The 144,179-nt window shown below is 46.7% G+C and overlaps 3 protein-coding genes across 4 annotated transcripts; 1 reads left to right on the forward strand and 2 right to left on the reverse strand.

Annotated features, from left to right (window-relative positions):
* Nucleotides 1–11,860: 11,860 nt before the first annotated feature.
* On the reverse strand, nt 11,861–102,404 carry LOC137322684 (solute carrier organic anion transporter family member 2B1-like). Of its 2 annotated transcripts, XM_067985621.1 has the most exons (16): nt 102,340–102,390; nt 83,809–83,870; nt 65,411–65,524; nt 63,623–63,760; nt 54,380–54,542; nt 52,809–53,039; nt 51,634–51,732; nt 45,761–45,891; nt 43,059–43,170; nt 38,125–38,289; nt 37,006–37,210; nt 35,134–35,290; nt 22,336–22,496; nt 21,349–21,413; nt 20,055–20,175; nt 11,861–18,190 (listed from the first exon to the last, which is right to left on the reverse strand). In XM_067985621.1, the coding sequence occupies exons 3-16, from the start codon at nt 65,504–65,506 to the stop codon at nt 17,992–17,994; spliced, it is 2,043 nt and encodes a 680-aa protein (XP_067841722.1). In that variant the 5' UTR covers nt 65,507–65,524; nt 83,809–83,870; nt 102,340–102,390; the 3' UTR covers nt 11,861–17,991. The 2 variants fall into 2 exon arrangements, with proteins under 2 accessions (XP_067841722.1, XP_067841721.1); XM_067985620.1 differs by lacking the exon at nt 83,809–83,870 and having other exon boundaries at nt 102,340–102,404.
* Nucleotides 102,405–113,488: 11,084 nt separating this feature from the next.
* Nucleotides 113,489–114,491, reverse strand: LOC137322434 (olfactory receptor 52D1-like). Its single transcript, XM_067985356.1, has one exon. It carries the CDS (start codon nt 114,477–114,479, stop codon nt 113,502–113,504), a length of 978 nt encoding a protein of 325 aa, XP_067841457.1. The 5' UTR covers nt 114,480–114,491; the 3' UTR covers nt 113,489–113,501.
* Nucleotides 114,492–139,455: 24,964 nt separating this feature from the next.
* LOC137322435 (olfactory receptor 52B4-like) lies at nt 139,456–140,537 on the forward strand. The gene has a single exon (XM_067985358.1). It carries the CDS (start codon nt 139,456–139,458, stop codon nt 140,407–140,409), a length of 954 nt encoding a protein of 317 aa, XP_067841459.1. The 3' UTR covers nt 140,410–140,537.
* The last annotated feature ends 3,642 nt before the right edge of the window (nt 140,538–144,179 follow it).

A 144,179-nucleotide genomic window follows, 5' to 3' on the forward strand; every position in this document is an offset into this window, starting at 1 on the left:
GCTTTGAGTGGCGTCCCCACTTCCATGTCCCCTTTCACCATCATCCCTCTCCTGGGCCAGGGCCACATCCCCTCCGACCACTCTGCTGGACATCAGCTTGGGGGACGTCCGTGACGCGTTCTAAGGCCACGGCTAAAGTATCTCGAGCACCTCGAGGATCAGCACCTCATCTTTCATTTTGGCACTTTACAACCTTCTGGACTCAACAATGATTTCAATAACTTCAGATCAGAACCACTGCTCCCATTTTTCTCGGTCAGCCAGTGCTGGTAATGGTTCTGCTGCTGCCATTTACAGCTACTCCTGACCAATCTTTTGTTTCTTAACCTGTCCCATTACCGCCCTCCTTGCCTCGCACCATCATCCCTTCTGTCATTTAATCACTCGTGCCCTCCACCCTATCACAGACCTTCCCTTTTTGTTCTTTCCTCCACTCCCTCCCTACCCACCCCTTTCCCAGCCTCTGTACTTGCTCAAAAACTTTAACTCTTTTAACATCTTCCCGTTCTGACGAAAGGTCATCGACCTGAAACGTTAACTCTTTTTCTTTCTCCGCAGATGCTGCCTGACTTGCTGAGTATTTCCAGCATTTTCTGTTTTTATATATAAAAAAATATGTTAAACATCTCTGCCATTTCTTTATTCTGCATTATAATTTCTCCTGTCTCGGCCTCTAAGGGACAGATGTTTACTGTCGCTGCTCTCTTCCATCTTAAATACTTGTAGGAGAACTTGCAATCAAATGATGTTCTGTGTGGAGGATTTTTACCGATGTGGACATTGGGTGAGGACATAATCAGGCTGAACTGCCTCCAACAGTCAAATAGCCGGGTAATATTCACTGTCCCGGCTCAAACTAGTTGAGTTCAGGAGGGAAACACTGTGGGACTGTACCCCAGCATGAGTCTGTTCCTTCAGGACAGGTGAGGAGAATACCTGGAAAATAAGGTTAACAGTTCACCTCAATTAATGAACCAAAGAATGAATCATTTGAAATACGTGTTGTGAAATGTTACAAGTGAATCTTTGGGACCAAATCCAGATTCTCTGGAACAAGAACACATCTAGGATGTTGCAATCAACCCAACTGTTATGAGATTTACCAATGAAATGAAGATGATGTGGGCAGGGTACAAGTTAATATACTTGAATATGAGTCATAACGTCAAAGGAAAGTTGGCACTAGTCAAGCACTCAATCAACAACTAACGATCTCGACCTGGTTCCGAAGAATTAGTGACGCCAATGTAGGCTGAGGTCCATTTCCAGAGTTTGTGGTGTGAGAAAGGTTTGGTTCGAGGTTGGTTTGAAAGACACACAGACCTGGAATATCCAGTTAGTCCCAGGCCTCCGGCATTGGAATGACAGCAGAGGGATCCCAGAATTCCTGTGTGATGTCAAGGCTCGTGCAAGGCACTGTTAAAAAAAATATTATTGATAAAAAAAAATAAAACTTGCATTTATAGAGTGCCGTTCGCTAGCCTCTGGACATCCCAAAGAGCTTTACAGCCATTAAAGTACTTTTGAAGTGTACTTCACTGTTGTAATGTATGAAATGCAGCAGCCAATTTGAGCACAGCAAGATCCCACAAACAACAACGTGACAATGACCAGATAATCTGTTAGAGTGATGTTGGTTGAGGGATAAATCCTTATCTCGGACAGCAGGGAGAACTCTCCTGCTCTTCTTTGAAATAGTGGGATCTTTTACATCCACCTGAAAGAGTGGACGGGGCCTCGGTTTAACGTCTCATCTGAAAGACGGCATCTCCGACTGTAATGTTTCTCACTCCTTACCTCTCTTTCTTCCCTTCCTCCTACAACCTAAAGGTTTGGAGAACCCAACCTTGGATGCCATCTTCTCGAAGCTCAGTTTATTTCTCTTCTGCTCTTGTGAACCTCGCTGGAGGTCCTTCACTGTGGATCTTCAGCCTTCAGCTTGGTTTCTCTGAGCATATCGTCCGTTCCTTCATCGTCGTTGGGTCAAAATCCTGGAACTTCCGATCTAACAGCACTGTAGGAGAACCTTCACCACACGGACTGCAGCGGTTCAAGAAGGCGGCTCACCACCACCTTCTCAAGGGCAACCAGAGGATGGGTAATAAATTCTGGCCTTGCCAGTGATGCCCACATCCCAAGAATGAATGAAGAGAATGAAAAGTACAGGTCTCACTGCACAATGAAGCACATCAGACCCATCCAGACGCGATTGAGGTGAAATCCATGGGCATTACCTAATCGGCCAGCCATTTTACACCCGCCCGATATTTTTACTGTCGCTTTGTGTAAAGTGGGCTGACGATTTGCTATTTGCCTGTTTTTGCTCAACTGCCCACGGCCAACTTCACCCCTTATCTCTAATCTGGATCCCAGGGTTGCACTCCCCAATGGACGTGATTGGATTTGGAGCTTCACTGTCGTCATTCCGTGGATTTACGCTGGTTGGGTCAGCCTGGGATACAGTCCAGTCCTTAATCATCTAAGAACAATCCTTAATGTAGAATTAAAACACGCATGTATCCATGGAATTTTGCATCATGTGTCTGTGAATGCTTTGTACGAATATTCATCCGAAAATTTGAAAAGAACCAGCAGAAAACACTTGCTGGTCCATCAAAGCTGCCCCAGTCAGGACACAACTGAACATAATGATTCCCAGTGTTCCCTCCTACCAACGTTCCTGTGTTGGCTGTGCTTCAGCGGGTTATATGCTTCTATCTGACTCTTTTTTTTCTCCGAATCAGAAGATCGTGTGTTCGAGCCCCACTCCAGAGACCTGAGCACACAATGCAGGCCGACACTCCCAGTGCCAGTACTGAGGGAGCGCTGCACTGTCAGAGGTGCCGTCTTTCAGATGAGACGTTAAACCGAGGCCCCATCTGCCCTCTCAGGTGGGTGTAAAAGATTCCATGGCCGCTATTTTTGAAGAAAAGCAGGGGAGTTCTCCCCAGTGACCTGGTCAATATTTATCCCTCAACCAACATCACTGAAACACATTATCACATTGCTGTTTGTGGGATCTTGCTGTGTGCAAATTGGCTGCCGCGTTTCCTACATTAAAACAGTGACTACACTTCAAAAAGTATTTCAATGGCTGTAAAGCGCTTCGGGACGTCCTGAGGTCATGAAAGGCGCTATACAAATGGGAGTTCGTTCTTTCTTGATGTCATCTGGCTTTACATTAAGCCTAAGAAGTTTTTACAATTGCAAAGGAGCTAAAGGGCAGCCATCAGCGTGAGCAGACCGAGTTCTTACAGGAACTCCCAGCAGCTGGAAGGAAATCTGACTCCTATCTCGACCCGCTCGATGTTACAACTTCCTTCCTGGCAAGCCTTCTGACACCGTTAACAAGTGACCATGAGTTCAAGACAGTAAAACAGAAAGTGTTTACTCACTCCTTAAGGATGTTTTTTCTGACCCGTGTTGAGTAGTTTGTACTAAAAATTGGATTAAGGTCAGGCCATTGTGGGATCTGTCTCTGCAAGTCATGGCACTTTATTTTCTCTCTTCCTCTGTTGCGTAAATACGTTAATAACTGAGTCGTATCAGTGAGTTTACATCAAGGAAATGCTGGACCAACTATTACCTGGAATATACACAGGGACTGCTATTCCCTCTGATATACACAGGATGTGGAGATGGACTGGGGTTGACAAATGTAAGGAATCTTACAACACCAGGTTATAGTCCAACTGTTTTATTTGAAAATCACAAGCTTTCGGAGGCTTTCTCCTTCATCAGGTGAGGAGTGTCCTGAAGAAGGAGAAAGCCTCCGAAAGCTTGTGATTTTCAAATAAAACAGTTGGACTATAACCTGGTGTTGTAATATACACAGGGGCTGCTATTCTTTATAATATACACAGGGATGGCTATTCATAAAGCAATATCGGGCAGGGAAGATCCCATGCTCCTAAGGGAGCCCATTTGATTATGAATCCAATTTAATTTAATTGGGCTTGTAATCCCCCTCTCCCAATTTTCCTCTTTATTTTTCATCATTGGAAAATTATTTAAAGTCAAGGTGCAAAAAGAGGAAATTCTGCTCCCTTATTTCTTGACCCCATGGTCACCATCTGCTTCAATATCTCTCCACGATTACAAAATCCACAACTGTTGCAAGCTTACTGGAAATATTTTATCGAACTTCCCTTCACAAACTTCCTAAATTTTAACTTACGTTTCCTGGAAACATTAAGCGCAGTAACCCGATTTCTCTGCACCCCGTCTATGACAATTTCCTCCCCATAATGTCGGAAAATTGCATTAGGTGGCCTTTTACTGAGAAATCAAACTGAACTCACGTAACTGTTCCTCGTAGCTCAAAACCAGGAAACTTGCTTTGTTTCCCCTCACACTCTACAAAGGGCTCAAAACTTCTTTGGCATATTTTCAGTTTACACAATCTGAGTGTAATTCTAGTGCTTTTCATCATTTGTTAATAACATTCTTTGCTGGTTATTGATTCCAAGTGTTTTCTCAATTAGGTTGCACAATAACCCCCGCACTACACGGAATAGTTTGGAATTGTCCAGAGGGACTTTAGCAACCAGAATTCTGAAGAAATTACTGAAACAGCGAATGAGGTTAAATATGAGCCAAACAGAGCTTGGATCACAGTGAATTCTCTCCTGCTAGAATACGAATTATTCACACAGACAAAAAATTGAGTTTGTATCATAAGTGCAGCCAACATTAATAAGACAGGTTGTAAAAATACCAGGCATTTTGAGTAAGTTAAATGGGGTTTATCTCTTTTAGGAACATAGGAACAGGAGTAGGCCATTCAGCCCGTCGAGCCTGTTCCGCCATTCAATTAGATCATGGCTGATCTGTATCTCACCTCCAACTACCCGCCTTGGTTCCGTAACCCTTAATACCCTTACCCCACAAAAATCGATCAATCTCAGTTTTGAAATTTTTCAATTGACCCCCAGCCTCAACTGCTTTTTTGGGGGGGAGAGTTCCAGATTTCCACTCCCCTTTGTGTGACAAAGTGCTTCCTGACGTCACCCCTGAACGGCCTGGCTCTAATTTTAAGGTTATGACCTCTTGTTCTGGATTCCCCCCACCAGAGGAAATAGTTTCTCTCTCTCTACCCTATCAAATCCCAATTAGATCACCCCTTAATCTTCTTGAACCACTGGTAATGGTTTTGATTCAACTGAGTGTCTTACTAGGTCACTTCAGAGCCAATTACGTTGGGTTTGGGACTGGAGTCACATATAGGCCCAGACCGGGTATGGACGGCAGGTTTCCTTCCCTAAAGGAACCAGTTGGGTTTTTACGATAATCCGACAGCTTCACGGTCACTTTTACTGAGACCAGCTTTTCATTTCCAGATTTTTAAAACTCAATTCAAATTCTCAAACTGCGCTGGTGGAATTTAAACTCACGTTCTCTGGATTATTAGTCTAGTAACATAACCACTACACTGCCGTAACCTCCTACAATGCCCCTACATCACCCTAAGTGGTGATTGTCAGTCGGTAGAAAACTTGAAAGAAAGCAAAAGAAAGACTTGCATTTATATAGCACCTTTCACCACCTCAGGATGTCCCAAAGCGCTTTACAGCCAATGGAATACTTTTGAAGTGTAGTCACTGTTGTAATGTATGAAACGCGGCAGCCAATGTGCGCATAGCAAGATCCCACAAACCGCAATGAAATAAGAAGGCCCACCACCAAGTTCTCATGGGCAATGAATACCGGCCATGCCAGTGTTGCCCATGTCCTGAGAATGAATATTAAAAAAAATTAGGAGTGTCCTAAGTTTGATCTCCAGTCTGCGTCAGTTGTGAGGCTACTATTAACCTGCTGATCTAGGGAAGCAACAAAATAGGTGGAGTTCTCACTCCAGATCACCATCCAATGAGTCCTGTTAGAAGATACGTATATGTGGACATTGGGTAAGGACATAATCAGGCTGAGCTCCCTCCAACAGTCAAACAGCCTGGTGATATTCACTGTCCCGGCTCAAACGAGTTGAGTTCAGGAGGGAAACTGTACCCCAGCATGAGTCTGTTCCTTCAGGAAAAGAGAGGAGAATACCTGGAAAATAAGGTTAACAGTTCACCTCAATTAATGAACCAAAGAATGAATCATTTGAAATACGTGTTGTGAAATGTTACAAGTGAATCTTTTGGACCAAATCCAGATTCTCTGAAACAAGAACACATCTAGGATGTTGCAATCAACCCAACTGTTATGAGATTTACCAATGAAATGAAGATGACGTGGGCAGGGTACAAGTTAATATACTTGAATATGAGTCATAACGTCAAAGGAAAGTTGGCACTAGTCAAGCACTCAATCAACAACTAACGATCTCGACCTGGTTCCGAAGAATTAGTGACGCCAATGTAGGCTGAGGTCCATTTCCAGAGTTTGTGGTGTGAGAAAGGTTTGGTTCGAGGTTGGTTTAAAAGACACACAGACCTGGAATATCCAGTTAGTCCCAGGCGTCCGGCATTGGAATGACAGCAGAGGAATCCCAGAATTCCTGTGTGATGTCAAGTCTCATGCAAGGCACTGTTAAAAAAAAAATTATTGATAAAAAAAATAAAACTTGCCGTAGAGTGCCATTCGCTAGCCTCTGGACATCCCAAAGAGCTTTACAGCCATTAAAGTACTTTTGAAGTGTACTTCACTGTTGTAATGTAGGAAATGCAGCAGCCAATTTGTTCACAGCAAGATCCCACAAACAGCAATGTGATAATGACCAGATAATCTGTTTTAGTGATGTTGGTTGAGGGATAAATCATTGGCCAGGACACCAGGGAGAACTCCCCTGCTCTTCTTCGAAATAGTGGGATCTTTTACGTCCACCTGAGAGGGCGGACGGGACCTCGGTTTAACGCCTCATCTGAAAGACGGCATCTCCGACAGGGATGTCTCTCACTCCTTGTGTTCCTTGTCTGCTCCTCTGTTTTCCCTTCCTCCTACAACCTAAAGGTTTGGAGAACCCAAGCTTGGATGCCATCTCACTTGAAGCTCAGTTTATTTCTATTTCTCTTCTGCTCTTGTGAACCTCGCTGGAGGTCCTTCACCATGGACCTTCAACCTTCAGCTTCGTTTCTCTGAACATATCGTCCGTTCCTTCATCGTCGCTGGGTCAAAATCCTGGAACTCCCTCCCTAACAGCACTGTGGGAGAACCTTCACCACACGGACTGCAGTGGTTCAAGAAGAAGGCCCACCACCACCTTCTCAAGGGGCAACAAGGGATGGGCAATAAATGCCGGCCTTGCCAGCAATGCTCACATCCCAAGAATGTATAAAATAAGGCAGCTGAGTGAATCTTTGCAGCTGCTTTCCAGCCTCTTTGGACCCTATTCGAGATATCAAGCAACCACGATGTAGTAAGCCTCTAAGATATGTCGTATCTTATGTCTGAAAGCACTTTCTGTGTCAACCTTTACCGTTATAAATTCCTACATCCACACTTATCATGGAAGTGCCTAGTTAGAGAAGTTATGTTAAACTTGTGTAGAACCTTGGTTAGATCACACTTGGAGTACTGTGAACAATTCTGGTCTCCATATTACAAAAAGGATATAGAGGCATTGGAGAAGGTGCAAAAAAGATTTACCAGGATGATACCAGAACTGAGAGGATATAACTATCAAGAAAGACTGAACAGGCCGGGGCTCTTTTCTCCACAAAAGAGAAGGCTGAGGGGTGACCTGATAGAGGTCTTTAAAATTATGAAAGGGTTCGACAGGGTAGACGTAGAGAAGATGTTTCAACTTGTGGCCAAAACTAGGGGCCATAAATATAAGATAGTCGCTAATAAATCAAATAGGGAATTCAGGAGAAGTTTCTTTACCCGGAGAGTGGTGAGAATGAGGAACTCGCTCCCACAAGGAGTAGTTGAGGTGAATAACATAGATGCATTTAAGGGGAAGCAGGCTAGGTACATGAGGGAGAAAGGAATAGAAGGATATGTTGATAGGGTGAGATGAAAAGGGAGGTGGCTCGTGTGGAGCATAAACCCCAGCATGGGCCAGTTGGGCCGAATGGCCTGTTGCTGTACTGTAAACTTCTATGCAATTCTATGTAACAGGGCGGTTCAGTCTACGGGCCCTAATTGGAGAGCATTAGCATCTCATTAATGACTATTTGGCAAAGTTATAATTTGCCAAGAGTGTTACAGCGCAGAAATAAGCCATTTGGACCATTAAGTCTTTGCCAATGTCTTTTCTGCCAATGAGCCACCCTGTCTAATCCCACTTTCACAATCGCTCCCCATGCCCTTTAATATTCCTCTTGCCCAGGCAAAGAATTCACGGACTCCCAAACAGCAATTTGCGGCAGAGAATTCTGCCCTTGAAGTGCCTCCTACCTAATGACAGAGTCTCCAACTTGCTTAATGCTGGGATGTATTGTTGTAAACAATTTTACAACACCAAGTTATAGTTCTATTACACTACCGCACCCCACTGGATGTGTTGTAGTAGAGTCCCTTGGGGAGATAGGTCATAGGACCAAGCTCTGCCTTTTCACTCTAAAGTTACCCATTTGGAAATGTTCCTCTTTCCTCGGCTGAGGGATATAGCGGAATTCATTTGTGTGTGGTTTGAAATTTCCCAGTAACTAATTAGTTTGGACTGACGCAGTGAATGATACATTACTAACAGTCACAGGAGCAAAGGAATGAGTACAGAACAGAAGAACATTGTGGTCTCTTGCTTTTATTTCAGGATGTGGGAGCCACTGACAAGGCTGGCATTTATTGCCCATCCCTAGTTTAATACAACTGAGTGGCTTTCTAGATCATATCACAGAACATATTGGCCCAGATCAGGTAAGGAGTGCAGGTTTCCTTCCCTGAAGGGAATTAGTGAACCAGTTGGGTTCGTTATAACACTTTTACTGAATTCAAATCCTCAGTCTGCCATTGAACTACTTGGATTATGTCCAGGCCTCTTGCGTTCTAGTCCAGGAACATAACTATTACACTACCGCACCCCACTGGCTGCATCCAGATGACGTTCGTTAATCCCCTATTTTAACAACAGTCATTAATCTGTTTATTTTAATTAGGAACATAGGAGAGTAGGCCATTCAGCCCCTCCAAGACTGAAAGCTGCCCCCCAAGTGTGGGCAGAACTGCCTCTTTAAAGATTTCACCGAAGTTTCCGGCCAGTCCAGCTGCTCACACCCAATTGACACCAGCGAGAAGACCCAGGAAACCAGTGTGACCCTCCCTCTACAGGCCACCTGTGGGCACCACACCTTGTCTCCCTGGTCGCTGCTTACATCAGTCAGCTGATCTCCCCCGATAATGCCAAAAAAAAAGAGATTGTTTCCAGTGATGCACGGAGTGCTGGGGCAGGGGAGTGGTGGGAGAGGGGGGGGGGGAAGGGGACGAGGGGGGCGGGGGTTGGGCGGGGTGGGAATGAGAGCCGGAGCTTTGAGCAGCGGCAACCAGTGACAGGCCACTGGCTTCCGAAAGACCACCCGCGGGGCTTTCCTAGGCTTTTCCACCCTCCGTAAACTTGAGCTCATCCAAAACTCTGCTGCCCCGTATCGTAACTCGCGCCAAGCCCCGTTCGCCCGTCTCCCCCCCCGTGCTCGCTGGACCTGCATTGGCTCCCGGTCCGGCAATGCCTCCATTTTAAAATTCTCAGTCCTTGTTTTCAAATCCCCCCCAGGGCCACGTCCCCCTCCCTGTCTCTGTAACCTCCTCCAGCCCCTGCAACCCTCCGAGATCTCTGCGCTCCTCCGATTCTGGCCTCTTGCGCACCCCCGACTTTAATCGCTCCACCATTGGCGGCCGTGCACCCTAAACTCTAGAATTCCCTCCCTAAACCTCTCCGCCTCTCTCTCTCTCCACCTTTAAGACGCTCCTTAAAACCTACCTCTTTGACCAAGCTTTTGGTCACCTGTCCTAATATCTCCTTACGTGGCTCGGTGTCAAATTTTGTTTGAAAATTGCTCGTGTGACGCACCTCGGGAAGTTTTACAACGTTAAAGGTGCTATATAAATGCAAGCTTTTGTTGTTGCTGAGGGAGAGGGATGGAGAAGTAAAAGAGAAAAGGGGAGGAAGAGGGAACTTTTCATTTTTTTCCAAAAGTGTCTCCCCTTCGGTACTAGTTACAAAGGGACGAGTGTAACTGGAGTGTGCTGCTCACATTACGGGAAGGCCCTCTAATTTAAAAGGACTTGCATTTCTGCAGCGCCTTTCATGACCTCAGGACGTCCCAAAGCACTTTACAGCCAATGAAGTACTTTCATGACGTGCAGTCACTGTTGTAATGTACGAAACGCGGCAGCCAATTTACGCACAGCAAGATCCCACAAACAGCAACGTGATAATAAGAACATGAGAAATAGGAGCAGGAGTAGGCCATCCGGATGATCTGTTTTTTTAGTGATGGTGGTTGAGGGACAAATATTGGCCCAGGACATCGGAGAGAACTCCCCCTGCTCTTACACAATCATAGAAAGGCGGAAGGAGGCCATTCGGTCCATCAAGTCCGTGCCGGACTTCTTTGAAATAATGGCCGTGGGATTTTTTACATCCAGCAAAAGGGCAGACGGGACCTCAGTTTAACGCCTCATCCGAAAAACGTCACCTCTGCAGCGACTTCAATCGGGTGCAAACAGGGCTGCTGACTTGCTAGAGCCAGTTTCGCGATTCCGCCCAGGACCAATCTCGACCCCCCCCCCAGCTCTCTGTCCGTCACTTCTCTGTGACGGTCACTGATGAGGCGAAATGTTGAGGGATTTTTTTTTAAAAAACGATCGTCTCTGTCTGTTGCTGTCTGGCTGGGGAACATTTAACAGATCGTGCAGCTGATAAACGTACAGGGGCGGGGACGGACGGGGTGGGGAGACGGACCATGACAGGGAGCAGACCTGTGTGGGCTTGTGGCAAAATTCAGGTTTGCTGAGTAAAACGAGTCCAGGTTCACTGACGTTTGCAGAAACCAATCCTCAGCTAAATCTTTTTCTCAACTTCGGCGGGGGTGGGGGGAGGAAGGAGGAGAATATTAGTCAGCTGATAGAATTGCTGGATCAGATTGCACTGTTAGTAGATGTGGGAAGAAATGTCACAACAGACCCACGAGCAGAAGCTCCCTTTCTGCAGCGCACGATAAGGACAGCGATATCTTCGACTCGACAGGTAGAAACGGTTTCCACTGGCAAGGGATTTACCAGAATGGATGAGGGGACTTCAGTTATGTGGAGAGACTGGAGAAGCTGGGATTGTTCTCCTTAGAACAGAGAAGGTTAAAGGGGAGATTTAATAGAGGTGTTCAAAATCATGAGGGTGTTTTGATAGAGTAAATAAGGAGAAACTGTTTCCAGTGACGGGAGGGTCGGTAACCAGAGGACACAGATTTAAGATAATTTACAAAAGAACCAGAGGGGAGATGAGGAGAATTTATTTTTATGGCAGCGAGTTGTTCTGATCTGGAATGCGCTGCCTGGGAGGGCGGTGGAAGCAGATTCAATAATAACTTTCAAACAGGAATTGAATACTTAAAAAGGAAAAATTTGCAGGGCTATTGGGGAAAGAGCAGGGGGGAGTGGGACTAATTGGATAGCTCTTTCAAAGAGCCGACATAGTCACGATGGGCCGAATGGCCTCTTTCGGTGCTGCATGATCCTATGAAGTCAAAACCATCAAAATTGTGTTGTTGCATTTTATTTTTCAGCTCCCTCTTCGATTTTCTCCCCTTGTCTCTTTCCGGCATTAATCATTCACGAATGGGCTGGTTCAATTAATCCCACTCCCCCCGCTCTCTCCCCATAACCCGACAAAGTGTTCCTTTTCGAGTGAACTTGTATGACGTACTGCACCCTCACATTGATAGTAACGTGTTAGAAATAAAAAACACACACAAACAGCACATTGTTCAAACAAAAACGTAATTATTTAATTGGCATATAAATGTTAATGTATACAAGTAGTTAATCATATTCTTTATGCTACAGACAGATACAATTGGAGTTAAATCATATAATTTCCCATTCACATTTTATAAGACTTCACTGTAGTGATTTTTTTTTTTATTGTGCTTTTATCTTGTTTGCATTTAGGTTTGTAGGTTCACATCTGCTTGTCTATCACTGCAGGTACTCACGAAGCGGCCATGGATATCATCAGTGAAAGTCAGAACTCCCCTCCCTGCTCACTCCCTCAGGCTCTCTCTCAACTCCAGTGCCCCCAAATCAGGACTGCAGGCAGTAAATCTCTCGCCTCCGAGAGGGAAGGTCGTGGGTTCGAGCCCCGCTCCAGTGACTTGAGCCCATAATCCAGGCTGACACTTCCCAGTGCAGCGCTGAGGGAGTGCTGCACTGTCGGAGGTGCCGTCTTTCGGATGAGGCGTTAAACCAAGGCCCCGTCTGCCCTCTCAGGTAGATGCAAAAGGTCTCACGGCCATTATTTTGAAGAGTTCTCCTGAGGCCAATATTTATCCCTCAACCAACATCACTAAAACAGATTATCTGATCATTGTCACAGTGCTGTTGTGGGATCGTGCTGTGCGCAAATTGGCTGCCATGTTTCCCTACATTACAACAGTGACTACGCTTCAAAAAGCACTCCATTGGCTGTCAAGTGCTTTGGGATGTCCTGAGATTGTGAAAGGCGCTATAGAAATGCAAGTCTTTCTTTTCTTCTTTCCAAAGGCTCGTAAAACCCAAACTTGGCGTCAACTGCTCCTACTACTTGACGTAGTCCACTTCCCCTTCTCTGATTGGCATTATTAGTGACCTATATAGGGGCCTTAGCACTCAACCCTATAAAAAAGGCCCTTCAGCTGCTTTCAGCGAGTGTTGCTTCCTAGAGAAAAAAAATCTTTTACAGTTTTAAGTACTTTTTGTGACTGACACCAGCATCACCCAATAACAGGGCTGGTACAGCAGGATGAAAGCTCCCTCTCACTCTCTAAGGTATTTACTTTAACCCAACAGTACCAACCATCCCCTCTCTCCTCCTTTAAGACCCTCCTTAAAACCTACTTTTGACCAACCTGTCCGAATATCTCCCTTATGTGGCCCGGCGTCAAATTTTAACAAATTTGGGACATTTCGCTACGTTAAAGGCACTATAGAAATCCAAGTTGTTGTTGTAGAATGCTGATTTAATCCCAACTAGAGTCAGACTAGCACTGCGGAGCGTGAGGATGAGTCGGAGGGTGTGTCTGCCTCCAATCTTAGCGTCACCGTGAAGTGGTCTTTCCAATACAGTTGGGGGGTAAATCCAAGTAATCTAGCGATAGATCAGATTTGGGCATTGAAAGAAAGACTTGCATTTATATAGCGCCTTTTACAATCTCAGGACGTTTCAAAGTGCTTTACATCCAACAAAGTGCTTTTTCCAGTGCAGTCACTGTTGTAATGTAGGAAATGCAGCAGCCAATTTGCGCACAGCAAGATCCCACAAACATCAACGAGATAATGACCAGGTAATCTGTTTCAGAGATGTTGGTTGAGGGGTAAATATTGTCCAGGACACCAGGGAGAACTACCCTGCTCTTCTTCGAAATAGTGGCCATGGGGATCTTTTATGTCCACCTGAGAAGGCAGACAGACCTCGGTTTAACGTCTCAGCTTAAAGGCGGCACCTCCGACAGTGCAGCACTCCCTCAGTACTGCGCTGCGTGTGTCAGTCTAGATTATGTGTTCAAGTCTCTGGAGTGGAGGCTTGAACCCAGGACCTCCTGTCTCGGAGGCGAGGGTGCTGTCTCGCACTATGTAAATTTAAAGCCTTTTTCTTGAAATGAGTTGAAATTGAGCCATGTGATCTATACCAATGACAAATGCGTCAACGTGTTTGTGTGAACTTCTTCCACTTGTTCTTTTAATGAGGACGCGGACACATTGATATCAATGACTTAACAAAGGTGTTACTAGTGCGTTAATGCGTTACTAAGTGTCAGTTTGGCTCAGTTGGTAGCATTCTCAACTCTCAGCTGGAAGGATGTGGATTCAAGTCTAATTTCATAGCCAGGCTGACACTACTTTACAGCACTGAGGGAGTGCAGTCTTGTCAAAGGTGATCCCTTTTAGATGGATGAAGTTATGCTCCAATTATAGAGCCTTAGTCAGACCCCATCTGGAGCATTGCATCTGGGTTTGGGCAGTGCACTACAGGAAGGATATAATGGCCTTGTAGGCGATTCACCAAAATGACACCAGGGCTTAGAGGGTTAAATTACAAGGACAGGTTGTATTGACTTGGCTTGTATTCCCTTGAGTATAAAAAATTGGAGGTTGATCAAATGAAGGTGCTTAAATGATTACAGGATTCATTAGGATAGATACAGAGAAATTATTTTCTCTGGTGGGGGTATCAAGAAGAAGGGGGCCTCATCTTAAAATTAAAGCTAGGCCGTCCAGGAGCGATATCAGGAAGCATTTTCTCCCCACACAAAGGGTAGTAGAAATCTGGAACTCTCTCCGCCAAGAGGCTGTGAATGCTGGGGGTCAATCGGGTGAGGGTACCGAGGGATATGGAGCAAAGGCGGGTAAATGGAGTTAAGGTGCAGATCAGCCATGATCTAGTTGAATGGTGGAACAGGCTCGAGGGGCTGAATGGCCTCCTCCTGTTCCTAATGCCCCCACGTTCCTAGATGCGAGACATAGGCCTCATCAGCCTGTACGGATGGAGGCATCTCAATTGCTGTTTGTGGGACCTTGCTGTGCCCAAATTGGAACGTTGCATTCGCCTGCCAAACAACTTCAAATGGGGTAACTGATTGACGGTGAAGTGCCTGAAGATGTGAAAGGCAAATGTGGAAATACAAATTCATTCTACTATCTCGAAACTGATTTCAACTCATAAAAGACAAAATTCAAAATGGGTAAATGTTTCAAACTTCACAGTTGAGGGATAAATGTGCAAAAATATATCTGTAAGTAAAAGTTCATGTGAAACAAATTGCTGTAAAATATGAATTAATATTTTGTTAAAATCTACACACCGTAATGTTTCATTCACTGAGCTCCATCAGTGAGATGGATTCACTGGCCGGGCTCAGTATTTACAAAGCAGTTCTCGATAATTCTACCAAATCACAGTGTTAAACACTACTAAGTCACGTAGAAACATTCTAGGCAGTAAGAGCTCGCCAGGACTGTATATCAATTGAACTCGCGCCAAGTCCCGTTCGCCCTGTGCACGCTGACCTACGTTGGCTCCCGGTCGGGGAACGCCTCGAATTTAAAATCCTCACCCTTGCGCCTCCAGGAGAGCACGGAAACGGGAGAGAACTTCGAAAAGGCGAAAGCGCGAATCACGCTGCAGTGAATAAAGAGGTAGAAGAAACAAAAGGGCAGCAGCAAATCAGCGAGCCCGGTTTGTGCTCCGCCTGGCTTTCATTTACGTCGGCTTTGATGGAAAGCAAAATCAGACAGCCTGTAAAACAGGCTAACAACTCACTAGCGCCTGTTTTTGCGCTGCGGTCCGAGACAGGTTTTATACCCCGAGGGGTCCCATATTATCCGCGGTGCTACAACGAGGATAAGAAGGATAAGTGCTTCTTCACACTTTGCCTCCTCAGCTGATGATTAAATCCTATCCGGGGTGATGTGCATTGCCAACCAGCTCCTGCTCTTCTCCCCCATTTCGGGTATACTTCTACACACAATAATTACAGGTCGACATGCAGAAATAAAACCATGAATGACGGCGATTAATCAAAAGAAAAACAGGCAATGCCGGAATTTGCAGGTCACTCAGCGTCTGAAAGGAACATCAGGAGGCCATTCAGCCCCTCGGGGCCTGTTCCGCCATTCAATTAAATCATGGCCGATCTGTACCTCATTTACCCACCTGAGCTCCACGTTCCTTGATATCCTTACCCAATGAGAGAGGAGTGACGGGCCAAACAAAAGCACTATATCTGAAGCATCAGCCCATCGTATGGATGCTCACCAAGCCGGCCATGTATTCCCAGCATTTCCTGTAGTGTTTTTTTTTAATTTAATCAATGTGCTCTGGGGTAGAAATTACAACCCAGGCCGCTTCTGATAAATTGATTAACTAGTTCCGATGCCGTGGGAGGGGAGGGTCGATTTTCCTTCTCCGAGTCGCTCCTTAGAGTTTGATGGGGCTCAAGCCCTCATCCCGATTTCCCACCCAGTAATCGCGAGCAACCTTACGTCCAATTTTGCGCGAAGGGTTTTGGCCTTGCGCCCGAAACCAAAAATCAAATTCTCCCGTCCTCTGGTGGCTATTTTAACAGAGCTTTTAATCACGTTTATTTTAAAATGGCTTCCGACTTCCTTGCAGCGCAGGAGGCCATTCGGCCCATCGTGCCTGAGCCGGCTCTTTGAAAGAGCTGTCCAATTAGTCTCACTCCCCCTGCTCTTTCCCCATAGCCCTGCAAACTTTTCCTTTTCAAGTATTTATCCAATTCACTTTTTGAAAGTTATTATTGAATCTGCTTCCACCGCCCTTTCAGGCAGCGCATTCCAGATCGTAACAGCTCGCTTCGTAAAAAAAATGTTTCCTCATCTTGCCTCTGGTTCTTTTGCCAATTATTCTAAATCTGTGTCCTCTGGTTACCAACCCTTCTGCCACTGAAAACAATTTCTCCCTATGAAAACCCTTCATGATTTTGAACACCTCTATCAAATCTCCCCTTAACCTTCTCTGCTCTAAGGAGAACAACCCCAGCTTCTCCAGTCTCTCCACATAACTGAAGTCCCACATCCCTGGTACCATTCTAGTAAATCTCCTCTGCACCCTCTCTAAGGCCTTGAGGGGAAGCTAGATTAGTACACGAGGGAGAAAGGAATAGAAGGTTATGCTGATAGGGTGAGATGAAGTAGGGAGGGAGGAGGCTCGTGTGGAGCATAAACACCGGCATAGACCTGTTGGGCCGAATGGCCTGAATGTGCTATAAATTCGCTTATATATGTAATATCCTTCTTAAAAAGTGTGGTAATGTAACCAAACATAGGCGTTTCGTTCAAACAGGTTAACCAATTAATTAATAATAGCACAAGCAGTAAGCTCTATCTTTTAGTAACTTGCATGAAAGCACAGATACGTAACACTGGATATATACACAGAGAGGTAGATTATTAGCAGATAGATATTTATACGTATGACTATTTAGGGTGGAGGGCTGCATACAATGCTCTAGGTTTCTGTCTTATTCCTGTCGTTAGTGCTTTGCTGATTTTTTTTCCGTTTAACATAAGGCTGTATCTATCGGCAACCTCGTGTGTACAGGTGACAGGTAAGTGGGAAGTGTAATTTGACACGAATCATCCAGCATTCTTGTGTTAGGGACAGGTCATCGCAAAGATGCCAGGGAGCCTTGACAACACACAAGGCCCTTAGCTCCTGCAAGTCTTAACTTTGCGTGACAAAGTGACATCGTTTAAGGGGCTGACCTGGAAGTGACATCAGGCCCTACCCTGACCCAGATGTGACATGGGAAGTGGCTGCATGGTGTCACTAATCAATCCCTTAAATGACAGAGAAATGTCACGGGAGCGCGATGTGTTAATGGATGAAAACTGATGCCAACAGTCGTTTCTGGGCTTTTGACTCGCGGCCCGGAAGCCTTTTGGTTTGACCCGAGTCCTATCGAGCCTGTCCTGTCACATCTAAATCTGCTCGGAGATCGAGGGAGGCGCGCGACAAGGGCAGAGACGCAGCAAGAGGGGAGAACTTCCACGCAGGGGCTGACCTGGAAGTGACATCAGGCCCTACCCTGACCCCCGCCCCCACCCCCTCTCCCCCCTCCCCCCTCACAATCGAATCACGTGGGATTCCAAGAGCACCAAGGAAATCTCTCACAGCCTGTAGAGTTAAAGCGATCGACCGTTTCCCAGACTTTTACCCCTCTTCACAAGGAGACTGAAAGAAAGCGTCCAAGACGATCCAAGGAATGAAAACTAACAGGAAAGGAGGAGCTTTCTGAAAACGGCAATCATTCGCATCATCCCACGTGTCCTGTGTTAAATGCTGTTGTCAGGGTTTATGTTCACTGTATATAGATTTTTATCCCCCCAGAATACCCCTCAGACTTTCGATTCAGGCGGGGCTTTGGTCCCATTCCATCGCTCCATCAGTTTCGCTCCCTGCTCCCCCTCCCCAGGGTCCTTGGCTCCAACTTTGCTTTGCCGTTCCCTCCTCAGTAGGTCTTTCACTACGAAGTAATAAGCCATCAGGAACAGTAGGAGAGACCCACACTGAAACAGCATCTGTAGCCCGATGTACCTGGGTATTGATAAAAGACACAAGGCAGAATCAGATCATTAATGCTTTTATAAAGCACCAACCGATTATCCCATGATGTTGCTCACAGATAAAAATAACATTTGTCTCTCGCTCTTTGTCAGTCTGACAGTCTTCCACTCCCTCTTATCTTTGTTTATCTTCCATTCTCTCTTTCCGACTGAGACACTAAGCTAGATATTCCGCTAAAGACAGATCTTGGATTTATATAGAACCTTTCAGTGTCCCAAAGTCTTTAAATAGCCATTGGATTTCTTTTCTCAGATGTAGTCACTGTAACACAGGAAGATCCCACAAACAGCAATGAAATAAATGACCAGATAATCTGTTTATTAGTGATGTTGGCCAAGGGACAAATATTAGGCAAGACACCAGGGAAAACTCCCCTGCTCTTCTTTATATGGTGGCCATGGGATCTTTTACATCTCAGAGGGCAGACAGGGCCTCAGTTTAACGTCGCATGTGAAAGACGGCACCTCCGACAGTGCAGCACTCCCTCAGTACTGGCACTGGGAGTGTCGGCCTAGATTTTGGGTTCAAGTCTCTGGAGTGGAGCTCGAACTTCTGTTCCTCAGGGCAGTGTCCTAGGCCCAACTCTCTTCAGCTGCTTCATCAATGACCTTCCCTCCATCATAAGGTCAGAAGTGGGACTGTTCGCTGATGATTGCACAGTGTTCAGTTCCATTCGCCATTTCTCAGATAATGAAGCAGTCCGTGCCCACATGCAGCAAGACCTGGACAACACCCAGGCTTGGGCTCATAAGTGGTAAGTAACATTTGCGCCACTCAACAACCATCTCTAACAAGAGAGAGTCTAACCACGTCCCCTTGACATTCAATGACATTACCATCACCGAATCCCCCACCATCAACATCCTGGGGGTCATCATTGACCAGAAACTCAACTGGACCAGCCACATAAATACTGTGGCTACAAGAGCAGGTCAGAGACTGGGTATTCTGTGATAAGTAGCTCATTTCCTGACTCCCCAAAGCCTTTCTACCATCTGCAAGGCACAAGTCAGGAGTGTGATGGAATACTCTCCATTTGCCTGTATGAGTGCAGCTCCAACAACACTCAAGAGGCTCGACACCATCCAGGACAAAGCAGCCCGCTTGAACAGCACTGCACCCCCTAGCCTAAACACTCACTCCCTCTACCACCAGCGCACCGTGACGGCAGTGTGTTCTATCCATAAGATGCGCTGCAGCAACTCGCCAAGGCTTCTTCGACGGCACCTCCAAATCCGCGACCTCCACCACCTAGATGGACAAGGGCAGCAGGTACAGGGGGACACCGTCACCTCCAAGTTCCCCTCCAAGTTACACATCATCCCGACTTGGACATCTATCACCGTTCCTTCATCGTCGCTGGGTCAAAATCCTGGAACTCCCTCACTAACAGCACTGTGGGAGAACCTTCACCGCATGGACTGCAGCGGTTCAAGAAGGCGGCTCACCACCACCTTCTCAAGGGGCAACTAGGGATGGGCAATAAGTGCCGGCCTTTCCAGCGACGCCCACATCCCGAGAATGGATTTTAAAAACACTCTCTGCATGTCACAGTAACACTGAACACCAAGGATGACACTTGCACACTGGAATCCAGTGTTGCTAATGGTGCAAGTAATGAAAAATAAGTCAGACCTCACATTTCCATATCATTACCATACCCTTGCCCATATATGGGTAGAAGTAATGCCAGTCACCTGTGCCTTCGATGGGGAAATGGGAGGAGTGATTGACGGGAACCCACGTTTGAAATACATTCCCCCCCCAATCAGCCACTGAGGTTCCCCAACCTGTATCTTTTCAATGAAAGGTTAATAAACAGAAGCAAATGTACCTGATCCGGAAGAGTTTGAGATTATAGTATCTGCACGCTGCTTTTTTATTGCACCTCTTTTCCCATTGGATACACGTGCTGTCGATTGTGCCTCCGTAAATGATCGGTCCAGGCAACCAGGCTAGGAAAGAACGTCAGAACATAAGGGTGACTTGGGGCACTCTGCAAAAGGTCGAGACAACAAAAACAAACATTGAAGAAGAAAAGGCAGTTTGGTCCCAACACACACATTCCTCCCACAGCCCATGTACACTCTACCCTGTCACGGCCTCTACCCACCCATTTAATCTCCTTCCACAGCCCATGTATGTTTCATCCTATCACGGCCTCTACTCCACCCATTTAATCTCCTCCCACAGCCCATGTACACTCTCCCCTATCACGGCCTCTACTCCACCCATTTAATCCCCTCCCACAGCCCATGTACACTCTCCCCTATCACGGCCTCTACTCCACCCATTTAATCCCCTCCCACAGCCCATGTACACTCTCCCCTATCACGGACTCTACCCACCCATTTAATCTCCTTCCATAGACTGTATGTAAATTGAGTTTGTTGGACCAAATGGCCCTTTTTACCAGGTCATGAGCTCCACCCGACTCGTTTGATGCCAAGGAAAAATTCCGAACAAATTGCGTTGATCCCCAAAAATAAAGATGCAAAAACTATTGAGCCTCAGCCGCAATAAATAAGAATTGGAAATGATGATGTCACATTGGCTGCAATTTTCGTCTTCTGTATACATTGGTTGGGCAGTGGGCGGAGAGATTGATTTTGATGGTTAGGCCATCTACATCCTTTCGGGGAAACGAGTTCCAGATTTTTACTGCCCTTTGTGTGAATAAACACTTCCTGATCCCACTGCCAAATGGCCTGACTGTTGATCAGTCAGCTGCTGCACTATTGTCGGATCAGGCGACTACTAGGATGGTAGGTGGACCTTGCTCTTTTTATCATCTAGCAATTCCTATGTTCTCATAGAATGATACAGCACAGAAAGAGGCCATTCAGCCCATCATGCCTGTGCTGGCTCTTTGAAAGAGCTACCCAATTAGTCTCCCTGCTCTTTGCTCTTTCCCTGTAGCCCGGCAATTATCTCCCCCCAGCCCCAACTTCAAGTATATACCTAATTCCCTTTTGAAAGTTATTATTGAATCTGCGTCCTCTGGTTACTGATGCTTCTGCCACTGGAAAGGTTCTGACCTGTCACGGGTTCAGCTGTGCACGTTGATCAAAACTGGTCCGTGAGTTAATGAGAGAGCTTTACACAGACTACGTCGACCTCGTACTTACCTAGAACTCGGAATAGCATGAACTGAATTCCTATCGCCAAGGATTTATCTTCCGGCTTCACTGACCTACAGATCAACAAATAAGAAGCAGATACAACGGAAATGTTACTTATTTGCCATTTAAAAAAAAGTTAAGTTTAAAGGGGAAATTGAAGGTTGGGAGTTTGCCTCTGTGAATTGCTATTTCATTCATACCAGGAAGATCCCCTGGTTCGATCCCCTGACTTCGCTGATGGTGTCTACACTTGGCCTCAGTGCCCCAGCTTAGTGTGGGCGAGAGTTTCTGCTCCTGAACTAGTTTCCAGCTAGGCCTGCTGGGCACTGTGTTTGGGCGGGTTCCGAGTCAGGGCAGGATTAGACTTGGTGTCCCACCAAAAAAAGGAAGAACTTGCATTTATATAGCGCCTTTCACAACGTCATGACGTCCAAAAGCGCTTTACAGCCAATGAAGTACTTTTGAAGTGTAGTCACTGTTGTAATGTAGGAACTACATCAGCCAATTTGTGCACAGCAAGATCCCACAAACAGCAATGTGATAAATGACCAGGTCATCTCGTTTTTTTTAGTGCTTTTGATTGGGGGATAAATATTGGCCCAGGACACCGGGGAGAATTCCTTCTTCAAAATAGTGGCCATGGGATCTTTTAAGTCCACCTGAGAGGGCAGACAAGGCCTCGGTTTAACGTCCTATACGAAAGACGGCACCTCCGGCAGTGCAGCACTCCCTCAGTGTTGCACTGGGAGTGTCAGCCTGGATTTTGTGCTCAAACCTCTGGAGTGGGACTTCGAACCCACGACCTTCTGACCCAGAGGCGAGAGTGATACCCACTGGGCTGACACTTCCAGGAGTGGAGGAGGGGCGCCTGGGAAAGAAAAATCCAATGTCAAGACAGTATCAAACGTGAATGTGCCTCAAAAGGGGCCATCGATTCAGAGCTGTCCTTGTATCTTTAACACCAGAGCACTCAAATAAATGAAATAATCTTACCTCAGTACCAACATGAAGGAAGGTGTTTGACAAAGAGTGGCTACAAAGCCAGTCAAGGTTAGGAAGAACATAAATGGCAACAGGAGCTGGTAGCATCCACTGCCACAGGTGCCAGGAGTCACCGAGTTTTGAGGAAGAACACAAGCGCAGTTGGTGTAATTCTTTGGAGGGAAAAAGACAAAACAGCCAGGTTAAATTCTCAATGGATTTTTTTTTTAAATCATTCTCGGGATGTGGGCGTCGCTCATCCCTAATTGCCCTCGAGAAGGTGGTGGTGAGCCGCCTTCTTGAACCGCTGCAGTCCGTGTGGTGACGGTTCTCCCACAGTGCTGTTAGGGAGGGAGTTCCAGGATTGTGACCCAGTGACGATGATAGACCGGCCGTTATATGTCCAAGTCAGGATGGTGTGTGACTTCATAGAACGATTCAGCACAGGAGGAGGCCATTTGGCCCATCGTGCCTGTGCCGCTCCTTTGAAAGAGCTATCCAATTAGTCCCACTCCCCCACTCTTTCCCCATAGCCATGCAAATTTTTCCCCTTCAAGTATTTATCCAATTCCCTTTTGAAAGTTACTACTGAATCTGCTTCCACCGCCCTTTCAGGCAGCCAGATCATAAAAACCCGCTGCGTAAAAAAAATTCTCCTCCTCTCCCCTGTGGTTCTTTTGCCAAATACCTTAAATTTGGCCAATTACTTGGAGGTGATGGTCTTCCCATGCACCTGCTGCCCTTGCTCTTCGAAGCGGTGGGGGTCGCGGGTTTGAAATGGAGAACACGATCAAAATACATCACTTTGGCTGCATTCGACGGGTTGCGTCTGCATACCGTTAGTGTCGCAGTAAAGAGGTTCGCACGTCACTGCGCTGCTAAAGTTGGTTTGTAAACATGGAGTCAGCTCCCCATTGCAGTGGGAACTGAAATCCCACGGAGTTTCAGACCTGAAGTACAGATTCCCGACCACAGTCTCCATACTTGCAGTGAACGGGCGGGTGTTTGGGGGTAAATGATCATCAGGCGGTTTCTGTAATGGGCGAGTTGAAAATCTACCCCTTTGTCCCTCTCAGGCTGCTGGGTGCATTTATAGCCAATGAGTGTCACAACACGTGAGCTGCACAATGGGTATCGTTCCAAATATTTACTCTTCCCCCTCACCTAAATTGGGTTTTTTATTTTAAATATCTGCCCCTTGAACCCTTCAACCTCCTGAACAATTTGCCTCAATCAATTCCCGTAATAACTTTTACAAAAAGTTAAGTATTGACACCACTGTATCAGCCAATGAGTTAGAGGATGGGCGGGACTTACAGCAAGAGTCTCTACAAACTACAGCAAACAGAACTCGTGACCAAAACTCCAGCAAAGTCTCCCGATAAAAGCAGGATTATTTCTCCAACAAAATGCAGTGAGTGGAGGATAGTTACATAATACAAACTATGTGCATAAAATCAATCCCGGTCATTTAAAGCAGTGCGGTCTCCAGGCGTGATTGACGGGGGAATTACCCGATCATTTCCACTCTGGCCAAGTATATATGCTGCCTAATTTTTAATACTTCAATTAAATTACCTCAAAGCCTTTTCTCTTCCAAAGAAAACAAGCCCAACTTCCTAAACTTTTCCTCATATCATGATCTAACTGTGAAGACCACGAGCGGATTGATCAAGTTAAATCAAGCATATTATTCACTACCCCAATCAGTTATGTTAATGGACTGGTAATTCTGAAGCCTAGATTGATTATCCAGAGAACACAAGTTCAAATCCCACCACAGCAGTTTGAGAATTTGAATTTAGCTTCTAAAAAAAAATCTGGAAATAAAAATCTGGTCTCAGTAAAAGTGACCGTGAAGCTGTCGGATTGTCATAAAAACCCAACTGGTTCATTAATGTCCTTTAGGGAAGGAAACCTGTCGTCCTTACCCGGTCTGGGCCTATATGTGACTCCAGTCCCACACCAACGTGGTTCACTCTTAATTGTCCTCTGAAGTGGCCTAGCGAGACACTCAGTTGTATCAGTGCAGCTTGGGATGGGCTTTAAATGCCAGCAATGCCCACAGCCCAAGAATGAATAATACATTTTTTTTTTTAAATACCAGAAGACACAAATTAAAAATTAAGGGTGTGAAATGAAGTCAGGTGGAGATTTAAAGGGCATTAAGAGATATGGAATAAGGTGCTGGGGAAGACAATTGAAGAGGACAGATTAAATCGGTCCAAGAAAAAATTAGATAATGGGAGAGAGGGAGGATGGTGAGAAGGTTGGGGTCAGGGCTTGGTCTATCGAAAGGGTTTTGGGTCTCTTTTCAATTTTCAAAATTGTGTACGTTCTTTCTTAAACCGATCGATTTATCGCGTCAATTTTCTGTGTCCACGCCCTGAAGGCGCTCACTTCTGGTTGGATCCGGTTCTATGGATGTCGATTGACTTCTAGTACGTCATCCAAGTGGCCATTCTTTGGAAGGTGCAACCAACCCAGGGCCCCGGAGCCAATTAGACGCACAGACTATGGCCTCCAAACCAGTATGGTTTATTCACCTTCAATGGGTCTTCACTTACAGCATCGAACCGGATAGTCACAGGTATTATCGTAAGGTCCTTCTGCTTCACACTTCTTCCTGTGGATTAGTCACCAACATTCCGTCCGACCAGGGCACCACACTTTTTTTCTTTCTTCCAACCTCTTCCAGAGACCCTTCCTCTCCGAGTTCCTCTCCCTCCCCCCCCCCCCCCCCCATCCCCTCACCCACCACCAACTGGATAATTTCCCAGCCTTTTATACTCACAGGCGCGGCCTGATTAAAGGCGATTAAGGCTGGGAGTCGCTAATCAAAGGTTAACGGCCTCTTTCAGTGGTACCCCTATCTCAGATATCACTCTCTCACTCTGTTGCATAGCCCGCTCGCCAGCAAAGAGCCAGGGATTCGAGTGACTTCTACCGTAAGGCACAACCCTCGAGATAGGGCACTCGTCTACCCGTGTGTGGTGCCCTCTGCCGTCATCACCGGGGGGGGGTTCAATCAACTGCGAGACTGCGGAAAACGTTTCAGCCGACCCTTCGGTGAAAGGCTCCTCCACTGGGCGCTCTGGTGTTTTTAACCACCTCAGACAATCCTCTGTGCTCCCTCATCGCGCTCACTGTGGCCGACTTTCTTCTTTGTCTTCTTTCCACTGCTTAACAACCTCCCTTGCTGTTATACCTTTGGACTTTTCCCTCCTTGAATTCTTCCCCTCGGGTACTCTCTCTGACCCAGATGTCTGCCGATGTGGGACTTCCCACCGTCCGCACCAGCGCTCAGTCCGAGAACATCGCAAACAGATTCAGGTGGAGCCCATTCCTTGGGTTTTTCCAGAGATTGGAACTGGTGTCTCGGGGGTTTCTCCTGAACCGCTCCAGCACCAGCCGCTGCTCCTCGGCCACACTTCGCGAGATGACGAGCGAGCGTTTGGCTTGGTCCTTCACGTCGAAACAACCGTCCCCTCACTCCACTTGATTCCTGTGGGTTTGCACAGGCGTAGCCCATATGGTGGAAAGAGAGACACACTACACACTACATACCAATTGCCATTTGTTGGATCTTGCTGTGCGCAAATTGGCCGCCACCTTTCCTGCATTACAACAGTGACTACTCTTCAAAAATACTTCATCGGCCGTGAAGCACTTTGGGACGTCCTGATGTCGCGGAAGGAGCTGCAGAAATACAACTGTGTACAGTTCTGGTCACCCTATTATAGAAAGGATATTATTAAACTAGAAAGAGTGCAGAAAAGATTTACTAGGATGCTACCGGGACTTGATGGTTTGACTTATAGGGAGAGGTTGGATAGACTGAGACTTTTTTCCCTGGAGAGTAGGAGGTTTAGGGGTGATCTTATAGAAGTCTATAAAATAATGAGGGGCATAGATAAGGTAGATAGTCAAAATCTTTTCCCAAAGGTAGGGGAGTCTATAACGAGGGGGCATAGATTTAAGGTGAGAGGGGAGAGATACAAAAGGGTCCAGAGGGGCAATTTTTTCACTCAAAGGGTGGTGAGTGTCTGGAACGAGCTGCCAGAGGCAGTAGTAGAGGCGGGTACAATTTAAAAAGCATTTGGACAGTTACATGGGTAAGATGGGTATAGAGGGATATGGGCCAAGTGCAGGCAATTGGGACTAGCTTAGTGGTATAAACTGGGCGACATGGACATGTTGGGCCGAAGGGCCTGTTTCCATGTTGTAAACTTCTATGATTCTATATTCTAAGTTCTTTCCTCCTTTCTAACCATGGTGCTCAGGCCAATTTTACTGCTTCTCTTAGTTAAGATTAGTTAACTCAGCACAGACCAGGAATCTTCTGGTATAAAAGGGCTGAATTAAATGCAATATTATATTTTTCAACTGCTTTTACTGGACCTCACAGAGTTGACAAACTAATCAAGTCGAGCAAGTTCCAACAGGTTTTTAAAAAATGGGTGAGGAAATTAAATGGGGCACAGCAAATCAGTCCTCCTTCACAGTGTCACAACACAGAAGGCATCTAGTTAAGTTAACCCATTATCCTGATTTTTTTAAAGGTTATTATTTAAAGAGATGGTTGCGGAAAGGTAAACTCTGGTCTGTAATGAGTTATAAGGACTGCAATCAGGAGCCACACTATCCAAAGTATAGTCACTGCCTCTTGCCAAGTCGGAGACAAGATGCGGGGGGTTGGGAATGGGGTGGGACAGGGAGGAGGTTCCAGGCCAGGGTACTGAGGTTGGCCTCACTGATCACGCAGTAATTCAAACCCAATCTCCACGGAGCTCAGATCCTTGTCCATAGGGCTCACACTGATTTACTGGGATTAGAGGGACAACAACAACCTGCATTTATATAGCACCTTTAACGTAGTAAAACATCCCAAGGTGCTTCACAGAAGCGATTATCGAACAAAATTTGACACCGAGCCACATAAGAAGAGATATTAGGACAGGTGACCAAAAGCTTGGTCAAAGAGGTAGGTTTTAAGGAGCATCTTAAAGGAGGAGAGAGAGAGGCGGAGAGGTTTAGGGAGAAATTCCAGAGCTTAGGGCCCAGGCAGCTGAAGGCATGGCCGCCAATGGTGGAGAGATGAAAATCGGAGATGCGCAAGAGGCCAGAACTGGAGGAGCGCAGAGATCTCGGAGGGTTGTAGGGCTGGAGGAGGCTACAGAGAAAGAGAGGGGCGAGGCCATGGAGGGATTTGAAAATGAGGATGAGAATTTTAAAATCAATCCGGGAGCCAATGTAGGTCAGCAAGCACAGGGGTGATGGGTGAACGGGATTTGGTGCAAGTTAGGATACGGGCAGCAGAGTTTTGGATGAGTTCAAGTTTACAGAGGGTTACAAAGTGGGAGACCGGCCAGGAGAGTATTGGAATAGTCGGGTCTAGAGGTAACAAAGGCATGGTTGAGGGTTTCAGCGGCAGATGAGCTGAGGCAGGGGCGGAGATGGACGATGTTACGGAGGTTGAAGTAGGCAGCCTTGGTGATGGAGCAAATATGGAGTCGGAAGCTCAGCTCAGGATCTCCAAGGTTGCAAACAGTCTTCTTCTGCCTCAGACAGTGGCCAGGAAGGGGGAGGTGGAGTCGGTGGCTCGGGAACGGAGTTTGTGGCTGGGACTAAAGACAACGGCTTTGGTCTTCCCAATATTTAATTGGAGGAAATTTCTGCTCATCCAGTACTGGATGTCAGACAAGCAGTGTGACAAATCAGAGACAGTGGGGGGGGTCGAGGGAGGTGGTGGTGAGGTAGAGCTGGGTGTCGTCAGCGTACACGTGGAACCTGACCTTGTGTTTTCAGATGATGCCACCAAGGGGCAGCATGTAGATGAGAAATAGGAGGGGGCCAAGGATAGATCCTTGGGGGACTCCAGAGGTGACAGTGCGGGAGTGGGAAGAGAAGCCATTGCAGGTGGTACGGAAATGTTGATTTAAAACAAAATGTACATTTTGCTTCATGATTTAACAAGGTCAATAGAAGTTTTAGAAGCAGCAAAAAGACTCAACAAGCCAAGCTGAAAGCTCAACTCCAAGGTCACATTTTGGGACTTCTTACCATTTTGCCACAGGATTTTGATATGATTTACCTTAAAATGTTACGTTTAAGTTAAATGTAGCTCACAGGGGATCAAAGTCCCCACACCAGTCAAAGGGAGAGATGGTACGTATCTGAGCCAGATTTATGGGACATTGTTTCTTGCTTGAGACAATGGAGCTCGTTTAGACTGTCCAGCTAATGAAAGGATACAGAAGAGAGCAACCAGCATGACTGACGGGGTGGAGGGATTGGATTATGAGGAGCAATTTATGTAAATTGAGCATGTTTTCACCCGCAAAGACAAAGTTGAGAAGTGAGGGGTTTTGATAGAGAAGATAAGGGGAAGCTGTTTCCACTGGTGGGAGGGTCGGTAACCAGAGGACACAGATTTAAGATAATTGGCAAAAAAAGCCAGGGGGGAGATGAGGCGAAATGTTTTCACGCAGCGAGTTGTTATGATCTGGAATGCACGGCCTGAAAAGGGCGGTGGAAGCAGATTCAATAGTAACTTTCAAAAGGGAATTGGATAAATATTTGAAGGGGTAAAATTACAGGGCTATGGGGAAAGAGCTGGGGAAATGGGACTAATTGAACACCTCTTTCAAAGAGCCAACACAGGCACGATGGGCCGAATTGCCTCCTCCTACTATGATGTCTGGGTCTGTTGTAGACTAATTGATGGAGATTGATTGCTATGATTAGTCAACAACTCCATTATCGTTGTATCCTGCGAGTACCAGGATGGTAGAAGGTGAACTAGATGGACTTCGGTCTTGTTTCATCGAGCAATTCCTAAGTTCCATCCGGGCTGATTGCGTCGGGATGGTTCTATTCATTTTGAGAACAACAGGTGATAGTTTCTAGGGACCCAAACCCATGGGGGGGGGAGGGCGAGGTGGCCAGTTTGATCGGCAGCCCAACTAGCCAACCCACAGACTGGGAGAGTCAAAGGTTGAAATGGCAAACTTCCTCTGCGGATAGGAAACAAACGGGTCAGGGAATCACATGCCTTGGGGTCAATTCAGTGAGGTGTAGGAAGGGAGCCCAACCTAGTGAGAGATAGCTCGCTCATCTTAAGATAGAGCTGGTCAGATTCAGAGAAAAGGCTGACCCGTAATCTTTGGAATTCCCTACTCCAGAGGGCTGTGGATGCTCAGTCGTTGAGTATATTCAAGATTGAGATCGATGGATGTTTGGACTCTAAGGGAATCAAGGGATATGGGGATCGGGCGGGAAAGTGGAGTTGAGATAGAAGATCAGCCATGATCTGATTGAATGGCGGAGCAGGCTCGAGGGGCCGTATGGCCTACTCCTGCTCCTATTTCTTACGTTCTTATGTAAAAGTTAAAGCTAACAGGGATAGTGTGAGGTTCTTCGCTGTTCTACATGTCACGGGCAGCATTATGGAATAAGTTCAAATTCAGGACTTAGTACGCTCTTTAATAATGTGTAATCTGTAAAATCATAAAATCATAGAATCTTACAGCACAGAAGGAGGTCATTCGGCCCATCGTGCCTGTGCCAGCTCTTTGAAAGGGCTATCCAATTAGTCCCACTCCCTCACTTGTTACCCGTAGCCCTGCAAATTTCTCCCCTTCAAGTATTTATCCAATTCCCTTTTGAAAGTTACTATTGAATCTGCTTCCACCGCCCTTTCAGGCAGCGCATTCCAGATCATAACAACTCGCTGCATTAAAAAAAAATCTCCTCATTTCACCCCTGGTTCTTTTGCCAATTATCTTAAATCTGTGTCCTCTGGTTATCCCAGTAACTTATTTCACTGCCATTACCTATGAGTGAAAAGGTCCACCTGACTCTAGTTTTTAACCTTCTGTCTCCTTATGTCATCGCTACAATAAACAATTTGCCTGGATTCTCCCATCCCATTCCCTTCATAATCTTCAATCCCTCCTTTCTTTCTCTGCTTCCCTCTTCCACTGGTGAAGACTGTTTCCCCGGAGTATGGGCTCCAGGTGCTCTCCAATACCTTCCCCAGGGTGTGCTCCTTCATTGTCTGCGTCTCATCAAAGTGTCGATTAGTGACTTGACTGCGCAGCTCGATCCTCTCCTCAGTTGATGCTCACACACTGGCTCTTGCTACTAAGGCACCCTAGCTAATGCCTCTCGTTGGTATAGTGGTGAGCATCCCAGCCCGTCAGGCGGGTAGACTGGGGTTCAATTCCTTGACGGGGAGGTGTGGAACTCCTCAGGGGAGAGTCCAGAACAAGGGAGCATAACCTTAAAATTGGAGTGGAAATCTGGAACTCTCTCCCCCAAAAAGCTGTCGAGGCGGGGGGGTCAATTGAAAATGTCAAAACTGCGATTGATAGATTTTTGTTAGGCAAGGGTATTAAAGGTTACGGAACCAAGACGGGTAAATGGAGTTAAGATACAGACCAGCCATGATCTAATTAAATGGTGGAACAGGCTCAAGGGGCTGAATGGCCTCCTCCTGTTCCTGTGAGGCACAGAGATGGAATGTCGTCCCCCTAACTGGGCACAGACCTGAGTTTGGACCTTTCGGATCTGTATGGCTCAGCCACTCGCTGTTTGTACCAAATAAACAATCAGTGAAACCCTACCCAGTGAAACCCTACCCAGTCAGGTTAGCTGATTTCCTTATACAGCTCCTTTTTCTTCACTTTGATAGTTCTTGGAATTTCCTTAGAATTGATGGAGAGTTGCAAAAACAGACACTGTTGATGGTGATCCTTATGTAAAAACATACCCATCTCATTTGGAATCGTTCCATTAGATCAAGGTCAGAACGCCGATTGTCAGACTGGTTGCTAAGCCAATAATTTATCTACAAGTATGTACATATGTTGAAATTGTTCACAGTAGTTTTCCATTCTGTGGCCTCACATCATCTCAGTCAGCCCCAGGGCTTTGTTTGCAATGAATCACAAACGGTTCCCATACTTTTCTAAATTACGAGCATTGAACCGCATTGATAGGAAGATCAGACTGATAATTAGCCCAATAAAACCTGTTCCATTCAGACTTCATTGGCCTGGCCAACATTTATTGCTCAGCCAACATCACTAATTATCTGCTCATTGCTGTCTGTGGGACTTTGTTGTGCTTAAATCGGCTGCTGCATCTCCTACAACAGTGACGACATTTTAAAAATGCTTCATTGGCTGTCAATAGCTTTGGGACATCCTGAGGTTGTGGAAGGCCCCAAAGAAATGCAAGTCTTTCTTTCTTTCAATATCGTCATTGATGCTTCAATACCCAATACCACTAAAGGATCAGCGCATGTGATCTTCAGGTCTAGGCCCCCTTGGGTTGGGGGGGAGAGGGTCGGCACTGAGGTCCAAGGGGAGGTATAAATTGCACAGTTGCCTAAGATCACTCTTCGATATGCCTCAGTGGCCAGATTACAGCCGCGTTCACCCTTTTAGAAACGGTGCCTTTGTGGTTGGGAGACTTGAACCAGGTGATGGAAAGTTCAAAAACTCAAGATCTAATTGAAAGTAAGACTACCGAGAAATTCTCACGGTTAACCGGCGGACTTTATAGATGCCTGTTGTTTTGAGGACCAGGGACTCAATGCCGCCTCTATACTCCGACGGAAGACTGACTTAAAAAGGCAAGGAAGACCAGGCGGCTTCTGTTCCCTTCCCGTGATCCTTCCCGCCAGAATTCCCTTTCAGCTTTACGCCCAGGTGATGCTGAAGTTATATCCGTCAGGCTTTACGATGTCTTAAAATCTCCCATCGTTGATTTGCTACCTCTCAACCTGCACTGTGCTGAAAGGGTAGAGTTCTCGCTGGTATTTGTGGCAGAACCAAGGTATCCTTTTTATTTTAATTGATTCGCCCTCGTGATGTGGGCGTCGCTGGCAAGGCCGGCAATTATTGCCCGTCCCCACTTGCCCTGAGAAGGCGGCGGAGGGTCTTCTTTTACCACTGGTAGCGATTTGACACAACTTGTTAGGTCATTGCAGAGGGCGGTTAAGAGTCAACCACATTGGTGTGGGACTGGAGTCACATATAGGCCCAGACCGGGTAAGGACGGAAGGTTTCCTTCTCTGAAGGACATTAGTGAACCGGTCAGGTTTTTATGACAATCAATATCTACTTTGACTGGTACCAGCTTTTTATTTACAGATTTTTTTTATTAAAACTGAATTCAGATTTTCAAACTGCCCAAGGTGAGATTTGAACTCACGATTTACCTGGATTATTAATCCAGGCTCTTCTGAATACTAGTCCCGTAACTTAACCCTTACACTCCCGTACCCGAATTTCTGTAAAAGAGAGACTTGGCTTCTGATCAGATCTCTTCGAAACATATCAACGTGCTCCACATACAATGGAATAGTATTAAGTGCACTGACTGTGGTTATGTGGGCATGAGAATATTGCACCAACAGCAATGGGTTGAATGTCTGTATTGTTGGGAGTTTTTGAGCGAGGGTCTGACTGACGATAACGCAATTGTTCCATCCTTGATCTGTTGAAAACCAACCATGCGTCCATGAATTCTGCTGTGAACCCGCAAAAAACATCTTTCTCACCCGAATAATCTCAAGCCAGACTTGAAAAGTATTTCCTGCGAACCAAACCCGTCACTTTGTTACGAAAAGAACCAAACCGCTTGATTCCTGGACTGGACACAAGCAGAAATTAGTCCTCAGATGGATGACCCTTCTCTCACCCACCAGGCACCAACCTCTTTCTCCCTTCCTCACTACAACTTATGTCTCTCTCTGCCTTACTGATACTCCTCTGCTCCACGTTTCTCTGAACCTTTCTGTTACTCATAAGATCCAAATACCCTGCCCTACACGCTCTCCGTCCTCCCTGCTTCCTCACTGTGCTGAAACCAAAGGGTGCATTTCATGAAATGAGGCTCCCAGCACAGAGGCTTGCCCACCGGGAGCACGAACTGGAGGATCACATGCAGAACTTGTCAACTCCCTCAGTTCAACATTCCTCCCTCCACTAAAACAGATTAACTGCTCATTTATCTCATTTGCTGTTTATGGGACTTTTTGTGTCCAGGTTGGATTGCTTATATAACAAAAGTGAAAGCAGAAAGAAAGCATTTCTATGGCGCCTTTTAATGACCTCAGGACCTCCCAAAGCGCTTCAAAGGCAATTAAATATTTTTGAAGTGTAGTCACTGTTGTGGTGCAGGAAACGTGGCAGCCAATTTAGGGCACAGCAAGATCCCACAAACAGCGATAATGACCAGATCACCTGTTTTTAGTTAAGGGTAAACGCTGTGCAGGACACCGGGGAGAACTCCCCTGCTCTTCTTTGAAAAATGGTTTGTGGTCTTTTACATCCAGGTGAGGGAGCACACAGGGCCTTGGATAAACATCTCATCTGAAAGGCAGAGGGGTATAAATTTGCCTTGCATGGTAAGCAATGGTAAATCCGCAGCCTGTTCTGCGTTCCGCCCGATTTTGTTTTCCATTGACTTCACCATCACACGCGATGAATTTACACCCTGGTATCACCAACAGTGCAGCACTCCCTCAGCACTGCACTGGCAGTGCCAGCCTGGATTCTGTGCTCTAATCCCTGGAATGGGTCTTGAACCCACAATCTTTGACTCAGAGGCGAGAGTGCTACCCACTGAGCCACGGCTGGCGAAAGCAACTACACTTCAAAAGTAATTAATTGGCTGTGAAGCACTTTGGTGAGTCATGAGGGTGTAAAAACTGCTCTATAAAAGAGTGAAGTCTTTCTTTCTTACAAAGTACTCACCTTAAACTATGTCAAACACGAGATAAAAAGCACAAGATTAGCACCCATGTTTGAAATTTGCGAGAAGTAAGTGACATTTACCAAATAAATACCGTCACGAGTGATTGACTTTCTGTTTCTGGAGCTTAACCACCCATCCTCTCTCTCTCTCTTTCACCTTTTGTGTTGTTGGATTAAGTTTGTGCTCATCAGTGATTTCAGAGCCGGGGAAATAAATTTGTTTTTTTTTTGTCCAATCTCTATATCCAGGAATTCTGGAAGATCAAAACCAATGCATCCACTATCTCTGCAGACACCACTTTTAAAACCCTAGGATGTAGGCCATCAGGTCCAGGGGATTTTTCATCTTTCAGGAGCAGCAGCTCAGAATATTCCCCGAATCCCTGCTCATTATATTCGTACCCCAACGAGCACGAACGATTATAATAGGATAACTCGCCAAAAAAAAACACATGGTCAGAGGTGTTAACGCTGATTCAGGAAGCGTCGATAGACGTTACAACAAATATTTGATGTGGATCAGGATAAAGTGATGCCAAAAGATTTAAACATGGTGTGGAACCCAAGAGGAAGTAAATGAAAAACTAGTTTGGGAGTCAACTGTTTACCATAACTGACCTACGACCTCTGCTCTATTATGAAATAAATGACACAGATAATCCGTTCTAGGTGTTGGACAAATATCGGCCAGGACCCACCGGGAAGAACTCCCCCTGCTCTTCTTCGAAATAGTGGCCATGGGATCTTTTACACCCACCTGAGAGGGCAGAAGGGCCTTCGCTTTAACGTCTCATCCGAAAGACGGCACCTACGGCAGTGCAGCACTCCCTCGGTACCGCACCGGGAGCGTCAGCCTGGATTATGTGCTCAAGTCTCCTCAGTGGGGCTTGAACCTGCAACCTTCTGACTCACAGAGAGTGTGTGAGAGAGAGAGAGAGAAATGCTACCCTCCGAGCCAAGGCTGACACCCCCAATAGCAAATTACGTTGGTCAAATCATCTCAGTTCAGGACTCATGGATTAAAACGATCTCATGCACTTACCACAACTTTTCCATGAGCATCGAAGGAGACAGACTTACAGCCAGCATGACACGGGGAGATGAATTCAATACCATTGGTAGCACAGACTGGATTGTAGGCCTGATCGTGACAAGAACATTCCTGATTACAGCTCACTGGCTGCCCAAGGCCTGATGTGCTGGAAAGCGCAGGGAAAAAAAAAATTGTTTTAAAGCAATTTAACGAGTAATGTTTAATTATTCTTCTCCTCCATTTCAACATGTTTTTATGGATGAAATTTTCTGTTCCCAGGTCAGGTATAGACACAAAATAAATTTCCTCCCTTTCTCTTCCTCAACCATGTCTCTCAACCCGAAACCTTAGAGCAAATTACACTGCAGCGGTGTGACATTCCCCATTCCCATCATCAACCACCCCGTGGGACTATAACAAGACGACCGACCCAGTGCTAAACCAACTCTGAAATGGGATGACCCAGTCCCCAAACTCATTTCACTTTGAGCCTCTTCTACGGCCTTCAGAAAAGCAGGAAACCCTCGCTCACCCTCGGGGACCTGGGCAAGGAGTTGGTCCACACATCTGTCGTGCTCCAGGTTAAAGCTCAGAGCTTTAAATGAGCTTTTGGTGGACTGCGGGCGCGACTGCTGGTCCGTTAAGAGCTGTTGCAGGAGCCAACGGGATGGAGATACGACTCAGACGGGAGTGCGAAAACGTGGGGCGTCGCATCTGCCGTCCGTTACGCTCCCCGGCCGATACCCAGCTCCGTTGACTTTGATAGTATTGAGTATCGGGCGCGTCGTGTAATGGGCGGCCCATGAAATATCGCCCGTTTAACACGGACTCCCAAGGCAGTATTTCTAACGTGTGAGAAACCTCAATCCCAATGAATAAAAGTGCGAAGAATTAAGGTGTAATTTGGGCTCAAGTCTCTGGAGCGGGTCTTCGAACCCACAACCTTCTGACATCAGAGACAAGCAGGCTACCCACCGAGCCACAGCTGTTGGATTGGGAGTGTGGGGGTTTCGGTGTGGTAACCAAAACACAGCCCCCGCCCTCACCCTCACCACCACACACTAGGGTTGCCAACTCTACTCCCATTGGTCGCCCGACACGTCAATCCTCGCAAAGCCCCGCCTTCCCCACGGCCAAGTGGAAAGCGAGCAGTCTCCTCGTTACCCGATTGGATGATTCTTGACTCGTCAGTCAAACAGCTGTTTCCCCTCCCCCCACCCCACCCCCCCCGATCTCCAATATTTTAATAACTAATGAATGAAAATGTTCAAAGAAAATGAAACTAAAACACAAATTTTTTTTTTAAATGAGTTTTCTCCCCGAGTGTTTTTTTCTCGCGGCAGTTGTCCGGGAGATTAATCTTCAATTCCTGGAGACTCCAGGACGATCCTGAAGAGTTGTTCGACCTCTGTCATTGTCTAGGCTCACACACGGATAATGGCTGCTCAAACGATGACAGCCATCCATAGAAACAGGGCCTGGCGCAGGGGGGAGCCTGCTCCCCTCCGAGGTCAGGAAGGTCGTGGGTTTAAGTCCTACTCCAGAGAGTTGAGCACAAAATCTAGGCTGACACTCCCAGTGGCAGTGCTGCACGGGCGCTGCCCTATCGGAGGGGCAGTAACGCAGGAGCACTGCCCTATCGGAGGGGCAGTAACGCAGGAGCACTGCCCTATCGGAGGGGCAGTAACGCAGGAGCACTGCCCTATCGGAGGGGCAGTAACGCAGGAGCACTGCCCTATCGGAGGGGCAGTAACGCAGGAGCACTGCCCTATCGGAGGGGCAGTAACGCAGGAGCACTGCCCTATCGGAGGGGCTGTCTTTTGCAATCAGGAGACAGCTTTAGGGGGGAGAGCCCCCCTCTCAATGTGGGATGCGCCTTACCTTTCCAAATTATCGTAGTTGTGGTTTATTCCAGCAATCGCCTGCGTTGAGCAGCCGAGGAACAGGAGTGGTGTGGCAACACAAATGGAGACGAAGATGGACAGGATACACATGATGGCCGAGCCTTTGAGAGTTACGTTAAACCTCCTCATGATGGCTCCGCCAATTAAGATGCCAAGTACAGCTCCCGGGACGTGTACGCTCCCTTTAGTCAGAACAAAAAGGGAAGAGTTAAGATAGAGCAAAAATTAATTTTACAACAGACAACAAACAAAAAACACACACTGGGGTAAACCTTGGCCTGGGTCGGGTTTTGGCCCCTATAGTCGTCACTGTTGAAATGCAATTTGCAATTTGCGCACAGCAAGCTCCCACAAACAGCAAAGTGATATTGACCAGATCATCTGTTTTAGTGATGTTGATTGAAGGATAAATATTGGCCCCAGGACACCGGGGAGAACTCCCCTGCTCTCCTTTGAAAGAATGTCCGTGGGATCTTTTACGTCCACCTGAGAGGGTAGAGGGGGCCTCGGTCTAACGTCGCCTCCAAAAGACGGCACCTCCGACAGTGCGGCACTCGCTCAGTGCTGCACTGGGGAGTGTCACTGCCTGGATTACGGGCTCAGATCTCTGAGCCTCGACCAGGCTGACATGTAACCAGTGCAATGCGAGTGAGGTAATAGGGGGCCATTTGGAGTTTGTGAAAAGACTCCCCCCCCTGCTCCCCCTACCCCCTCCCCTCTCCCCGCTCCACCCTTCACCCCCCCCCCCCCACCCCATTCCACCTCTCCCCTCCCCACCCCACCCCTCCCCACCCCACCCCTCGCCACCTCACCCCACCCCACCTCACCCCACCCCACCCCTCGCCACCTCACCCCACCCCACCTCACCCCACCCCACCCGAGTTACAACGAAAGTACAGCACAGAAACAGGCCATTCGGCCCAACTGGTCCATGCTGGTGTTTATGCTCCACACGAGCCTCTTTCCTCCCTACTTCATCTCACCCTATCAGCATATCCTTCTTTGTCAATATTGGAAGTGGAAATAAAATAACGGGAATTCCGAGGGGACACAATCGACCTTCAGGAAAGTATCCACTTTTTCCCAATGTGCTCACCGATTAACAGGTTTGCGAAGGAGGCCGTTACAGTGAACTGCTGCTCCAGAAACTTGCTGATGAACACGATTAATCCGGACATCAAGGCCGACAGGCAGACCTGCGCTAACACCACCAGGAGGTAGACGGGGATCCTTAAAGTCCGCAGCAAGATAAAAGGAAAACCTGAGGAAAAGAAAAAATAAATCCAAGAGTTTTCCTCCTGAGCCTCTCGTGCCTTCTCGCTTTTTGTATATAAACTGTCTGCTTTAGTTGTGGGGGGGGTGGTGGTGAGGTTTCTGTCCATTTTCTCCCCCTTGGCCCTCCTGAAGGTAATGATTCAGACTCACGTCAGGGCACTGGCTGCCGTCACCGGTAGCTCTACCTTAAACATCCATCCCCCGCCCACCAGCCCAGACGGCCGATGTCGGCCGAGATACCGGGTACGGTGGTGTGTGGTGGTTACGTTACTCCCGGAGTATCCGCACCGCCAGTTTCACGCTCCCCTCGACCCCCCTCCCCGCCAGCCACCCCACCTGACCCCACCGCCGGCAAGTTGAAAAACCTACCGCAGTGTCTCTTAAACCAAGTGTGGGGGAAGGGAGGTGGGGGAGGGGTAGAGAGTGGGGTAATGGGATGGGATGTGGGAGAGTCACTATGGGAGGTCCTCAAGATTATGAAAGGGTTCGAGAGGGTAGACGTAGAGAAAATGTTTCCACTTGTGGGGGAGACCAGAACTGGGGGGCCATAAATATAAGATAGTCACTAATAAATCCAATAGGAAATTCAGGAGAAACTTCTTTACCCAGAGAGTGGTGAGAATGTGGAACTCGCTCCCACAAGGAGTAGTTGAGGTGAATAGTGTAGATACATTTAAGGGGAAGCTCAATAAACACATGAGGGAGAAAGGAATAGAAGGATATGCTGATAGGGTGAGATGAAGTAGGGAGGGAGGAGGCTCGTATGGAGCATAAACACCAGCATGGACCAGTTGGGCCGAATGGCCTGTTTCTGTGCTGTACTTTCGTTGTAACTCGGGTGGGGTGAGGTGGGGTGGGGTGAGGTGGGGTGGGGTGAGGTGGCGAGGGGTGGGGTGGGGAGGGGTGGGGTGGGGAGGGGAGAGGTGGAATGGGGTGGAATGGGGTGGGGTGGGGAGGGGTGGGATGGGGAGGGGTGGGATGGGGTGGGATGGGGTGGGGAGGGATGGGATGGGGTGGGGAGGGGTGGGGTGGGATGGGGTGGGGAGGGATGGGATGGGGTGGGGAGGGGTGGGGAGGGGAGGGGAGAGGTGGAATGGGGTGGGGTGGAATGGGGTGGGGTGGGGTGGGGAGGGGTGGGATGGGGTGGGATGGGGTGGGGTGGGGAGGGGTGGGGAGGGATGGGATGGGGTGGGGAGGGGTGAGGTGGGGTGGGGTGGGGAGGAATGGGGAGGGGTGGGGAGGGGTGAGGTGGGGTGAGGTGGGGAGGGGTGGGATGGGGTGGGGAGGGGTGGGGCAGGGTGGGCGGAGGGGGGGATGCGGTGAGATTGCGGGCGGGGATTCCTGACGCATTCCTCACCCCATCCCGTCATATTTACTTACCCACCTTCAGACCCCGGGGAAGGACACCCACCCCAACGGGGTCTAATTTGAATGGCTGTGTGGCATCCTGACGATGTCATCGAGGCGCACACCCCATTTTAACCACGGGGCCTGACTACGGCCCACATGGGCTCTGGCGCGAGGATCCGGGAGTCCCAGAAGCCCCTACCTAACTCACCGGAGACCATTTCCGTCGGCCCCCCGGGGACGGTCTGACTCTCCTCTTCTTTCGTTCCCTCCCTCCCCTCCAACTTTGGAACGACATCCAACAGCTTCAGACGGGAGTTCGAGTCGGGCGTCCGAATGTGGCCCAGGAGGTAAAATCTCCCCGGCCTCACGCTCCGGGGGTGTGGGGGGGGGGGGAACGGAGGGTGCTCAGGCCCTGCCCCCACCCCCCACCCCCCGAGTAAAAAAATAAAATCGGACCTCAGATTTTCTCAAGGGGGAGACCCCGAGAAAAGTCCCATCAATTTGGACCCATCAACATACGGATTTCATGTATTTATGCTCTTTCCCCCCCCCCTCCAAGTGAAGGAGTATTTTGTACATCGGCCGCTTAAAGCCCAAAGCTCGTGTCACTACTTGTTTTCACATGTAATGGGCTTTCTTGCCTTATCAGCAACTTGGGGCCTGTGGCAGCTTGTCTGAAGCGGTCGCTGACTATTGCCAGGAACAGAAGCAAACAACCTCAGGTTATCTGATGAAAGAGGATTCTATTCCCAAGAGCGTGAGCTCGCTGACCTACACTGGCTCCCGCTCCAGCAATGCCTCGAATTTAAAAATCTCATCTAACATCCCTCCATGGCCTCGCCCCACCCCTCCCTATCTCTGTAACCTCCTCCAGCCCCTACAACCCTCCCAGAATTCTAGCATCTCGCGCACCCCCGATTTCCATCGCTCCACCATTGGCGGCCGTGCCTTCAGCTGCCCGGGCCCTAAGCTCTGGAATTCCCTCCCTAAACCTCTCCGCCTCTCCCTCCTTCTTAAAACCTACATCTTTGGCCAAGTCTGTCTTAATATCTCCGTAAGCGACTCGGTGTCAAATTTTGTTTGATGATCGCTCCTGTGAAGCATTTTACTACGTTAAAGGTGCTATATGAATGCAAGATGTTGGTGCGTTCAGGGTGTGTGGCAGGAGGCGCACAGGGTGTGTGAGATATATATATATATATGGGACCTGAGATTATCTAACTCTTGAGTTAATCAGTGCGAAGCAACTGCAGACAATCTTTGGACGCCACTCAGCTGCCAGCTGGCAAAAACACAGAAACTGGAACAAACAAAAGTAGTGAATGTTGACTAAGTTAATCTCACCAGACATAGTCAGCCAACAATCTCTCCCCGAGGCCAAACATTGTGAAACGCACACGAGGAATGAGGCACATCACTCTGAAAGTGATGACCCCTGTACCCCCATTCCTTTCTAACACACCATTACTTCCATTGCTGGGGCTGTTCCTCAACCTTGCTTCTCGATCTATTAATGTTATGTAACAAAATATAATAAACGTTATATGTTCCTAATTATGGGGGAGTTTCGATACAATAAATAAGGCAAAACTTTTTCCACTGGCAGGAGGGTTGATAATCAAAAGACACAGATTTTAAATAATTGGCAAAAAAAAACCAGGGAGGAGATGAGGGGAAATGTTTTTTTTACACAGCGAGTTGTTACGATCTGGAATGCACTGCCTGAAAGGGCGGTGGAAGCAGATTCAATAGTAACTTTCAAAAGGGAATTGGATAAATACTTGAAAAGGAAACAATTTGCAGGGCTACGGGGAAAGGGCAAAGAGGGACTAATTGGACAGCTCTTTCAAAGAGCCGGCACAGGCACGATGGGCCAAATGGCCTCCTTCTCTGCAGTAAGATTTTGTGATTCTGTAACAGATGTCCTGCATTGCTTAGAAAGGTGCAACAGCAGAAAAATTTTAAACTGAACAAGGACAGCCGATCGATGGCGGCACGATGGAGTGACAGATCTTCATCCCTCCACGGCCTCGCCCCCTCCCTATCTCTGTAACCTCCTCCAGCCCTACGACCCTCCCAGATCTCTGCGTTCCTCCACTTCTGGCCTCTCGCGCACCCCCGATTTCCATCGCTCCACCATTGGCGGCCGTGCCTTCAGCCGCCTGGGCCCTAAGCTCTGGAATTCCCTCCCTAAACCTCTCCGCCTCTCTCTCCTCCTTAAAACCTACTTCTTTGACCAAGTCGGTCCTAATATCTCCGTAAGTGACTCGGCATTAAATTTTGTTTGATAACCGCTCCTGTGAAGTGCCTTGGGTTATTTTACTACATTAAAGGTGCTATATTTTGCCACTTGATCACACCAGGAGTGTTTTTTTTATAAAGTGAGCTGTCCCTTTAAGGTGCGAGAGGAGATAGATGTCTGTCACAACAAAAATTTACCCCGCCCCGCCACGCATTCCCCTGACCCCCCCAGCAACAAGCTCCCAAGTTTAATGCAGGAAGCCCATCAAAGCTATCTATATGAGGCACTGTTGACCTGGTGAATTTGCCAGGTCTGTATCAGGTGGGTGGTCCCTGGTTAATTTAACACCAGCGAACCAGCCAGGATGAATGTCAATAAGGCAGTTTGGTCATGGGCAAACAAAAACAACTTGCATTTATACAGCGCCTTTAATGTAGTAAAACATCCCAAGGCGCTTCATAGGAGCGATTGTCAAACAAAATTTGACACCGAGCCACATAAGGAGATATTAGGACAGGTGACCAAAAGCTTGGTCAAAGAGGTAGGTTTTAAGGATCCTCTTAAAGGGGGAGAGAGAGAGGCGGAGAGGTTTAGGGAGGGAATTCCAGAGCTTAGGGCCGAGGTGGCTGAAGGCACGGCCGCCAATGGTGGAGCGATTAAAATCAGGGGTGCGCGAGAGGCCAGAATTGGAGGAGCGCAGAGATCTCGGAGGGTTGTCGGGCTGGAGGAGGTTACAGAGACTGGGAGGGGGGCGAGGCCATGGAGGGATATGAACACAAGGATGAGAATTTTAAAATGGAGGGTGTTCTCGGACCGGGAGCCAACGTAGGTCAGCGAGCACAGGGGGTGATGGGTGAACGGGACTTGGTGCGAGTTAGGATGCGGGCAGCAGAGTTTTGGGTGAGCTCAAGTTTAGAGAGGGTGGAAGGTGGGCGGCCGACCATAGTTATAGCATAGTAACATAGACCCCGGGGAATTTGAATGCATTATCCCCAGAGTGAAAAATTTGCAGGGCTATGGGGAAAGAGCAGGGCAATGATACTAATTGGAAAGCTCTTTCAAAGAGCCGGCACAGGCATGATGGGCTGAACAGCCTCCTTCTGTGCTGTAGGATTCTATGGGACCATACCCAATAGACCAGTGGGAGACGCTGAGGAACGTACTCTTAAGGAACTGCAGCAGTGACAGGTTCTGCAATAGGTCCTCTTGTTGTTTGGATTTTAATTTGTTTGGTTGTTTTTCCGATTTGCCTTCACTTTTGTTTTCATCGGAGTCCTGGAAAAAACAGAGAACAAGCGTTACAATCAGTCGCATCGATGGTTACTCCTCTGGATTCAACTTCTTCGACAGCACCTCCCAAACCCGCGACCTCTACCTCCCAGAAGGACAAGGGCAGCAGGCGCATGGGAACAACACCACCTGCACGTTCCCCTCCCAGTCACACACCGTCCCGACTTGGAAATATATCGCCGTTCCTTCATTGTCGCTGGGTCAAAATCCTGGAACTCCCTTCCTAACAGCACTGTGGGAGAACCTTCACCACACGGACTGCAGCGGTTCAAGAAGGCGGCTCACCACCACCTTCTCAAGGGGCAATAAATGCCGGCCTCGCCAGCGAGGCCCGCATCCCGGGAATCAAAAATTGAAAGGTTTGCCCTAAATCCAACAGTGCTATTTCCGCCCACTTGTCGATTTCAGTTTGATTTCAGAAATATTGGCTGGTCAGCCAGCGTTAACTGGCAAGGCAGGGCGGTGCTTAAATAGATTCACTCCCTCCCGTAAAACGGCAACGCAATTCCCGCATTTATGCCGGGGCCGATGCGCTCCAGGGTTGATCCCTCCGGAGTATGCTGGGCCAGCACTGGAGGGCATCTAATTACCATGGGGTCAGCAGGTGCCTGTGCCATTGTAGGTCGAACTTGAGCGCTCCCTGTCCCAAGCTGCTAATCCGGCCTCTTTTGCCAGGTCCTCGGGAGGCGAGGGAGGTCGGTGTTGACCCTTAACATCCTTCACTCGGAGAACCACCTAAATTTGGGGACGCGTTAACCCAAGAATATTGGGCGTCTAAGTTTTCAGGGAGGAGGTGATGAGTCCAGCCCATCTCCCTGGCCTGGATCTCTCCCCCAACCCCCGCCATGTTGGTCCTCACTTCAGCCCTTCGAAAGGCTGGTCGGGCTCAATGTACCAGCCTCCGAAGTTCTACCTGGATCTCCCTCCAAACCTGGTGGGACCGAGGACGTGTACTCCCAGTCCGGAATACCGACGCACAGGACCTTCTCCCGGACTGCTGTGGGCCTGCGGGAATGGCGGGGGGAAAGTCCGAAGACAGCCACCTCCCCCGTACAGGATAGGCGGACGCGCTCAGGGCCTCCTGGTCACAGCTCTCCAGCCGCGGCCTGGAGGCCTCGATCTCAGCAGCCCGGAGCGGCCTGCAGCTGGACACAGCTTTCTCCAGCATTTTTTGAAGGCCCCACCCAGCCAGGAGGTTTGTGGAGCGGGTTGTGGGGGGGTTGTTGGGGTGGTGGCGAGAGGGGAGAGCTCGGGCCTGGAGTTCTCTCCCAGGCCATGCAGAGGATCACAATGGGGCAGCTGCTTTCTCTCGGGCACAGCGCACTTCCCGCGGAATGCTGTTCGAGAAGCCATGCTGCGTGAGATAGTGTCCTGCGACCACCTGGTTCTACGGACTCCATTTTGGGGTTAATAAGAAAGTTTCTGCGGAAACTGGTGAAATCAAGGAGTGCCTGGAACTTGACCAAAATCAAGTCAGATCTTCAAGGCCCTTCATGATACAAGCTGTTTGCTTGTTCTGGCAGATAAACCTTATCTGTCTCACAACCGCATCATACTTGTTCTGTAGACGCAGTTAGACAGGCAGTCCACGAGTGAAGGCCGTGGAGCATTCACCTTCGAGACAGTGAATCTTTGGAATGCTGAGCTGAGGGAAGTTGATACAAACTAAGGGGAAATGTCCTGGAAGAGGCACAATGCAAACGCCTGGAGCGGAGGGTAGCATACCATTGTAACACGCAGTTCGGGAGATCCAGGAGAGGGGGTCGGGGGGGGTTGGGGGTGGAGATTGAGGGATGACCACCCTGCCACTGAGCTCAGCAACCGTAACTCGAGGTCTCCTGCGGCCTTCACATCATCGCAGGTCTTGTCTCTGAGCATCGTTTCCTTGAACAAGTCTATAAGCGAAAGACTCTGCAGCTAGAATGCTCAGTCCTGGCACAGAGGCACCAGCTCCAAGTTTGTCTCTCAAGCATAACCCAACAAGTGGATGCTTGAGTGGTGAACACTGATTCATCGAATTCCTTCAAGCGAGAGCTGGACTGGATTCTGGCTGGGGCGGAGATCACCTGGTACAAGAGTTAGGTCTCCTGCGATATAAATCAGGGCCAATGTGATCGCCTGGACTAGTCGCGATCGCCTAAAAAAAGGGGCCGCAGAGGAATTTTCCAGATTTTTCCCCCTAATTGGCCTGGATTTATCTCTGTCTTTTTGCCTCTCCGAGGAGATTCCATGGCTCTGGGTGGGTGGGGAGCGTTTGTATTGTGGTGCACAAGGCATCACAGATCTGTGGGATAGGTTAGGTGGACCAGTGGGTCTTTCCCTGTCCGTCACTTTCGTATGTATGAAAATCACCCCATGAGGTTGGGGTTTAAGGCACCTTATTGGGGAATTGTACCAATATAGCCCATGGGGTTCCATGGTGTGTCTCAGTGTGGTTTTACCGGAGACGGGAGCTTGTGAGGCACGAGTTCTAGTTTACAATCGTGACGGTTCTCACTTAAAAATAAACTCCACAAAATGTCACTCGTTGAGAGGGACCATTCCTTCAGATTCACACCTCTGCCCATGCACCTACCTCCTTGGGCATCTCTCTTGGGAAGAAAAAGTAGGGGATGGAGAACAGTGCAACGCAGCTGGCCGCTATGAGAAATCCCAGCCACCAGGCGCCCACCCAACGCGGGTCCCCGAATTCCAAAGCAATCTCCTCTGTAACAGAGAGAATCCAAATAAATATCAGGCCAAGTAAAATTACAAAGTACAAAGTAGAATACCAAAAAAAAAGGGCTTCCCAATGGGGCCAGCTGGCAGATACATCATCCAGGGTTGTTTGGAGCCAAACAGGCCAGAAAGGCTGATCGCTGGTCTGTGCCGAGTTAATTCATCTCACTTGGGGACTGTAACGGGGGGGGTCATTACAGTGGGCCTCAGTGTCCCTTGGACAAGGGAGTGGCCTGGGTTTCCTGCTGCTGATCCCCAGCCAGTGACACCTGCTGGAACGTGTGGGCAGGATGAGGGTTTGCTCTGATGCCCCCAACATTTCAGGAGACTGCCGACACTCATTAAACGGTCGTGGGAAGGTTAGTACGAGCCTCGTCTCTGGGAGAGCAAGGGGAAGAGAACTGGAAAGTCGTCATTCCATAAAAAGACATTACACCAAGGACACCCTCGAGTCTGCCCTCTCAGACGGACCGAAAAGATCCCAAGGTGCCTTTCAAAGAAGAGCAGGGGAGTTCTCCCCTGTGTCCTGCCTGGCATTTATCCCTCAATCATCACCTAAAACAGATTATCTGGTCTTTATCTCGCTGTTGTTTGTGGGATCTTGCTGTGCGCAAATTGGCTGCCGTGTTTCAGACATTACAACAGTGACTACACTTCAAAAAGTATTTCTTTGGCTGTAAAGCACTTTGGAACGAGCTGAGGTCATGAAAGATGCTATATAAATGCAAGTTCTTTCGTTCTTTCGATATAAAAAAGGATTACAGAGCCTACGCCCTCCCTGAAACCATTCACTGATGGAATTCAAGGCTTATTCCATTCATGAAACAAGCCAGTGACTGGCTGACCCAACACTGCCACAACCACTAAGGATAGAATCAAAAGGCAGATTAATCTGACTAGCTGACTTTAGAAACGCTTCCTTCAATTTTTCTCTCTCTCTTCCTCCTCTTTAATTAACAGTTAGACAATAAGACCATAAGAGATAGGAGCAGGAGTAGGCCATTCGGCCCCTCGAGCCTGCTCCACCATTTAATGAGATCATGATTTTTACCTCAACTCCACTTTCCCGCCCTTTCCCCATATCCTTTGATTCCCTTGCTGATCAAAAATTTGTCTAACTCAGCCTTGAATGTATTCAATTTTACAACACCAAGTTATAGTCCAGCAATTTTATTTTAAATTCACAAGCTTTCGGAGATTTTCTCCTTCCTCAGGTAAATGTTTCAAGATCTTGAAACATTTACCTGAGGAAGGAGAAAATCTCCGAAAGCTTGTGAATTTAAAATAAAATTGCTGGACTATAACTTGGTGTTGTAAAATTGTTTACAATTGTCAACCCCAGTCCATCACCGGCATCTCCACATCTTGAATGTATTCAGTGACTCAGCCTCCACAGCTTTTTGGGGTAAAGAATTCCAAAGATTCACGACCCTCTGGGAGATGAAATTCCTCCTCATTTCCATCTTAAATGGGCGAGCCCTTATTCTGAGACTATGCCCCCTAGTTTTAGATTCCCCCATGAGGGGTAACATCCTCTCAGCATCTACCCTATCGAGTCCCCTCAGAATCTGGTATGTTTCAATAAGATCTCCTCTCCTTCTTCTAAACTCCAATGAGTATAAACCCAACCTGTTCAATCTTTCCTCATAAGACAACCCTTCCATACCCGGAATCAACCTAGTGAACCTTCTCTGAACTGCCTCCAATGCAAGTATGTCCTTCCTTAAATAAGGGCACCAGAACTGTACGCAGTACTCCAGGTGTGGTCTCACCAGCACCCTGTACAGTTGTAGCATGACTTCCCTGCTTTTATACTCCATCCCCCTAGAAATAAAGGCCAATATTCCGTTTGCCTTCCAGATTACCTGCTGCACCTGTATGTTGACTTTTTGTGTTTCATGTACGAGGACACCCAGATCCCTCTGTACTGCAGCATTTTGTAGTATTTCTCCATTCAAATAATATTTTGCTTTTTTATTTTTCCTCCCAAAGTGGATGACTTCACATTTTCCCACATTATATTCCATTTGCCAAATTTTTGCCCATTCACTTAACCTGTCAATATCCCTTTGCAGACACTTTGTGTCCTCATCGCAACTTGCTTTACCACCTATCTTTGTATCATCAGCAAATTTGGCCACAAGACACTCTGTTCCTTCATCCAAGTCATTGATATATATTGTAAATAGTTGAGGCCCCAGCACTGAGCCCTGCGGCACCCCACTAGTTACAGACAGCCATTTTGAAAATGACCCTTTTATCCCGACTCTTTGTTTTCTGTTAGTTAGCCAATCCTCTATCCATGCCAGTATATATTACCCCCAACACCATGAGGTCTTATCTTGTGCAGTAATCTTTTATGTGGCACCTTATCGAATGCCTTTTGGAAATCCAAATATACTGCATCCATTGGTTCCCCTTTATCCACCCTGCCCGTTACTTCCTCAAAGAACTCTAATGTATTTGTCAGACATGATTTCCCCTTCATAAAACCATGTCAACTCTCCTTGATTGTATTATGAGTCTTCAAATGTCCTGCTACTACTTCCTTAATAATGGATTCTAGCATTTTCCCAATGACAGATGTTAGGCTGACTGGTCTATAGTTACCTGCTTTCTGTCTCACTCCCATCTTGAACAGGGAGTTTGCGGTTTTCCAATTCACCGGGAACTTTCCGGAATTTAGTGAATTCTGGAAGATTGCAACCAATGCATCCACTATCTCTGCAACCACTTCCTTTAAGACCCTCGGATGCAAGCCATCAGGTCTAGGGGACTTGTCAGAATTTAGACCCATTAGTTTACCTAGTACTTTTTCTCTCGTGATAGTGATTGTTTTTAGTTCCTCCCTCCCTTTTGCCCCTTGATTTTCTACTATTATTGGTATGTTATTAGTGTCTTCTACTGTGAAGACAGATACAAAATATCTGTTCAATTCCTCTGCCATTTCCTTGTTTTCCATTATTATTTCCCCAGTCTCATCCTCTAAGGGACCAATGTTTACTTTAGCTACCCTCTTCCTTTTTATATATTTGTAGAAGCTTTTACTGTCAGTTTTTATATTTTTTGCTAGTTTACTCTCAATTTATTTTCTCCCTCTTTATTATTCTTTTAGTCATCCTTTGCTGGTTTTTAAAGTTTTCCCAATCTTCGGGCTTACCAGTAATCTTTGCCATGTTGTATGCTTTTTCTTTTAACCTGATACCATCCTTGACTTCATTAGTTAGCCATGGTTGGTTCACCCTTTTTGTGGAGTCTTTCCTCCTCACAGGGATATATTTTTGTTGTGAGTCATAAAATATCTTTTTAAATGTTTGCCACTATTTATCCACCATTATACCATCTAATCTGTTTACCCAGTCCACTTTAGCAAATTCCACCCTCATTCCTTTATAATTGCCCTTATTTAAGTTTAATACAGTAGTTTCAGACCCAAGATCCTCACTCTCAAACTGGATGTGAAATTCGATCATGTTATGATCACTGCTTCCCAAGGGATCCTTTACTTTGAGATCATTAATTAATCCTGTTTCGTTACCCATTACCAGATCCAAAATGGCCTGTTCCCTGACGTATTGGTCTAAGAAACAGTCCCTAATACACTCTATGAACTCCTCCTCAGGGCTATTTTTGCCAATTTGATTTGTCCAATCTATGTCAAAGTTAAAATCACCCATGATTATTGCATTACCTTTTTTACAAGCCCCCCTTATTTCCTGATATATATTTTGCCCAACAGTGTAGCTACTGTTAGGGGGACTAGATACTACTCCCGCCAGTGATTTCTTTCCCTTGCTATTTCTTACCTCCACCCAAATTGATTCGACATCTTGATCTTCTGAGCCAAGATCATTTCTCACTATTATACCAATTTCATCCTTTATTAACAGAGCTACCCCACCACCTCTACCTTTTTTCCTATCCTTCCAAAATGTTAAATAACCCTGAATATTTAGCTCCCGAGCTTGGTCACCTTGCAACCACGTCTCTGTAATGGCCACGAGATCAAACCCATTTGTTTCCATTTGTGCCGTCGATTCATCTATCTTATCACGAATGCTGCGAGCATTCAGATAAAAAACCTTTAATTTTGTCTTTTTACCATTCTTTCCTACCCCGGCCCCATTTGCTAGTGCACTCTTATGTTTGTACGCTCTGTCCCTTCCTGACACACTCTGTTTATCATTACCCCCATCACTTTCCTGTACTACTTCATTGTCTTTTCTCTTTATCAATCGAAACTTCGCCCCACCTGAGCCCTCCCCCACCTCTATTTAATTTAAAGCCTTCTCTACAGCCCTTGCTATTCGGTTTGCCAGAACACTGGTCCCAGCATGGTTCAGGTGAAGCCCATCCCAACGGAACAGCTCCCTCTTTCCCCAGTACTGGTGCCAGTGCCCCATGAATCAAAACCCACTTCTCCCACACCAATCTTTGAGCCACGCATTCATCTCTCTGATCTGATTTACCCTGTGCCAATTTGCTCGTGGCTCAGGTAATAATCTGGAGATTATCACTTTTGTGGTTCTGCTTTTTAATTTAGTCCCTAGCTGCTCAAACTCCCTCAGCAGAACCTCTTTCTTCGTCCTGCCTATGTTGTTGGTACCTACGTGGACCACGACAACTGGATCCTTCCCCTCCCACTCCAAGTTTCTCTCCAGCCCTGAGGAGATGTCCTTAACCCTGACACCGGGTAGGCAACACAGCCTTTGGGACTCTCGCTCTTGGCTGCAGAGAACAGTGTCTATCCCTCTAACTATACTGTCGCCTACTACAACCACATTCCTTTTAACTCCCCCCACTTGAATGGCCCCCTGAACCACAGTGCCTTGGCCAGTTTGCTCATCCTCCCTGCAGTCCCTGCACTCGTCCACAAGGGCTGCAAGAACCTCGTATCTATTGGACAATTGCAGAGGCTGAGGCTCCTGCAGTGCTCCCTCCTGGATCCCTGTACCTGCCTCAGTTGAAGGAAAGGTCCCACAAACCTATAATGCACTCTGTCATGAGGGTGCTGGACACTGACACTGCAATGGTGGTGGGCTCAAAAATTCCCTTCAAATACCCGGGGCTAAAAGGGTTAAATTATAAGGACAGGTTGCATTGACAAGGCTCGTGATCCCTCGAGTTTAGAGCATTGAGGGGCGATCTAATTGAGGTGTTTAAGATGATTAAAGGAGTTGATAGTTTCAGGTGCGATAGAGAGAAACTATTTCCTCTGGTGGGGGGAGTCCGGAACAAGGGGGCATAACCTTAAAATTAGAGCCAGGCCGTTCAGGGGTGATGTCAGGAAGCACTTCTTCACACAAAGGGGAGTGCAAATCTGGAACTCTCTCCCCCAAAAAAGCTTTTGAGGCTGGGGGTCAATTGAAAATTTCAATACTGAGATTGATAGATTTTTGATAGGCGAGGGTATTAATGGTTACGGAACTGAGGCGGGTAGATGGAGTTAAGATACAGATCAGCCATGATCTAATTGAATGACGAAACAGGCTCGAGGGGCTGAATGGCCTCCTCCTGTTCCTAGATTGCTACTCCCTTGACAATACACTGGGGGTAATTTTAACTTCGGTTGATGGTGTAAATCGGGCGATGTCGAATTTGCCACCCAGTAAACACCACCCTGATTTTCCTTTGCGTTGAAGTCAATGGGCGGCCAATTCGATGTCGCCCGTTTTTGCATCATTGCCCACGGTATGCGGGGGGGCAGCAGCTTCCGACTGAAACACTTACCCGATGATAGTTTATCGACGTCAACATAGAAGCGGAGAACAGCGGACCCCAACATGAAACCAAACCCTGGGCCGAGAACGCTAACCGCAAACAAAATCCCTACAGAAGAAAAACACAACAGTCAGGGGGTGAAACCGGCCGTCTTTCACCAAAAGAGACAAACAGATGAGTTTTGTTTCTTTAAATATTGATAAATCATGGTGAAGGGCTAGGGTCTAGACAGCACACAACCCCCAAAGACTGAAAAGAGTAAGAGAGAAAGCAAGATATGTCAGGAAGTGACGATTGGCTGGTGTTAAGCTTGGATTCTAAAGACTGTAGAAGAGAGATTTTAAAACCCTAAACTTGGTTGTTAATTTTATCCATGTGATTTATATCAATTCGTGTTAATTGTATTCAATGGTGGGTATCAATTGGGAACTCTTATATCCATGTATCAGAGAGCTGTGGTTGTGGGTAATGTGGATCTCTGTAAATAAAGGCTTGGAAGCAACTGAAGACCAGGCTCGAGGGTTCTATCCTTCACCACCGGGCTGTCCAGCTTATAACATTGGCGTCTGCTTCTTTGCTGCCTTGATTTATCCCATTGTCTCTCAAATTCTTTCAGCCTTAGATTGAGGCTCAGTGTCAGCCGTGGCTCAGTGGGCAACACCCCCGCCTCTGAGTCAGAAGGTCGTGGGTTCTAGCCCCACTCCAGAGACTAGAATCCATAATCCAGGCTGACACTCCCAGTGCAGTGCTGAGGGAGTGCTGCACTGTCGGAGGTACCATCTTTTGGATGAGACGTTAAACCGAGGCTCCGTCTGCCCTCTCAGTTGGACGTAAAAGATCCTGTGGCACTATTTTGAAGAAGAGCAGGGGAGTTCTCCCCGGTGTCCTGGCCAATATTTATCCCTCAACCTGCATCAAAAGCAGATGATCTGATTATTACCTCATTGCTGTTTGTGGGATCTTGCTGTGCATAAATTGGCCGCCGCGTTTCCTACATTACAACAGTGACTACACTTCAAAAGTACTTAATTGGCTGTAAAGCGCTTTGGGACGTCCTGAGGTGGTGAAAGACTTTCTATAAACACAAATCTTCCTTTCTTCACAGAATGGAGAACTCTGGGCCCAAATATCTTCATCCTCAACCCAATGAGAACATGGGAGGAATGATTGCTTTCTTTACGTACCAAGATACAAGGGCGAGTTCCTGTCACTGGCAAAATCATCAACATAGGAGATCCCGAAAGGCTGAATGGGGACACCGCCAATTCCCAGCAGGAGCTGTCCAACTACCAGCAAGGAAAGCATTTTGTGATCGCTGTTGGTGTTGTCTGCGCTGCAGCTCTCACTGTTTAGATCCTGTGCTGAACTTGTCATTTGGCAGATGTCCGAGGTATTGTCAACATTCATGTTGTTATCTGCAAGAAAATAATCCAGCTTTATTGAATTAAAATATGTAATGGTAGAATTTTGAGTTTGTGCTGCTGGCGAACACTTAGACTCACAGCACGAGAGAGGCCATTCGGCCCATCGTGCCTATGCCGGCTCTTTAAAGAGCTGTCCAATTAGTCCCACTCCCCCTGCTCTTTCCCTGTAGTCCTGCAAATCTTTCCTGTTCAAGTTTATATCCGATTGACTTTTGAAAGTTACTATTGAATCTGCTTCCATCGCCCATTCAGCCAGTGCATTCCAGATCATAACAACTCGCTGCGTAAAAAAACTTCTCCTCATCTCCCCTCTGGTTCTTTTGCCAATTATCTTAAATCTGTGTCCTTGGTTACCGACCCTCCTGCCACTGGAAACATTCAAAACCCTTTATAATTTTGAACACCTCGATTAAATCTCCCTTAACCGTCTCTGCTCCAACCCCAGCTTCTCCAGTCTCTCCATGTAACCGAAGTCTCTCATCTCTGGTACCATTCTGATAAATCTCCACTGCCTCTGCAAGGCCTTGACATCCTTCCTAAAGTGCGGTACCCAGAATTGGACACAATCCTCCAACCGAGGCCTAAGCAGTGTTTTATAAAAGTTTCACAATGACGTCCTTGCTTTGTCCACTGAACACACCCACTGGCAAATCGCAGGTGCGTTGCCCACAATTTTTCACCCACAATGAGGGTAAAATTCAAGGGTGGCCAGCTAACCCGAACTCAAAAACCCTACCCTTAAAACTCGTGTCTGATGGTCTACTTCAATCTATTTCTGTTCGTGTTATAGAAACAATATAGAGGCACTGGAGAGGGTGCAAAATAGATTCACAAGGATGATACCAGAACTGATTGGATCTACTTAAAGATTATGAAAGGGTTTGATAGAGTAGGTGTTGAGATGTTTCCACTTGTGGGGGAGTCCAAAACTAGAGGTCATAAGTATAAAATAGTCGCTAATAAATCCAATAGGGAATTCAGGAGAAACTTCTTTACCCAGAGAGTGGTGAGAATGTGGAACTCGCTCCCACAAGGAGTAGTTGAGGCGAATAGTATAGATACATTTAAGGAGAAGCTAGATAAGCACGTGAGGGAGAAAGGAATAGAAGGATATGCTGATTGGGTGAGATGAAGTAGGGAGGAAGGGGGCTCGTGTGGAGCATAAACACCAGCATAGACCAGTTGGGCCGAATGGCCTGTTTCTGTGCTGTACTTTTGTTGTAACTCAATGTCCAGTGAGTCCTTTGTTTTATTTTTACAGGAAAAAGTGCCCAGCGACCATCTCCCACTGGCTCCTCCCTAATAAAGGTTTCAAGGGAGGAAATACTCACTTGTCGTGATGTGATCGTACTCGTAAAGCTCCATAACGAAGTGAGGAATTGCCATCAAGAACGCAGCGACACTCACCACGATACCTCCACATCCAATTAAACGAGGTCGATGAACTCGACTGCCAAAGTAACTGACAAACACTATAAACACGGTGCTCCCAATCTGAAATGACAGCATTAGCAGAAGCATCTCTATAGGGCATCTGTGTGAAGCATGAGTATCATACGAGCCAACCAAAAACAACGGGCGGGAAAAGACCAACTGGTCCATCGACTTATGATGATCTGGAATGTGCTGCCTGAAAGGGCGGTGGAAGCAGATTCAATAATAGCTTTCAAAAGGGAATTGGATAAATACATAGAAGGGGAGAGAGTTTGCAGGGCTATTGGATGAGCGAGATTGCTCTTGCGAAGAGCTGGCACGGACTCGATGGGCGGAATGGCCTCCTTCCATGCTGTAACCATTCTAATAATTCTATAAAGGGCGGGGGGAATGGGACTAATTGGAAGAGCCGGCACAGGCACGATGGGCCGAATGGCCTCCTTCCATGCTGTAATCATTCCATGATTCTATAAAGGGCAGGGGGAGTGGGACTAATTGGAAGAGCCGGCACAGGCACGATGGGCCGAATGGCTTCTCCCTGTGCTGTAAGATTCTCTGATTCCGTGGTCAAGCCTGTCCCACACTCATGGTGCCTGAAATACCCTGACTGGACACTCCCAAAGTCTCCCAGCAGCCATGTAATCTCCTGGGAGAGGCAACAAACCAGAAGACAGACCCAGGGCCAATAAGGGGGGAAAAAAATGTGGAAAATTTCTCTCCGACCCCCTCAAGTAACTGAAACCAGTCCAGGAGATAGAAACATAGAAACATAGAAAATAGGAGCAGGAGCAGGCCATTCGGCCCTTCGAGCCTGCTCCGCCATTCAATATGATCATGGCTGATCCTATATCTCAATACCATATTCCCGCTCTCTCCCCATACCCCTTGATGCCTTTTGTGTCTAGAAATCTATCTAGCTCCTTCTTAAATATTTTCAGTGACTTGGCCTCCACAGCTATCTGTGGTAGAGAATTCCACAAGTTCACCACCCTCTGAGTGAAGAAATTTCTCCTCATCTCAGTCCTAAATGTCCTACCCCGTATCCTGAGACTCTGACCCCTCGTTCTAGACCCCCCAGTCAGGGGAAACATCCTCCCTGCATCCAGTCTGTCCAGCCCTGTCAGAATTTTATATGTTTCAATGAGATCCCCTCTCATTCTTCTAAACTCGAGTGAATACAGGCCGAGTCGACCCAATCTCTCCTCATACGACAGTCCTGCCATCCCAGGGATCAGTCTGGTGAACCTTCGCTGCACTCCCTCTATGGTAAGTATATCCTTTCTTAGGTAAGGAGACGAAAACTGCACACAATACTCCAGATGTGGTCTCACCAAGGCCCTGTATAACTGCAGTAAGACATCCTTGCTCCTATACTCAAATCTTCTTGCAATGACGGCCAACATATCATTTGTCTTCCTAACTGCTTGCTGCACCTGCATATGTTTGCTTTCAGTGACTGGTGTACAAGGACACCCAGGTCCCTTTGTACATCAACATTTCCCAATCTATCGCCATTTAAACAATACTCTGCCTTTCTGTTTTTCCTTCCAAAGTGGATAACTTCACATTTATCCACATTATACTGCATCTGCCATGTATTTGCCCACTCACTCAACTTGTCTAAATCGCCTTGAAGCCTCTTTGCATCCTCCTCACAACTCACATTCCCACCTAGTTTTGTGTCGTCAACAAACTTGGAAATATTATATTTGGTCCCCTCATCCAAATCATTGATATATATTGTGAATAGCTGGGGCCCAAGCACTGATCCCTGCGGTACCCCATTAGTCACCGCCTGCCACCCCGAAAAAGACCCATTTATTCCTACTCTCTGTTTCCTGTCTGTTAACCGATTTTCAATCCATGCCAGTATATTACCCCCAATCCCATGTGCTTTAATTTTGCACACTAATCGCTTATGTGGGTCTTTTTCAAAGGCCTTCTGAAAATCCAAATAAACCACATCCACTGGTTCTCCCTTATCTGTTCTACCAGTTACATCCTCAAAAAACTCCAGTAGGTTTGTCAAACATGATTTCCCTTTCATAAATCCATGTTGACTGTCTAATCCCGTTGGTACTTTCTAAATGTCCTGTTATCACATCGTTTATAATAGACTCTAACATTTTCTCCACTACTGATGTTAGGCTAACCGGTCTGTAATTCCCTGTTTTCTCTCTCCCTCATTTTTTAAATAGTGGGGTTACATTTGCCACCCTCCAATCTGTAGGAACTGTTCCAGAGTCTATAGAATTTTGGAACATGACAACTAATGCATCCACTATTTCCCTGGCTACCTCCTTTAGTACTCTGGGATGCAGATTATCAGGTCCTGAGGATTTATCGGCTTTCAGTCCCATTAATTTCTCCAGCACTATTTTTTTACAAATACTAATTTCCTTTAATTCCTCCTTCTCACTAGTTCCTTGGATCCCTAGCATTTCTGGGAAGTTATTTGTGTCCTCTTCCGTGAAGACAGAACCAAAGTATTTGTTTAATTGCTCTGCCATTTCCTTGTTCCCCATTATAAATTCTCCCGTTTCTGACAGTAAGGGACCTACATTTGTCTTCACTAATCTTTTTCATTTTACATACTTGTAGAAGCTTTTACAGTCCACTTTTATGTTCCTTGCAAGTTTACTCTCATACTCTATTTTTCCCCTCTTAATCAATCTCTTGGTCCTTTTTTGCTGAATTCTAAACTGCCCGCAATCCTCAGACTTGCTACTTTTTCCGAACTTTATATGACTCCTCTTTGGATCTAATACTATCCTTAATTTCTTTTGTTAGCCATGGTTGGGCCGCTTTTCCGTTTGTGTTTTTGCACCAGAAAGGAATGTATAATTGTTGCAATTCATGCATTCGTTCCTTAAATGTTAGCCATTGCCTATCCACCGTCATGCCTTTTAATGAAGCTGCCCAATCTATCATAGCCAACTCACTCCTCATACCTCCGTAGTTTCCTGTGTTTAGATTTAGGACCCTAGTTTCGGATTGGACTACTTCACTTTCCATCTTAATGAAGAATTCTATCATGTTATGGTCACTCTTCCCTAAAGGACCCCCCACATCAAGATTATTAATTAACCCCTTCTCATTGCACAATACCCAATCTAGGATAGCCTGTTCCCTAGTTGGCTCCTCAATGTACTGATCTAAAAAACCATCTCGTACACACTCCAGGAATTCATCCTCCACTTTTACCATCTGTATACAGTGTTAGCAGTGTTTAGCAACATAGAGTCACAGAGTTGTACAGCATGGCCCTTCGGCCCATCGTGTCCGCGCCGGCCATCAAGCCCTGTCTAATCGAATCCCATATTCCAGCATTTGGTCCGTAGCCTTGTATGCTATGGCATTTCAAGTGCTCATCCAAATGCTTCTTGAATGTTATGAGGGTTCCTGCCTCCACAACCCTTTCAGGCAGTGAGTTCCAGACTCCAACCACCCTCTGGGTGAAAAAGTTCTTTCTCAAATCCCCTCTAAACCTCCCGCCTTTTACCTTGAATCTATGCCCCCTTGTTATAGAACCCTCAACGAAGGGAAAAAGCTCCTTAGTATCCATCCTATCTGTGCCCCTCATAATTTTGTACACCTCAATCATGTCCCCCCTCAGCCTCCTCTGCTCCAAGGAAAACAAACCCAATCTTCCCAGTCTCTCATCATAGCTGAAGCGCTCCAGCCCTGGTAACATCCTGGTGAATCTCCTCTGCACCCTCTCCAAAGCGATCACATCCTTCCTGTAGTGTGGCGACCAGAGCTGCACACAGTACTCCAGCTGTGGCCTAACCAGTGTTTTATACAGCTCCATCATAACCTCCTTGCTCTTATATTCTATGCCTCGGCTAATAAAGGCAAGTATCCCATATGCCTTCTTTACCACCTTATCTACCTGTTCCGCCGCCTTCAGGGATCTGTGAACTTGCACACCAAGATCCCTCTGACCCTCTGTCTTGCCTAGGGTCCTCCCATTCATTGTGTATTCCCTTGCCTTGTTAGTCCCTCCAAAGTGCATCACCTCGCACTTTTCCGGGTTAAATTCCATTTGCCACTGTTCCGCCCATCTGACCAACCCATCTATATCGTCCTGCAGACTGAGGATATCCTCCTCGCTATTTACCACCCTACCAATTTTTGTATCATCAGCGAACTTACTGATCATACCTTTTACATTCATATCCAAGTCGTTAATGTAGACCACAAACAGCAAGGGACCCAGCACCGATCCCTGTGGTACCCCACTGGCCACAGGCTTCCAGTCACAAAAACAACCTTCGACCATCACCCTCTGCCTTCTGCCACTAAGCCAGTTTTGTATCCAAAGTGCCAAGGCACCCTGGATTCCATGGGCTCGTACCTTCTTGACCAGTCTCCTGTGCGGGACTTTATCGAAGGCCTTACTGAAATCCATGTATACCACATCCACTGCGTTACCCTCATCCACACGCCTAGTCACCCCCTCAAAAAATTCAATCAAATTAGTCAGACATGATCTTCCCTTGACAAAGCCATGTTGACTATGCCTGATTAATCCTTGCTTCTCCAAGTGGAGACTAATTTTGTCCTTCAGAATTTTTTCCAATAATTTTCCTACCACTGATGTTAGGCTCACTGGCCTGTAGTTCCCCGGTTTTTCCCTACTCCCCTTCTTGAATAATGGTACTACATTAGCGGTTCTCCAGTCCTCTGGCACATCCCCTGTGGCCAGAGAGGTTCTGAATATATGTGTTAGAGGCCCCGCAATCTCCTCCTTTGCCTCACACAGTAGCCTGGGATACATTTCGTCCGGGCCTGGGGATTTATCCATTTTTAGGCCTGCTAAAACCGCCAATACCTCCTCCTGCTCGATGTTAATATGTTCGAGTATATCACAGTCCCCCTGTCGTATTTCTATGTCTACATCGTCCTTCTCCATCGTGAAAACAGATGCAAAAAATTCATTTAGAACCCCTCCTACATCTTCCGGCTCCACACACAGATTGCCATTTTTGTCCCTAATGGGCCCTATTTTTTCCCTAGTTATCCTCTTACCCTTAATATACTTATAAAACATCTTAGGATTTTCCTTTATTTTGCTCGCCAGTGTTATTTCATGGCCCCTCCTTGATCTCCTAATTTCTTTTTTAAGTATCCCCCTGCACTTTTTGTACTCCTCTAGGGCTTCCTCCGTCTTTAGCCTTTTGTATCTGCCAAAAGCCCTCCTTTTTTTCCTAATCCATTCTCGTATATCCCCTGACATCCAAGGTTCCCTGGAGTTCTTGGAACCACCTTTGACCTTTACGGGAACATGTTGCCATTGTATGGTCTCAATCTCCCTTCTGAAAGACTCCCATCGCTCCGATGCGGATTTTCCTACAAGCAGCTGATCCCAGTCCATTTTGGCCAGATCCTGCCTTATCCTATTAAAATCGGCCTTCCCCCAATTTAGAACCTTTATTTCCGGCCCCTCCCTGTCCTTTTCCATGACCACCTTAAATCTCACCGAATTATGGTCACTGTCACCAAAGTGCTCACCTACTAGCACTTCTTCCACTTGGCCGGCCACATTCCCTAGAATTAGGTCCAGTACCGCCCCCTCTCTTGTAGGACTTTCTACATGCTGGCTCAAAAAGCTCTCCTGGATGCACGTTAAGAATTTTGTACCCTCTAAGCCTTTTACACTCTGAGTATCCCAGTTAATATTGGGGAAGTTGAAATCCCCCACTATTATTACCCTATTATTTGCACAATTTTCCACAATTTTCTGAGATTTGCCTACATATCTGTTCCTCTATCTCAGCTCCACTAACGACCTGGTATGTAAAGGCAGGTCCCAGTGTAGCACTGGACAATACGGGCCAAAAGGCTCCAGGTTTCATTCCTGGCCTGTTCTAAGTTAGCTGACCTTACCTGGCAGGGTGGTTTAGCATCAGCTATAGGAACAGAAGTAGGCCATTCAGCCCCTTGAGCCCATCCAGCTATTCAATTACATCATGGTCTGGTCAGTCTCTTAACCCCATTTACCCGCTTTGGTTCCGTAACCCTTAATATCTTTACCCAACAAAAATCTATCAATCTCAGTTTTGAAATTTTCAATTGACCCCCAGCCTCAACAGTTTTTTGGGGGAGAGAGTTCCAGATTTCCACTCCCCTTTGTGTGAAGAAGTGCTTCCTGACATCACCCCTGAATGGCCCAGCTCTAATTTTAAGGTTATGCCCCCTTGTTCTGGAGTCTCCCACCAGAGGAAATAGTTTCTCTCTATCGACCCTATCAAATCCTTTAATCATCTTAAACACCTCGATTAGATCACCCCTTAATCTTCTACATTCAAGGGAATACAAGCCTAGTCTGTGCAACCTGTCCTCGTAATTTAACTCTTTTAGCCCCGGTATCATTCTGGTAAATCTGCAGCACCCCCTCCAAGGTCAATATATCCTCCCTGAGTTGCGGGGCCCAGAACTGAACACAGTCTCCAGATGCGAACTAACCAGAGCTTTATACACCTGTCTTGGGAGGGGGAACGAGTGAATCAATTGGCCAATTGAGCTGTTGTTAGCCGTGGCAGCTCAGTGGTTTGCATTCTTCACATCCCTCAATACCCTCTCCTCCCATCTAAGTATCTATTTCCCTTTTCAACACCTCGATTGATTCTGCATCGATGGAGTTCTGTGGACTGTAAATTCCAGATTCGTGTTTAACTTTTAATTTTTTTTAAAAGTTCATTCTCGGGGATGTGGGCGTCGCTGGGAAGGCCGGCATTTATTGCCCGTTCCTGGTTGCCCCTTGAGAAGGTGATGGTGGTGGGCCGCCTTCTTTGTAATGCTTTGATATAACGGAGTGGCTTGCTGGACCGCTTCAGAGGGCAGTTAAGAGTCAACCCTAACCATCAATAACTAACTTAACTCTAACTTCTCTTCGCTACCCAGTAACCCTTGCTGCAAATTACTGGTGTGGGTCTCGGGACATTATCCATGGCCATGATCCTCGTCCCAGCGGTACCGGCCTCTGACACTCGCTGCCTAGGCTAGGAGCAAAAGGAGGCCATTCAGCCCCTCGGGCCAGCTCCGCCCACACCAATTAGATCACGCCTGATTGGGAACCTCAATTCCATTTACCCACCTGAGTTCCATATCCCTCGATACCCTTACCCAACAAAAAAAAAAATCCATCCATTTTAGTCTTGAAAGCTCCAATTGTCTCAACATCCACAGCCTTTTTGGGGGTGAGAGTTCCAGATTTCCACTGCCCTTTGAGTGAAGAAGTGTTTCCTGATTTCACCCCTGAATGTACTGGCTCCAGTTGTAAGATCATGCTCCCTCGTTCCTCATTCCCAGGCCGCAGGAAGTAGTTTCTCAGTATCTACCCTATGGAAATCCGTTTAACATTTTAAGCATCTCGATCAGATCACCCCTCAACCTTCTACACTCAAGGGAATATAAGCCAAGTTTATGCAACCTGTCCCCTTAAATTAACCCTCTAAGCCCCAGTATCATTCAACAGCAGCAACAACAACTTGCATTTATATCGCGCCTTTAACGTAATAAAATAGCCCAAAGGGTCTTCACAGGAGTGATTATCAAACAAAATTCACACTGAGCCAAAGATGAAGTACTTTTTGAAGTGTAGTCACTGTTGTAATGTAGGAAATGCAGCAGCCAATTTGCACACAGCAAGATCCCACAAACAACAATGTGATAATGACCAGATAATCTGTATTTTTAGTGATGTTGGTTGAGGGATAAATATTGGCCCCAGGACACCGGGGAGATCGTCTTCAAAACGGTGCCATGGGATCTTTTACAGCCACCTGAGAGGGCAGACGGGGCCTCGGTTTAACATCTCATCCAAAGATGGCACCTCCCGACAGTGCAGCACTCCCTCAGTACTGCACCGAAGTGCCAGCCTAGATTTTTGTGCTCAAGTCTCACGGAGGGGGACCATGAACCCACAATCTTCTGACTCAGAGGCGAGAGTGCTACCATTGAGCCCATGACTGACACAGTACAAATCTCTACCTTCTCGAGGAGAAAGAGAGTGAGATACTGCCTGCCGCACCTTGTTTCAATGCTGACCTACTTAGTTTGGCAGCTCTTGCCAGTACACAGAATGCCACCCTGATCTAAATGTGTGATAATTAAGGTTGTTTGGCCGTGAATTGAAAGACTCTATTAATCTTTGCTCAGAGTGGGGATTTTCTGTTCATTTACTTTTAATTGGACCTGCTGTACTCGTGGACTCTGAAGTCACTGGTGCTGGAACCTTAAATAATCAAGGGTTTTTGAAGGCGTATTTACGTTATGGTTTATTGTTTAGTTCCTATCTCAGGACTTCGATCACCACCCTCTGCCTTTAACGCTTGGGCCCCGATTTTAACTCCCCCCCACCCCCCCACCTGGCGGAAACCGTGAGGATGGGCCAAGCCTCCGTGTCCCCGGTCTCCCAGGGTTTCGCCGCCCGCTTCGGGGGATGGGGGGATGGGGTGTCTCTCGCCCACCATACCCTCCCCTCCCTCACTCCCTCCTCTTTAAAATCTGGGCCTTGGTGTTGTGCCTCCAATTCTGGCCTCTTGCGCATCCCCAATTTTCATCGCTCCACCATTGGCGGCCGTGCCTTCAGCTGCCTAGGCCCTAAGCTCTGGAATTCCCTCCCTAAACCTCTCCGCCTCTCTCTCCTCCTTTAAGACTCTCCTTCAAACCTACCTCTTTGACCAAGCTTTTGATCACCTGTCCTAATATCTCCTTATGCGGCTCGGTCTCAAATTTTGTTTGATTTACTCTCCTGTGAAGCACCTTGAGGCTAAGGAGGTGGGAGGGAAGACCTGCATCTGCTGAACTCCTCCTGTGTAAAAGCACCTCAAGCGCGTGCTTCGGACAACTGTTTAACTTTAAACGTCTTCTGAAAACCATTAAAGATTTTGCGTCAAAAGAAAGGAAGAACTTGCATTTATATAGCACCTTTCTCGACCTCAGGACGTCCCAAAGTGCTTTACACTCAATGAACTACTTTTTATCTTGAAGTATGATCACTGTTGTAATGCAGGAAACGCGGCAGACAATTTGCGCACTGGGCTATTGTCCTTTGTCACCCGCGAGCGGGGCAGATTACAGATGTGACTTAATTCGTATTCCAGCGGTTTCATAACGTGTCCTCTGTAACCTACCTCATTTAGAGAGGACAGCATCCCCGAAGTCTGGCTGGAGAGTCCAAATCGTTTCTCGATGGTCGAAATGATGCTCTTCATGTACCCAGAGACCAAGAGCTGGGAGAGCTGTAAGAGTCCGTGGCATAGTACAAAAAACTGGGGGAGACAGGAACATAAAGATCCAAGGGTGAGTTGAAACCAGTTGCCAAAGTTGTTCTCTTCTCCCAAACCACCCCCCCCCCCGGCCCCAATTTTCGCCCCTCCTCCCCCTGGAGGCCCTTCTTGAGTAATGTTCCATTCTCCAGTACCTCGACCCAAAAGACCATTCTTCACCCTAGGGTCACCAACCCTCCAGGATTGCCCTGGAGTCTCCAGGAATTAAAGATTAAACTCCAGGACACTGCTGCGAGCAAAACACCCGGGGCGAGAAAATCATAAAAGGCATTAAATAAAAATTGTGGGGGGTTTTTCATTTTCTTTGAACATTTTTGTTTTAGTTATAAAAATATCAGACATGGTGGAAAATAGGCTGTTATGACCGACAGTCAAGAACCATCCAATCGGGGAATGAGGAGTCAGCTTGCTTTCCGATTGGCCGTGGGAAGGCGGGGCACCTTGAGGATGGACGTGTCGGGTGACCAATGGCGGGGGCGTGTGTTGGGGGAGGGGGTTGGTTGGAGGTGAGAGGTCATGGGATATGTCCAACTGGAGTTGGCAACACTACCGACCCACCCACCCACCCACTCCCCACCCCACCTCACCCCACAGTGAGGCCACTGCACTCATTCTGGCCTTTACCAAAAATCCAAACAGGCCACATTGATACAAGCCGTGACATTCCTGCATAGTTTCCCGGGCAGCAGAATTCTCCGAGCAACAGCGACAGCGGCTAAGAAGCAGCCGTGTGCGCCATTTTGCCGCGGTTTCCACCGATCTCCCGCTGGAGCAATGGCAGGACATTGGGCGAATCCCCATGGAAATTCAGGACCTACAAATCCACCTTCCCATCAATCTGCGGGTATCTCAAGTTCCTGACACTAACAGACTCGGTGTTCTGATTTAAGATTTATCCACCAAATTGAGGCAACAGTGCTAATTGCTCGCCTAACTTCATAACACTTGAACAGGACAAACCATTAAAAAAAATAAGAAATACGAGCAAAAGCACAACTGAGTTGCCCAGACTTCATGGGCCAGAGTAACAGGGCTGACAGGTTAGATGTGACTTATGACAACAACTTGCGTTAAATTAGCATCTTTAACGTCGTAAAGTGTCCCAAGGCGCTTTACAGGAGCGTAATTAGACAAAATTTGACACTAAACCACATAAGGAGATATTGGCACAGCTGACCAAAAGCTTGGTCAAAGAGGTAGGTTTTAAGGAGCATCTTAAAGAAGGAGAGAGAGGGACGGAGAGTTTCAGGGAGGGAATTCCGGGGCTTAGTGCCGAGGCAGCTGAAGGTTCGGCCGTCAATTGTGGGGCGAAGGAGATCGTGGATGCGCAAGAGGCCAGAATTGGAGGAGCGCAGAGATCTCGGAGGGTTGTAGAGCTGAAGGAGGTTACAGAGATAGGGAGGGGCGAGGCCATGGAGGAGTTTGAACACTAGGATGGAAATGTTAAAATCAAGGCGTTGCCGGGAAGGGAGCCAATGTAGGTCAGGGAGCACAAGGGGGGTGATGGGTGAACGGCTCTTGGTGCGAGTTAGGATACGGGGCAGCAGAGTTTTGGATGAGCTCAAGTTGACGGAAGGCAGAAGGTGTAGTAAGGAAGGAAAAGCAACAATCTCCTTTGACTCCTCCACCCACCTTTACACTGTGAAACAGGTTGGTGGTGCACTTTCTGGGAAGATCTTCGCTTCGGTTGGACTTTGAGGTACGAGTTGGAGGCGCGGTCATCCCCATCTTCACCGTTGGGTCACTCTATTCCAAGAGAGAGGGAGAGAGAGAGAGGGAAGAGAAAGTAAACAAGTTATTGAGGCTGCACCATGACCACATTTGCTCTTAAGCACTTTGGGACTTTGCCAATGTTAAAAGGCTCGATATAAACTCAACTTGTTGCAATGTCTTTTCATTTGCACCTGACACCATGGCGTGTACACAACTCATTTCAAATCCAGTCCCAACATAGTAACTTGTGATAGCTTGGGAACAGGAGGAGGCCATTCAGCCCCTCGAGCCTGTTCCGCCATTCAATTAGATCATGGCTGATCTGTATCTCAACTCCATTTTCTTGCCTTGGTTTTGTAACCCTTAATATCATTGTGTAACAAAAACCCATCAATCTCAGTTTTGAATTTTTCAATTGACCCCCCCAGCCTTTTTGGGGGGAGAGGGTTCCTGATTTCCACTCCCCTTTGTGTGAAGAAGTGCTTCCTGACATCACCCCTGAACGGCCTGGCTCTAATTTTAAGGTTATGCCCCCTTGTTCCGGTCTCCCCCCACCAGAGGAAATAGTTTCTCCCTGTCTAATCCTTTAATCATCTTAAACACCTCAATTAGATCACCCCTTAATCTTCTATATTCAATGAAATACAAGCCGAGTTATATTGTACTTTTTGTACAAGCGTTGAACCTTATCAACGCACCTCCCACCAAGCCACGGTGACATTTTAAAAATTTGTTCATGGATGTGGGCGTCGCTGGCAAGGCCGGCATTTATTGTCCATCCCTATTTAGATATCCCACACTGGCCAATTTCAGTTTTCCCTTCCAATCCTGACTTATGCTTTGGTATTGCTCCGCACAGGCACCAGCTAGCCTGCACAGTCTACCCGAGTGACCAGCCTTTCATGTGTGAATCCAGACAGTGGAGTGTCAGTCGGCTGTTCAACCGTGTAGGTCATCACAACTGACCCCTCCAGTCCCCTTCCTCAACATCTACACTCTCACACCTCCCCGGTCACTGTTAATGGAAAGAGAAGAAAGAACCTGCATTTATATAGCGCCTTTCACGGCCTCAGTTTGTTACAAAGTGCTGTACAGCCAATGAAATACTTTTTGAAGGGCTGTCACTGTTGTAATGTACGAAATGCGGCAGCCAATTTACGCACAGCAAGATCCCACAAACAGCAACGTGATAAATGACCAGATAATCTGTTTTTTTTTAGTGATGTTGGTTGAGGGATAAATATTGTCCCCAGGACACCGGAGAGAACTCTCCTGCTCTTCTTTGAAATAGTGGTCGTGGGATCTTTTGCGTCCACCCGAGAGGGCAGACGGGGCCTTGGGTTTAACATCTCATCCGAAACACTCCCTCGGTACTGAACTGGGAGTATCAGCATGGATAATGTGCTCAAATTCCTGGAGTGAGACTTGAACGCACTTGCCTTCTAACTCAGAAGGCAAGTGCGCTACCCATCAGCCGTGGCTGACCCGTAGAACTGAGCGTCTGCCTCCCTCGTGAATGATTCCAGAGTTTCAAGATCGTCACCACCCTACCCAACGTCAACTCCAAGTATCAATCACTCCATTTGTGAAGGAGCTTCCTTTAAGTCGGTTTATTTTAAATGCATTAACGCTTTTGTTAAAATAGCACCCAGAGGAACATCACATGATTCCATGTAAACGGTAATTTGTAGCCTCTTCTCTTTACAGCCTTAGTGCTGCCCAGGACTTGGACTTTCACCTTTGTTTATCAACAAAATAAAAGTGGTCCCTGCACACGTCAAAAGTCTTTAGTTAATCTGTTATCGCTTTAAAAAAGAAATCCCTTAAAAACATTCACTTGAATCCCCCATGCCATTGGAAGCTGATGCAGCTCACTTTCACCATTTATATTTTAAAAAAATATCCTTTCTGTTGTTTGTATTGTGAACAGAAAAAATGATCCCTTTGTACGACTGAATGAATTAGGTCCTCATTTACTCGTGTCAGATTTCTGCCTCACCAGTCACACGGAACTGTGTACAGCACTGCATTCAGTTCTGGGCACCGCAGCCGATATTTTGGCCTTGGAGGGGGTGCGGCGCAGGTTGACCAGGATGATACCGGGGCTAAAAGGGTTAAATTATGAGGACAGGTTGCATCGACTAGAATCATATAGAATCATAGAAAGTTACGGCACAGATTCAGTCCATTGTGTTCGTGCCGGCCAAAAAAGTGCATCCAGATTAATCCCACTGTCCAGCACTTGGTCCGTAGCCCTGTGGGTTATGACACTTCAAGTGCACATCCAGGTGCTTTTTAAATGAGTTGAGGGTTTCTGCCTCTACCACCCTTTCAGGCAGTGAGTTCCAGACTCCCACCACCCTCTGGGTGAAAAAATTTCTCCTCAACTCCCCTCTAAATCCTTCGATCAATCACTTTAAATCTGTGCCTCCTGGTCACTGACCCCTCTGCTAAGGGAAGCAGGTCCTTCCTATCCACTCTATCTACGCCCCTCATAATTTTATACACCACAGCCTCCTCTGTTCCAATGAGAACAACCCCAGCCTATCCAATCTTTCCTCATGGCTAAAATTCTCCAGTCCTGGCAACATTCTTGTAAATCTCCTCTGTACCCTCTCTAGTACAATCACATCTTTCCTGTAATGTGGTGACCAGAACTGTATGCAGTACTCAAGCTGTGACCTAACTAGTGTTTTATACAGTTCCAGCATAACCTCCCTGCTCTTATATTCTATGCCTCGGCTAATAAAGAAAAATATCCCATATGCGTTTTTAACCACCTTATCTACCTGTCCTACTACCTTCAGGGATCTGTGGACATGCACTCCAAGGTCCCTCTCTTCCTCTACACCTCTCAGTATCCTCCCATTTATTGTGTATTCCCTTGCCTTGTTTGCCCTCCCCAATTGCATTACCTCACACTTCTCCAGAGTGAATTCCATTTGCCACTTTTCTGCCCACCTGCCCAGTCCATTGATATCTTCCTGCAGTCTACAGCTTTCCTCCTCACTATCAACCACACGGCCAATTTTTGTATCATCTGCAAACTTCTTGATCATGCCCCCTACATTTAGGTCTAAATCATTTATATATGCCACAAAAAGCAAGGGACCTTGTACTGAACCCTGTGGAATCCCACTGGAAACAGCCTTCCAGTCACAAAAACATCTGTCGACCATTACCCTTTGCTTCCTGCCACTGAGCCAATTTTGGATCCAATTTGCCACTTTCCCTTGGATCCCATGGGCTTTTACTTTTCTGACCAGTCCACCATGTAGACTACATCAAACGCGCTACCCTCATCGAGCCTCCTTGTTACCGCCTCAAAAGAAACTAGGCTTGTATTCCCTCGAGTGTAGAAGATTAAGGGGTGATCTAACTGAGGCTGCGTATAGAGACCCCACTATTCCCAGCCAGACTGGAGATGATTGGGTAATTCCCCCGTCAATCACGCCTGGAGTCCGCAAAGCTGTAAGTGACTGGGATTGATTTCACGCACATAATTTGTATTATGGAACTATCCTCCACTCACTCCATTTTGCTGGAGAAATAATCCTGCTTTTATCGGGAGAAGTTGCTGCAATTTCGGTCATGAGTTCTGTTTGCTGTAGTTCGGAGAGACTCTTTTTAAATAGGCTCTGTAGACTGTTTGCTGTAGTGCGCTGTTTAAATAGACTCTGTCTGCCATAAAATAGACTGTTTGCTGTGAGTCCTGCCATAAGTCCCGCCCCCACCTCCAACTCATTGTCTGACACAGAGAAAAAAATGTCAGCCGTGGTTCCTGTTCCAGATCGCCATCTAGTTGTGCATGATGGACATTGCATGGGCGAGGATCTTGGGTGCAGGCAAAAGAAAAAAAAGACATGCATTTATTTTGAGCCTTTCACGGCCTCAGGACGTCCCAAAACGCTGTACAACCAATGAGGTACTTTTTGAAGTGTAATCACTGTTTTAATGTAGGAAATGTGGCAGCCAATTTGCACACAGCAAGATCCCACAAACAGCAATGTGATAATGACCAGATAATCTGTTTTAGTGATGTTGGTTGGGGGATAAATATTGGCCAGGACACCGGGGAGAATTCCCCTGCTGTTCTTGGAAATAGTGCCTTGGAATCTTTTATGTACACCTGAGGGGGCAGGCGGGGCCTTAGTTTAATGTCTCGAAAGATGGCACCTCCGACAGTGCACGCTCCCTCGGTACTGACCCTCCGTCAGTGCAGCGCTCCCTCGGTACTGACCCTCTGACAGTGCAGCGCTCCCTCAGTACTGACCCTCCGACAGTGCAGCACTCCCTCAGTACTGACCCTCCGACAGTGCAGCCCTCCCTCAGTACTGACCCTCCGACAGTGCAGCGCTCTCTCAGTACTGACCCTCCGACAGTGCAGCGCTCTCTCAGTACTGACCCTCCGACAGTGCAGCGCTCTCTCAGTACTGACCCTCCGACAGTGCAGCACTCCTTCAGTACTGACCCTCCGACAGTGCAGCCCTCCCTCAGTACTGACCCTCCGACAGTGCAGCGCTCCTTCAGTACTGACCCTCCGACAGTGCAGCCCTCCCTCAGTACTGACCCTCCGACAGTGCAGCGTTCCCTCAGTACTGACCATCCGACAGTGCAGCGCTCCCTCAGTACTGACCCTCCAACAGTGCAGCCCTCCCTCAGTACTGACCCTCCGACAGTGCAGCACTCCTTCAGTACTGACCCTCCGACAGTGCAGCCCTCCCTCAGTACTGACCCTCCGACAGTGCAGTGCCCCGCAGTTCTGAACCTTGTCCAAATGATCTATTTTCTCTGGGGCCGTGCTTGCTTTTTTGGTAGATTGCTAGGTTGGCATGTCAATGAAAAGATTTACAAAACTGGGTCAGAAGGAGCTGTAAGGAAAAACCAAGCAAATTGTGTTGCCAAACCAATCAAAATGTTACAAACCCAGAATGGCATTTTCTTTTGCTCTCTGACAGTTTTTCTCTCCCTTCAATGGCAGGAAACAGCTTCATTCTCCTTGGCATTTGGACAAAGTGTCAGATTCTTGCCAAGGGCCCATTAAACGGTTTCATTTTTAACTGTGTCGCCTGGTAATCAAATCCTTCGTGATAATGGATTAATTTACCTCATTCAGCTTCGGCAATTTGCCTCATATTCTTTGTCAGTCGTGGCCCGGTGAGCAGCGTTCTCACCTCTGAGTCAGAAGGCCATGGATTCAAGCCCCAATCCAAAGATTTGGACACTTAATCCAGGCTGACACTTCCAGCGCAGGACTGCACTGTCGGAGGTACCGTCTTTTGGATGGAATGTTAAATCAAGACCCCCGTCTGCCCTCTCAAGTGGATGCAAAATATCCCATGGTGCTATTTTGAAGAAAAGCAGGGGTGTCCTGCCCAATAATTATTGTTCGACCAATATTTATAATACAAATTATCTGCGCATTGTCGCATAAGCTGACAACACAGAGTGGGAACTGAACCTGTGCCCTTCCTGGTCTGTGGGACAGAGCAGTACCCGGGCAGTGAAATCCCAAGCCAAGTTTTTAAGGGAATGCTTGTCTTCTAAATATATGGGAACACCCTCATATGCAACTTATACATGGTTGTGACCTATATATTGGATGTTACGGTAGGAATACAATCTCACTGTCTATCCCAGCGAGTGACTGGCCTTGAAAACATTTGTGACATTCCTTAGTATCGATTATGATTGGCTTTTAAGATGTTTCTTCCATTGTACTATTTAAATAGGGATGCAGGTGTCTCTTTGTATCAAAATATGGCAAGGTTTTTAGTGAAACAATGTTTTCAGTAAAATATCTGCTCATCAAGACAAGGGATATCATTGTTCAGTGTTCGGAGCTAAACGGTTCCCTCTTTTTGCAACAGTATTAGTGTCAAGCACTCCAGAGTCAGATGTAGCACAGGTTAGGAACAGGTTGATGCTCCTTCTACACTGTTCTATCCAATGCTACAAGTCCAGGTACAGCACGGGTTAGATACAGAGTAAAGCTCCCTCTACACTGTCCCATCAAACACTCCCAGGGCAGGTACAGCACGGGTTAGATACAGAGTAAAGCTCCCTTTACACTAACCCCACTACGAGCTTCCAGGTCAGAAACCATCAAAAGTTAGTTGCATTGTAAAGTTTCCTTAACTCTGCCCTGTCAAGCAGTTCCAGGATAGCTATAACATGAGTTAGACAGAGGATAATGGTCCCTTTGCAATAGTCACCAATAAATCCAATAGGGATTTCAGGAGAAACATCTTTACCCAGAAAATGGAATTCGCTACCACATGGAGTAGTTGAAATGAATAGCATAGATGCATTTATCATAGAATCGCAGAATGGTTACAGCACGGAAGGAGGCCATTCGGCGCATCAAGTCCGCGCCGGCTCTATGCAAGAGTAATCCACTCCCCCGCCCTATCCCCGTAGCCCTGCAAATGTTTTCATTTCAAGTACTTATCCAGTTCCCTTTTGAAGGCCATGATTGAATCTGCCTCCACCACCCCCTCGGGCAGTGCATTCCAGATCCTAACCACTCGCTGTGTAAAAAAGTTTTTCCTCATGTCACCTTTGGTTCTTTTGCCAATCACCTTAAATCTGTGTCTTCTGGTTCTTGACCCTTCCGCCAATGGGAACAGTTTCTCTCTATCTACTCTGTCTAGACCCTTCATGATTTTAAATACCTCTATCAAATCTCCTCGCAACCGTCTCTGTTCCAAAGAGAACAACCCCAGCTTCTCCAGTCTATCCACGTAACTAAAGTCCCTCATCCCTAGAATCATTCTAGTAAATCTTTTCTGCACCCTCTCTAAGGCCTTCACATCTTTCCTAAATTGCGGTGCCCAGAACTGGACACAATACTCCAGTTGTGGCCGAACCAGTGTTTTATAAAGGTTCATCATGACTTCCATACTTTTGTACTCTATGCCTCTATTTATAAAGCTCAGGATCCCGTATGCTTTTTTAACCACTTTCTCAACCTATCCTGCCATCTTCAACGATTTGTGCACATATACCCCCAGATCTCTCTGTTCCTGTACCCCTTTTAGAGTTGTGCCCTTTAGTTTATATTGCCTCTCCTCGTTCTTCCTACCGAAATGTATCACTTTGCATTTTTCTGCGTTAAATTTCATCTGCCACGTGTCCGCCCATTCCACCAGCCTGTCTATCTCCTCTTGAAGTCTATCACTATTCGCTTCACTGTTTACTACACTTCCAAATTTTGTGGCATCTGCAAATTTTGAAATTGTGCCCTGTACACCCAAGTCCAAGTCATTAATATATATCAAGAAAAGCAGTGGTCCCAGCACCGACCGCTGGGGAACACCACTGAACTCCTCCCTCCAGTCCAAAAAGCAACCGTTCACCACTACTCTCTGTTCCCTGTCCCTTGGCCAATTTTGTATCCATGTTGCTACTGCCCCCTTTATTCCATGATGATAAGGTTACCATGCGGAATTTTATCAAATGCCTTTTGAAAGTCCATATACACCACATCAACCGCATTGCCCTCATCGACCCTCTCTGTTACCTCATCAAAAAACTCTATCAAGTTAGTTAAACATGATTTGCCATTAACAAATCTATGTTGGCTTTCCCTAATCAATCCTAAGGAGAAGCTAGATAAGTACATGAGGGAGAAAGGAATAGAAGGATATGCTGAAAGGGTTAGATGAAGTAGGGAGGGAGGAGGCTCGTGTGGAGCATAAACACCGGCATAGACCAGTTGGGCCGAATGGCCTGCTCCCGGCTATAAATTCTATGTCATACGTAATGTTCCAAAAATATGTCTTAAACCTTAAAAGAGCATCCCTTACTGTATCAGGGTGACTTTTTCTTACTTTGTACAACTGCCATTTTTCTGGAGATAGCTAGTTAATGGAGACGTACAGATAATCGGAGGTTGTTGACAGCATTAACTGGGGTCAGCGCTGTCAAGAAGGAAGAAGTGAGATGGACGATCGACATGAGTGCCGCAGAATGCGAATGTGTTTATATTTTTAGAACAACAACAAATCCAACTAAGCGACATCTTAAAAACCCAACTAAACGACTATCACTCCGAATGAGTAATACTTGGCAGGCATGTAGGTCAAAGGTCGTTTCACTTAGAAGTCTCCCAGCTGGAGTAGGAAGGAAACTTCTATGTCATCGGTCATAGAAACAGGAGGAGGCCATTCAGTCCCTCGAGCCTGTTCCGCCATTCAATTAGATCATGGCTGATCTGTACCTCAACTCCATTTACCCGCCTATGCTCCATATCCCTTGATACCCTTACCCAATAAAAATCTCTCCATTCAAATTTCAATTGACCCAGCATTCACAGCCTTTTGGAGGAAGAGAGTTTCAGATTGGGATTTGGATATAGACTTGAATAGGGAAAATTTGCAGGGACTATGGGGAAACAGCAAAGGAGTGGAACTAATTGGATAGCTCTTTCACAGAGCCGACACAGGGACGATGGGCTGAATGGCCTCTTTCTGTGCTGTAAGATTCAATGATTTCCACTCCCCTTTGTGTGAAAAAATGCTTCCTAATTTCACTCCTGAACAGCCCAGCTCTAATTTTAATTTTGTGCCCCCTTGTTCTGGATTTCCCACCAGAGGAAATAGCTTCTCTTTATCAACGATATCATTTTAAACACTTCAATTAAATCACCCCTCAACTTTCTAAACTCAAGGGAATCTGAGCCAAGTTTATGCAATCGGACCTTAAAATTTGATCCTTTAAGCCCCGGTATCATTCCCTCCTCCCTCCCCTCTTCATCTCACCCTATCGGCATTTCCTTCTATTCCTTTCTCCCTCATGTGTTTATCGAGCTTCCCCTTAAATGTATCTACACTATTCGCCTCAACTACTCCTTGTGGTTGCAAGTTCCACATTCTCACCACTCTCTAGGTAAAGAAGTTTCTCCTGAATTCCCTATTGGATTTATTAGCGACTATCTTATATTTATTGCCCCTAGTGCTGGTCTCCCCCACAAGTGGAAACATCTTCTCTACGTCTACCCTATCAAACCCTTTCATAATCTTAAAGACCTCCATCAGCTGATGGTGCATTTAACCACTGAGCCTCCATGTTTCCGAGCAAAAAATGGGTGATAGTGAGTCGGCAGCGAGACGATAGATAGACACACTGGGACCAATCAGAGAGATTGATAAACACACTGGGACCAATCAGAGGGATTGATTAACACACTGGGACCAATCAGAGGGATTGATAGACACACTGGGACCAATCAGAGAGATTGATTAACACACTGGGACCTATCAGAGGGATTGATTAACACACTGGGACCAATCAGAGGGATTGATAGACACACTGGGACCAATCAGAGAGATTGATTAACACACTGGGACCTATCAGAGGGATTGATTAACACACTGGGACCAATCAGAGGGATTGATAGACACACTGGGACCAATCAGAGGGATTGATAAACACGCTGGGACCAATCAGAGGGATTGATTAACACACTGGGACCTATCAGAGGGATTGATTAACACGCTGGGACCAATCAGAGGGATTGATAGACACACTGGGACCAATCAGAGGGATTGATAAACACGCTGGGACCTATCAGAGGGATTGATTAACACACTGGGACCTATCAGAGGGATTGATTAACACACTGGGATCTATCAGAGGGATTGATAAACACGCTGGGACCAATCAGAGGGATTTATAAACACGCTGGGACCTATCAGAGGGATTGATAAACACGCTGGGACCTATCAGAGGGATTGATTAACACACTGGGACCAATCAGAGGGATTTATAAACACGCTGGGACCTATCAGAGGGATTGATTAACACACTGGGACCTATCAGAGGGATTGATTAACACGCTGGGACCTATCAGAGGAATTGATAGACACACTGGGACCAATCAGAGGGATTGATAAACACGCTGGGACCTATCAGAGGGATTGATTAACACACTGGGACCAATCAGAGGGATTTATAAACACGCTGGGACCTATCAGAGGGATTGATAAACACACTGGGACCAATCAGAGGGATTGATTAACACGCTGGGACCTATCAGAGGGATTGATAGACACACTGGGACCTATCAGAGGGATTGATTAACACACTGGGACCAATCAGAGGGATTGATAAACACACTGGGACCTATCAGAGGGATTGATAGACACACTGGGACCTATCAGAGGGATTGATTAACACACTGGGACCTATCAGAGGGATTGATTAACACACTGGGACCTATCAGAGGGATTGATAGACACACTGGGACCTATCAGAGGGATTGATAGACACACTGGGACCTATCAGAGGGATTGATAGACACACTGGGACCTATCAGAGGGATTGATAATTACGCTGGGACCTATCAGAGGGATTGATAGACACACTGGGACCAATCAGAGTCAACAGCGAGATGGGAGCGCACTTTACATCATTAACGTCATTAGAAAAGAATAATCGGGGGAGTTGTAAAGCAGGCTGCCGATTCGCTATCAGCTGTTTATTTGCCTAGCGATAAAAATTGAAATTTATCCCCACGGAGCTCTACCAGAATCGTGGACCACATTCCTTCCTCAACCAACAACACGAAGAAACACAATCACTGGACATTCACCTTGTACTTCTCTGCGAGATGTTGCTGGGATCAGAACTGCTGTTGCATTTTCCGATGGGACTTTCACTGCGCTTGAAAGTAATGCATTGTGTGGGACATTGTCTGACAAACAGGCGTTAATTACAGCGGGCCGGATTTTGCTGTGAGCGGCAAATGAACGACATCCCGCCCTTTATCAGACCTGCACTTGGCCATAAACTTTCTATGAACTTTTGCTAGCAACTTCACTGGAGTTTAGAAGAATGAGAGGTGATCCCATCGAAACATATAAAATTCTAACAGGACTGGACAGACTAGATGCAGGGAGGATGTTCCCCGATGGCTGGGGAGCCCAGAACCAGGGGTCACAGTCTCAGGATACGGGGTATGCCATTTAGAACCGCAATGAGGAGAAATTTCTTCACTCAGAGGGTGGTGAACCTGTGGAATTCTCTACCACAGAAGGCAGTGGAGGCCAAGTCATTAGATGTATTCAAGAAGGAGACAGATATATTTCTTAATGCTAAAGGGATCAAAGGATATGGGGAAAAAGATACTGAGTTAGACGATCAGCCATGATCGTTTCGAAAGGCGGAGCAGGCCCGAAGGGCCGAATGGCCTACTCTTGCTCCTATTTTCTATGTTTCTATGTTTCCAGTAAATTAGAGAGCCAAAAAGAACAGAGCCCTCTACAGGGCATCTGGGACCTGTGTGAACGGGACAAACAACTGTCTACCCCCTTAACCAACCAGCATGTTTATAAGCCAAGCAGAGACTGAACCAGGAAGTGTAAGTTAGAATAGTGAATTCAATGTGAAATCAGGTACAGAAAGCAAAATAAAGAGAGGGTAAGGTAGACTGAATTAAGAGACAGAGATAAAAGAGACAGAAAGAAACAGTAAAAAAAAAGTATATTTATTTTTAAATGTCCAACAACAATTAAAATCTGAAGGAACGAGACCAGAGACATAGGCGGGTAAACGGAGTTGAGGTACAGATCGGCCATGATCTAACTGAATGGTGGAACAGGCTCGAGGGGCTGAATGGTCTCCTCCTGTTTCTATGACCGATGACATGACTGTGCAGGAACTTCACGCTGCTCCATTGATTTGAACGGGGAGCCAGACGGCGAGATGCAGTTCTCGCGAAGCTTGTGGAGGAGCAGTGTATCTCGTTCAGCAACATCTGGATTTCGGCGTCTAACTGCGCACGTGCGCTCGCCGGAAATTGCGCTGTTCGCCTCACCGTTACTTTCATAGCAAAATCCGGCCCATTATAATTGCCTTTTGTTGTTCAGTAATTACATTAAATATGACTTATCCCTGAACAACTCTGTGTCTCATCCAAGAAAATATATAACATTCGGAACTAATTATAATATTGAGATTCTTAAGTTATTATAGCATGAAAAGAAATTATTTTTTGTTGCGTATGTCAGAATATGCCAACGTACTTCACATGCAATGAATTACTTTGAAGTGCAGTCACTGTTGTTTGGTGGATGATGTTGCATTTTAGGTTTATACACTAGATATTTTCCTGAGGTGTTGTCCATGGCCAATATATCCTTCCTGAGGTCCGGTGCCCAGATCTGAATCCAGGACTCTAAATGTGGTCTAACCAGAGCTTTACATAACTGTAACATAGCTTCCACCCCTTTGTATTCCAGCCCCCTTTAGTAATTCCTGTACTTGCACCCCTGAATCTCTCTGCTCCTCCACAGCTCCCGGCTTCTCGCCATTTCGAAAATACTCCGATCCACCTTTGCTTAGGTCCAAAGTGGGTGACCTCACACTTCACCACACTGAACTCCACAGTTTTTGCCCACTCACTTAATCTATCAATGCCCCAGTGTTCAAGGAATCTGAAAACCCCCTCCCTCCCTCTTACCGTCAATCTAGCCACACATTGGCAGGTCTGTTCCACCCTAACCCGTTCAGCATGTAACACGAGGCAAAGGCACTTTAATCAAACTGCTGAAATGTCAACTTATTCTCTCTCGCGTCACTGGTTCCTACATGAGTTGCGACTTCTGGCCGGTTTCCCTCCCTTTTTACAGAAGTGTGCTAGCCAAGAGTATAGTGGTTATGTTACTGGACTAGTGACCTAACCACTGAACATAAGTTCAAATCCCACCGTGACTGTTTGAGGATTCGAATTCGTTTTTTTTTTAAATTTGGAAATAAAAACCATGAAGCTGTCGGATTGTCATAAAAACCCAACTGGTTGATTAATGCCCCTTTAGGGAAGGAAACCTGCCGTCTTTACCCGGTCTGGGCCTATACGTGACTCCAGTCCTGCACCAGTGTAGATGACTAGCCATTAAGTTGTACCACCACCTTCTCGGGCCGACCAGCGATGGGCAATATATGCCGGCCTTGCCAGTGACGACCCCATCCCAAGAATGAATTTTTAAAAAAACTCCACTATATCCCTTACCCTTGCCTCTGGAAGGCAGCACACCATTTAGGATTTCTGGCCATAGCTGAAAAACAGGCCTATTCTCCTAATTATGGAATTACTTCCCCTCTCATTGACAGTATTGCTCCTCCCCACCCACTCCCACCATGGACCTTGTTTCATGCAGTTCCTCTTGATTGCCCTCCCTTGTGCCTCAGTCTTTCACTCATTTACGATAATGATAGGGTTCGATAGGGTAGACTTAGAGAAAATGCTCCCACTTGTAGGGGAGACCGAAACTAGAGGTCATCAATATAAAATAGTTGCTAATAAATCCAATAGGGAATTCAGGAGAAACTTTGTTACCCAGAGAGTGGTTAAAATGTGGAACTCGCTCCCACAAGGAGTAGTTGAGGCGAATAGTATAGATGCATTTAAGGGGAAGCTGGATAAGCACAAGAGGGAGAAAAGAACAGAAGGATATGCTGATAGGGTGAGATAAAGTAAGGAGGTAGAAGGCTCGTGTGGAGTATAAACGCCGGCATAGACCAGTTGGGCCAAATGGCCTGTTTCTGTGCCATAGACTCAATGTAACGTAACTCATCGTAGCTGTCAAGAATTGTACATCTGTACAAGACCCGGGACGGGTGGGGGGAGGGCGTAAAATTCGTTGACGCCCCAAAATGGGCGCAATTCCAAAGGCACACAGTGCCGACGAACAAAAAAAGAGTGGCCTGAGGCCCGATCTTAATTCGTCCAAAAGCTTCATCGTCATAATTCAGGTGAGTTGCTGGCGCCAACAAGGCCCACTGACACAGCTGGCCTGACTGGCTCTAACTAATTTTGGGCCACGGTGAGGCCCACGGGTAAGTTCGGGTGGGAGGGAGGCAATCGGGATGAGGGCGGGAATAGGCCAACAGGGCCTTTGTTGTGGTTTGTTGGAGCCAGGAGGAACACCCTGCTCCTCCCGACTCCACATAAAAACAATTTGAGGCCTTTTGTTTCTTTCAGTGACCTCTAGCGGTCCCTTTCAAGGGCTGCGCGAGCTCCGACTGCTAGTCTTAACGAATTTAGGAGGCCGGGTCTGAAATGGGCGCAGGAGCCTAAATAAAGGCCCCAACCCCAATTTAACGGAGGTTCGAACAGATCGGGAGTAGGCCTCTGCCCTGCTAAGTTAATTATCATTGCTCCCGTTTCACAGGCGTAAAACAGGCACAACAATGTTGAAATTAGGCCTCAGGGTTTTCCTACACTGATCCCACCCATCTCCTCCCACTCCCTGAGCACCTTCCAATTCCTCCCTCTGCTTTACGCTTCATTTCTATCTTCAAGATGGCAATTATCCCAGAACATGTCTTCCAGAGGCTTATCCTGCCCCCTGAATATTATAGAGTGTTGCCAGCTGGTTCTCAAAACTCAGCATTTCTTTGTTCAAGCAGCACAATTCTTTCACATTTGTACACACTCCTCCTGGATACTTTACATTTCCAGAATATTACATAGAATTTACAGCACAGAAACAGGACATTCGGCCCAACGGGTCCATGCTGGTGTTTATGCTCCACACGAGCCTCCTCCCTCCCTACTTCATCTCACCCTATCAGCATATCCTTCTATTCCTTTCTCCCTCTTGTGTTTATCGAGCTTCCCCTTAAATGCATCTATACTATTCGCCTCAACTACTCCTTGTGGTAGCGAGTTCCACATTCTCACCACTCTCTGGGTAAAGAAGTTTCTCCTGAATTCCTTATTGGATTTATTGGTGACTATTTTATATTTATGACCTCTAGTTGTGGTCTCCCCCACAAGTTGAAACATCTTGTCTACGTTTACCCTTTCAAATCCTTTTATAATTTTAAAGACCTCTATCAGGTCACCCCTCTGCCTTCTCTTCTCTAGAGAAAAGAGCCCCAGCCTGTTCAATCTTTCCTGATAGTTATAACATCTCAGTTCTAGTATCATCCTAGTAAATCTTTTTTGCACCTTCTCCGGTGCCTCTATATCCTTTTTCTAATATGGAGACCAGAACTGTTCACAATGCTCCAAGTGTGGTCTAGCCAAGGTTCTATACAAATTTAACATAAAGTCTCTGATTTTCAATTCTATCCCTTTAGAAATGAACCCCAGTGCTTGGTTTGCTTTTTTTTCAGGCCTTATTAACCTGCGTCACTACTTTTAGTGATTTGTGTATCTGTACCCCAGATCCCTCTGCTCCTCTACCCTATTTAGACTCTTATTATCCAAGCAGTATGTGGCCTCCTTATTCTTCCTACTAAAATGCACCACCTCACAATTATCTATATTGAAATTCATTTACTAATTACAGTCCATTGTGTAAGTTTATTAATGTCTTCTTGTATTTTGTCACAGTCTTCCTGAATATCCCACATTATACCACACACATTGCCAGTGCAAGTTCCTGATCCTTCCATTCCAATACTCTTAACTGCTTGCTCCTGTAGTATTAGTTAATACAAACTAATTCTCATTTACCTGCTTGGTCTCACAGATACCGACCCACTCAGTGCCAAACTCTAGTTGCGACCAAACTCTCCCTGCTGCCTCTCATCGCGCTGGCTTCTCACCGCCCCACTGCTCTCTTTTGGACACTCCACTTAAATCTACCCCAACAGCCCAGTCAACACAATCAGCTCATTCTCACACAGGTACTATTTACACAAAAACAAGCAATCAAACCACACCCATTCGCCCACATGCATTCACCCTAATTAAGAGTTAGCTTGTTAGCCAAACTCACTACTCGCAAAAAATATTCACACAAAAATAACCCAACCACCAGTTAAACAGCCGCCAGTACTTTAACAGCTAACTGCTCACTAAGTACCATTTAGTACACACTACTCACTCCAGTTCAAACCAGATGCCCTCGCCTCAATCCACTGGCTCCTCCCAGTTTGAGTACGGCAATGCTTGTTCTGTACCTAACCCCAGGCTATTGATTGGGTAGTGCAGATGGTATACTCCGCATACGATCTGTGCTATACCTGACCTGGGAGCCCTCGATGGGGCAGAGTAGAGAAAGCTTTACCCCGTGCCCAATCCTATGCCATAACTGATTTGGGTGTGTCAGCTGCGGCTCAGTGGGTAGCTCTCATTGCCTTTGAGTCAGCAGATTATGGGTTCAAGTCCCACTCCAAAAATTTGAGCACAAAAATCTCGGCTGACACTCCCAGTGCTGCCATCTGTCAGATGGGAAGTTAGCCTGAGGTCCAGTGTGCCCTCTCAGCTGGATATAAAAGATCCCAAGGCACTATTTCATAAAAGGAACAAGGGAGTTCTCCCCAGTGTCCTGGCCAATATTTATCCCTCAACCAACATCGCTAAAAGAAACCAGATTATCTGGTCATTTATCTCATTGTTGATTGTGGGACCTTGATAATTAAATAACTCAAATTATATGTTGTCTAGAAATAACCCAAATCCAACATTTACAATTCTCTGGTAAACGCCTTTGGTTTCATTAAATATACATTTATTCCTAAGGTCCATGACGTCAGCTTTGAAGTTCATCAGCGGGAAAGAGTAAAATAGGAAAAAAAGTTTTGTCCAGCCCTTCCTATTTATAAATAACTATACATTCCTTGTAAACAGAACATTTCATTAAAGCAAAGATCTAACAGTTTCAACGATCATTGCTGAGTGTCAGCAGAGGAAATTATAACAAGGAACAAATGTTATCCCTTGGGAAATTCCTAAGCTGGCACTATTTATATCTTGCAAAATATCTTCGAACTCAACTTAAACAAAGTACTCCAGCCAACCAGGCCACTAAATGTTACATGTTACATTACACAGAGTCTACAGCACAGAAACAGGCCATTCGGCCCAACTGGTCTGTGCCGGTGTTTCTGCTCCACACCAGCCTCCTCCCTCCCCTCTTCCTCTCACCCTATCAGCACATCCTTCTATTCCTTTCTCCCTCATGTGTTTATCTAATTTCCCCTAAAATGCATCTATGCTATTCGCCTCAACTACTCCCTGTGGGAGCGAAACCTTTCTTTCAATATCAACTTCTCAATATGTTTTTTTGACGCTTACTAAACGTGAATAGCGGTAAATTGGGGAAATAATGTCACGGTCTCGGAGAGGGTGCAGAGGTGATTTACTGGAATGGTGCCAGGGATGAGGGACATCAGTTATGCGGAGAAACTGGGGTTGTTCTCCTTAGAGCAGAGAAGATTAAGGGGAGATTTAATAGAGGTGTTCAAAATTCTGAGGGGTTTTGGTCGCGTAGATGGGGGGAAACTGTTTCCAGTGGCAGGAGGGTCGGTAACCAGAGGACACAGATTTAAGATAATTGGCAAAAGAACCAGAGGGGGAGATGAGGAGAATTTTGTTTTACGCAGCGAGTTGTGATGATCTGGAATGCGCTGCCTGAAAAGGGCGGTGGAAGCAGATTCAATAATAACTTTCAAAAGGAGAATTGGATAAATACTTGAAAAAGAACATTTTGCAGGGGAAAGGGCAGGGGGAGTGGGACTAATTGGATAGTTCTTTAAAACAGTCAACGGAGGCACGATTGGGCGAATGGGCTCCCCCTGTGCTGTATTCTATGATCCTATGGTTTCCAACTTGCCGCCTGGGTGTAAAACTTGCATTGTGAATCAGCCACTGTTACAGAAATCGCAGGATTGTCCTTTCATTGAAATCAACAGAAATCAGTGGAGAATATGGGGATGTGCCCATTGTCTTTTGACAGACTGGTAGCACCAGTTAGCATCCTGGGAATTAACCAAAGGTTTAGATAAAGTTTAGCGGTCGTACCCTTCAAAATGAATTAGTGCTATTGAGCTCGCTGACCTACAGTGGCTCCCAGTCCACCAATGCCTCGATTTTAAAATTCTCATCCTCCTGTTCAAATCTTCCACGGCCCTCGCCCCCTCCCTATCTCTGTAACCTCCTCCAGCCGCTACAACCCTCCGAGATCTCTGCGCTCCTCCAATTCTGGCCTCTTACGCATCCCCGATTTTAATCGCTCCACCATTGGCGGCCATGCCTTCAGCTGCCTAGGCCCTAAGCTCTGGAATTCCCTCCCTAAACCTCTCCACCTCTCTCTCTCTCTCTCCCCTTTAAGATCCTCCTTAAAACCTATCTCTTTGACCAAGCTTTTGGTCACCTGTCCTAATATCTCCTTATGTGGCTCGGTCTCAAATTTTGTCTGATAATCGCTCCTGTGAAGCGCCTTGGGACGTTTCATTACGTTAAAGATGCTATTTAAATGCAAGTTGTTGTTGTTGTTCACAAAGGTAAGCACAGATTTGGGAGGCCATTCAGCCCATCTTGCGTATCCTTCCAGTGAAGCCTGCAAACCATCGCAACCTACCTTCTGTTCAATGACTCCAGTGTGTTTGCATCCACTACGTGAAGGAAGTCAGGAGTTAAAATCTAGATCAGCAGAGAAATGAATAAGGATTTGTTCAGTAGAAAGGCTAACAGGTCCTGCCCACCTCTCCTCAGGTGACTACGAAAGTCCTTGCTGAGACTGCAGGAACAGAATGAACGTGATAACCATAAACCATAGTGAAACCACTACTCCCGGCCAGACCGGAGATGATTGGGTAATTCCCCCGTCAATCACGCCTGGAGACCCCACTTCTGTAAAAGAAAGAACTTGCATTTTCATAATGCCTTTCACTACCTCAGTGCGTTCCAAAGCACTTTCCAGCCAATGAATTGCAATCACTGCTGCAATGTAGGAAAGCCAATTTGCATACAGCAAGATCCCACAAACAGCAATGAGAGATAATGGCCAGATTATCTGTTTTAGTGATGTTAGTTGAGGGATAAAGTTGGCCAGGACACCTCTCCTGCTCTGTTTCAAAATAGCACCATGGGATCTTTTATATCTACCTGAGGGGGCACATGGTTTAATATCTTTAATCTGAAAGACGACACCTCCCACAGTACTGCACTGGGAGCGTCAGCATAGATTTTGTACTTAAGTCTCAGACTTGAACCTGCAACCTTCTGACTCAGAGGCAAGAATGCTACCTACTGAGCCACACCTGACACTTATGACTAGGACTGATTTTATGTTTGCTGCAGTTCGTAGAGGCTATTTTTAAATAGACTTTGTAAATTGACTTTGTTTGCTTTGCTGTTTGCTGTAAAGTTCACCAAAGTCTTGGCCGCAGTAAGTCCCGCCTCACCTCCACCTCATTGGCTGACTCGGTGGTGTCTATATTCACAATGATAAAGTAAGGCATTGTCTAAAATGGGCCTCATCAGGATACAGCTGCAGACTTCAGCATATTAGTCAGACAGCTTCAAAGCTGCAATGAGGCAATGCTCTGCAGTCAGCTCCAAATGAACGGATTGGGGAAGACAGTTGCCTTGGAGGAGGTGAAAGGCAATTCAATCTAAAGCTAAAGATTTTGTGATAAGAAAGCAGAGGTATAACAACAACAACAACAACTTGCATTTATATAGCACCTTTAACGTAGGAAAACGTCCCAAGGCGCTTCACAGGAGAGATTATCAGACAAAATTTGAGACCGAGCCACATGAGGAGATATTAGGACAGGTGACCAAAAGCTTGGTCAAAGAGGTAGGTTTTAAGGAACGTCTTACAGAAGGAGAGAGAGGTGGAGAGGCGGAGAGGTTTAGGGAGGTAATTCCAGAGCTTAGGGCCGAGGCAGCTGAAGGCACGGCCGCCAATGGTGGAGCGAAGGAAATCGGGGATGCGCAAGAGGCCAGAATTGGAGGATCGCAGAGATCTCGGAGGGTTGTAGGGCTGGAGGAGTTTGCAGAGATAGGGAGGGGGCGAGGCCATGGAGGGATTTGAAAACAAGGATGAGAAGATTGTGTGTTCCCGGGAGAAGGGAGACGCGACCTGGATCCTGAAGAGAGACCAGGGAACACCGGTGAAGAAAATTCCTCCTTCTGCTATCAGGACTGATCACCCTCCGCGGCCGAGTCTCATCCCCCGCTTAAAAGTCGTATTTGTTTATATCTGGGTTTCGTTTATAATAAATTTGTGTCCCCTTCACCCATCACCCCCGTGATTGCTGACCTACCAATGGCTCCCAGTCGGGCAGCACCTTGGTTTTAAAATTCTCACCCTCGTGTTCAAATCCCTCCATGGCTTCGCCCCCTCCCTATCTCTGTAACCTCCTCCAGCCCTACAACCCTCTGAGATCTCTACGTTCCTCCAATTCTGATCTCTTGCACATCCCCGATTTTCATCGCCCCACTAGGGAGGGAATTCCAGAGCTTAGGGCCCAGACGGCTGAAGGCACGGCCGCCAATGGTGGGGTGATGGAAATCGGGGAGGCATATTATTCCACCTGTTCTTAACCACTTTGTTTCTCTCCTATTTTTGCCTGTTGGCACTTAGCAACATTGGAGCACTAGGAGTAGACCGGTCGGCATCTCAGGACTGCTCCATCTTTCCATTAGATTGCAGCTGATCTGCACCTCATCTCCATTTTCCCGTCTTTGCTCCATATCCCACAATACCCCTTTACTTCCTTAGCTTCTCTTAAGCCTCTGTGCCAAATGCAAATTATCGAGTTGACATCATCAGGGCTGGTATAACACCTCATGTAAAACTACTAGCCTGCAAAATAGAGGATTTGAAGGATCTTTAAAATAACAGGTTGTACAGGGCACGAGTCCAAATGGGGTAGAAATTAGTAGCAACACAATATTAAGTTAGTTATAAATACAAGTCTAATTATAACAGGAATATGGTAAACATTCATTTTTTTTTCCAAATTCCTCCTCCTCATACTCAGAGTTTAATGGAACAGATCGTGAGCCGATGTACCAGAGCAGACATTGATCACACCAATTTACTCCTTTTTTTAACTAACTTTCACTCTTCGATGCTTTGCCCCAATAGTCAGGGTGCATTAGTGAGCTTGGACAATGAGTGGGGAGGCAGGCTACTGAACTGTGGGAGGAGCACCACAGTCTAGCCCAATCCTGAAGTCCGCACAAGTACATTTTCCAGTGTGTTCGTATGTACCATTGGGATTTCAGACCACCCATTTAGTGTGCAGTAGAACTTAGACTTTAATTATAAGAATATGAAAGCTTAAAACAAGAAAAAGTCATCCAGCTCACCAAACTCTATCTATTGACCATTGACAAGAAACTTAACCGGACCAGACACATAAATAGTGTGGCTACGAGAGCAGGTCAGAGGCTGGGTATTCTGTAGGCGGAGTGACTCACTTCCTGACTCCCCAAAGCCTTTCCACCATCTACAAGGCACAAGTCAGGAGTGCGATGGAATACTCTCCACTTGCCTGGATGAGTGCAGCTCCAACAACACTCAAGAAGCTCGACACCATCCAGGACAAAGCAGCCAGCTTGATTGGCACCCCATCCACCACCCTAAACATTCACTCCCTTCACCACCGGCGCACAGTGGCTGCAGTGTGGACCATCCACAGGATGCACTGCAGCAACTCGCCAAGGCTTCTTCAACAGCCTCCCAAACCCGCGACCTCTACCACCTAGAAGGACAAGGGACAGCAGGCACATGGGAACAACACCACCTGCACGTTCCCCTCCAAGTCAGACACCATCCCGACTTGGAAATATATCGGCCGTTCCTTCATCGTCGCTGGGTCAAAGTACTGGAACTCCCTTCCTAACAGCACTGTGGGAGAAGCTTCACCACACGGACTGCAGCGGTTCAAGAAGGCGGCTCACCACCACCTTCTCGAGGGCAATTAGGGATGGGCAATAAATGCCGGCCTCGCCAGCGACGCCCACATCCCATGAACAAATTTTTAAAAATCAAACTCCCACGTACTATTCTATCGTGGTTTCCCATCACTGATCCCTACTTCAAGGAATGCGACACTCCTTCCCTGTAAAAAAATTATGCAGTGCTTTGGGGGTCATAAATATAAGATGGTCACTAATAAATCCAATCGGGAATTCAAGAGAAACTTCTTTACCCAGAGAGTGGTGAGAATGTGGAACTCGCTCCCACAAGGAGTAGTTGAGGCGAATAGCATAGATGCATTTAAAGGGAAGCTAGATAAATACATGAGGGAGAAAGCAATAGAAGGATATGCTGATAGGCTGAGATGAAGTAGGGAGGGAGGAGGCTCGTAAGGAGCGTGAACACCGGCATAGACCAGTTGGGCCGAATGGCCTGTTTCTGTGCAGCAAATTCCATGTAACAGCTCAGCCTAGAAACTACTGTTGGCAAGATCATGCATTTGTGTGATAGGCCTGACTTCAAGGGCAGGCTAATGCTTGCGTTAAGAGGACGGAAATCGGAGTATCATGTGATTGAGTTAAGCATTCGTTCAGTAATATCACCAACAGCAAATTGCAGGCAAATAGTCTTCAACTTTCCTTCTCAACAGAGATCAATCCAACTCTTTTTTAAAGGTAGCCCCATGATCCTGAATCAACTATCTTGTCTGAGAGTCTGTTCCACCTGTGCATTGTCCCCGTTGGGAAATTCTAATCTCTAACTTTGCTTGACGTTTGTAAATTTTAAATACCTGTGCCTCCTTGCCACAACCTCACTGTTTCAAACCACTGATACCCTGGCTCTCTCAGGCCCCTTGTCCCTTTATAGTTCAGTCAGTTCACAAGCCTTGGGCTCAACTGCATTTTATATAATTGTTGGCTTTTATTTTATTTTTGGAAGGTCTCTCAAACCTCAAATTGGATTTGCAGAATGTGAGTATGGAGAATGTCTATTGGACGAGGCTGGTGGGGCCTAGAGAACTTAACCCTAGTCTGAGTTAACGTCCCCAGGACCACTGGAGAGAGGAAGAAAAGGCAGGAAAGAGACAACATTCTATAAAAAAATTCAAATAAAATTATTCAATTTTGAATAAGAACATAAGAAATAGGAGCAGGAGTAGGCCAATCGGCCCCTCGAGCCTGCTCCGCCATTCAATAAGATCATGGCTGACCTGATCCTAACCTCAAATCTAAATTCATGTCCAATTTCCTGCCCGCTCCCCGTAACCCCTAATTCCCTTTACTTCTAGGAAACTGTCTATTTCTGTTTTAAATTTATTTAATGATGTAGCTTCCACAGCTTCCCGAGGCAGCAAATTCCACAGACCTACTACCCTCTGAGTGAAGAAGTTTCTCCTCATCTCAGTTTTGAAAGAGCAGCCCCTTATTCTAAGATTATGCCCCCTCGTTCTAGTTTCACCCATCCTTGGGAACATCCTCACCGCATCCACCCGATCAAGCCCCTTCACAATCTTATATGTTTCAATAAGATCGCCTCTCATTCTTCTGAACTCCAATGAGTAGAGTCCCAATCTACTCAACCTCTCCTCATATGTCCGCCCCCTCATCCCCGGGATTAACAGAGTGAACCTTCTTTGTACTGCCTCGAGAGCAAGTATGTCTTTTCTTAAGTATGGAGTGCAATTGATAGCTACAACTAATTAGTATCAGCTGTGGATGAGTTGGAAATACTCTTGTCTCTTGGGCCAGAGTGTTGTGCGTTGGCTGCCGCGTTTCCTACATTACAACAGTGACTACTCTTCAAAAAGTACTTCATTGGCTGTAAAGCACTTTGGGACGTCCCGCGGTTGTGAAAGGCGCTATAGAAATGCAAGTCTTTCTTTCTTTTAATTTAGGCTCATAATTCCTTCTGTTAGTTTGTCACCTATGTCCAGGGACCTGAGCACGTAACCCAGGCTGACGCTCCCAGTGCAGTGCCGAGGTTAGTGCTGTCGAGGGTGCCGTCTTTCGGATGAGACGTTAAACCCAGGCCCCGTCTGCCCTCTCGGGTGGATGTAGAAGATCCCATGACACTGTTTCGAAGAAGAGCAGGGGGGGGCGTTCACCCCAGTGCCCTGGCCAATGTTTAGCCCTCAACCAACACATATAAACATGTTATCTGGTCATTTATCACATTGCTGTTTGTGGGATCTTGCTGTGCGCTAATTGGCTGCCGCGTTTCCTACATTACATCAGTGACTACTCTTCAAGAAGTACTTCATTGGCTGTAAAGCGCTTTGGGACGTCCTGCGGTTGTGAAAGGCGCTATAGAAATGCAAGTCTTTCTTTCTTTTAATTTAGGCTCATAATTCCTTCTGTTAGTTTGTCGCCTATGTATCACACACGTGTCCGATGTATGCAGCAAATGACGTGCTTGCTCATGTCAGAAACATGCTCTGGTGTGTTGCTGCCTATTTACCAGGAGAGACCAGAGTGTTTGATTGATGTATTTTGATTGTGGCTGTGTGCTCTAGATTAGTTGAGACAGGACAAGGAGAGGTAAGGAATTATTGGTCCCCTCTCAGAGCATGAAATCTGATACTTTAATGGAGCATGGCAGGAAACAACTTCGCTCGTAATAGCTCTGCTGCTCGATTTTACAGCCAACTCTGCCAAAGGGGAAACAAAAATAAGATGTTTCTCCTTCCATTTTCTCTCCTCCTGTGCTGAGACGGAGGGGCAGCTTTTAACCTTCACCTCCGGGCGGAAAACGGGCAATAGCAGATCAGCCACCCGTTATACACTCTGCCCGATTTCCCTTCCCGTTGACTTCAATGAAAGTTAAACCAGGCGGGGGCTGGGATTGTTGAGGTCTAGAATTGGTTTTGACACCTTTGGACTAAGGAAGGGAAGAATCAACCATGGATCCTGCTCTTGATCGCTGTCCAGTGACCTCCGCTAAAGAAATGCCGCATGAGAACATGAGAACGTAAGAAATAGGAGCAGGAGTAGGCCATTCAGCCCCTCGAGCCTGCTCTGCCATTCAATCAGATCATGGCTGATCTTCGGCCTCAACTCCACTTTCCCACCCATAGCCCTCAATTCCCTTAGTGTCCAAAAATCTATCGATCTCAGTCTTGAATATACTCAACGACTGAGCATCCACAGCCCTCTGGGGTAGAGAATTCCAAAGATTCACAACGCTCTGAGTAAAGGAATTTTTCCTCATCTCAGTCCTAAATGGCCGACCCCTTATCCTGAGACTGTGTCCCCTAGTTCTAGACTCTCCAGCCAGGGGAAACAGCCTCTCAGCATCTACCCTGTCAAGCCCTCTAATAATCTTATATGTTTCAATGGGATCACCTCTCATTCTTCTAAACTCCAGAGAGTATAGGCCCATTCTACTCAATCTCTCCTCATAGGACAACCCTCTCATCCCAGGAATTAATCTAGTGAACCTTCGTTGCACCCCCTCTAAGGCAAGTATATCCTTCCTTAGGTAAGGGAGACCAAAACTGATCAGCTTAGCTGTGACACCCTGATGTGCGAATAACCCACTAACACTCACTGTCTCAGCTCACGCATGAAGAATAGACTGAAGTTCTGAAGAGCATGGAGTAGGGTTGCCAACTCTGGTTAGACGTATTCCTGGAGGTTTCATCACATGACCTCCCCCCCTCCAACCGCCCCGCCCCCACACTCCCCCGATTGGTCACCCAACATGTCCATCCTCGCGGAACAACACCATCCCACGCCCAATTGGAAAACAAACAGATTCTTTAATACCCGATTGGATGATTCTCCACGGTCGGCCAAACGCACAATTCTTCTTTAACGTCCCGATGGTGTTTCTCCCGGGTGTTGCTCGCAGCAGTGTCCTGGAGATGAACCTTTAATTGTTGGTGACTCCAGGGCAATCCTGGAGGGTTGGCAACCCTAAGAATGGAGAAGTTCACCCCAGTGAAAGCCACTGCCAAGTGAACTGTACCCCAGTGGGAGCCAGTGCCTGTTGAACTGTACCCCAGTGGGAGCTAATGCCTGTTGAACTGTGCCCCAGTGGGAGCCAGTGCCTGTTGAACTGTGCCCCAGTGGGAGCCAGTGCCTGTTGAACTGTGCCCCAGTGGGAGCCAGTGCCTGTTGAACTGTGCCCCAGTGGGAGCCAGTGCCTGTTGAACTGTAACCCAGTGGGAGCCAGTGCCTGTTGAACTGTAACCCAGTGGGAGCCAGTGCCTGTTGAACTGTAACCCAGTGGGAGCCAGTGCCTGTTGAACTGTAACCCAGTGGGAGCCAGTGCCTGTTGAACTGTAACCCAGTGGGAGCCAGTGCCTGTTGAACTGTAACCCAGCAATAACCAGTGCCTGTTGAACTGTAACCCAGTGGGAGCCAGTGCCTGTTGAACTGTAACCCAGAGGGAGCCAGTGCCTGTTGAACTGCGGGGCTGCCATCAGCAATCACCAGTGCATGGGGAAGCAGAGCCCAGCAATAGTCTTCGGGGTAGGTTTTAACTTTCGCCTCCGGGCACAAATGGGGCGATAGTGGATCAGCGCCCGTTTTACATCCGCCCGTTACACACCCTGCCCGTTACACACCCTGCCCGTTACAACACCCTGCCCGTTACGCACCCTGCCCGTTACGCACCTGCCCATTACACACCCTGCCCATTACACACCCTGCCCGTTACGCACCCTGCCCGTTACAACACCCTGCCCGTTACGCACCTGCCCATTACACACCCTGCCCATTACACACCTGCCCATTATACCCACGCCCGTTACACACCCCGCCCGACTTACCTTTCCTTTGACTGTAATGGAAAGGCGCCTTTCTAATACAAAAGCACTTTTGGACTGTGGGCTCATCACAGCTGAGCAGACCCTGCCCTCCTCCGATGTCACCGCCTGGCCCACTGGATAGGGACTGGGAACGAATGGTGACTTTTTTGTCTTACCCTAGCTCAGGGCTCTGAGGTCCACTTTAAAGCCCCTTTAGCTGTCCCACTTCAGACCAGCTAACTCAACTCAGGCCAGGAATCGAACTTGGGGCCCTCTTAGTCTGTACACCTCCGGCATTTTAGAAAGAAGGAACTTGCATTTATAAAGTGTCTTTCATGACCTCAGATCTTCCCAAAACACTTTACAGCCAATGAAGTACTTTCATGAAGTGTAGTCGCTGTTGTAATGTAGGAAATGCAGTAGCCAATTTGTGCACAGCAAGATCCCACAAACAGCAAAGAGATAAATGACCAGATCATCAGTTTTCCAATGATGTTGGTTGAGGGATAAATATTGGCCCCAGGACACCGGGGAGAACTCCCCGGCTCATCTTCGAAATAATGTCATGGGACCTTTTACGTGCACCTGAGAGGGCAGACGGGGCCTCGGTTTAACAGCTCATCCAAAAGACGGCACCTCCGACAGTGCAGCACTCCCTCAGTACTGGCACTGTCAGCATTGGTTTTGTGCTCAAGCCTCTGGGGTGGGACTTGAACCCGTGACCTTTATGATTCAGAGATGAGAGCGCTGCCAACAAAGCCACGGCTGACAGCAATGTTTCATCTTTGGGATGGATCCTGACAAATCCCCGTAAGAATTCTCTCCGGACAAGTTGCTGATATTGTGTCTGATAAGAGAGAGCTGTGACTGCCAGAGAGCCGTCAAGGAAGGGAGTCTTTACTTCACTCTGCCTTTTGCTCTGGCAGAATAAAGCAAGTGACAACACAACACAATCCAACTCTTTAAAATCGTACAGCATAGAAGGAGGCCATTCAGCCCATCCTTCCTTTGCCGGCTCTTTGAAAGAGCTATTCAATTAGTCCCACTCCCCCCGCTCTTACCCCATAGCCCTGCAAATCTTTCCTTTTCGATGCAATTCCCTTTTGAAAGTTATTATTGAATCTGCTTCCACCGCCCTTTCAGGCAGCGCATTCCAGATCAGAACGACTCAATGCGTTAAAAAAATCTTTTTTGCCAATTATCTTAAATCTGTGTCCTCTGGTTACCGACCCCCCTGCCGGTGAAAACAGTTTCTCCTTATTTATTCTATCAAAACCTTTCATGATTTTGAACACCGCTATTAAATCTCCCCTTAACCGTCTCTGCTCTAAGGAGAACAACCCCAGCTTCTCCAGTCTCTCCACATAATTGAAGTCCCTCATCCCCGTTACCATTCTAGTAAATCTCCTCCGCACCCTCTCTAAGGCCTGACAACCTTCCTAAAGTGTTGTGCCCAGAATTGGACACAATACTTCAGCTGAGGCCCAAGTAGTGATTTATAAAAGTTTGGCATAACTTCCTTACGTTGTTTGTAGCAATGGAAATTACAATTACAGGCACACTCTCCTCAAACAATGATGGGAGGAAAGTGGAACAATTGCTTGTTTAATGTCAGAAGAAGTCAGAGAAAGTGCAAAGAGAGGCCACGGCGACAGTACCTCTCATTCCCCTGGATGGAACATAATGTTGAGCAATCAACATTGGACAAATCCCCAGTGCAAAATTTTCAATCACAAGCCATCACAAACAAACATGAACCTGGTTTAAGGCAGCGTGTTGCCCACTGGCTGCAAAGAACATCCGAGTGAAATTAATGAATGCTACATCCCCCTTTTTTCTCTCTTCCCCTCTGCCTCTTTCTCTTCCTTTTATCACTTTCACTTCCCTAGCGCTTGTTCCTTTTTCTCTTCGCGATGTGGATTTTTTGCCCCCATTTTATCTCACGGCTAGGGGGGGGGGTTGCCTAGCTCAGAATCCATAGCAACAGTAACAGCTATCTATTAAAACGATGTAGGCCTCTAGCTTTGATAGAGGGGTTTCATAGTTGCCATGAATGCTGGGCGAGCTCATTCTCCATTGCAATCTCTTGCTTCTTCTCCCTCTCCAGGAAAGGACAACAAGGGAATATGGCAGAATTGCCCATATATGCCAATCCATGTATCATGATTTTCCTACTTGGGATTGCAATCCTCCCACACGAGCTTTTCCAGTGTTCTTCACTCCCTAACATCCCTCCCATCCCCTCACTCATAAGACCATTCTTCATATATAAGAACGTAAGAATTAGGAGCAGTCCCATCCAGCCTACTCCGCCATTCAATAAGACCACGGCTGATCTTCTACCTCAACTCCACTTTCCCGCCCGATCCCCATATCCTTTGATTCCCCTCGTGTCCAAAAATCTATCGATCTCAGACTTGAATATTCTCAACGACTGAGCATCCACAGCCCTCTGGGGGAGAGAATTCCAAAGATTCACAACCCTCTGAGTGAAGAAATTTTTCCTTACATCGATCCTAATTGGCTGACCCCTTTTCTTGAGACTATGCCCCCTAGTTCTAGACTCTCCAGCATCAAACCCTCTAAGAATTTTAATGAGATCACCTCTCATTCTTCTAAACTCCAGAGAATATAGGCCCATTTTACTCAATCTCTCCTCATGGGACAACCCTCTCATCCCAGGAATCAATCTAGTGAACCTTTGTTGCACTCCAATGACCCACCACGAGCCTCGACCAGAAGTGTCGACCATGGAAAGAAAAGAGCTTGCATTTATATAGCGCCTTTCACAACCTCAGGACTTCCCAAAGCACTTCTCAGCCAATGAAGTACTTTTGAAGTGTAAGGTAGGGAAACACAGCAGCCAATTTGCACACAGCAAGATCCCACAAACAGCAATGAGGTAAATGGCTAGATCATCCGTTTTTAGTGATGTTGGTTGAGGGATAAATATTGGTCCAGGGCACCGGGGAGAGCTCCCCTGCTCTTCTTCAAAATAGTGGCCGTGGGAACTTTTACGTCCACCTGAGAGTTCAGACGGGGCCCCGGTTTAACTTCATCCGAAAGACGGCACCTCCGACAGTGCAGCACTCCCTCAATAATGCACTGGGAGTGTCAGCCTAGATTTTGTGTTACAGGTCTCTGGAATGGGACTTGAACCCGCAACCAGAGGTGAGAGTGCTACCCACTGAGCCACGCCCGACACCTTGGAGGGCACCGGACTGAATCCTGACCTTGTCCTCATCCAACGCGTGCAGACGCTTTCTTGCAGGGGTGACTGAATCAGCAGCAGGCAACCTGGCTGATTTGTGCCATGTCTGGCCCAGGGATGCCAAATCCAATTGTAGATCAGCTCACTCGACACAGAAGCTGAGGCTTTTCCTGATCGGCAGAGGTACAGCACAAGAGCAGGCCATTCGGCCCATCGTTCCTGTGCTGGCTCTTTGAAAGAGCTATCCAATTAGTCCCACTCCCTTGCCCTTTCCCCGTAGCCCTGCACATTTTTTCCCCTTCAAGTATTTATCCAATTCCCTTTTGAAAGTTATTATTGAATCTGCTTCCACCGCCCTTTCAGGCAGCGCATTCCAGATCATAACAACTCGCTGCGTAAAAAGAAAAGCATGATTCAGTTCCACACTGGACGGTGCATTCACTAGTCAACCATGAGGGGAATTCATCAGATAGCGTGCAGTTTCATGCAACATGAAACTTGTGTTGCATCCAAAAAATAGAATGATGCCTTAACGAAACCTAAAATCCTTCCCACCTTGGTGAGGATCAGCACATCTTTCCTTCTTATTAATTTTCAGGATGGGGGGGGGTCGCTGGTGAAGCTGGCAGTTATTGCCCATCTCTAGTGCCCTGAGATGGTGGTGGTTCTGGGCCTTCTCCTTCCGTTCGATGCAAGAGAGAGGCTCGCTAGGCCACTTCGGAGGGTAGATAAGAGTCAACCAAGTTGGCGTGGGACTGGAGTCACATAGAGGCCCAGACCGGGTAAGGACGGCAGGTTTCCTTCCCGAAAGGACGTTAGTGAACCAGTTTGGGTTTTTAACGACAATCCGACAGCTTCATGGTCACTTTTACTGAAACCAAGTTATTTCCTGGTTGTTTCTTTAAACTGAATTCCAATTCACAAACGGCCGTGGTGGGATTTGAACTCACCATATTGCGTACAGCTGCTGCTTTTTTCCCTTAGTGATTGTTTGATGTCAGGATTTCCCAAAGAAAACAGAAGTAGAACAATGTGATTGGGGGTGATGATTCAAACAACACACAGATTACATCTCACAGCTTCCCAAATACACGAATAGCAGAAATTTATTTTAAAATGTTGGCTCGATGCCACTTAAATACTATACAGACCTACAGTTTTGGGTTCAGTGGCCTAGTGGTTATGGCTTTGGACTAGCAACCCGAGCGGTCGTGAGTTCAAATCCCACACATGGGTAAGTTGTGCAGAACTGAATTTAATAAATCTGTCAATTTGTGTGCTGGCACCAGAAAATGATTGTGAAAATCTGGCAACTGGTTCATTAATGTCCCTTCAGTGGAAGGGAGCTTACCCGGTCTGGCCTAACGTGACTCCAATTCCATATGATATGGTTGACTCTTGATGCCCTTTAGGCAACGAGGGATGGGCAATAAATACTGCCTTGCCAATGTCACCCATGTCCCAAGAACAAATTTGGAAAAAAATCAAAAGGGGCACTCACTGGTCCAATCAGATACTTGAGCACAGAGATATCCAGACTTACAAACCCTAGGCTGACATGTGGTCCTTGAGGCCCGGTTCAGTCCCCACCACTTAAAACAACGGGCAGTTGCTTATATTGGCCAAAATTATCCATTTGCTTTAACGTCAATTTCAAAGTTGCCGGGTTAAAGCGTCTGAAGCTCTGATCATTTCAGGCAGAAACGGCTGTGCTTACTCACTAGTTCGTACCTTCATTAAGGTCACTGAATGCAAGGCCAAAGACCAGGGATGAGGGACTTCACTTATGTGGAGAAGCTGGGATTGTTCTCCTTAGAACAGAGAAGATTTGATAGAGGTGTTCAAAATCATGAAGGGGTTTTGATGGAGTAAATAAGGAGAAACTATTTCCAGTGGGAGAAGGGTCAGTAACCAGAGGACACAGATTTAAGGTGATCGGCAAAAGAGCCAGAGGGGAGATGAGGAAACATTTTTTTACGCAGCGAGTTGTTATGATCCGGAATGCGCTGCCTGAAAGGGCGGTGGAAGCAGATTCAATAGTAACTTTCAAAAGGGAATTGGATAAATACTTGAAGGGAAAAAATTTACAGGACTATGGGGAAAGAGCAGGGGAGTGGGACTAATTGGATAGCTCTTTCAAAGAGCCGGCACAGGCACGATGGGTTGAATGACCTCCTTCAGTGCTGTACCTACTATGGTACTATGATAAGTAAATGAAACCATTAAGGACTTTTTTTTTTATTTATTCGTTCATGGGATGTGGGCGTCGCTGGCGAGGCCGGCATTTATTGCCCATCCCTAATTGCCCTTGAGAAGGTGGTGGTGAGCTGCCTTCTTGAACCGCTGCAGTCCATGTGGTGAAGGTTCTCCCACAGTGCTGACGAAGGAGGAAGCCTCCGAAAGCTTGTGATTTCAAATAAAGCTGTTGGACTATAACCTGGTAATGTAAGACTCCTTACATTTGTCCACCCCAGTCCATCACCGGCATCTCCACATCAGTGCTGTTAGGAAGGGAGTTCCAGGATTTTGACCCAGCGACGATGAAGGAACGGCGATATATTTCCAAGTCGGGATGGTGTGTGACTTGGAGGGGAACGTGCAGGTGATCTTGTTCCCATGTACCTGCTGCTCTTGTCCTTCTAGGTGGTAGAGGTCGCGGGTATGGGAGGTGCTGTCGAAGAAGCCTTGGCGAGTTGCTGCAGTGCATCCTGTAGATGGTACACACTGCAGCCACTGTGCGCCGGTGGTGAAGGGAGTGAATGTTTTGGGTGGTGGGTGGGGTGCCAATCAAGCGGGCTGCTTTGTCCTGGATGGTGTAAAGCTTCTTGAGTGTTGTTGGAGCTGCACTCATCCAGGCAAGTGGACAGTATTCCATCACACTCCTGACTTGTGCCTTGTAGATGGTGGAAAGGCTTTGGGGAGTCAGGAGGTGAGTCACTTGCTGCAGAATACCCAGCCTCTGACCTGCTCTTGTAGCCACAGTATTTATATGGCTGGTCAATGGTGACCCCCAGATTGTTGATGATGGGGGTTCGGCGATGGTAATGCCGTTGAATGTGAAGGGGAGGTGGTTAGGCTCTCTCTTGTTGGAGATGGTCATTGCCTGGCACTTGTCTGGCGCGAATGTTACTTGCCACTTATCAGTCCAAGCAAAGCAATGAAAGAACTCTTTTATCTTTCCAGTGAACTTGTGCCTGCAATGAATGGCCCAGATGTTAGAGTAATGTGCAATCTTGGTTAGACCACACTTGGAGTATTGTGAACAGTTCTGGTCTCCATATTATGAAAAGGATATAGAGGCAATGGAGAAGGCGCAAAAAAGATTTACTAGGATGATACCAGAACTGAGGAAAAATTAAACAGGCTGGGGCTCTTTTCTCTAGAAAGGAGAATACTGAGGGGTGACCTGATAGAGGTCTTTAAAATTATGAAAGGGTTTGATGGGGTAGACGTAGAGAAGGTGTTTCCACCTGTGGGGGAGATCAGAACTGGAGGCCATAAATATAAGATAGTCACTAATAAATCCAATAGGGAATTCAGGAGAAACTTCTTTACCCAGAGAGTGGTGAGAATGTGGAACTCGCTCCCACAAGGAGTAGTTGAGGTGAATAGTGTAGATACATTTAAAGGGAAGCTAGATAAACACATGATGGAGAAAGGAATAGAAGGATATGCTGATAGGGTGAGATGAAGTAGGGAGGGAGGAGGCTCGTGTGGAGCATAAACACCGGCATGGACCGATTGGCCTGTTTCTGTGCTGTAAATTCTATGTAATTCTACGTAATCTGAAAACTATCCGGTAACATCACTTGTCATTTTCAGGCACCGGCAGGACTGACATGTTTTTGCAGCGTTTTTTTTTGTTTTTACAGAATTGATCTTTCAGTTATCTTTAACCCATGCTGCAGTGTGAATTTTAACTGTCCTCTCCCTGGCAGTCTTTAAAGCCGTAAAATTCTGCTCAGCAGCCACTTAACCATAACCGCTGCCCCGTCGTATCGGTCACCGCCTATAGTGGGCAAATCACGTTTGCATGATCACGGCCATTATAAACGGCAGGGACTGCAATTCAAACCTGTCTGTGTTTGTTCCTGACTTGCTGTGTTTTTAATGCCCTGTTTGAATTTGGTGTTGTTGGCTGTCTCACAGTTGAATAACTGCTGAATCGGAAAATCTAGATCAGTTAGTAGCAGCAACTTAAGACATAAATATTCATTAATGGGAATAGGGACGTACATTTTATATCTGGCAACCAATACTGCAGGTTCGCCATCCATTCCTCTCAGATTCTGCTGTGTTAACCCAAATGCAGGTAACTATAGCCCACTATTGAGATATAGCCTTGGAGAGCTCACAGTAAATATTAAATGAGAGCAGTTAATGTATTTTCCAGCATTTATAAAACTTTCTGCTCAGAGGTCTGTAAGACCCATTATCAGCCTCCTTGTATTTGTTGGCATGTTTATATCCCCTCCCTTCACTCATTGTTCTCCCTTTCCTCTCTTTGTTTATGTTGGTCCTTCCTTCCTATTGCTAGTTCCAACGGAGGGTCCGCTCCCGAGACATTAATGCAGCCCCTTCCTCTTTACAGAAACAGAGAGTGACGGAGACGCTCAGTGGGTCGGGCAGCACCAGTGGAGAGTCCAGACGTGTTGATGTGTTTCAAGTGTGGTCTCTTCATCAGACCTTCCTCTTTACAGACTTTCCAGCACTTTCTGTTTCTCACCCCCACCCCTCCCCTCCCCCAACATTCTACTCTTTGAAGGACCAGAGGGGTAAATTTTCTACTGGGCTTCCGGGCGTAAATCTGGCATTGCGGATCGACCGCCCGTTATAGAAAAACACTCGATTTTCCTTTCAATAACAACTTGCGTTTACACAGCACCTTTAACATAGGAAAACGTCCCAAGGCACATCACAGGAGAGTAAATCAGACAAAAAATTGACACCAAGCCAAAGAAAGAGACATTAGGACAGGTGACCAAAAGCTTGGTCAAAGAGGTAGGTTTTAAGAAGCGTCTTAAAGGAGGAGAGAGAGGCGGAGAGGTGGAGAGGTTTAGGGAGGGAATTCCAGAGTTTAGAGCTTAGACAGCTGAAGGCACGGCCGCCAATGGTGGGGGTGAAGGAAGTGGGGGATGCACAAGAAGCAAGAATTGGAAGAGCACAGAGATCTCGGAGGGTTGTAGGGCTGGAGGAGGTCACAGAGATAGGGAGGGGGTGAGGACCATGGAGGGATTTAAACACAAGGATGAGAATTTTTTAAATTGAGGCATTGCCGGACCGGGAGCCAATGTAGGTCAGCGAGCTCAAGGGGTGATGGGTGAACGGGACTTGGTGCGAGTTAGGATACGGGGCAGCAGAGTTTTGGATGAGCTGAAGTTTATGGAGGGTGGAAGATGGGAGGCCGGCCAGGAGAGCATTGGAATAGTCAAGTCTGGAGGTAATAAAGGCGTGGGTGAGGGTTTCAGCAACAGACGAGCTGAGGCAGGGGCGGAGACGGGCGATGTTACGGAGGTGGAAGTAGGCGGTCTTGGTGACGGAAAGCACATGGGGTCAGAAGCTCAGCTCAGGGTCCAATAGGACGCTGAGGTTGCGAACGGTCTGGTTCAGCCTGAGACAGTGGCCGGGGAAGGGGTTGGAATCGGTGGCGAGGGGACAGAGTTTGTGGTGGGCCACAGTAGAAAGGAAAATCAGGCGGTTTCTACAAGGGGCAGATGATCCGCGGCGTCAATTTTACCCCGGGGCGGGAAGTTGTTAATCAACCTGAGCGTTCTTATGTTTGGGGGCACAGAGAAGCTGTGCCTTTTCCTCCATGGTGATATCACACACTTGACGTGACGACACGATTCCAACCGACCCAATGACCCCGTTCGTGACCCAAACACACCATATGATTTGACAGCATCAAGGCGTCACAGTGCCAGGCAAACAGAATGAAAACTAGTCCCCCAGCTTTTAATAGATAATGCTACTTCAAACTGAAATACAAGGTATGACATAGAATCACAGAGAATTTACAGCACAGAAACAGGTCAGTCGGCCCAACTGGTCTATGCCGGGGTTTATGCTCAATATCTAGGCCGAAACTCCAGTGCCGCACTGGGAGTGCTGAACAGTCAGAACAGCCGTCTTTAAACTGAGGTCCCGTCTGCCCTCTCAGGTGGACATAAAAGATTCCATGGCACTAATTCGAAGAAAAGCAGACAAGTTCCCTCCGGTGTCCTGACCAATATTGATCCCTCAACCAACATCGCTAAAACAGATGATCTGGTCATTAACACATTGCTGTTTGTGGGATCTTGCTGTGCGCAAATTGGCTGCCGCCTTCCCCTACATTACAACAGTGACCACACTTCATTGGCTGTAAAGCGCTTTGGGACGTCCTGAGGTTGTGAAAGGCGCTATAGAAATGAAAGTTCTTTCTTTACAAATAACCAAACAGAGGAAATCTTCCCCTCCCCATAAGGGTGTCACACCTGTATTGCCTTTATATCAATCTTCTCTCATTTTCAGTCATTTCTCATGTTTTTTGAGGGTTGCAGCTTGGGATCTGAAGTAATCTCAAAGACCTCAGCAAGTTATTTTTCAGCCCACAGCCCTGTCAAATCTCGCTCATTAGGAGTTTTAAAAAAGTGTGATCCAACCATTTGGAAACGGGTTTGGCAGCTATTTCGCTGTGACATTTCCTGCACACTCTGAACTGATAGAATGTATTAACTTATCTTTCGGATGCAGATTCCTTTCCACGTCAGAACTTCTGCAATGGTTTTATTTGACTTTTTTTGGGGGGGGTGGGGGGGGGGATAAAACAGTAAACTCCAAATATTCACCTCAGAAACAACCCGGTCAAAATACAGAAAGAGGAGGTTTGACAACAGCTCGCTGAACTATTTTGTCCTGTTGTTTCTGAAGGATGTAGAGGTGGGAAATCGCGTTTATCCCACCGTGCAATTAATTCCCTGTCTTTTAAAGCCCAGGATTTAAACTCGGCATAAATGTAAAAGTCGCTCTGCAAAAAAAAAAAATCTCAGATCAACGTGCAAAGTCCAAGCCCATAAAAGAAAGCGAGAGAATCGATAATAAAGTCTAGAATTATAATTCCCATCACAGCAGCTCTCTCTCTCTCTCTCTCTCATTTTCTAGGACTTTATTTTAGTTTTAATTTGCAATGAGCACAGTCAAAGGTTAGAATCGCTCGAAACATTTTACTCACGGCTCCCAATCGACTTTCCCCGGGAAACCTGCTCAGTCAGGGTTTGAAATTGAGTCGGAAGGAGTTGAGAAGTTTGTAAGTGTCTGGGAGAGGGTGGGAGAGGGTGTGTTTAACAAACTTTATCCATTCAGGAACAAGGAAAGAGAGAGAGAGAGAACATTGGCACACACACTACTGACTGGCGGGTGTGAAGATTTGTTCTTCTGGAAAACTTTATTGTTGGGAACTGATGGATTATAATGTAGTTAGACTCTTACAGCATAGAAGGAGGCCATTCGGCCCATCGTGCCTGTGCTGGCTGTTTGAAAGCACTATCCGGTTAGTGCTCATCTGCTGCTGAAACCCTCCTCCGTGCCTTTGTCACCTCCAGACTCGACTATTCCAATGCTCTCCTGGCCGGCCTCCCATCTTCCATCCTCCGTAAACTTCAGCTCATCCAAAACTCTGCTGCCCCCGTATCCTAACTCGCTGCAAGTCCCGTTCACCCATCACCCCCCTTGTGCTCGCTGACCTACATCGGCTCCCGGTCCACATCTGGAACGCGCTGCCTTGAAAGGGCGGTGGAAGCAAATTCAATCGTAACTTTCAAAAGGGAATTGGGTAAATAGTTGAAAGGGAAAAATTTGCAGGGCTGTGGAGAAAGAGCAGAGGGAGTGGGACTAATTGGATAGCTCTTTCGAAGAGCCAGCACAGGCACGATTAGCTGAATGGCCTCCTTCTGCACTGTAAGATTCTATGATTCTATAAAGTATTTATCCGATTCCCTTTTGAAAGTTATTATTGAATCTGCTTCCACCGCCCTTTCAGGCAGCGCGTTCCAGATCATCACAACTCACTGATTAAAAAAATGTTTCCTCATCTCCCCCTCTGGTTCCTCTCCCGATTATCTTAAATCTATGTCCTCTGGCTACCGACCCTCCCAATTATGTCCTCACCCAATGTCTGCCTTCGCTTTCAGTTAGGGTTCTTGCATAACTAACGCTCATTGTGCAAGTCACCATCAAGGAGAAGGTGACTTAAGTGATGAAGAAGAACCAAATCTTGTTTTTATAATTTGTTTTTGCGATATGGGCGACACCGGCTTTGACACATTCACGGCCCATCCTTGGTTCTCCTGAGAAGATTGGGGTGAGCTTTCTCCTTGGTGCTCCCACAATGAGTTGCAAAAGCCTCTGTACCTAACTGATATCCAATGTATGCCTCCTTTGACCCCCAAATGTTTAGCTTCTACATTGAATTGATCCCCATTGCAGATTTCTCTATCGTGTCGTTTACTGATCCTTATTGTGTGCCTTATGCGTCCAATGGAACGTTAGGAACAGGGGTAGGCCATTGAGCCCCTCGAGCCTGTTCTGCCATTCAATAAGATCGTGGCTGATCTGTACCTCAACTCCATTTGCCTTGGTTCCGTATCCTTGACACCCCTTACCTAACAAAAATTTATCGATCTCAGTCTTGAAAGCTCCAATTGACCCCCAGCATCCACAGCCTTTGGGGGAGAGAGTTCCAGATTTCCACTCCCCTTTGTGCAAAACAGTCCTTCCTGATTTCACTCCCGAACGGCCCAACTCTAAGTTTGAGGCTGTGATCCCTTGCTCCCGATTCCCCCCACCAGAGGAAATAGTTTCTCCGTATCTGCTTTATTGAATCCCTTTATCATTTTAAACCCTTCAATCAGATCGCCCCCTCCATCTTCTAAAGTCAAGCGAATACAAGCCGAGTTTACGCAATCTGTCCTCATAATTTAACCCTTTAAGCCCCGGTCTCATTCTGATGAATCTGTGCTGTTACTCCCTCCAAGGCCAATATATCCTTCCTGAGATGTGGTGCCCAAATTGACTGTCCTTTAAGTCTCACTGATCACCACTGAGTATTCCTAACATCCTACTGATCCAGTTGGATATCCCTCAAATGCACCGATATCCATCTTGTACTATCTATCGCATCCTAATCTGCACATGCCTTCCTTTTAAACTTCACCCTTTCCAGACTGTGTGAATAGTTTAAAACAAACTATTTAATCATACGTTGGTTTACAAATTGTTAACTGCTAAGAATTTATTGTGTTCCAAATTTTGACTTCAAGATATGACTTCTGGCAGGGATCTTCAGTGACCCATAACAAGTCACTGGAAATCCCCCACCAGAACAGTGCTGGCTAGGATCATGAGGACAAATAACTTACATAGTATTGTCAAGAGGTGAAGCCAAGTTGAGACAAGGTCACCGTTGCACAGATGGGATTAATTCATCAATGTGCGTCTACAGATCTTTAATGAATGCAACAGCACTTATTGTCCTGTCATGTTCATGTCACGCTACACGTAACCCCACCAGCGAACAAATGTTATCTGTTTTTAATATAACGGGTCAGTTGCTGTCTTTTCTATGTTTCTACCTCTCTATCTCTGTTTTTTTTTGGTGATTTGTATATTCTGAGACCTGGCAGGTAACACCTGTCTGTCTGCACACTGATTGCCTTGGCAACAGGCAGTTGAAAAAACTGTCTGTTATCACCAAGCATTGTTCTGTGAATTATAAATGCGACTTCATTTCGAGGACTTCATTTCCACATCGTTCACCTGAGGAAGGAGGTAGCCTCCGAAAGCTTGTGAATTTAAAATAAAATTGCTGGACTATAACTTGGTGTTGTAAAATTGTTTACAATTGTCCTGTGGGACATCTGTCGAGTTGGCAACTCTGGTTTGACATGTTCCAGGAGGTTTCATTACACATCCTCCCACGTCCACCCCGCCCCCTCACCACCCACCCCCCCACAACGGTCCCGCCATTGGTCTCCTCACACATCCATCCTCGCAGCACACCTTCTTCCCACGGCCAATCGGAAAGCGAATAAACTCTCCCATTACCCGATTGGATGAATCTTGACTGACAGTCAAACAGCCTTTATTCCCATCGGCAGTATTTTAATAACTAATAATTAAAGGTGTTTAAAGACAGTAAAAAAAAATACCATTTGTTTTAATGACCCGATGATTTTTCTCCCCGGGTGTTTTGCTCCCAGCAGTATCCTGGAGATTAATCTTTCATTCCCGGAGATTCCAGGATGATCCTGGAGGTTTGGCGACCCTAGACATATATAGTCAAGGCAGGAAGAAATGGAAGAGGGTTTTTTTATACTGATGAACTCTGGTGAAGGGACTAATTTCCACGACCTCCCGCCCCCACTCTCCCGGCGCGGACTCGATGGGCCGAATGGCCTCCTTCCGTGCTGTGACCTTTCTACGATTCCAGCTTCGGGACATCAGCCAGGTTGAAGGCAGGAGGAGAGAATATGAAGTAAATCAAAAAGTAAACTTTCCAGGTTGAAAAGCAAACTTTCTCCAGTCTTTCCTCATAACTCTGGGGCTCAGTCTCGGGACTCTTTCTCTGCACTGCCTCTGGCACTTGACGTTCTCAGGAGACGCCATTAGATCGGCACTGAACTCTCGACTTTTGCTGCGCAGCGGCCTGGAGTTATACTGCAGTCAGCGCGGACCCTAAGCGGTGTAAGATGAGCTCATGAAGGAGACCTCACCCAGCCTTCTGGACGTCGCTAATTGTAATGTGTCAGCATGAAGACAATGGCCTCAATCTTACAGGGAGGGCGGAAGGGAATTCTCCAGATGTGTGGGCAACATCCTTCTCCCAACCAACACCACCAAACGCTGGTCATTGATCTCGTTTGCTGTCTGTAGGGTCTTGCTGTGCGCAAATTGGCGGCAGCGTTTACTTAGCTGACAACAGAAACCGCACTTCAGAAATAATTCACTGATATAATTTCTTTACGACTGCTTTTGCATCGATGCAGGTGTGCACTGAAGTGAAGAGGACTAGAACTTGGGAGTCCGGTGGGTGATCAGGCGACACAGCGTTCCAAACCAGAAGACATTAGGCCTCCTTTAGTAAGCGGTCTCATGGTGAAATTGGCCAATAACTACAACATCCGTGCAAACCAACACCGGGATGTTGCATTGTAAATCCAGAGTCAAGAACTGACTTGATTCTGAAGTGAAACAGGGTGAGACTCCCTCCTCCAGATAGTCTAGCTATGCAGTGACTCCTGCTGCACGTGTGTGTGTGTACAAAAAACAGGCCTTAGAGAGAGTATAGAGGAGATTTACTAGAATGGTACCAGGGATGAGGGACTTCAGTTACGTGGAGAGACTGGAGAAGCTGGGATTGTTCTCCTTAAAGCAGAGAAGGTTAAGAGGAGATTTAATTGAGGTCTTCAAAATCATGACTTGTTTACATAAAGTAAATAAAGAGAAACTGTTTCCAGTGACAGAAGGGTCGTTAACCAGAGGAGTCATTTTCCTACGCAGCGAGTTGTTATGATCTGGAATGCGCTGCCTGAAAGGGTGGTGGAAGCAGATTCAATAGTAACTTTCAAAAGGGAATTGGATAAATACTTGAAGGGGAAAAATTTGCAGGGCTACAGGGAAAGAGCAGGGGGAGTGGGACTAATTGGATAGCTCTTTCAAAGAGCCGGCACAGGCACGATGGGCCGAATGGCCTCCTTCTGTTCTGCACCATTCTATGATTCCATGTGATTGCAATGCCTCCCATGACTGAAAGCCTGCTGACAGTCACTATCAAGTGTGACACATGAAGGCCAATGTACCAGAAGATAACAGGCACCTGTGTAACTGTGTAAATTTGCCCCAGTTAGGAATCAGCGCCTTGAGGGGAGGAAGAAAAGAGAGAAAATTGACACAGAACAAGACGGAGGAAGGGAAGTAAAATGAAATTGGGGTTGTATTCTCTAGAGTTTCGAAGGTTAAGGGGTGATCTGATCGAAGTTTATAAGATATTAAGGGGAACAGATAGGGTGGATAGAGAGAAACTATTTCCGCTGGTTGGAGATTCTAGGAGTAGGGGGCACAGTCTAAAAATTAGAGCCAGACCTTTCAGGAGCGAGATTAGAAAACATTTCTACACACAAAGGGTGGTAGAAGTTTGGAACTCTCTTCCGCAAACGGCAATTGATACCAGCTCAATTGCTAAATTTAAATCTGAGATAGATAGCCTTTTGGCAACCAAAGGTATTAAGGGATATGGGCCAAAGGCAGGTATATGGAGTTAGATCACAGATCAGCCATAATCTTATCAAATGGCGGAGCAGGCACGAGGGGCTGAATGGCCTACTCCTGTTCCTATGTTCCTATGAAACGTCTTGCTCCTTAAACGAATCACGGTGTAATATTTACTGGCTTTTCCTTAAATTAAAATGCGCCAAGGACACAGACGTACAGCACCTTTTAATGAGGGTTGTGTGGAGTAGGGTAAGTTTGATGCTGTGTAAGTAAAAAGTTAGTTGAGTTGAGGGCTTTCTATCCGGAGACGCCAGGTTCTGTGTAACTGCGCTCTCTGCTGGAGGAAAGCAGATTGTACAGGAGCACAAAGCTAGTTTTATGTGGACTGTCCATTGACACCACTGTGTCAGCCAATGAATTGGAGGCGGGGCAGGACTTAAGGCAGGACTCACAGCCAACAGTCTATTTTACAACAATCAAAGTCTATTTTGGTTAGCAAACAGAGTCTCTTTCAACAGCGCACGACATCAAGTCGATTTAAAAAGAGTCTCAGCAATGTGGTTGATTCTTAATTGCCCTCTGAAATGGCCAAGCAAGCCACTCAGTTGTAAAATCTCGCTACGAAAAGTCATAATAAGAATAAAACCGGACGGACCACCCGGCATCGGACCACTAGGCACCGGACACGACAACGGCAAAACACCAAGCCCAGTCGACCCTGCAAGGTCCTCCTTACTAACATCTGGGGACTTGTGCCAAAATTGGGAGAGCTGTCCCACAGACCAGTCAAGCAACAGCCTGACATAGCCATACTCACAGAATCATATCTTTCAGCCAACGTCCCAGACTCTTCCATCACCATCCCTGGGTATGTCCTGTCCCACCGGCAGGACAGACCCACCAGAGGTGGCGGTACAGTGATATACAGTCAGGAGGGAGTGGCCCTGGGAGTCCTCAACATTGACTCTGGACCCCATGAAATCTCATGGCATCAGGTCAAACATGGGCAAGGAAACCTCCTGCTGATTACCACCTACCGTCCTCCCTCAGCTGATGAATCAGTCCTCCTCCATGTTGAACACCACTTGGAGGAAGCACTGAGGGTAGCAAGGGCACAAAATGTACTCTGGGTGGGGGACTTCAATGTCCATCACCAAGAGTGGCTCGGTAGCACCACTACTGACCGAGCTGGCCGAGTCCTGAAGGACATAGCTGCTAGACTGGGCCTGCGGCAGGTGGTGAGCAAACCAACACGAGGGAAAAACTTACTTGACCTCGTCCTCACCAATCTACCTGTCGCAAATGCATCTGTCCATGACAGTATTGGTAGGAGTGACCACCGCACAGTCCTCGTGGAGATGAAATCCCGTCTTCGCACTGAGGACACCATCCAACGTGTTGTGTGGCACTACCACCGTGCTAAATGGGATAGATTCAGAACAGATCTAGCAGCTCAAAACTGGGCCTCCATGAGGTACTGTGGGCCATCAGCAGCAGCAGAATTGTATTCCAGCACAATCTGTAACCTCATGGCCCGGCATATTCCTCACTCTACCATTACCAACAAGCCAGGGGATCAACCCTGGTTCAATGAGGAGTGTAGAAGAGCATGCCAGGAGCAGCACCAGGCGTACCTAAAAATGAGGTGCCAACCTGGTGAAGCTACAACTCAGGACTACATGCATGCTAAACAGCGGAAGCAACATGCTATAGACAGAGCTAAGCGATTCCACAACCAACGGATCAGATCAAAGCTCTGCAGTCCTGCCACATCCAGTCGTGAATGGTGGTGGACAATTAAACAACTAACGGGAGGAGGAGGCTCTGCAAACATCCCCATTCTCAATGATGGCGGAGTCCAGCACGTGAGTGCAAAAGACAAGGCTGAAGCGTTTGCAACCATCTTCAGCCAGAAGTGCCGAGTGGATAATCCATCTCAGCCTCCTCCCGATATCCCCACCATCACGGAAGCCAGTCTTCGGCCAATTCGATTCACTCCACGTGATATCAAGAAACGGCTGAGTGCACTGGATACAGCAAAGGCTATGGGCCCCGACAACATCCCAGCTGTAGTGCTGAAGACTTGTGCTCCAGAACTAGCTGCGCCTCTAGCCAAGCTGTTCCAGTACAGCTACAACACTGGCATCCACCCGACAATGTGGAAAATTGCCCAGGTATGTCCTGTCCACAAAAAGCAGGACAAATCCAATCCGGCCAATTACCGCCCCATCAGTCTACTCTCAATCATCAGCAAAGTGATGGAAGGTGTCGTCGACAGTGCTATCAAGCGGCACTTACTCACCAATAACCTGCTCACCGATGCTCAGTTTGGGTTCCGCCAGGACCACTCGGCTCCAGACCTCATTACAGCCTTGGTCCAAACATGGACAAAAGAGCTGAATTCCAGAGGTGAGGTGAGAGTGACTGCCCTTGACATCAAGGCAGCATTTGACCGAGTGTGGCACCAAGGAGCCCTAGTAAAATTGAAGTCAATGGGAATCAGGGGGAAAACTCTCCAGTGGCTGGAGTCATACCTAGCACAAAGGAAGATGGTAGTGGTTGTTGGAGGCCAATCATCTCAGCCCCAGGGCATTGCTGCAGGAGTTCCTCAGGGCAGTGTCCTAGGCCCAACCATCTTCAGCTGCTTCATCAATGACCTTCCCTCCATCAAAAGGTCAGAAATGGGGATGTTCGCTGATGACTGCACAGTGTTCAGTTCCATTCGCAACCCCTCAGATAATGAAGCAGTCCGAGCCTGCATGCAGCAAGACCTGGACAACATCCAGGCTTGGGCTGATAAGTGGCAAGTAACATTCGTGCCAGATAAGTGCCAGGCAATGACCATCTCCAACAAGAGAGAGTCTAACCACCTCCCCTTGACATTCAATGGCATTACCATCGCCGAATCCCCCACCATCAACATCCTGGGGGTCACCATTGACCAGAAACTTAACTGGACCAGCCATATAAATACTGTGGCTACAAGAGCAGGTCAGAGGCTGGGTATTCTGCAGCAAGTGACTCACCTCCTGACTCCCCAAAGCCTTTCCACCATCTACAAGGCACAAGTCAGGAGTGTGATGGAATACTCTCCACTTGCCTGGATGAGTGCAGCTCCAACAACACTCAAGAAGCTCGACACCATCCAAGATAAAGCAGCCCGCTTGATTGGCACCCCATCCACCACCCTAAACATTCACTCCCTTCACCACCGGCGCACTGTGGCTGCAGTGTGCACCATCCACAGGATGCACTGCAGCAACTCGCCAAGGCTTCTTCGACAGCACCTCCCAAACCCGCGACCTCTACCACCTAGAAGGACAAGGGCAGCAGGCGCATGGGAACAACACCACCTGCACGTTCCCCTCCAAGTCACACACCATCCCGACTTGGAAATATATCGCCGTTCCTTCATTGTCGCTGGGTCAAAATCCTGGAACTCCCTTCCTAACAGCACTGTGGGAGAACCGTCACCACACGGACTGCAGCGGTTCAAGAAGGCGGCTCACCACCACCTTCTCGAGGGCAATTAGGGATGGGCAATAAATGCCGGCCTTGCCAGCGACGCCCACATCCCGTGAACGAATTTTTAAAAAAAAAATTTTTAAATTGCAGAAAACAGGACTCATGACTGAAACTACAGCAACTTTTCCCGATAAAAGCAGGGTGGTTTCTCCAGCAAAAATGCAGTGAGTGGATGACAGTTACATAATGCAAATTGAATGGGGCACCCGAAATCATTCCCGAAATAACGGAGGAGCTGAACTGCGCTCTCCATTGTTAATGGTGAATTGGAGGAGCGAGAGGGCATAGAACTAGAGGGGCATAGTCTCAGGATAAGGGGTCGGCCATTTAGGACTGAGCTGAGGAGGCATTTCTTCATTCAGAGGGGTTGTGAATCTTTGGAATTCTCTACCCCAGTGGGCTGTGGATGCTCAGTCGTTGAGTGTATTCAAGGCTGAGATAGATAGATTTTATGGATAGATGGATAGATTCTAGAGGGATCAATGGATATGGGGATCGGGCGGGAAAGTGGAGTTGAGGTCGAAGATCAGCCATGATCTGATTGAATGGCGGAGCAGGCTCGAGGGGCCGAATGGCCTACTCCTGCTCCTATTTCTTATGTTCTCGTGTAGTTCCGACGTTCGCACATGCGCAGTAAAACGCAGAAATCGGGAACTCAGTCCTCGTAGTTCGCAGGCGATATGACAGCATCGAATTAAAGGGCCATCGCACGCTGCAATCAGAGAAATCAGTGATAAAGCGCCAACTTGTTTATCTGCCCAGCTGGAAAGTAACCAATTACGCCACCAAACAGGTACGCTTAAAAATACAGGACTGAACTAAGTTTTATCAGCGTGGTGAGTCTTAATGACTGTCAAACAACTAGAAATTAACTTTTAAAAATGTGGAGTCTCTTATTCCTCCTTATTTTAATAATTTTTGGTCAGTAAATTTTTATTTTAATTAAAGAATTTTTTTTTTACTTTTCCCTTCTGTCTCTTTTATTTAATTCAATTATTTCTTTGGCTTTTTATTAAAAAAAAATTAAAATTTTGATTTACAATTAAATACAGAATACTAGCTTTCGGTGAATGAAGTCTGTTTGCCTGTTTGACCAACGCAGCCTGAATCTGTGGCCGGGACTTCTCTTCCTGACAGATTTTCTGGGGGCGTCTTCTCCCCACACAGACTGTTCCAGCCGAGCGGCTGCTCAGAGGCTGGGTTGATAACGCACATTTTTTTTTAAAAGTTCAAATTCAAGCAGTTCGACACCACAGAGCCCGCAGTAAGTCATTTCGTTAATTTAATTCGCAGGAGCGGCGGTGAGCGTCGCCTGGCCGCTCGGAGTGACTTCTGACCCCATTATTTCTACGGGAAAATGCAGGGTGGAGGATAATTCCATAATATAAGTTCTGTGCGTAAAATCAATCCCAGTCACTTACAGCTGTGACTGACGGCGGAATTAACCAATCATCTCCATTCTAGCCGGGAATAGTGGCGCCATTATATGCAGCCAAATTTATGGGATGCCCAGGCCCAGTTCAATCTGGTGGGGTATAAGCAGGGGGTGCTGCTCAGGTTGCTCAAACACCCCCAGAAATGTCCATGATCTTTTTTTTAACAGACGGTATTGTATTCTTTTTAATCTTAGTTTTGCGTCATGTAGGGACCAACACTCAAAACATCTACCCAACTTAGAGTTCTAGATCCAAATACCAACCCAGTTTAAGAGTTCTTGATCCAAACACCTACCCAGTTTAAAGAGTTCTAGATCCAAACACCTACCCAGTTTAAAGAGCTCTAGATCCAAACACCTGTCCAGTTTATAGATTTCTAGATCCAAACACCTACCCAGTTTAAAGAGTTCTAGATGCAAACACCAGCCCTGTTTAAAGAGTTCTTGATCCATATTCCTACCCAGTTTAAAGAGTTCTAGATCCAAGCACCTACCCAGCTTAAAGAGTTCTAGATCCAAGCACCTACCCAGTTTAAAGAGTTCTAGATCCAAACACCTACCCAGTTTATAGATTTCTAGATCCAAACACCTACCCAGTTTAAAGAGTTCTAGATCCAAACATCTACCCAGTTTAAAGAGTTCTAGATCCAAACACCTACCCAGTTTATAGATTTCTAGATCCAAACACCTACCCAGTTTAAAGAGTTCTAGATCCAAACATCTACCCAGTTTATAGATTTCTAGATCCAAACATCTACCCAGTTTATAGATTTCTAGATCCAAACATCTACCCAGTTTATAGATTTCTAGATCCAAACACCTACCAAGTCTATATATTTCTAGATCCAATCACCTACCCAGTTTAAAGAGTTCTAGATCCAAATATCTACCAAGTTCATTGAACAAACTTAGTGGTTTCTACATTTATAAACATTAAAAAACGTTTCTTGAAATTTTGGTTTTGGTGCAAAAATCACGGTGCATGTGAATTCACATTCCATTCCAAAAATGCGCTGTATTACGAAAATAATTAATGAACTCATTTGTGTTGTCACCAAAATAAAATTAATGCATTAGCTGTAATATTGTGGCAATAAAAAAGCTGTACCCCGGAGTGTTTCATACAGTTTATTAATAAAACTGAAACGTTCCTTTTTCTTGGTTTCTCAGCGAGTTACAGTGGACACTGCCTGAACACTGGATTTAATTATTTTCCCTCCGAACATTTTCAGGAGGCGTTCCCTGATTTCTTTGGTCCTCACCCCGTAGATGATGGGGTTGGCCATCGCGGGCAATATGAGGTACATGACAGAGAGCAACACGCGGATGTCCTCGGGGATTTGACCTACCCGGTAAGAGAGGAAGGAGAACAAGGCGGCCAGGTAACAGAATGAGATCACCAGCAGGTGAGTCCCGCAAGTGTGAAACATCTTGTGGCGGGATTCTGCGGAGGCCACCTTTAGAACAGTGGAGACAATTCTCAAGTAAGACAAGAAGACGCAAATACTGTCAAAGCCAATTATTCCAAAGGCCAACACCAAACCCATGATGCTATTCAGGGTTGTATCAGTGCAAGCCAATCTCACAAGTACCATGTGGTCACAATAGCAATGGGCTATGAGGTTAGACTTGCAGAATGGCAGAGGGGCAGCCAATATGACTACAGTAGACACTGCCACCCCACTCCGAATGAGAGCAAGTCCCGCTAGTTTGATCAGGACTGTACTTGTAATGACTGCACTGTAGCGCAGAGGGTTACAAATCGCCACGAAGCGGTCAATGGCCATCACTAAGAGAAGGGTTGATTCTACAGAGGACCAAAAATGAACAAAGAACATTTGCGCCAAGCAACCTGTCAGAGAAATACCTTTCAGGTGGAACAGAAAGCTTAGCAATATCTTCGGCATAACAGTGGAACTGATGATGATATCGACGAGAGAGAGGGAGCAAATGAGAATGTACATGGGATGGTGCAAATTTTGGTCTCGTATAATTACCAGCACTATGGCGGAGTTTGCTATCAGAGTGATGAGGTAGACCATAAGGAAAGGAGCGGAGAGGACACCCTGAGACCCTTCAAATCCCGGGAATCCGAGCAGGATGAATTCATCATAAAGGGAACCGTTCTGACTGGTATCTGCCATGACCAATAGACACACACAATCTGCAATCTGCAGAAATAAAGATTAATAAAAATTAGCACAGTGCAAGTTAGAGCACAGAGCATAAGAAATAACATCAAGTTACATTGAATTTACAGTACAGCAACAGGCCATTCTGCCCAACTGGTCTATGCCGGTGTTTATGCTCCACACGAGCCTCCTCCCTCCCTACTCCATCTCACCCTATCAGCATATCCTTCTATTCCTTTCTCCCTCATGTGTTTATCTAGCTTCCCCTTAAATGTATCTACGCTATTCACCTCAACTACTCCTTGTGGTATCGAGTTCCACATTCCACCCACTCTCTGGGTAAGGAAGTTTCTCCTGAATTCCCTATTGGATTTATTGGTGACTATCTCATATTTATGGCCCCTAGTTTCGGTCTCCCCCCACAAGTGGAAACATTTTCTCTACGTCTACCCTATCGAACCCTTTCATTATTTTAAAGACCTCTATCAGGTCTCCCCTCAGCGACTTTTCAAAAGAAAAGAGCCCCAGCCTGTTCAGCCTTTCCTGATAATTATAACCTCTCAGTTCTGGTATCATCCTAGTAAATCTTTTTCGCACCTTTCCCAATGCCTTTTTATAATATGGAGACCAGAACTGTTCACAGTTACTCCAAGTGTGGTCTAACCGAGGTTCTATACACGTCTAACATAACATCCCTGCTTTTCAATTCTATCCCTTTCGAAATGAACCCCAGTGCTTGGTTTGCCTTTTTAAGGCCTGATTAACGAAGGGGATAGAGCTACTGTAGGACGTGTCCTATCACAAACTCTACCTCAACTTAGTTAGTGGCTTATGTGGGATGTGAAATCACCAATAAATGGAGGTGCTGTGATATTTCCCTCGGAATCTCTAATTCTGGGTTATTAATGTAGTGCAGTGTCAGGGTATCTGAATGAGCTGCGGTTTCAGTCAGTTGTACCTCGTGCAAAAGGGCCTAAGAATAATTAGATTTGTGATTTGTGAAACTGATTGAATACTATCTATTCCTTGTTTAGATACCTTACATTATACTCTGATCATTTTCCTATTTGTACACCCACAGGTACTTAATTATAGAACTCGGGCTACTTTCCCATGAGTCCTTCATTATCTAAATAGCCAAATCGGTGATACTAATGAGATTGTCACAAATTAATAAACAACCAAAAAGGTGGGATCTGGAGATAAGTGCACGGTGTTACGTCCCGATAAACACTCAAATTGGTGTGGTAGTAACAAGCTGCTTTTATTTCCAGACCCTCTAGAATATTTTGTCAAAGAATAAAAAAGTAACACAAGTGAAGTCATTAGTGTGTAATTGCTACCATGTACTTACTCACACCTCATGTACACTCCCTCCACCATCGGCGTACGGTAGCTGCGACGTGTTCTATCCACAGGATGCACTGCACAACTCGCCAAGGCTTCTTCGACAGCACCTCCCAAACCCGCGACCTCTACCACCCAGAAAGACAAGGGCAGCAGGCACATGGGGACCATCACCTCCAGTTCCCCTCCAAGTCACACACTATCCCGACTTGGACATACATTGGCCATTTCTTCATCATCGCAGGGTCGAAATCCTGGCATTCCCCTACTTAACAGCAATGTGGGGGCATCTTCATCACACGGACTGCAACGGTTCAAGAAGAAGGCCCACCACCACCTTCTCAAGGGGCAGCTAGGGATGGGCAATATGTACTGGCCTTGTCCACATCCCAAGAATGAATTTAAAATAAATTCCCAAAAGGGGGCCATCTAGTGCTGAGTTAAAAATGTGCAAGTACCAAACATATCACACAGCTCCTGTATTTCTCCTGGTTCGAATAACTAGAATCTGAACTGGAGCTGAGAGAGGGTCTTGCAATCTTTGAAGTATCTCTTTATCTGACAAGCCATGACAGGGAGATTTCATCAGGGATACATTACTCAATGCGGGTTACATCTTGTGAGCAAGGAGAGACTTGTTCTAATCATGGAATTATAAGGATAGCACTAAACAGGCATTAATTTTAACATGGCTATTACAATTACATATTTCATATTTCTGATAATAAAAGTTAAAAGCTATTACCATCGAGAACTTTTTTTTGAAAGTGGACTTACAAAGAAAATATAGTTTACAAAGAATTATAATTAATATTAGCATTCCTTTGTACTTTTCTGCTAGTTTTGATTGGATCTTGGATAAACATTATCGGGATGCAAACTCGGTGCCGAGGAGCTGAACATTGAAGAGATTCAGTCGTCGATCTTAGTGTGTTTGACCACCAAGAGAGGATATAAAATTCAGTTGGCTCCTCCCGGAGTTGGTCCCACTTGCTTTGGATGGTCAGTATGCCGGATGATAGCAGCACGGGCATAAGGAATGTTGAAATTAATTGAGAAGGAGCGGAAAAAAACCCAACTGCCGGATAGTTTCACACTGTATCATTATCGTACCTGGTTGACGTTAATACAGCACTCTGACCCCCAGAAAATAATCACATTCTTCTACCACATTTTGAAAAAGAAAATCACTACAGTTTTGTCTTTGAAACATTTCATCACGAACATGAACTGGACTAAACGACCATGGGAGGTAGTTGTTACTGACGTTGAAAATAAGCTCCATAAATATTGTAACGTTTGGGACAGGGCCCCGATCCCAGACCTCGGACTCAAGGGTTCCACTACAATCAACAAGCTGACTTTCTCTTTGCGTGAATATGGTTGACTCTTAACTGCCCTTCGAAGTGGCACAGCAAGCCATTCAGTTGCACCAAACCTTCTCAGCGCAGCTAGGGACGGGCAATAAATGCCGGCCTTGCCAGCGATGCCCGCATCCCAGGAACGAATAAAAATATATCAGGCAGAGAGAGAGAGAGAGAGAGATGGAATTGACATAAATGTCACACTTTTCAGTTACCTGTAAAACTTCCCAGCGTTGCTGTAAATAATTATGAAGGCATTGTGTCGAGGGGGTTTTTAAAGTTCAGGTCCATGCCTTTGATTCTGTTTAGCTTGTTGCCTGGGCTCTATTTATTCTAGGCGATGTGTTACCCAGGGGACTGTGTTCTAACAAGTCACTGGTTCTGTAGGGATCTGTCAATTCGTAACTATAAAAATAGTGAAGGCATTCACAGATATTTAAATAATAGAAATGGTTCAAAGATATTGGATTTACACTTGCAACATTCCTGCTTATACATTATACAATAAGAGGCATATTTTAATCTCTATAGTTTTATTAACGTGTTATAAATGATCTCGCGTGTCCCAGGCGTCTGAAACTAACTGATGGGAACCAACAGGTAACGAGAGGACAAGGAACCAGTGATATTTATGCTTCAGACATTTTGTGTTGAAATGATTCTGACATATTTTAAAAGTAAGTTGTTACTTCTAGAAATGAATCAGATTAATAAACCTGTAAATACCTAGGGGCTCGAATTTAGCAGGCCTGCGGGTTCCCAGCGGGTGGTCCTCCGGGAGCGTCGAAAACGCGGACGGCTAATCGTGTGCGTCCCCCACGCGATCGCGGGATAATTGGACCCATTAAGCCCTGCTTCCGGGTTCTGCGCTCCCCAGCTGCGTGCCGGCCGGCTGCGCATGCGCAGTACCGTCGACGCGATGTAGGAGCTCCAGTTAAAGGGGCAGTCTCCCAAAGCCCCTCCTGCTGCAAGCAAGAGGTCTGGGAGAATGGCTCAACAAAGGGGAAAGGCTGCGCCCCGTTTTTCAGATCTGGCACTGCAGCTGATGCTGGAGGGCGTGAGGAGGTGGAGGGAAACACTCTTCCCAGAAGATGGGCGCAAGTTCCCTGCCGCCGCAACCAGGAAGGCATGGGCAGAGGTGGCGGCGGAGGTGAGCAGCAGGGGCAACACCCCAACGACTTGGGAGCAGTGCCGCAAGCGCTTCAATGACCTGACTAGGTCTGGCAAGGTGAGTACACCAACGCACCCTCCCACATCCCGTCCCCACCATCACGCCAAGCAGATCACAACCCCCTCCTGCACAGCCACCACTGCGCTCCATCAGCAATCCTCACAGCCACTCATTCACCATCCTCGCCGTGCACGCAAGTACCCACCGTCCCTGACCCCACTCGAACACTACCACACACCCCAATCCCCATGCAATGGGATGGGCACGTGGCCCACGCTTCCCCCCATCCGTTCCGCGCCACGCTCAACCCAACCACACCGATGCTCGATGCGTCTCACGATGCAAGACGCACCCACTCACACATCTGTGTTTTGCCTTCACAGGAGAAGAGAAGCAAGAACAATAGGGAAAGGGCACGCACCGGAGGTGGGCCGCCGCAAGTGGTGGAGCTCACCGACGCAGAGGTGGAGGCGCTCGACCTCGCCCGCACGCGACATTGCCTGTCAGTGGCCGATGGCGAGTGTGTCGCTGCCGAAACGGCCGGTAAGGGAAAGCTGACACTCAACACCCATGATCGCGAGTTACCGTCTCATCACCTGCCATCAGGCGCACTGTCAAGTTGGTCCACATGCCTCAAAGTGCCCTCTGTTCTCTTGCAGGTCCGTCTTTGGGTCAAGCGAGCGTGGGGGGCGATTCCTCAGAGGACATGGCGGTCTCTGAGGGTGCATCGTCACATCAGAGCCAACCATCCACCAGCGCAGAGACACGCACCTCGGTGGGTCCCCCTCGCCAACTAGTTGGGGTAGCACTTGGTGAGTCACCGCGCACGAGTGAGCATGAGCAGACCCTGGTGGCAGGGGCAGCCGCGGAGGGTCCGCGACGGAGGGAGCACTCATCTCCAGGCTCTGCTCAGCCGGACCCAGATGCTGAACCCAGGGGGCCACCAGTGAAAAGGAGAGTCGTCGAGGGCCACCAGCTAATTGCTGAGGTACTGGCAGAGGTGCCGCGCGCATTGTCCACAATAGCGCAGGCGATGGAGGAGTCCACCTCCTGCATGTGGGCATTGGTGGCGCAGGCACAGGAGGGTACCGGCGACACAGTGTCGCGGGTAGGTGCGGGACTGTCTGCGGTGGAGGACAGGCTGGCCTCCCTCGAGCGTCACGCACAGCTCCACTTCGAGTCCTTGCAGGCCCTGACAACGTCTGTACGGATTCAGGGTGAGCAACATTCCGACGCCACCAACAGGCTGAGGGATACACTAGGGGTGGCCTTGCAAGGCCTCACACATGCCATCCAAACTGCCGTCCAGCAGGGTGGAAGGGGTGATGTGGGCCGAGGCCAAGAGAGGGATGATGGTGACCGGGGACATGGAAGCGGGGACGCCTCTCAAGGCGTCCCCACGTCCCACCCGTCGCCCACCTCTCAACCAGTACCCGCAATGGTGCCTCCTCTCCAGGTGGCCGAGTCTGCCCCTGTCCCGGTGCAGGAGGAGCAGTCTGTGGAGGTGCCCTCACGGGCACCGAAACCCAGGGGCCGTCCGCCAAAAGCATCAACCGGTCAAGGCGAGAACACGAGCAACCTGCCACTACCTCTGCTGGAGCCACAGGGGTAGCACCACGTAGGGGTTCCCGGAGAAGAATTGCAAAGGCCTTATAATCACAAAGGGAATACACCAGGGTGTTTATTATTTTGTACTTTGTTTCTTATATAATGTCACATTCCAGATATTAAATAGTCTATTCTCACCACTCCTGCCACCTCTCGTCCATTCTTCCGCGGCTTGTGCAATAGTTGCGTTCCGTGGAGGCCATCATGACGGCGAACACCTGCTGCCACCCATTGGGCACACTGCTGTGGGTGCAGGATTACTGGCAGCACTCTTCAGTGGAGGGGGCTGGTATGGCCGCTCGCATGTGCAGGTGAGGAGATGCGAGCGCCTCGCAGTGTCTGACTCTAGGAGAACCGTTGACGTATGAGTGCGTCCCTGGCCCGGCGACCATCCCGGTGAGTCGCGGCTCGTCGCATGGGTCGTCCAACATCCTCTGGCGCGTCCTCCTCCTCTGCCTCCTCCTCCTCCGCCTCCTCCTCCTCCTCCTCCTCCTCCTCCTCCTTGCCCTCGCCTTCCTCAATGTGGGTGGCGGGTGTGGATGGGGCCTCCTCCAGCGGCACCCCTCTCAGTTGGGCCATGTTGTGCAGGGCACAGCAGACAACTATGATTCGTCCCACTCTGAATGGTGTGTATTGGAGCGCTCCCCCAGAACGATCAAGGCACCTGAAGCGCATCTTGAGAAGCCCTATGGTCTGCTCAATTGTAGACCTGGAAGCAGTGTGGCTGTCATTGTACCGACGCTCCGGCTCGGTGATGGGGTTCCTCAGAGGTGTCATGAGCCACGTGTGGAGGGGATACCCCTTGTCGCCGAGGAGCCAGCCGTTGCCGGCGTTGGGTGCCTGCAGGATGGGCGGGACGGCGGACTCCCTGAGGACGAAGGCATCGTGGCAGCTGCCGGGGTATCTGGCGCACACGTGTAGGAATCTCTGGCGGTGGTCACAGATGAGCTGGGCGTTCATGGAGTGATACCCCTTCCTGTTGATGAACAGCCCTGGCTCATGCGGAGGTGCCCGTATTGCGATGTGGGTGCAGTCGATTACACCCTGCACCCGTGGGAAGCCGGCCATGGCATGGAATCCAACCGCCCTCTCCATCTGGCTGCGCTCGTCCATGGCGAAGTTGATGTAGTGCGAGGCCCTGCGGAACAACCCATCGGTGACCTGCCTTATGCACTTGTGTGCAGAGGACTGATAGACCCCGGTGATGTCCCCGGTAGCACCCTGGAAGGAACCGGATGCGAAGAAGTTGAGGGCAGTGGTGACTTTGACGGCGACAGGTAAGAAGATGCTGCTTGGTCCATCAGGGAGCAGCTCGTCGTTAAGGAGGCTGCAGATGTCGGCGACTACCTGGCGATTGACTCTGAGCCTCCGTATGCACTGCTCCTCGGAGAGGTCCATGAAGCTGAGCCTCGCTCTGTACACCCTGTGCGGAGGGTAGTGCCTCCTGCGACGCATCTCTCTCTGCGGTTGCCCTCCCTCCTGCTGTGCAGGTGGGTGTGCCGCAGCACCGTGTTGGGGGGCCCCACCTCTCCGAGGCGGACGGCGTGGACTGCGAGGCTGCTGGGGCTGGTCATCCTGTTCGTCCTCCGACGATGTCAACGCACCACCCATCTGGCAGGTGTTGGTGTGAGGGGTTGTGCAGGGTAGGTGGGTGGGTCCTCGGACTGGGGCTGCGGTTTCGTGTCGGTCTGTCCTCTGGCTTGGCGGGGGTTGGTGGAGGGCAGGGGTTGCCCTATGTGACGCGGTGGCCTCCTGCGTGGGTGAGGGCTCTCCCCCGTGGAGCGCACCTTGGCACCTGCCACAGGCTGCTGGCTGCAACACGCCTGGTTTGAAGGGTACTGTTGCCCCCAGTGTGGGAAACTGACTGCGTTGAACCTAAAATCCCACACTTCCTCTTTTGACAGCTGCTTCAGCTCATTAACTGACCACAACGAGCAAGTTAAGTGCTCTCAAGTGGAACCCCGCTGGCTTTAATTGCCTGCGGGATTCCCACCAGCGGGGCTTTCGCGCGCAGCCCCGCACGTCAGCGCGGTACCCGGAAGTGGCCGGGATTTCGTCCGAACCCGGTCACGTGATCGGAGATCGGGATTTTCGGGGCCCCCCCGCTGGAAACCCGCAGGTAACCCGACCCTAAAATCGAGCCCCTGATATCTGAATATCATTCTATTTGGAATAAATTTCAAAACTTGAAAAAAAAAAGGATATCCAAACAGAATGATAATTGCAAATCGGTTATAAATACAAAGACATTACAATGAGAACAATTTAAGCTTACAGCAGAAGTACCAGAAATTAAAATATAAACCCCCTCCCCCTATAATGGTGTAACTAACAACACTTCGATAAAGCTTCATTTCATATTCCAGGCAGGTTAGCATATTTTAGAGCACTATTAATAATTGAGAATAAGCGTGACTCACTAATGGAACCAGTCATTAACGGGGGGAGGGATCCATCTCACTGCACTACAGAAAACCCTGCAAGCCAATGCCTGAACATGGAAAGTGATCCTAGTTGGACAGGCAATGGAAAGCTGCACTGTCAGCTATAGTTTTTCAGACTGGAGGGAAGTATACAGTGGTGTTCCCCAGGGGTCGGTATTAGGACCACTGCTCTTTTTGATATATTCATTACCTGGACTTGGGTATACAGGGTATAATTTCAAAGTTTGCAAATGGCACGAAACTAGGAAATATAGTAAACAATGTGGAGGATAGTAACAGACTTCAAGAGGACATAGACAGACTGGTGAAATGGACAGGCACATGGCAGATAAATTTAAAGCAGAGAAGTGTGAAGTGATACAATTTGGCAGGAACAATGAGGAGAGGCAATATAAACTAAAGGGTACAATTCTAAAGGGGGTGCAGGAACAGAGGGACCTGGGTGTGTATGTGCACAAATCTTTGAAGGTGGCAGGACAAGTTGAGAAAGCGGTTAAAAAAGCATATGGGATTCTGGGCTTTATTAATAGATGCATAGAGCACAAAAGCAAGGAAGTTATGCTGAACCTTTATAAAACACTGGGTAGGCCTCAGCTGAAGTATTGTGTTCAATTCTGGGCACCGCACTTTAGGAAGGATGTCAAGGCCTTAGAGAGGGTGCAGGGGAGATTTACTAGAATGGTATCAGGGATGAGGGTCTTCAGTTATGTGGAGAGACTGGAGAAACTGGGGTTGTTCTCCTTAGAGCAGAGAAGGTTAAGGGGAGATTTAATAGAGGTGTTCAAAATCATGAATGGTTTTGATAGAGTAAATAAGGAGAAACTGTTTCCAGTGGCAGAATGAATACTAGAGATTGGTTTTCAATTGATCTTGCTTTAAAGTTTATCATTCTCCGACTCCATGGGCCTTAAAAAAAATATGTTCAATGTTCAACTGAACAGGCACATGGTGCACTTTGGATTTAATATACAGAACAAAATTTATTTCCCAAGCACATTATAAGTGTCAAGTGTCAGTCATAGCTGTTCTGGAACAACTTGTCTGAGGAGAGTGGCTAGCTCTGGTGAGCAGGTCTTCAAAAAGAAAGAACTTGCATTTATTAAGTGCCTTTCACATCCTCAGGACTTCCCAATGTGCTTTACAACCAACTAAGACCATTTGAAGTGTAGGAAACACGGCAGCCAATTTGCGCACAGCAAGGTCCCACAAATAGCAATGAGGTAATGACCAGATAATCTGTTTTTTAGTGATGTTGGTTGAGGGATAAATATTGGGCCAGGACACTGGAGAGAACTTCCCTGCTCTTCTTTGAAATAATGCCACAGAATCTCATCCACCTGAGAGGGCAGACGGGACCTCGGTTTAACATCTCATCTGAAAGATGGCACCTACTGACAGTGCAGCACTCCGTCAGTACTGCACTGGGAATGTCAGCCTGGATTATGTACTATAAGTCTCTGGACTGGGACTTGAACCCATAACCTTCAAGACGCATAGGTAAGCCATGACTACCTTTAGCACTGCAATTAGGATCTTGTCAGGTCCCATAGCCTTTGCTGTGTCCAGTGCACTCAGCTGCTTTTTAATCTCACATGGAGTGAACTGAATTGGTTGGCACACTGGCATCTAGGATGGTGGGGACCTCAAGATGACCGTTCACTGACCACTTTTGGCTGAAGACGCTTGCTAGCACTTCGGCCTCGTCTCTTGCACTGACGTGCTGGGCTGCTCCATGGTTGAGAATGGGAATGTTCATGGAGCCTCATCCCCCTCTTAGTTGCTCGGTCAGCCGAGATTATGAGCTCAAGTCACTGGAGTGGGACTTAAACCTGGAATCTAGAAGGTTAATAGGTGATTTGACTGAGGTTTTTAGGATTATGAAAGGAATTGACAGGGTAGATAGAGAGAAACTTTTTCCGCTGGTGGAGGGAGTCTAGGACAAGGGGACAGAACCTTAAAATCAGAGCCAGGCCATTCAGGAGAGAAGTTAGGAAACACTTCTTCACGCAAAGGGTGATAGAAGTGTGGAACTCTCTCCCACAAAAAGCAGTAGATGCTAGCTCAATTAATAGTTTGAAACCTGAGAGCGATAGATTTTTGCTAGCCAAGGGTATTAAGGGATATGGAGCCAAGGTGGGTGGATGGGGTTAGGATACAGATCAGCCATGGTCTCATTGAATGGTGGAACAGGCTTGAGGGGCTGAATGGCCTCCTCCTGTTCCTACGTTCCTATGAACCCACAAGCTTCTGACTCAGAGGCGAGCATGCTAGCACTGACTGTTCCCCATGTACAGGACACCATGACCAATTACCCGCTGCCAATTAGTGAATTAGTTGTGGAGCAATCATTGTCCCAAACGGACAAGGTTTAATTAGTGATTTCTCTATGAATGCGCACCCATGGACATTGCTACTCGAAAATAAATTAACCGCAGTCCTGCAGCTCACAGTGTTTCTGCCCCATGTGAGTTCACGATTAATTGGTGTAGTTACAAAAATAAGTAGCTGCTTGTATGTTAATTTCCCTATACTATTATCATTGTTATGACATTGTGCATTGCAATAATAATGTTAACTTATCTGTATAACTTTACACAAAAGACACAGATTGATAGGCTGATTGATTCATGAATAATGTTATCAACATCATTTCATCATCGACATTTATTGATCATTTAAGACTCCACCATGTGCGGCCGTGTCTTCAGCTGCCTAGGCTCTAAGCTCTGGAATTCCCTCCCTAACTCCACCTCTCCCCCTCTCTCTCCTCCTTTAAGATGTTTGTTAAAACCTACCTCTTTGACCAAGCTTTTGGTCACCTGTCCTAAAATCGTATGTGGTTCAGTGTCAAATTTTGTTTGGTAATCGCTCCTGTGAAACACCTTGGGACGTTTTTACTATGTTAAAGGTGCTATATAAATGCAAGTTGTTGTTGTTGACTTTGACAATACATAGTTTGCCCATTATTATTAGGTAAAGTTGGAGATCTTTAAGGAAAAGCGTTTCTTTTGTAAAGCCAAAACCTCAAACCGCAATGAATCAGAATAATTGTGGCGTTAGAGTGAAATTTAAATTCAGCCTTGTCCGTAGTTCAGCCTCTCTCCTGAATATCTCGACGAGGGTAAGACAGTCAGCAGAGCTAATCGGGCAATTGCACATCCAAGAAACTAACCCTAGAAACCAATTCCTAATCAGTAGTAGAAAGCGAGTAGTGGGGAGATGATGTATAGTAGAGCTGGAGTATCAGCCCATGGCTCAGTGGATGGACTCTTGACTCTGAGTCAGATGACTGTGGGTTCAAGCTCCACTCCAGTGAGGTGAGTATTTTTTTTATTCGTTCACGGGATGTGGGCGTCGCTGGCGAGGTCGTCATTTATTGCCCATCCCTAATTGCCCTTGAGAAGGTGGTGGTGAGCCGCCTTCTTGAACCGCTGCAGTCCATGTGGTGAAGGTTCTCCCACAGTGCTGTTAGGAAGGGAGTTCCAGGATTTTGACCCAGCGACGATGAAGGAACGGCGATATATTTCCAAGTCGGGATGGTGTGTGACTTGGAGGGGAACGTGCAGGTGGTGTTGTTCCCATGTGCCGGCTGCTCTTGTCCTTCTAGGTGGTAGAGGTCGCGGGTTTGGGAGGTGCTGTCGAAGAAGCCTTGGCGAGTTGCTGCAGTGCATCCTGTGGATGGTACACACTGCAGCCACTGTGTGCCGGTGGGGGAGGGAGTGAATGTTTAGGGTGGTGGATGGGTTGTCAATCAAGCGAGTATGTAAACTAGGAGCTATATAAATGCAAGTTCTTTCTTATATAAACTTATCAACCAAATTATTTTTGAAAATAAATTAAATAATTACCAGAAGAGACAACAGATGGCGATGTGGCGCAGATACTGCAGCAGGGACTGAGCAGGCTCGGTAGCGCCATCTAGGAGAGTAGCAGGTCAGTATATTGTGGTCACCGCCCACAATGTGGTCTCCTCTACATTGGGGAGACCAATCGCAGACTGGGTGATCGCTTTGCTGAACACCTCCGCTCTGTCCGCAAGTGTGACCCTGACCTGCCGGTCGCTTGCCAGTTTAATTCCCCGTCCCACTCCCACTCTGACCTCTCTGTCTTCTGCCTCTTACACTGTTCCAATGAAGCTCAACGGAAGCTCGAGGAACAGCACCTCATCTTTTGTTTAGGCACTTTACAACCTTCCGGACTCAACACTGATTTCAATAACTTCAGATCAGAACCACTGCTCACATTTTTTTTCGGACAGCAAGCGCTGGTAATGGTTCTGATGTTGCCATTCCCAGCTCCTCTAGACCCATCTTTTGTTTCTTAACCTGTCCCATTCCCACCCTCCTTGCCTTGCATCATCATCCCTTTTGTTATTTAATCACTCCTGCCCTCCACCCTATCAGAGTCCTTCCCTTTCGTTCTTTCCTCCCCTCTCCTCTTCCCCCCCCCTCCCTTTTCCTTTGCTCCGTACTTGCTTAAAAACTGTTTAATCTTCAACTTCTTCCAGTTCTGATGAAGGTTTATCGACCCGAAACATTAACTCTGTTTCTTTCTCCACAGATGGTGCCTGACTTGCTGAGTATTTCCAGCATTTTCTGTTTTGATTTATTATTGAAGCAGGTTCGTGGAGCCCTGAACATTGGGAGTCCCATGACAGCACCACCTAGTCTCATTATAGACAATCATTACAAGTAAAGATCTTCTAAATCAGACTTCACCAATTCCCATTGATAAATTCCTGGTTTTTGTGTTAATGTGCATACAACTGGGAATCCTTAATATCCCTGCCTGATCTCTAAACTAATCACTAACCCAAAGCCCATCCTCTCAATGTGCGTTGAATGGTGTGAATATGAAGACCACCATCTTAAGACGGCTAGTTTTAAGAACTTTTGGGAAGAGACTCAGCAGTAGGGTTGCCAACCCTCCAGGATTGCCCTGGAGTCTCCAGGAATTAAAGACTAATCTCCAGGACACTGCTGCCACTAATACCCGGGAGAAAAATCATAGGGGCGTTAACAAAAATAGTATTTTTTAAAAATTTTCTGTGAACACTTCTGTTTATTAGTTATAAAAATATTGATGTGGATATTGATAGCCATTTTCGCAAATTTTGATAGCAAATTTTGATAGCCAAGTTCCGCACCCATGAGGACGGCCTCAATCGGGATCTTGGGTTCATGTCACGCTACACGTCACCCCACCAGCGAACAAATGTTATCTGTTTTTAATATAACGGGTCATTTGCTGTCTTTCTCTTCCTTCCGGATGTTTCTATGTTTCTGCCTCTCTCTCTCTCTCTCTCTCTGTTTTTTTTTGGCTATTTGTATATTCAGTGGCCTTGTAGGTAACACCTCTCTGTCTGCACACTGTGATTGCCTTGGCAACGGGCAGTTGGAAAGACTATCTGTAATCACCAGGTATTGTTCTGTGATTTATAAATGCGAAGAGTTCGAGGATTTCATTTCCACAACATTCACCTGAGGAAGGAGGAAGCCTCCGAAAGCTTGTGAATTTCAAATAAAATTGTTGGACTATAACTTGGTGTCGTAAAATTGTTTACAATAAAAATATTGGACATGGGAAAAAAAAGGGTGTTTGACTGACAGTCAAGAATCATCCAATCGGGGAATGAGGAGTCTATTCACTTTCCGATTGGCCGTGGGAAGGCAGGACAGCGTGAGGACGGACATGTCAGGCGACCAATGATGGGAGTGTGTGGGGGCGGGGCGTTTGGTGGCAAGAGGTCATGTGATGAAATCTCCAGGAATATATCCAACCAGAGTTGGCAACCACCACCCCCCCCACCCCTCCCCAGGAGGCTTATCTTTCCCGAGTTCTTTGTGAAGGCCGCACATCACTGCCTCTAATTGGAGTAAGTCCCAGGGGTAATTTATTGATATATTAGTTGAGGCGACGACTGTATTTCACATAGTGACTGATGGATACAGCCTTGGACATGATCGACCACATCATCCTCCTCCAACACATCTCCTCCATTGTCCAGCTCAGTGGGACAGCCCTCGCCTGGTTCCACTCTTACCTGTCCAATCAGAGCCAGAGCATCTCTCGCAATGGCTTCTCTCCGCGTCCCTCCACCGTTTCCTCCAGAGTCCCCCAAGGATCTATCCTTGGCTCCCTCCTCTCCCTCACCTACATGCTGCTCCTTGGCAACATCGTCCGAAAACACTTCAGATTCCACATGTACGCTGACGACACCCAGCTCTACCTCACCGCCACCTCCCTCGATCCCTTCACAGTCTTTCATCTGTCACACTGCTTGTCCGACATCCAGTGCTGGATGAGCAAATATTTCCTCCAACTAAATATTGGGAAGACCATTGTCTTTGGTCCCCGCCGCAAACTGCGTTCTCTAGCCACCGACTCCATCCCTCTCCCTGGCCACTGTCTGAGACTGAACAGACCGTTCACAACCTTGGCGTGTTTGACCCTGAGATGAGCTTCTGACCACATATCCATTCCTCCACCAAGATCGCCTACTTCCACCTCCATAACATCATCCATCTCCACCAGTACCTCAGCTCATCTGCTGCTGAAACCCTCATCAATGCCTTTGTTACCTCCAGACTGGACTATTCCAATTCTCTCCTGGCTGGCCTCCCATCTTCCACCCTCCATAAACTTGAGCTCATCCAAAACTCTGCTGCTTGTATCCTAACTCGCACCAAGTCCCGTTCTCCCATCTCCCCTGTGCTCGTTGACCTACATTGGATCCCGGTCCAGGAACGCCTCGATTTTTAAATTCTCATCCTTGTTTTCAAATCCCTCCATGGCCTCGCCCCCCCTCTCTATCTCTGTAACCTCCTCCAGCCCTACAACCCTCCAAGATCTCTGCGATCCTCCAATTCTGGCCTCTTGAGCATCCCCGATTTCCATCGCTCCACCATTGGTGGGTGTGTCTTCAGCTGCCTAGGCCCTAAGCTCTGGAATTCCCTCCCTAAACCTCTCAGCCTCTCTCTCCTCCTTTGAGACACTCCTTTAAAATCTACCTCTTTGACCAAGCTTTTGGTCACCTGACCTAATATCTCTTTATGTGGCTTGGTGTCAAATTTTGTTTGATAATCGTTCCTGTGAAGCACCTTGGGACCTTTACTATGTTAAAGGCGCTATATAAATGCAAATTGTTGTTGTTGTTGCCATTGATACCCCAACACCTCCAATTTAACACTTTCATCCTCATGTTTAAATCTTTTCATGGCCTCACCCCTCCCGGTCTCTGCAACCTCCTCCAGTCCTGCAACACCTCCCACCCAACCTCTCCATTCCTCTGACTCTGGCCTCTTGTGCAACCCCTCCCCCCCCTCACCCCCCTCACTTGCCCCACCACTGGCGGCCGTGCCTTCAGCCATATAGGCCCCACGCGCTGGAAATCATTCCCTAAACCCCTCCACCTCCTGCTCCTCCTTTCAGACCCTCCTTAAAACCCACCTCTCTAGCCAAGCGTTTGGAAATTTCCTCCTTCTTTGGCTTGGTGTTCGTTTTTTTTTTAATCACATCTTTGTAAAGTACCTTGAGATGTTTTTCTGCATTAAAGGTGTTATATAAATGTCATCGATAGGGAGTTCCAGGATTTTAACCCAGTGACAATGAAGGAACAGCGATATATTTCCAAGTCGGGATGGTGTGTGACTTGGAGGGGAACATGCAGGTGGTGTTGTTCCCATGTGCCTGCTGCCCTTGTCCTTCTAGGTGGTAGAGGTCGCGGGTTTGGGAGGTGCTGTCAAAGAAGCCTTGGCGAGTTGCTGCAGTGCATCCTGTGGATGGTACACACTGCAGCCACAGTGCGCCGGTGGTGAAGGGAGTGAATGTTTAGGGTGGTGGATGGGGTGCCAATCAAGCGGGCTGCTTTGTCTTGAATGGTGTCGAGCTTCTTGAGTGTTATTGGAGCTGCTCTCATCCAGGCAAGTGGAGAGTATTCCATCACACTCCTGACTTGTGCCTTGTAGATGGTGGAAAGGCTTTGGGGAGACAGGAGGTGAGTCACTCGCCGCAGAATACCCAAAATAGATAAACAGATAAATAAATACAGAGATATAGAACTAGATAGAATCACTTATACATTGACATATCTACGTAAAGTAAAACTTTATTTCTTAAGTTGCACTTGATTTTGCAAAGTTGAGTAATGTGCTTTCTGACCCTTGTTTTCAAGCAAATGAAGACAACAGTAGTGTAGAGACTCCCTCTGGAACTGACAATAGATCACAAACTAAGAAAGATATTTTAAATTGTACTGATCAACACCGCTTTGGAGACGTCTTGTGTTGAGCACAAAACCCCACAAGACATGATTAACAAAGCCAGGCACTGTTTTCGCTTGTAACCACCATTGCCTGAAATGTGTTACATTGTCCCTCATTAGCAGCAACAACAACAAAAAAATCACACTCCTAATTACATCTCACTCGTTAAGATCGATGAGGGATTTGCAGCCATCCCCACCAAACCCATTCAAAGCCTGACCGTCATTAACACTCACAGAGTCTGCTGTTCAAGAAAGTTCCGCTTAACAGGCAGAAGGCGTGGGGTCGGGTTTCCCGCTCATTTCCGCCAGTAATATCAGCGCAATCCGGACAGAATTGGTCGAACCGGCGCAAAACATCGAGAAGTTTTAAACATAAGCGAGTTACGCCCAAAGCCATGTACGCTCAAGTTTTCCCCAATCTTTTACGCTGGGTCAAGGTTCAGTTCCCTTTTGAAGGCCATGATTGAATCTGCCTCCACCACCCCCTCGGGCAGTGCATTCCAGATCCTAACCACTCGCTGCGTAAAAAAGTTTTTCCTCATGTCACCTTTGGTTCTTTTGCCAATCACCTTAAATCTATGTCCTCTGGTCCTTGACCCTTCCGCCAATGGGAACGGTTTCTCTCTATCTACTCTGTCTAGACCCTTCATGATTTTGAACACCTCGATCAAATCTCCTCGCAACCGCCTCTGTTCCAAGGAGAACAACCCCAGCTTCTCCAGTCTATCCACGTAACTAAAGTCCCTCATCCCTGGAATCATTCTAGTAAATCTCTTCTGCACCCTTTCTAAGGCCTTCACATCTTTCCTAAAGTGCGGTGCCCAGAACTGGACACAATATTCCAGTTGTGGCTGAACCAGGCCCTGCCCTCAAAACTGGCCACACCCCCAGGTCGAAATTGTGAGATTCACAGATTAGGCTGGTTCGGGAAGGCTCTTCAAATTGCGCCCATTTTCTAAGGTGCACAGGAGCGATTACAGGAGCGATTATCAAACAAAATCTGACACTGCGTCACCTAAGGAGATATTAGGACAGGTGACCAAAAGCTTGGTCAAAGAGGTAGGTTTTAAGGAGTGTCATAAAGGAGGAGAGAGAGAGGCGGAGAGGTTTAGGGAGGGAATTCCAGAGCTTAGGGCCGAGGCAGCTGAAGGCACGGCCGCCAATGGTGGAGGGATGAAAATCGGGGATGCGCAAGAGGCCAGAATTGGAGGAGCGCAGAGATCCTCGGAAATGTAGTAAACAATGAGGAGGATAGTAACAGACTTCAGGAGGACATAGACAGACTGGTGAAATGGGCAATCACATGGTAGATGAAATTTAACACAGAGAAGTGTAAGGTGATGCATTTTGGTAGAAGATTGAGGCGAGGCAATATGAACTAAAACACTGGTTAGGCCACAGCTGGAGTATTGTGTTCAATTCTGGGCACCGCACTTTAGGAAGGATGTCAAACCCTTGGAGAGGGTGCAGAGGAGATTTACTAGAATGGTACCAGCAATGAGGGACTTCAGTTATGTGGAGAGACTGGAGAAGTTGGGATTGTTCTCCTTAGAACAGAGAAGATTAAGGGGAGATTTGTTGGAGGTGTTCAAAATCATAAGGGGTTTTGATAGAGTAAGTAAGGAGAAACTGTTTCCAGTGACAGAAGTGATGGTAACCAGAGGACACAGATTTAAGAAGATTGGCAAAAGAACGAACGGTGACATGAGGGAAAAAATGTCACACAGCGAGTTGTTGTGATCTGGAATGTGCTGCCTGAAAGGGCGGTGGAAGCAGATTCAATAGCAATTTTCAAAAGGGAATTGAATAAATACGTGAAGGGGGAAAATTTGTCGGGTTGTGGGACTAATTGGATAGCTCTAACAAAGAGCCGGCACGGGCACAATGGGCCAAATGGCCTCCCTCTGTGCTGTATCATTCTATTGTTCAATGATAGGACCCTGATTGCCATTTTAGGACTCAAGTGCGCGGAAGGTGCACCATGCACCATGCACCATGCACACTCCACCTGGTTTCAGCTGATGTTCCAGCCAAAGAGGAGCCCAAAAGGTAAGTTTTTATTTATCTTCGTGGGGCCACGACAAACAGGAGACCTCCTCTGAGCGCCACAAAAATAACCTGGGCCGCTGCCCCTCCAAGTCCCTTCCCTCCTGAGAGTGGAAACCCATCCCCCAAACCGCACTTTTATCATGAACCCGGGAGGCAGGTCAGGCTGCCAAAGTATTGCAAGTGCCCAGAGCCAGCGGGATACCCGCATTGCACCGTTATCTACCCGCGGCCCGCCGGCAGCACGTTAATGAGGCCTGACCCGCAAAATGGACAGGGCTTCCCGCCATTACTATCGGGCGGTCGATCGGCATGCTCCGATACCTGTGAAATTCCTCTTCCTGTTTTAACCAAAGCATTAACCCACTTAAAATACGAGTCGGTGTCTCTGTTAAGTGCTCGATGTGCGTTGGCGAGATTTTAAAGATAACAGGAGCAGTAAGATAGAAAGGAAAGAAGAAAGAAAGAGAGAGAGAAAGAAAGAGAGAACTTGCATTTATATAGCGCCTTTCTTGACCTCAGGACATCCCAAAGCTCTTTACAGCCAATGACGTACTTTTGAAGTGTAGTCACTGTTGTAACGTAAGAAACGGGCAGCCAATTTGCGCACAGCAAGATCCCACAAACAGCAATGAAATACGAACATAGGAACAGGAGGAGGCCATTCAGCATCTCAGGCCTGCTCTGCCATTCAATTAGATCATGGCTGATCTGCACCTCAACTCCATTTACCCGCCTTTGCTCCGTATCCCTCGATACCCAACAAAAATCCATCGATCTCAGACTTGAAAGCTCCAGTTGACTCACAGGGTCCACAGCCTTTTGGGGGGGAGAGTTCCAGATTTCCTCTCCTCTTTGTGTGAAAAAGTGCTTCCTGATTTCACTCCAGAATGTACTAGTTCTAATTTTAAGATTATGTTCCCTTGTTCTTGATTCCCGCACCGGAGGAAATAGTTTATCCATATCTACCCTATCAAATCCTTTGAACATTTTAAACACCTCAATCAGATCACCCCTCAACCTCCTACAATCAAGGGAATACAAGCCGAGTTTATGCAGCCTGGGCCTCACAATTTAATCCTCTAAGCCCCGGTATCATTCTGGTGAATCTGCACTGCACCATCTCCAAGGCCAATATATCCTTCCTGAGGTACGGTGCCCAGAACTGAATACAATACTCCAGGTGGGGTCTGACCAAGGTTCTATACAACTGAAGCATCAATTCCTCCCCTTTGTATTCCAGACTCCTTAAGATAAAGGCCAACATTCCATTAGCCTTTGCTTTTGATCTAATTGATTGCTTTTTGTACCTGTCTACTGGCTTTTAATGACTTGTTTACTTAGACTCCCAAATCCTTTTGCTCCTCTACAGAGCCTAATTTCTCATCATTTAAAAATGATCCCAATTTATCTTTTTTGGGTCCACAGTGGATGACCTCACACTTACCCGCATTGAACTCCATTTGCCATAGTTTTGCCCACTCACTTAATCTGTCAATGTCCCTTTGTAACTTCCTGCTCCCATCCGCACTACTTACTGTTCCTCCTAACTTAGCGTCATCTGCAAATTTGGATATAGAACTCTCAACACAATGAATCGCATCCCACCAACCAGAATCCCCACTCTCTGCCTCCTGCCTCCCAAACAATTTCCAGCCCAAATCAAAACACTACCTCCAATTCCGTGCACTCTCACTTTTGCCAATGATCTTTTGTGTGGAACCTTATTGAATGCCTTCCAGGAGTCCATATAGATAACATACTCAGACACTCCCTTATCTACCTTATTAGTGACCTCCTCAAAAATGTTAACTAGATTAGTGAGATATGACTTATCCTTAACAAAGCCAAATTGGCTCTCTCTGATCAGCTCATATTTGTTCAAGTACTCACTCACTCTATCCACAACGATAGACTCTAGTAGCTTCCCCACAACTGACATTAAACTGACAGAACTGTAGTTACCTGGTTTCTCTCTCCCACCCTTCTTAAATAATGGAGAGATATTAGCAAATTTCCAATCTACTGACACAATTCCCGAATCAAGAGAGCTTTGAAAGATTCTGACTAACAGTTCTACAATTCCCTTACCTACTTCTTTTAATACCCTGAGATGGAAACCATCAGATCCTTGAGATTTATCTATTTTAAGTCCCATTATTTTCTCCATTACCACTTTGTTGCTTATATTGAATCTAAAAAGTTCCTTCCCTTGATTAATTTTTAGTTTTCCTTCTATACTCTTCTATTGTCAAAACAGATACAAAGTATTTGTTTAATAAATCTGCTATTACCTTGAGGTCTATTAAAGTAATGACCAGATAATCTGTTTTAGTGATGTTGGCTGAGGGATAAGTATTGGCCAGGGTACCAGGGAGAACTCCCCTGCTCGTTTCAAAATAGTGGCTGTGGGATCTTTTACGTCCACCTGAGAGGGCAGACGGGGCCTCGGTTTAACGTCTCATCTGAAAGACGGATGCTTTTTTTGTTGCTAGTAACAGTGATCACAGCAATCTCCCCACCTCCCCCACCCCCCATGTTAAACATGCCGCTAACCCATTGCGGCCTGAGGAAACCTCTCACCCCCAACCCCCAAATGACCACACATTAACCCGCGATTAATGTGACTTGACTCCAATCAACAGGGCAATTTCTTCGGCAGTGAAGGTTTAATGTGCGCAACCAAAGAAATTGCCTCATATTTGTCCCTGCCTAAGGGATGTGGTGACCTCATAATTCTCTTCATAGGATCGTAGAATCTTACAGCACAAAAGGAGGCCATTCGGCCCATTGTGCCTGTGCTGGCTCTTTGAAAGAGCTATCCAATTAGTCCCACTCTCCGCTCTGCTCTTTCCCCATAGCCCTGCAAATTTTTCCTTTTCAAGTATTTATAATTCCCTTTTGAAAGTTACTGTTGAATCTGCTTCCACCGCCCTTTCAGGCAGCGCATTCCAGATCAGAACAACTCGCTACGTTAAAAAAAAATTCTCCTCGTCTCCCCTCTGGTTGTTTTGCCAATTGTCTTAATTCTGTCACCAGCCAGTGGAAAGTTTCTCCTTATTGACTCTATCAAAACCCTTCATGATTCCGAACACCTCTAGTAAATCTCCCCTTAACCTTCTCTGCTCTAAGGAGAACAAACCCCCAAGCTTCTCCAGTCTCTCCACATAACTAAAGCCCCCTCCTGCCTGGTACCATTCTGGAAAATCTCCTCTGCACCCTCTCCAAGGCCTTGTGTATAATCTCTTGTGTATTTCGACGGCAGCAATAAATAGCCTGTCTCGGATAGTGACCCAGTGTTGAAAGGCACCACTTTATTAAATCATTCTGTGCGGAAGGCAGCGGTCAAACGGATTTGGTAAGTTACCTTGATCTCTCCCTGCCGTGGAGATCAGTGGCGGTGCGCTCACAGTCGCCTGTCCAGGATTTACGGGGATTATTTGTTCCATTTACCGGTTGATGGAGTGAAGGTGAGAAACGGAGGGGAGCCAATAGAACGGGATAATATGCAGTGTGTCTTTGCTTTTTTTATTTAATCGAACAGAACCTGACCCACAGCCTTAGTAGTGAAAAATGCATTGCAATAAGACGGACTGAAGCTTTAATATATAATTTTTTTTTCCCGAAGCAAATTTTATTGTCATCTATTTAACCGAACATTGAATTTTTGCATTTCGGTTTTATTAAATGCTGTCCTATCAGAATTCGGAGCCCATCGTGTTCTCTGGGAAGCAGATGTTTTGCAAAGGAAATTTATAACCATTTAGGATCAAACAGATATCGGTCAAAAACGTGTATTCTTTTAACAATGAATGAATGAGAATATTTGAGCAGGTGCAGTACAATTACCGAAGATCGATGTAAACCGCAGTTTATAATTTCTTATTGAACGCTAAGTTGTAAATTTCCGCCAGGAGATAAAGAGATGGATTAAACTCTACATTGGAGTAGACTTGCTTCATTACAAGGGTCGATATTTCCCTGCCCATTTCCTTCGCTTACTATTTCTAACGAAATGGCAAACAGTTTATAAAATACTTTTTGACAATTTGTTTAGAAATGCGGACCTAGGAAATTTGCCACTGGCAACGCAATAACAAGGTCGCTACCCATAGGGACTGTGGGCAACTCTCACCCTCGATTTTAAGAGGTTCTTTCCTGACAGAGAAACTACTATTTCGTTCGCACGGCCGCTTGCTAGATTTTACAATGGATTTCATAGAATTGTACTGCACAGAGGGAGGCCGTTCGGCCCACCGTGCCCATGCCGGCTCTTTGAAAGGGCTATCCAATTAGTCCCAATAATGCGGAATGTGATCGTGGGGAAATATGGAGAGCATAAGTAACGCTTAAAGAACTTTCCCAGGGTTTCGGGGATCTGGATAAATATTAATGACTTGGACTTGGGTGTACAGGGCACAATTTCAAAATTTGCAGATGACACAAAACTTGGAAGGGTAGTAAACAGTGAGGAGGATAGTGATAGACTTCAAGAGGATATAGACAGGCTGGTGGAATGGGCGGACACGTGGCAGATGAAATTTAATGCAGAAACATGCAAAGTGATACATTTTGGTAGAAGAATGAGGAGAGGCAATATAAACTAAAGGGCACAATTCAAAAAGAGGTGCGGGAACAGAGAGATCTGGGGGTACATGTGCACAAATCGTTGAAGGTGGCAGGGCAGGTTGAGAAAGCGGTTAAAAAAGCATACGGGATCCTGGGCTTTATAAATAGAGGCATAGAGTACAAAAGCAAGAAGGTTATGATGAACCTTTATAAAACATTGGTTCGGCCACAACTGGAGTATTGTGTCCAGTTCTGGCCACTGCACTTTAGGAAAGATGTGAAGGCCTTAGAGAGGGTGCAAAATGATTTACTAGAATGGTTCCAGGGATGAGGAACTTCAGTTATGTGGAGAGACTGGAGAAGCTGGGGTTGTTCTCCTTAGAGCAGAGAAGGTTGAGAGGAGATTTGATACAGGTATTAATAGGAACAGGAGTAGGTCATTCAGCCCCTCGTGCCTGCTCCGCCATTTGATAAGATCATGGCTGATCTGTGATCTAGCTCCATATACCTGCCTTTGGCCCATATCCCTTAATACCTTTGGTTGCCAAAAAGCTATCTATCACAGATTTAAATTTAGCAATTGAGCTAGTATCAATTGCCATTTGCAGAAGAGAGTTCCAAACTTCTACCTCCCTTTGTGTGTAGAAATGTTTTCTAATCTCGCTCCTGAAAGGTCTGGCTCTAATTTTTAGACTGTGCCCCCTACTCCTAGAATCCCCAACCAGCGGAAATAGTTTCTCTCTATCCACCCTATCTGTTCCCCTTAATATCTTATAAACTTCGATCAGATCACCCCTTAACTTCTAAACTCTAGAGAATACAACCCCAATTTGTGTAATCTCTCATCGTAACTTAACCCTTGAAGTCCGGGTATCATTCTAGTAAACCTATGCTGCACTCCCTCCAAGGCCAATATGTCCTTCCGAAGGTGCGGTGCCCAGAACTGCTCATAGTACTCCAGGTGCAGTCTAACCAGGGTTTTGTATAGCTGCAGCATAACTCCTGCCCCCTTGTACTCCAGTCCTCTAAATATAAAGGTCAGCATTCCATTAGCCTTATTGATTATTTTCTGCACCTGTTCATGACACTTCAATGATCGATGTACCTGTACCCCTAAGTCCCTTTGGACATTCACTGTTTTTAACTTTTTACCATTTAGAAAGTACCCTGTTCTATCCTTTTTTGATCCAAAGTGGATGACCTCACATTTGTCTACATTGAATTCCATCTGCCACAGTTTTGCCCATTCACCTAATCTATCAATATCACTTTGTAATTTTATGTTTTCATCTACACCGCTTACAATGCCACCAATCTTTGTGTCATTGGCAAATTTAGATATGAGACTTTCTATGCCTTCATCTAAGTCGTTAATAAATATTGTGAATAATTGAGGCCCCAAGGCAGATCCCTGCGGGACTCCACGAGTCACATCCTGCCAATGTGAGTACCTTCCCATTCTCCCTACTCTCTGTCGCCTTTCGCTCAGCCAACTTCCTAACCAAGTCCGTATTTTTCCCTCGATTCCATGGGCTTCTATCTTAGCTAACAGGTGTTCAAAATCTTGAAGGGTCCAGACAGAATAGATGGAGAGAAACTGTTCCCATTGGCAGAAGGATGAAGAACCAGAGGACACAGATTTAAGGCAAAAGAACAAAAGGTGACATGAGGAAAACATTTTTTACACAGCGAGTGGTTAGGATCTAGAATGTGCTGCCCAAGGGGATGGTGGAAGTAGATTCAATCATGGCCTTCAAAAGGGAATTGGATAAGTACTTGAAAGGGCTACCAGCAAAGGGCAGGGGTGTAGGACTAGTTGGATTGCTCTTACAGAGAGCTGCAATGGCCTCCTTCCATGCTGTAACCATTCTATGATTCTATGTGATTCTATGGATAAACTGTAAAGCTTAGTTAAAAATAAAAATAGTGTGGGAATGACAGATGCTTGTACAGAAAATTGATAGCTTGATTTTGGAATTGAGAATAATTCACATTACAAGGAAGTATTTTCTATTTTATGCAAATTTATGCAAAACTCTTGCATCCCATTGGATGCAACATGGCGCATATGTGAAATACCGCCCCATTCATGAACAGACCCCTTGTTAATTCTCATTTCCAGAGCTCGCTGAGTAAAAGTGAAGAGGTGGAATTTGGCTGGAAATTGCTGGAAATGAACCACAGTGCCTTGAGCCACGAGGAGTTCACGCTACAAGGTGTCCCCAACGGGGACGGTCACCATCTCCTAATAGCCATCGTCTTTCTGTTGGTTTATATCATCATCATTGCAGCCAATCTAATCATTATATTCTTGGTCAAGACAGATACCAACCTGCACGGACCCATGTATTACTTACTCTGCATCCTCGCCGGCATCGATATCATCCTGAGCAACGTGACCATTCCCAAGATTTTAGCCATGTATGTGTTTCAATCCAACACCATTTCCCTGAAGGCTTGCGCCACCCAGATGTTTTTCGTCTATTGCACGGCGTTGAGTGAATCGACGCTTCTGGTCGCTATGGCTTACGACCGATACGTGGCCATTTGCCAACCCTTTAACTACCACAAGCTGAAGTTCCATTACGTGATCCTGGGGGTGGCTGTGGTCATTTTCCTTCGGGCCATGTGCTTCGTCGTAGTTGCGTGGTTACTGACCCGGGCCATCTACTGCGACTCCAACTTTATCCAGAATTGCTATTGCAATTACGGCTCCCTCTCCAAACTGGCCTGTAGCGGTGTGACAGCGAGTGACGCCATCACCTACCCCTTGTCCTTTCTCATCACCTTGCCGGACAGCGCCCTCATTGTCTTTTCCTACGTCAAGATTTTCAAAGTGGCTCTCAACGCTGGGCAAGGGGAGGCCCGCAGCAAAGCCCTCAACACCTGCACCACCCATTTCTGCGTCCTGATGTTGTTTTACACCAGCGCTCTCTTCGAGTTCACCATGTACCTTATCCCCAGCCTCTTCTCTCCCGAGTTACACTTTGTGGTCGCTGTCACTTTCGCTATTTTCCAGCCCATCTTCAACCCCATCATATACAGCGTGAGGACGAAGGAAATCAGGAACAGCTTCCTGAAGTTATTGGGCAGGAGGAGAATTACAGATGGATCGCTAAGAAGTTAACCAGCTGTAAATGTTTTTTGAAAGTAGTCTGTCTGCAGTGGCCTTACACATTGGGATGTTCTGGTCTCTCGTGGTCTTCAGATCAAGCAGAGTTAGAGGGCAGGGGATAATTGGACCAGGGTCATTCAGTCCCCATTTAGAAGTCATGTATTCTCTCCTTACTTTTGTATTGCCATTATAAATTCCAGTATTCACATTTATAATGGGAATTGCCTATGTAAACATGTCACACTGTTACAAAAAAGCAAAAAGAGTGCAGATGCTGGAAGCCCGAAACCAAAAAATGCTGGAAACCCTTAGCAGGTCCATCAGGATCTGTAGAGAGAACAGACCTATCAAACAAGAAGGGCCCACACCTGGCAGGTTAACTGGTCTGTTTTCTCCATAGATGGGGACTGACCTGTTGAGTGATCCCAGCATTGTGTGACACTGTTATTACACCCTCCTGCCAGTGGTGACGCAGCAGGCAGTGTGCGCAGCGGGCGTGAAATTTAACTGGGGCGGGGGCACAAAACGGGCATTAGCGGATCAGCCACCCGTTATACACCCTGCCTGATTTTCCTTGGATTTCACCTCCCCCCTCCTATATTAGAATCATAGAATCTTACAGAGGGAGGCCATTCAGCCCATCATGCCTGTGCCGGCTCTTTGAAAGAGCTGTCCAATTTAGTCCCACAGTTTTTCCCTTTAACCCTTGCAGATTAGCCTTCTTCAAGTACGTGTCCAATTGCCTTTTGAAAGTTCCTTTGGAATCAGCTCTCACCACCCTTTCAGGTAGTGAGTTCCAGATCCTAACAACCCTCTGTGTGAAAAAAAATTCTCCTCATTTCCCCTCTAGTTCTTTTGCCAATTATTTTAAATCTTATCACTTTGATGACCACACACATATCATCCGCTTCGTCATATTTCAGCCAAGCACTCTACTTTGTATGTAAACTTATCAGTTACTGTAATATTAAGGTTACAGTGGTGAAAGGCGGATGTGCACATTCAGAGGGATGAGGCAGAATCCCCGCCCAAGATCTCACTGGCCCCAACGTGTGAGTCTCCTATCCCTCGAAAAGCGGTCAGGTGTTGTGTGTGAAAACAGGAGCCATGCAAAAAAAAAGTCTCTTAAAAGCGTTACATGTTTATGCATTAATTGTTTTAAGGTCTGTGCAATTTGTAAACATTAATGTCTGACAGCGGCAGAACGGTGTTACAGAATGGAGCTGGAGGTGTTACCGTGTTACGGATGTGAAATATGAAAAGTGTGTGAATAAAGTTATTGTTTAAATGTGAAAGAATAGAAATTTGTTCATTTTAAGCCCAATGCAAACTGTTTGCAAGGATGCAATGAAACAGTTTAACACAAACAAACTGGAACTTACATTCCCCTAGCACCCCTCAAACAAAGCAAAACGAATCAGTCAAAATACTGGATTAAATTGACACACCTAATGTGGATCAGTAAGTGTGGGTAAAGTTTAGTAACTTATGCCATCACATTTAAATGTATTTTAGATATTCATGTACCGTGCAGCTATATTAATGAAAACGTTAATTATTTTTGAGGCGCCGAGTGCTACACCTTTGAAATCACATCCTGACACATATCCCTAAATAGAATATCCCCGCCTCGCCTTCTTAATGGCAAGAATGTACCTGTTTAAAATAATCAATTTAACACCTCCACTCAAATAGCAGAGGAAGGAATGTCACATGTGACGGCTTCATTGTAATTTCAAGGCGAAAGTACATCTAAAGTGAGATAATCGTCCAGGAAATTAGACTGTGTTTTCAATGTGTTTGTTTTAAGTTTGCTTGTCTGCTATTTCAACAGAGGCATTAACTTCCTTAAAGGAAAGTGTCAATGTACCTGTTACAATATTCGAATTTCATATAAATGCCCTAAACGTTTGTATGAACTTTAAAAAAAAATTTTCCGAAGATGTGGGTGAGGTGGGTAAGGCTGGCATTCATTGTCCATCCTTAGTCACCCTAAGAAGGTGGTGGTGGGCCTTCTTCTTCAGCCCTTGTGGTTCATCTCCTTGTGGTGATGGTGCTCCCACAATGGTGTTAGGTAGGGAATTCCATGATATTGACTCAGCCACAATGAAGGAACTGGAAATATATATCACATTGCTGCTCCTGACTTTCTAGTCGGTAGATGGAGCATAATGTGGGGAAATGTGAGGTTATTCACTTTGGTAGGAAGAATAGAAAAACAGAATCTTTTTTAAATGGTGAGAAACTATTAAATGTTGGTGTTCAGAGAGATTTGGGTGTCTTCGTACAAGAAACACAGAAAGTTAGTATGCAGGTACAGCAGGCAATTAGGAAAGCAAATGGCATGTTGGCCTTTATTGCAAGGGGGTTGGAGTACAAGAGTAAGGAAGTCTTACTACAGTTGTACAGGGCTTTAGTGAGACCGCACCTGGAGTACTGTGTACAGTTTTGGTCTCCTTATCTAAGGAGGGATATATTTGCCTTAGAGGCGGTGCAACGAAGGTTCACTAGATTGATTCCTGGGATGAGAGAGTTGTCCTATGAGGAGAGATTGAGTAGAATGGGTCTATACTCTCTGGAGTTTAGAAGAATGAGAGGTGATCTCATTGAAATATATAAGATTATGAGGGGGCTTGACAGGGTAGATGCTGAGAGGCTGTTTCCCCTGGCTAGTGAGTCTAGTACTACGGGGCATAGTCTCAGGATAAGGGGTCGGCCATTCAAGACTGCGATGAGGAGGAATTTCTTCGTGCAGTGGGTTGTGAATCTTTGGAATTCTCTACCCCAGAGGGCTGTGGATGCTGAGTCGTTGAGTATTTTCAGATTGACAGATTTTTGGACTCTAGGGGAATCAAGGGATATGGGGTTAGGGCGGGAAAGTGGAGTTGAGATCGAAGATCAGCCATGATCTGATTGAATGTCGGAGCAGGCTCGAGGGGGTCATATGGCCTAGTCCTGCTCCTATTGCTTATGTTCCTATGTTCTTAGGGGTATGGTAGCCTAGTGGTTATAGTACTTGATGAGTAATGCAAAGAGTTCAAATCGCACCATGGCAACTTGTGAAATGAAATTGAGTAAATGGCTGCCGGATTGTTATAAAAACCCAACAGGTTCACTAATGTCCTTCAAGGAAAGGAATCTCCTACCCCATACCCGGTCCAGTCTCCATACGACTCCAGTCCCATACTATCTGATAATGACCAGATAATCTGTTTTAGTGATGTTAGTTGAGGGGTAAATATTGGCCCAGGACACTGGGGAGAACTCTCCTGCTCTTTGAAATAGTGCCTTTTACATCTTATCCAAAAGACAGCACTCTGACAGTGCAGCACTCCCTCAGTACTACAATGGGAGTGTCAGCCTGGATTACATGCTCAAGGCTCTGGAGTGGAACTTGAACCCATGACCTTCTGACTCTGCCATGGGATCTTTTACATCTTATCCAAAAGGCAGCACAGCACTCCCTCAGTACTACATTGGGAGTGTCAGCCTGGATTACATGCTCAAGGCTCTGGAGTGGGACTTGAACTCATGACTGAGGGAGCACGGCACTGTCGGAGATATTAAACGAGGCCCCATCTGCCCTCTCAGATGGAGGTAAAAGAGCCCATGGCACTATCTGAAGAAGAGCAGGTGAGTTTTCCCGGCCAAAATTCATCCCTCAACCAAAACCTCCAAAAACACAGATTAGCTGGTCATTCGTTTGCGGGACGTTGCTGTGTGCAAATTGACTGTTGTAGAACCATAGAACCATAGAAAAGATACAGCACAGAAGGGGGCCA

The sequence above is a fragment of the Heptranchias perlo genome, chromosome 6 (assembly GCF_035084215.1).
Source record: "Heptranchias perlo isolate sHepPer1 chromosome 6, sHepPer1.hap1, whole genome shotgun sequence".
NCBI classification, from domain to species: Eukaryota; Metazoa; Chordata; class Chondrichthyes; order Hexanchiformes; family Hexanchidae; genus Heptranchias; species Heptranchias perlo.

What these genes read in the sequence shown, in the direction of transcription:
- LOC137322434 (XM_067985356.1), bottom strand. Translation starts at nt 114,479, where the DNA reads ATGGCAGATACCAGTCAGAACGGTTCCCTTTATGATGAATTCATCCTG.
- LOC137322435 (XM_067985358.1), top strand. Translation starts at nt 139,456, where the DNA reads ATGAACCACAGTGCCTTGAGCCACGAGGAGTTCACGCTACAAGGTGTC.
- LOC137322684 (XM_067985620.1), bottom strand. Translation starts at nt 65,506, where the DNA reads ATGGGGATGACCGCGCCTCCAACTCGTACCTCAAAGTCCAACCGAAGC. An exon ending in CAAGAGAGATGCCCAAGGAG is followed by an intron (nt 43,171 to 45,760) that starts GTAGGTGCATGG and finishes TGTTTTTTCCAG; the next exon opens with GACTCCGATGAAAACAAAAG. An exon ending in AACTACGATAATTTGGAAAG is followed by an intron (nt 35,291 to 37,005) that starts GTAAGGCGCATC and finishes TGCGCTTTCCAG; the next exon opens with CACATCAGGCCTTGGGCAGC.